At 38.5% G+C, this 114,108-nt stretch overlaps 4 protein-coding genes, 2 long non-coding RNA genes and 1 other non-coding gene across 12 annotated transcripts; 4 read left to right on the forward strand and 3 right to left on the reverse strand.

Annotated features, from left to right (window-relative positions):
• Nucleotides 1–5,720: 5,720 nt before the first annotated feature.
• Nucleotides 5,721–5,826, reverse strand: LOC140835623 (small nucleolar RNA R71). Its single transcript, XR_012118944.1, has one exon. It is a non-coding gene; the product is annotated as a small nucleolar RNA R71 (small nucleolar RNA).
• Nucleotides 5,827–7,094: 1,268 nt separating this feature from the next.
• LOC140833657 (uncharacterized) lies at nucleotides 7,095–7,490 on the forward strand. Its single transcript, XM_073197982.1, has one exon. The coding sequence runs from the start codon at nucleotides 7,095–7,097 to the stop codon at nucleotides 7,488–7,490; it is 396 nt and encodes a 131-aa protein (XP_073054083.1).
• A 1,567-nt stretch (nucleotides 7,491–9,057) lies between these two features.
• On the reverse strand, nucleotides 9,058–16,328 carry LOC140833277 (uncharacterized). The gene is made up of 3 exons (XR_012118392.1): nucleotides 15,961–16,328; nucleotides 9,859–9,988; nucleotides 9,058–9,753 (listed from the first exon to the last, which is right to left on the reverse strand). It is a non-coding gene; the product is annotated as an uncharacterized lncRNA (long non-coding RNA).
• A 490-nt stretch (nucleotides 16,329–16,818) lies between these two features.
• LOC140833658 (uncharacterized) lies at nucleotides 16,819–17,551 on the reverse strand. The gene is made up of 2 exons (XM_073197983.1): nucleotides 17,365–17,551; nucleotides 16,819–17,291 (listed from the first exon to the last, which is right to left on the reverse strand). Exons 1-2 carry the CDS (start codon nucleotides 17,549–17,551, stop codon nucleotides 16,819–16,821), a joined length of 660 nt encoding a protein of 219 aa, XP_073054084.1.
• Nucleotides 17,552–34,092: 16,541 nt separating this feature from the next.
• On the forward strand, nucleotides 34,093–34,784 carry LOC140833278 (uncharacterized). The gene is made up of 2 exons (XR_012118393.1): nucleotides 34,093–34,288; nucleotides 34,334–34,784. It is a non-coding gene; the product is annotated as an uncharacterized lncRNA (long non-coding RNA).
• Nucleotides 34,785–38,866: 4,082 nt separating this feature from the next.
• On the forward strand, nucleotides 38,867–90,419 carry LOC140833697 (uncharacterized). 6 transcript variants are annotated; one of them, XM_073198021.1, is made up of 21 exons: nucleotides 38,867–39,067; nucleotides 39,157–39,449; nucleotides 55,797–55,911; nucleotides 56,143–56,225; nucleotides 56,770–56,981; nucleotides 57,065–57,209; nucleotides 62,147–62,229; nucleotides 62,518–62,724; nucleotides 66,638–66,994; nucleotides 67,156–67,327; nucleotides 67,514–67,705; nucleotides 67,871–68,068; nucleotides 84,413–84,505; nucleotides 85,213–85,385; nucleotides 85,523–86,077; nucleotides 86,179–86,259; nucleotides 86,534–86,619; nucleotides 87,867–88,613; nucleotides 89,267–89,417; nucleotides 89,509–89,648; nucleotides 89,942–90,419. In XM_073198021.1, exons 1-20 carry the CDS (start codon nucleotides 38,947–38,949, stop codon nucleotides 89,579–89,581), a joined length of 4,137 nt encoding a protein of 1,378 aa, XP_073054122.1. In that variant the 5' UTR covers nucleotides 38,867–38,946; the 3' UTR covers nucleotides 89,582–89,648; nucleotides 89,942–90,419. The 6 variants fall into 6 exon arrangements, with proteins under 6 accessions (XP_073054122.1, XP_073054121.1, XP_073054118.1 ...); XM_073198020.1 differs by having other exon boundaries at nucleotides 87,852–88,613; nucleotides 89,910–90,418; XM_073198017.1 differs by having other exon boundaries at nucleotides 87,852–88,613; nucleotides 89,942–90,418.
• On the forward strand, nucleotides 77,561–79,174 carry LOC140833279 (uncharacterized). Its single transcript, XM_073197659.1, has 2 exons — nucleotides 77,561–78,800; nucleotides 79,037–79,174. Exons 1-2 carry the CDS (start codon nucleotides 77,636–77,638, stop codon nucleotides 79,069–79,071), a joined length of 1,200 nt encoding a protein of 399 aa, XP_073053760.1. The 5' UTR covers nucleotides 77,561–77,635; the 3' UTR covers nucleotides 79,072–79,174.
• Nucleotides 90,420–114,108: the final 23,689 nt, after the last annotated feature.

Here is a 114,108-nt window from a genome sequence, read left to right on the forward strand (position 1 = left end):
GGCGTACCAGTGCTCTTCGTAAAGAAGAAACATGAAAGCATGAGGTTGTGTATTGCTTACCGAGAATTGAACAAGATAACGATAAAAAACAAATAACCATTACCAAGGATCGAGGAATTATTCGATCAGTTGCAGGGAGCTACAATGTTTACTAAGATAGATCTACGTTTTGAGTATCATCAACTGAAGGTAAATGATTCAGATGTTCATAAGATAGCCTTCAAAACAAGATATGGGCATTATGAGTTCTTAGTGATTCTTTTTGGAATGACGAATGCTTCATCAATTTTTTATTGACCTAAGGAATCGAGTATTTCAGCCCTACCTAGATCAGTTTGTCATAGTATTCATTGACGGCATTCTTATATACTCGAAAATCCATGAGGAGCACAGTCAGCATTTGAGTATAGTTTTGCAAGTCTTGCAGAGCCGTAAGTTGTTTGCGAAATTCCGTAAGTATGAATTCTGGTTGGAGAATGTAGCATTTTTGGGTCATATCATTTCTAGCAGTGGCATTGAGGTGGATCCAGCTAAAGTGGAGACAGTAAAAGAATGGGTTGAGTCGAAGAACGCGTCAGAGATCCGTAGTTTCCTAGGCTTGGCAGACTACTACATGAAATTTATTCAAGGATTTTCCTCGATTGCAGTGCCACTCATTTCATTGACTAAGAAAAACGCTAAATTTGTATAGAGTGATGAATGTCAGAAGATCTTTGATACTCTGAAGCAAGCTCTTATCACATCGCCAGTTTTAGCCATTCCGTCAGGGCAAGGAAATTTTTTATTGTACACCAATGCATCTAAGCTAGGTTTAGGCATAGTATTGATGCAGCAAGGTAGGGTTATAGTTTATGCCTCCAGACAGTCAAAAGTGCATGAGAAGGACTACTCGACTAATGATCTCGAGTTAGCAGCCGTTGTATTTGCGTTGAAGATATGAAGACATTATTTGTACAGCTATAAATGCCATATATTAACTGATCACAAGAGTCTCAAGTACTTCTTCATGTAAAAAGAGCTGAAAATGAGACAAAGACGGTGGTTGGAGTTGGTAAAAGACTACGATTGTGAAATGAGCTACCATTTCGGGAAAGCTAATGTTGTGGCAGATGCTTTGAGCATGAAAGTAGCGGTCGTAGCACAGCTATCAGCTCAGAGATCTCTCCAGTCAGAGATTCAAAGGTTTGGCCTAGAAGTTTATCCTAAGGGCAGAGTGCCCAAGTTGTCTAATCTGACAGTCCAGTATTCTTTGCTAGATCGAATCCGTAGAGGTCAGCCTTCGGATGAACAGTTACAGAAGTGGAGACTGAAGGATGAAACCAAGGGCATTGTACTCTACGCAGTGATAGCTGGTATTGTGAGGTACATAGGAAGGATGTAGGTGCCTAGTGTAGTTCGATCAGATATTATATTTTGATAGAAGCACATACATCTCCATATTACATCCATCCAGGAGGAACCAAAATATACAAGGACTTACAGATATTGTATTAGTGGATAGGGATGAAGAGGGACATTTGTCGATTTGTATCCGAGTGTCTCACTTCCCAACAAGTGAAATCAGAGGATCAGAGGCCTGCATCTATGCTTAAGCGAGTCCCTATTCCCGAGTGGAAATGGGAGAATATTAGCATAGATTTCGTTGTAGGATTACCGAGGTCTGTCAAAGGATCTAATGTCATTTGGGTTATAGTGGATCGGCTTACTAAATCGGAACACTTCTCACCGGTGAAAATGACTTTCTCCATGACTCAATATGCAGAGCTCTATATTCGGTAGATAGTCAGATTGCACGGGATCCTAGTTTCTATTATGTCTGACAGACCCTAAGTTCACATTGTCCTTTTGGAAGAGTTTGCATTTAGCTATGGGGACGAAGTTGCTATTCAATACGATATTTCACCCTCAGACAGATGGCCAGTCTGAGAGAGTGATTCAGATATGGGAAAATTTGTTGCGCGCTTGTGTGATCGATTTTTGTTGGAATTAGGAATCGAAGCTACATCTAGTGGAGTTTACCTACAACAACAGTTTCCAATCATCTATAGGTATGGCTCCCTACGAAGCACTGTATGGAAGGAAGTGCAGATCGCCGATTCATTGGGATGAAGTCGGTGAGAGATCAGAACTTGGCCTGAGATTTTTCAGCAGACTACAAACGTGGTGGTCAAGATCCAAGACAGGATGAAGACCTCCCAGAGTCTCCAAAAAAGTTGTGCTGATAAAAAGAGAAGGGACCTCGATATTCGTCGTTGGAGATCATGTTTTCGTGAAAATAGCACCTGTGAAGGGTGTTATGAGGTTTGGAAAGAGAAGCGAGCTGAGTTCGAGATTCATTGGACCATTCGAAATTCTTAACAGATTTGGGACACTTGCTTATCGTGTAGCTCTACCGTCTAATCTGGCCGGAGTACACAATGTGTTCCACGTCTCGATGCTGAGGAAATATATGGCAAATCATTCGCATGTTTTGAGCTATGAGCCGTTACAGCTTGCTCCTGATCTATCATATGAGGAAAGACCTGTTCGAATTCTACACTGACAGGAGCGGAGACTTCGGAACTAAATGACCAGGTTGGTCAAAGTGCAGTGGTTGAATCAATCAGTGAGGAGGGCACTTGGGAGGCCAAAGCATATATGAAAAGTCGTAATCCGGAGTTGTTTGTTAAGATTTAATTTCGAGAACGAAATTTATTTAAGTGAAGAAGGAATTGTAGAGCCCGAAATCCGTACACGTAAACCCTTACATTTATTAAATGGTTAAAAATATTTATTATATTTTAAAATTATTTTTAACCATACATGATTTACGATTCACATTATTTTAAATTGTTACATGTTTATTTGATGCACGTTAAAAATGTTTTCTTGAGTTTTGTGTTTCAGGCGAATGTTCGATGCGGGATCTGGACAAGAGTCCTGTGACGATTTAGGCGATTTATGAAAATGTGATATTTTATTTCAAGTCAAGAAAATTGTTATTTTAAATGATTTTTGAAATTTAAGTATTTTAAAACATAATTTAATTTATTAGGTGATTCTGAGATTTTTAAGCTTTTCCAAAAAATTGCTAAGTTCAGTAGTGGGGATTTTAAACCTTGTAAATTAGTTTATTAAATCTTTTAGGGGGCGTTATGTAATTAGATTAGTATTATTTATATTACAAATTATTTACCCAAGTATGTTTAGCTCTTAATTAGTTAATTAATTAATTATAAGAAAATTTTCACATAATCTACACCACATACTCACGCACACACACAACACACACATACACGTTCAGAAAATTTTTTATATAGCTAAGGTTCTAAATTCTCAGCAGCAGTCACCCCTCTCTCTTGAAAATTTATGGAGAATTGTGTTCCTTTTTCGAGCAAGAAAATCGTGCAGGATCGTCCCCCGGTCATCTCCCGTATTCCACCGCACCAGTATTCGTCATCTTCGAGCGTTTAGATGCAAAGGCATGTATAATATTTGGTTTTTCGTATCGATCTTGTCATGATAAATATTTTGATGCATATTTTAATAAAAATCTGTGTATGTTATGCAAATGTTGGAGCAAAAATGTTTGAAATGATTTTGGATCAAAATTTTAGTTCACAAAACCGAGTCTGCTGTCATTTCGAGTACAATGAATTTTCAGTCGACTTTCTGGAAACCCTTTGATATAGGTGGATTTTACTTGTTTTTCATGTAATGTTTTGTCCCATTGTGATGCATTTATCGTTTAGATTGCATGCATTTGGTTACATTTTAGTTTATATTATGTTTATTATTAATCATATGTCTCAGTGTGAAAATGCAGGAGATTCATGCAATAATGAAGAAAAAAGAATTATTTTGCGAATGACTTCCGCTCGGGCGCAAATTCACATCCCCCTGGGCGCAGGAGAGCTGTGGGAAAATTCATTTTTTGCGAAATTCATCCGCCTGGGCGGAAACTTATGTCCGCCCGGGCGCGCTAAAGAAAAATAAAACTACAGAATCTGCGAAGACCATCCGACCGGGCGGAAACTTACGTCTGCCCGGGCGCGCTCGATAATTTTGGAAAGATTTTTGGACGATTCCTTACCATATTTTCTGGATGTGGAGGATAGAGGGACGATTTTAGGCACGATTTTCATTATTCAGACTTCATTGGAGCAGCCGCGCAAGCTTTGGAGAGGATTTTTGCGCTTGGATTGAAGATTCGAAGCTTTCCGGGCATCGTTCTTCGCAATTTTCGTCAATTCTAGTCTTTCTAATTTAGTTTTATCTCTTAAACATTGTTGTGTTTATTTCCACTGTGAATTCTAGTAGCTAATTTTATTATTTGTTTGAATTTAAGGGGATCTTACCCCAAACTTTGATCTAATTAATTTACATATCGATTTCTGATTTATTCTTTATTATACTATTGTTTTAACGTGTTGTTAGAGCGTAGATAACTTTGAAAACGTTTTTATATTGCGAGTGAGTTTGAGAGAATAACTTGTGATAGGAACGAGTAGTATAATCCAAGGATCTACAATTTACATAGACATATGAAATTGGATATGCGCCGATAGTCATAGTCCTAAGGTCGAAAACTAGGGGATTTCATAAATCGACCTGCAATTCACTCTTGATAAATAATTAAAGACATTTAATTACTTCATTGAGTAGAATAAGTTTGGCATAGCTCGAGAGAGTGTGTTCAATTGAATAGGAAATCCTGTCGGAAGCATATAATCATTATCAAACGAATTAATTAATTAACGGGGGTAGGTGAACCGATTTTCTCAAAAAATTCATTTCTCATTGAATTTTTATTCAACCATTTTAGATATTAGATCTCATTAATCAATTCTTGAATATTTTTATTTGCATGTTTATTTGATCATAGTAGTAATAAAACAACCAATCAATTTTCGTTTCTAAAGATTTAATAACTGAAAATAATAATTGTTAAATACAGTCTTCAGTGGAACGATACTCGTACTCATGTACATTATACTATTACTTGACATCGTGCACTTGCGATTAATTTTTGAGCATATAAAACCAAATTTTTATTAAGGATTTCACAGTTCAAGTTTTGCTCGATCAAATTTTTGGTGTCGTTGTCGGGGACTTTTAATTCACAAATTTATTATTACTTATTTTCTTTAGCATTGTTTCATTTTATTAAATTAACACTCCATATTCTGTTACAGATATCTCGTCAAGTGCATGTCAAAGTCACTTGACGTGGATCTTGAGCAGTTCGACCCTGAAATTGAAAAAACTTTCCGCAAGAGAAGACAACAGCAGAGACTGAAAGAACTGATGGAGAGGCACGAGAACGATCGTGAGGAGGAACATCGTGAAGATAGACATGTTGAGATGCCGCGCCGCATACCAATGCTGGAGTATGCCCAACCCTCTTCGGATGGAACGCCCCAAAATTGTGAGGCCTATTGTGCGGGCAAACCACTTCGAAATCAAACCAGCTATAATTCAGATGATTCAGAACACAGTCCAATTTGGAGGATCTGCAGTAGATGACCCAAACACGCACATCGCAGATTTTCTCGAAAGTTGTGATACTTTTAAATTTAATGGAGTTTCTGATGATGCTGTTAGATTGCGTTTATTTTCTTTCTCCCTACGTGATAAAGCTAAAGCATGGTTTAATTGTTTGCCTGTAGGTTCGATCACCACATGGGAGGACATGGCAAAAGCATTTCTCATTAAATATTTTCCTCCATCCAAGACCATGAAGCTGCGGTGAGACATCACCACATTTGCTCAATTCGACCAGGAGTCTTTATATGAGGCATGGGAACGCTTCAAAGATTTGTTAAGAAGATGTCCTCATCACGAACTTTCACTTGGGTTTGTCGTTCAAACCTTTTATTATGGCTTGCTTACTCCTAATCGTACTATGATAGATGCTGATGCGTGTGGAAACCTATTGAGGAAGACTGCTGAAGAGGGATATGAGCTGTTGGAGGAGATGGCTGCCAGCAGCTATCATCCTCAATCTGAAAGGAACAACCAGCGGAGAAGTGCAGGAGTCCACCATGTAACTGACCTTTCTGCTATTACTACACAACTTGATGTTGATGTTTTGAACAGGAAATTAGACAGCTTGAATATGGATGGCACGGCTATGCGTCTTCAAGAGATATTCTGTGAAAAGTGTGGAGGTGAACATTTTGTGAAGGACTGTCAAGATGACAATCCCTTCTATGTGCAAAATGAGGCGCCGGTGAATCAAGTGGGTGTCCACAACCGTCCGAGGAATGATCCATATTCGAACACATATAACCCTGGATGTAAGCAACATCCCAACTTCTCATGGGGTGGTCAAAACAGTCAAAATCGACCACAAGGAGGAAAACCATATGGGAAACAACCGATGTATAGATCTGACCCTCCTAGAGAAGAAAAGTTCAACTTAGAGCAAATGGTGTCTAAGTTTATCTCGTCCACTGAAACTAGACTCCAAAACCAAGATGCATCGATAAAGGGGCTAGAGAATCAGATTGGGCAGCTAGCAAGTAGAGAGCCAGGCACCTTGCCAAGCAACACTGAGACTAACCCTAAAGAGCAAGTGAAAGCCATAGCAATGAGGAATGGAAAAGTACTTGAACCAGGAAAAAAAAAAAAGAAAAAGAGGATTAAGGAAAAGAAGCGGTTAGTACGCACAAAGGTAAGTTTTCTAACTCTACACCAGCACCCACTGCACAATCCAAAATTGTTATACCTCCTCCGTTTCCTGCAGCATTGAAAAAAGCAAAACTTGATGCGCAATTCGGTAAGTTTCTTGAGGTATTTAAAAATTGCACATCAATATTCTTTTTGTTGATGCCTTGATGCAAATGCCGAGTTATGCTAAATTTCTGAAAGACATCTTAGCTAATAAGAGGAAGTTGGGGGATCACATGGCGGTAAAATTGAGTGAGAATTGATCTGCATTGGTACAAAACCAGATCCCACCAAAGCTAAAAGATCCAGGGAGTTTTTCTATCCCTTGCATGATCGGTGATGTTGTTTTTCCTAAAGCTTTATGTGATCTTGGTGCGAGCATTAATCTTATGCTTTTATCTGTATTCAGGAAACTTGGATTGGGCGAGCCTAAACCGACATAGATGTCCTTGCAACTAGCTGACGGATCCGTCAAACATCCACGAGGAGTCAAAGAAGATGTGTTGGTAAAAGTGGGAAAGTTTATATTTCCTACATATTTTGTGGTGTTTGACATGGAAGAGGATAGGGAGATGCCTTTGATTTTAGGGAGACCGTTCCTTGCAACTAGAAAGGCCGTGATTGAAGTGCAAGAAGGGAAGTTGAGATTGAGAGTGGGAAAGGAAGAAATCACTTTTAATGTTTTTAACGCTCTTAATCACACACTGCGCACTAATGATTGTTTTATGGTTGATTCATCGGATTCACTTGTGTGTCAATTTGTCCAGGATGCTATGAAGGACCCATTGGAAGCCACGCTCACCACTAAATTGAAGAAGGATGAACTCGATGAAGAATAATCTGCAAGAGAGGCGTACTGTAATGCCAACCATCAATGGAAGCCAGAAAGGATGAAATTGGAGAACATGGGGGATCGAAGAGATTTGACCCCTCAGAAGTCAAGCATTGAGGAACCGCCAACACGTGAGCTAAAACCACGGCCTCCACACCTGAAGTACGTGTACTTAGAGCCTACAAAGCTAGCACTTGACAAGCGCATCACGTCGAGAGAATTCAAAGAAGGTGAAGCGGTGTTGCTATACAACTCCAAGTTGCGCCTGGTTCCTGGCAAGCTGAAGCCAAGGTGGACGGGCCCTTACATGATCACCAAGGTGTTTCCCTCGAGAGACATAACTATGAGAGATGAAAAATTTGAGCCATTCACAGTCAATGCTCAAAGACTGAAGAAATATTTAGGTGTCACAGGGGAACGACAAATTGAAGTCACTCGATTCCAAAACAATCAGAATTTAGGGGAACTTGCAGTCTAGCTATTGACTATAAATTGAGAACTAATTTCTTTCTCTCTTTACTCGTTTTAATTCGATTTTTAGTTTGTGTTCTTATTATTCTATAAAAAAAGGGGAATGTCGTGAAGCTTCCACCCGGGCGCAAATTTATTACCGCCCGGGCGCGCTTCTTTTATCAAAAATTATGAATTTCCGTGAGGTTTCCGCCCAGGCGGATATTTACATCTGCCCGGGCGCGCCCTTTTCAAATTTTTTTTAAAAAGCTGAGAGTTATCCGCCCGGGCGGAGACTTATTTCCACTATGAAGATGCACCAGAGCCGGACGCTGGAGTCATTCCCCCAAAGGCGCACGAGGAGGATGATCATTGAGAGAGGAGTCACTTCTGTACCTTTTCTTTTAGTTCTTGCATTTCGTTTAGATCATTTCAGTTATCTCTGTTTCTGTTGCATGCGTCGTTTATTTTACACCCATTTTGTTATGCACTATCTGTCTTTTTTTCTATAGTCTGTTGCATTGGGGACAATGCTCGACTTTAGTATTGGGAGATGGATGGGTGTTGTTTCGTGCGTTTATTTTTGGTGTCTTGTTGGTTATATTTGTTGGCATTTAGTGTTAGTAATTTTTGTATTGGTGTGTGTCAGCCGACAGTGTTTGAAGTAGTACATTGTTAGCCAAGGATGATTAGGAAGTGATGAGACATGCCCTGTCTGTCGTGTATTCGCACACCTTTAGCACATACTGTGGTAAAGACATAAAATTTTATTTAAAAAATTGAATTCTCTTTGCACAAATGTTAGAACTAGAAGCATGCATGATAAGGTGGTGAAAATTTAAAACTAAAGTGGGGAACGAAGATGTTTGAAGGTGGAAATTGAGCTTGACTATATTCTCTCGAATCAAGGTAACTATCAGCAGCAAAAAAAAAAGAAAAAAAGAAAAAAAAAGATAGATGGAGATGTAAGGTGTGGGGGAGCCGAATAAAGGAATGAAATCATATTCCTAGCTAAAGTTGGAGATGTAATGTAGCGCCCTTACTCGAGCCACTACTAAACAGAATAATAAACATGCAACATTAAACTTAATAACAAAATTAAACAGCGGAAACCAAATACTTAATTATCTTACAACCCAAATGAAAACAAAACAATAACAACAGTCTTAAACATTAATACAACCATAACAAATACATGATTCTGAACGAGAAAACGATAAACCACAGAAAACCTCCACTGGATCACCACCAAAAACCCAACTGCTCTAGCCAATGCCCTGGTCGTCTGCACCGTCCAACCTAAGACCTGCCCCGTGGAATGGGGTGTCCAAGATGAAAACAAGGACGTGAGCGACAATCGCCCAATATGAGAATGTACGAGTATACAAACTGATATGATGCATGCGAAATGAAATATGCTCGGATATCAAGGATCAAGTCAAGAATCTCAAGCTCAGTCTAGAGGCGCCTGAGTGTGTAGTCTCTGATCTGCCCTAGGCATGTTTTGGCTCCCTCACTCATCATCAAGACGTGGACCTGCAATGCCCAGGTCATCAGAGCCCGCGGGTCCCGTCGGACACTGTAGCTCTCGATGCCCCAACGTCCACAATACAGAATAGGGCTGAGCGGCCCCAACAAACGAGGTATATCTCAAAAGATATCAGGCCCAACATGATATGGCATGCATAATATGCCAAAGCAGTAAAACATGTATCATGCAACAGATAAATATGCAGCTTATAAGTGTGTATACTACGCTTGGATATCTCAGTCAGTACATCACGTACCTCACTAAAACAATCTGACAGAAAGCTCTGAACCTAGTCAATACCAACATAAAGAAATCACTAACAGACCATATCAAAAATGCTACAAAGATCTCCCTAATGATCCTTAAATCACTATCTAAGGATTTAGGATTATACCTGCGTCCGTCGTCAGCCCGCTGATGATGTCTCGATCTCAGTTCACCGACCCCTTCTCGAGTCGATACTAGCTCTGAAACTTCCCGAAACCAAAGTGCCCTAGAAACTGGCTAGAAAACCTAAGGTACAACTAGAACTCTCTCTGAAGAATGAGGTGAATGAAACAAAAGAATCGGCTTCCATTTATAGGCTGCATCCGCACTATTTCAGAAAATCAGAACCAATTTTATCTGCCACGAGTCAGAATCTCACTAGTCTAGTTGGATTTCTCGAGATAATGTAATCCGAAGTAGGTCGGGTTATCTATTTAAAATTCGGTGGATACCAACAGCTTAATCCCGAATTATCAATTCCTTAATAATACTTAATAAACAACTCATTAATTATGTCTAATTAATATTTCATTCAAAACAAATATTCGGGTCATTACATCCTCCCCTCCTTACAAAGATTTTGTCCTCGAAATCGAAACTGAACTACAATACAACTGAATAAAATACAACTTAAAACAAATGTGGATACTCTGACCGCATACGACTCTCTAACTCCCAAGTCGCTTCTGCAGTACCTCGGCGTTGCCATTGCACTAGAACAAGTGGAATGGTCTTGTTTCTGAGCTTTTTCTCTTTCCTGCCCAGGATTAAAAGCGGCTGCTCGACATAAGTCAAGTCTTCCTCAAGTTGAACATCTGTCCGACCAAGAACGTGCGATTCATCTGCTACATACCGTCGTAGCAACCATACAATGAAAGACATTATGAATGCTGGACAGATACGGCGGTAAAGCCAATCGATACGCCAAATTTCCAACACATTCCAAGATCTCAAAAGGTCCGATGAATCTTGGGGCTAATTTTCCCTTGACTCCAAATCTCATCACCCTGCGGAACGGTGAAACTTTAAGGAAAACTTTTTCCCCTGACTGAAACTGTAGAGGTCTACGCTTGGTATTCGCGTAACTCGATTGACGATCTTGTGCAGTTTTAATTCTCTTCTTGATCAATTCCACTACATCAATCGCTTGTTGCACTAATTCAGGTCCTTTCACTTGTCGTTCTCCTACTTCGTCCCAAAACAAAGGAGTACGACAACGTCTACCATACAATGCTTCGAACGGGGCCATACCAATGCTACTGTGGTAGCTATTGTTATATGCAAACACCACAAGTGGCAGATGATAATGCCATACTGGTCCAAAATCCAAAGCATAAGCACGCAACATATCCTCAAGCGTCTGAATAGTCCTCAGACTGACCATCGGTATCTGGATGATAGGCAGTACTTAGACTCAATACCGTTCCCAACGCTTTTTGAAAACTTCCCCAGAACCTTGAGGTAAAGCGTGTATCTCTATCACTGATTATACTTGTTGGCACACCATGATATTTAATAATCTCTTGGATGTATAGTCTTGCCATGCGATCGAAACTATATTCCCGACTATACGGAATGAAATGTGTTGACTTAGTCAGTCGGTCCACAACAACCCAAATTGCATCACAATTCTTAGAAGACAGTGGCAAGTGGGTGACAAAATCCATCCTTACATGCTCCCACTTACACTCAGTGATAGGAAGATTCTGAAGTAATCCTCCTGGTCGTCGATGTCCAGCTTTCACTTGCTGAAAAACTAAACACTTGGCTACAAACTGGTAAACACTTCTCTTCATACCTTTCCACCAAAACTTGGTCTTCAAATCCTTATACATTTTCATGCTTCCAGGGTGGATACTCAACTTACTCCTATGAGCTTGAGATAAAATCTCGTCTCTCAATTTAGAATCTTCTGGAACTACGATTTTTCCTGACAAACACAAGGTTCCATCTGTTTGGAACGCAAAGCCAGATGTGTTGTCTCCGTTAGCTAACATTGCTAACTTTTCCACCTTCGGATCAGAAAACTGAGCTTCTCTGATTTTGGCATACAACATCGGTTCAGATAAAATGCTCGTTACTCGAATTTGTTTCATTCCTTTCTTATGACGGAAGTGAAATCCCAGAGAACAACAATCTTGGATTACACTTGATATGAAACTTGTCTGAAGTGCAGATAATCTCACCTTGCGACTAAGAGCATCAGTTTTAAGATTCGCTGATCCTGGATGATACTTGATTGTGCAATCATAATCCTTTAACAAATCCATCCATCTTCTTTGACGCATATTCAACTCTGCTTGAGTGAAGATATACCTCAAACTCTTGTGATCTGTAAAAAAATCTCAAATCTCTCTCGTAGAGATAATGTCGTCAAATCTTCAAAGCAAACACAATCGCTGCCAATTCCAGATCATGAACTGGATAATTCTCTTCATGTTTCTTCAACTGTCTGGATGCATATGCAATCACATGACCATTCTGGGTTAAAACGCACCCAAGTCCTTGAAGTGATGCATCAGTGTACACAATGTACCCTCCTGATCCAGATGACAGAGCTAAAACTGGTGTAGTTGTCAAACGTTGACGCAGTTCATTGAAACTATTTTCACAATCATGAGTCCATTCGAAATGCACATTCTTACAGGTCAGTTGAGTCAATGGTTTGGCAATCTGAGAAAATCTTGAGATGAATCTTCGGTAATAACCTGCCAAACCTAGAAAACTTCTTATCTCTTGAGCTGATTCCGGTCGTGCCCAAATCAACACTGCTTCGATCTTGATAGGATCCACTGATATCCCATATTTGGATATAACATGTCCCAAGAAAACAACTCTGTCGAGCCAAAACTCGCACTTGTTCAACTTAGCATACAGTTGGTGATTCCTTAAGGTTAGCAACACAATCCTTAAATGTTGTGCATGCTCTTCAAGTCTACGAGAGTATACCAGTATGTCATCAATAAAGACAATGAAAAACTTGTCAAGATACTCCTAGAATACTCGGTTCATCAAATCCATAAATACTGCCGGAGCATTCGTCAAATCAAACGGCATCAGTAGAAACTCGTAATGCCCATACCTTGTTCGAAATGCAGTCTTAGGGATATCACGTTGATGAACTCGAAGTTGATGATATCCAGACCGTAAATCGATCTTCGAGTACACTGAAGTCCCTTGCAGTTGATCAAACAAATCATCAATCCGTGGTAACGGATATTTATTCTTGAATGTGACTCGGTTCAACTGTCGATAATCTATGCAAAGCCGCATAGTCCCATCCTTCTTTTTAACGAACAACACTGGTGCTCCCCAAGGAAACACACTGGGTCTAATGTAACCTTTGTCAAGAAGATCTTGTAACTGTTGTTTCAACTCTTTCATCTCTGTTGGTGCCAATCTATAAGGCGCTCTGGAGATAGGTGCAGTTCCTGATACCAACTCTATCTCCGCTTCCACTTCCTTCTCTGGAGGAAATCCAAGAATTTCATCGGGGAAAACATCAGGATATCCATCGACAACTGGAATGTTCTTCACGTCGATTACATCCTTTGATACGTCAACAGCATAAATGAGGTATCCTTCTCCTCCTTTTGCTAAAGCCCGTTGTGCCTTTACAGTAGACACTACTGGCATTGGTGGTCGAGCTCCCTCACCAAAGAAGAACCAATTCTCATCTCCTTCTGGACGAAACTGAACGAGACGTTGATAACAATCTACCGTCGCTCTATACTTAGTCAAAAGGTCGATTCCCATAATAAAATCGAAATCTTCCATAGCCAATATCATCGAATTGGCAGACAAGTATTTTCCCTCAAACTCTAACAAACAGTCTACTACAAGTCGCTTAGATAAAACCTCTTCTCCCATCGGTGTAGACACCGACAAAAAAACATCTAATGACACGTAGGGTAGTTTATGTTTCTTAACAAACATTGATGCTATGAATGAATGCGATGCCCCAGTGTCAATCAATACATATGCAGGAATACCACATAAAAGAAAATTACCTGCAATGACTCCCTCGTTATGCTCCTCAGCTTGCTCTTGGTTTAAGGCAAACACTTGCCCCTGAACTCGTGGGCGTTGATGAGATCCTTGTGATATTCCTCCACGACGAGAACCTTGAGTAGGAAAACCTTTCTGTTGCACAGTGGCCTCAGACTGTTTTCCACTATAAGACCCTGTCAGAGAACCTCCGCCTCCACTCTGATTCTCAAAATTAGGGCAATCCCTCTTCATGTGAACAAAACCACCACAATTGAAACATGCATCTGTTGTTCTTCGACAATTCTCCGTCGTGTGATAACCTTCGTAGTGGCCACATTGCATCTTTTTCCTGCCAAAGCTATGTACTCCTCCAGAACCAGAAGAAGAAGAAGATGCAGACTTCTTGAAAGACTGACATCTTGGTCCCAACGAACTAGAACTTTTGCTAGCTTGCATAGCCTTCCTCCTAGCAATACTGATCTCGGCTTGACGACAACGATTCACTAATCCTTCGTACGAAGTAGGATCATCACAGACAGAAACCCGATCAAAAATCTCCTGGTTCAAACCATTCAAAAAGTGAGAATATTTTGCTGCATAATTCTCACTGATGTGAGGAGCGTACGGCAACAGATCCGTAAAACGCTTCTGATAATCCTCAATGTTCGAATCTCCTTGCTTAATGGTCAACAGTTCCATCTCCTTCGCCTGGCGAAGAGCTGGCGGAAAGTGATGATTGATGAAGGCCAGACGGAAATGTTCCCAACGAATCCGCCCATGCTGCTGAACTAGAATGGCAGAAACATGTTTCCACCATTTCCGAACTTTTCCTTGGATCATGAAATCGGCTACCTCCATCTTTTCATCCTCGTCATAGTCCAGCACTCGAAAACACTGCTCCATGATATCGACCCAAGCTTCAGCAACATCAGCATTCTCATCTCCGGTCAACGGTGGAGGTTCAATCTTCATGAAATCCATAATGTTGACACGGTTCCTGCGTCTCCTTTCATCATGATCTCGGTGACGCCTTCCGTCACGATCTCTACGACGATATTCTCGGCCAGCCTCATCGTCGCCATAACGGCCATGTCCCACACTACCATGACTGCTTCCATCTCCTGACATCTGAAATGAAACTAAAATCAACTTCTAAATCCTCAAAACAGAAATACTAATGTCCCAAAAATCTTTGCATGCTCTGATACCACCAAATGTAGCGCCCTTACCCGAGCAACTACTAAACAGACTAATAAACATGCAACATTAAACTTAATAACAAAATTAAACAGCGGAAACCAAATACTTAATCATCTTACAACCCAAATGAAAACAAAACAGTAACAGCACTCTTAAACATTAATACAACCATTACAAATACATGATTCTGAACGAGAAAACGATAAACCACAAAAAACCTCCACTAGATCACCACCGAAAACCCAACTGCTCTAGCCACTGCCTTGGTCGTCTGAACCGTCCAACCTAAGACCTGCCCCGTGGAATGGGGTGTCCAAGATGAAAACAAGGACGTGAGCGACAATCGCCCAATACGAGAATGTACGAGTATACAAACTGATATGATGCATGCGAAATGCAATATGCTCGGATATCAAGGATCAAGTCAAGAATCTCATGCTCAGTGTAGAGGCGTCCGAGTGTGTAGTCTCTGATCTGCCCTAGGCATGTTTTGGCTCCCTCACTCATCATCAAGACGTGGACCTGCAATGCCCAGGTCATCAGAGCCCGCGGGTCCCGTCGGACACTGTAGCTCTCGTTGCCCCAACGTCCACAATACAGAATAGGGCTGAGCGGCCCCAACAAACGAGGTATATCTCAAAAGATATCAGGCCCAACATGATATGTCATGCATAATATGCCAAAGTAGTAAAACATGTATCATGCAACAGATAAATATGCAGCTTATAAGTGTGTATACTACGCTTGAATATCTCAGTCAGTACATCACGTACCTCACTAAAACAATCTGACAGAAAGCTCTGAACCTAGACAATACCAACATAAAGAAATCACTAACAAACCAGATCAAACATGCTACAAAGATCTCCCTAATGATCCTTAAATCACTTTTTAAGGATTTAGGATTATACCTGCGTCCGTCGTCAGCCCGCTGATGATGTCTCGATCTCAGTTCACCAACCCCTTCTCGAGTCGATACTAGCTCTGAAACTTCCCGACACCAAAGTGCCCAATAAACTGGTTAGAGAACCTAAGGTACAACTAGAACTCTCTCTGAAGAATGCGGTGAAGGAAACAAAAGAATCGGCTTCTATTTATAGGCTGCATCCGCACTATTTCAGAAAATCTGAACCAATCTTATCTGCCACTTGTCAGAATCTCACTGGTCTAGTTGGATTTCTCGAGACAATGTAATCCGAAGTAGGTCGGGTTATCTATTTAAAATTCGGTGGATACCAACAGCTTAATCCCGAATTATCAATTCCTTAATAATACTTAATTAACAACTCATTAATTATGTCTAATTATTACTTCATTCAAAACAAATATTCGGGTCATTACATCCTCCCCTCCTTACAAAGATTTCGTCCTCGAAATCGAAACTGAACTACAATACAACTGAATAAAATACAACAAAATATTCGGGTCATACATCCTCCCCTCCTTACCCGATTCATAAGGTCCATGAATGCTGCAGGAGCATTTGTTAGACCAAAAGGCATTACTGTGAATTCGTAATGTCCATATCTTGTTCTGAACGTAGTTTTAGGTATATCCTCCGCTTTGACCTTCACCTGATGATAACCAGACCTCATATCGAGTTTTGAGAAAACCTTGGCTCCTTTTAGTTGATCAAAAAGATAATCTATCGGGAGTGGGTACTTATTCTTTATGGTGATCTTGTTTAACTCCCGGTAATCAATACAGAGCATCATGCTTCCGTCTTTTTTCTTCACAAATAGCACCGGGGCTCCCTACGGAGATGCACTGGGATGGACCTCTTTCTTGTCCAGTAATTCCTGAAGTTGTTCCTTTAACTCCTTTAATTCATCTGGATCCATTCGGTATGGTGCCTTTGAGATTGGTGCAGCACCAGGGACCAAATTAATTTCAAATTCTACTTCCCTATCGGGTATCTCACTGGTAATTCCTCGGGGAAAACATCTGAAAATTCTTGAACAATTGGAATATCTTCCAACTTTGGGACTTCTTCTTTTTTGATCTCATTAATTACTGCTAGATAAATTTCATCTCTTCCTTTTATGGCCTTCCAGGATTGTGAGGCAGATAGCAGAGATTTTTGTTCTTTGGATTTCCCATGATATATGACTTCCTCTTTAGTCGGAGTCTGAAGTCTAATATCTTGACAGTCTACTGTGGCGTGGTTTTTAGCTAACCAGTCCATTCCAAAAATGGTGTCAAACTCAATCATATTGAGTTGAATCAATTCTGCCTCAAAAATTTTTTTGCTGATACAAATTTTACAGTTTCGATACACTTTGCGGGTCTCAATTATTTTGCTCGCCGGTGTTGCCACTCTTAACGGTTCACTAAGAGTATCATGTTCAAGTTTAAGCTTCTTATCAACTTCTAGAGACAAATGAGTGTGTAGCACCACAATCAAACAAGGTATATACAGGTATTTCATTGAGTAAGATAGTACCTGCCACCACTTTGTTGGTGTTATCTGCTTCCTCCTGAGTTATTGCATACACCCGGGCATTAGTCTTGTTTTCATTTGGTTTGTTAGGTCTCGTCCCTTTGTCTTTGTTGTCTGGACGATCCTTAATCCGGTGACCCACTTTACTGCATTTGAAACAAGCACCTGTTTTCCGATAACATTCCCCCATGTGCTTCTATCGACACGTATCTCACCACTTTCCTTCTGTACTGCCCGCACTGTTAAAGTTTCATCTTGAAGGGCCACTTGAATAATTTTGCTTCTTGAATTTGGGACCATTCTGAGCAGATTGGCCGACCAACGGTCTCTTTTTTCTGTTTTCTTCTTCACGACGTTTGATATCTGTTTCATCGCTCATTGCAGCGCCCATCAAATCTGCAAAGTTCGTTGGCTTGAATACTGCCAAAGCCGATTGGATCCGGCTGTTCAGTCCCTTTTTAAAACGATGCATTTTCAACGTTTCATCAGACATGATCGTTGGGACATAGGTTCCTAGGTCATTGAACCTTGAGGCGTATTCCATTACTGTCATTTCTAGTGTCTGTTTGAAGTTTTAAAATTAGCTCAACTTCTGTAGACGAGACGAAATTTGGCTAGGTAGTATTGTTTCAAAAATTCTCGCCTGAATGATTGCCATGTGACTTGTTCTAATTCGGCCGAAGATGGTGACACAGTTTCCCACCATTTTCTTGCTCGGTCTTCCAAAAACGGTGTCACAACCTCCACTCTCAGTTCTTCGGGTACTTCCAGTAGGTGTATTTGTGTTTCGACATTCTTGAGCCAGCTATGGCTGACTTCGGGATCGGGGTTTCCATCAAAATTCGGGACTCGATTTCTTCTCAGAGATTCGTAATGATATTTGATCCCACGTGGTTGTGGTTCTGGTGGCGGTTGAATGGCGTTGGCGAGAGGGTTCACAATTCCTTGCAACGCGGCGGCTACAATGGTCGCTATAGTCATCATATCCTCCCGGCTGAGATTTACCCTTGGGGGATTCTCATCCTCGTTTTGGTTAACTCTTCTGGCGTTTCGATTGTTTCTGGGTGGTCTGCTTGCAATTTCCTATAAACATATATTTTATTAATTTATTTATTTTGAAACAATGCATAATCAAAGGAATATTTCATAAATAGTTGAAATTCTTACAATCATTCTTTTTAAAGAAAGCAATTAATCCTAAGGGTTCTGAATACAATCGATGCCTATACTAGGAATCATCTCCCTACTCATCTATAATCTCCTACTGCCTCATTAATTTCTTCTTGAATAGGATCTTCTTCTTGGTTAGCTTCGAGTTCTTCTAAGAGCTCCTCCATATTGATCATGTTATTCTGTAGATGATCAATATGATTTTTCAACTATGTGTTGTGGTGGTCAAGGTTGTTTACTTGATCCTGAAGCCCTTCTATTGTTGATTGGTTTATTTCTCATCAATTTCTTGTTCTTCGATTCGTTCCTGAAGACGGCGTTGTGTTTTGAGGAGGCTATCATCCCAGATTTGGAGCGTCAAAATCCTATCCTGAGCTTTGTTCAACTCTTTCTTGGTTATTTCGTGTTGTCGTTCAGACTCTAGGTGGTAGGCAGCATAGCGCCTAACGTCATCCCGCAGTCTTTTCTCTTCCACTCTTGCCTCACGAAGATCCTCCATCATGCATACGTTATTCTCATCCAACTGGTAGTTATCCCTCTTGAGTTTTTCATTTTTTTATTTCAATGTTTTAATCTCTGTCTCTTTTTCCCTGAGTTGTTTTTGAAGTTCAGTTATAATTCTTTGAAGATCCATGTTTGTTTTCCTATAAAGATAAAAAACAGTTTTTACTGATAATATACTCATCAAATTTTAAATATGAAATAATTTAAAGATAACAGAATTTTCATTTAGAAATAAATTGATACGCTTAGTACTTTTTCCATCATAATTTTTATTACAACCTTGATACTAATCTAGTCTATCATCTCTCCGTCGTCATTATCGTTGTCGCCACCGACCACCTCTATTGTTGCTTCCTCTTCTTCCTCCATGTTCTCCACCACCAGATGCAAGTAGTTGTTCTGCTCCTGAAACCTATCCATGGTTCCGTGGAGCTTGGAAATGCACCGTTCTTGTTTGGTGTTCAACTTTTCCTGACGCTGACGAGCCCTAGTAGCACATCCTCTTTCGGAAGAAGTTGGCTCTCAGCCAAGTCCAGATGATGAGTAAGTCATTGTACGTCGGTCTCGAGTATTTGCCTAATCTCGCTAAGCTCCTGCTTCTCCAACCTTTCCTTAGTCAGTTGTGCCTTCAAAGTTGCAATCTTCCTATCCTAATTATCTATCATGAGCTGGCGCATACGAAGGGCAGCCTGAGCGCGAGTACGTGGAGCAGCCATTTCCTAAGATAAAAATCGAGGTAAAACATCATAATCGTATAAAGGATATAAAGGAACAAAAATAGAAGCAAAGTTGTCGTGGAAAACTTTCGATACTAAGAGTTTGCGTAACGATTGAAGAAATAGATTTTTGAAGTTGTTCGAAATTAGGGAACAGATGAAAGTTGGACTCAAATTGGAATGCACTAGGCTTTTGCCAAAATTTTCTATCAAAATCCCAGCGGGATTATGAACCTGACGGCTTTGATACCACTTAAGTGTCACGGCCCCCGTGTCCGAAGCGTAGGTGACATCCGGCATTGTTTAAAAATTTCTTGAAAACAATTAAGCCTCGTATCGAAATGCCAAAAACCAGTCTTTTTCATAAATAGAACATTGTCTTTACATTGACAATAGAAAAAAAATACATCAGAGTTGAAAATGCGGAAACTTAAACAAAGGAAAAGAATAAAAATCTCAATTCTTGATCTCCTCTTTCAATCACCATCCCCAGAATGCTTCATGCTCCTCCTCATTCAGTTGTTTTTCATTTTTATCTGAAATTCGTAAAGGGTGAGTGATTTCGGAAACACTTAGCAAGTGGGGGGACGATCGATTTCCAAAGATACATATAAAACTTAGTTTTCTTAAAACGTCTTTTTAACATACTTTCAAAACTTATTGCCCTTAACTTATCATATGAGAAACAAATCGAATATGAGACAGAAGTTAGCAGATGATTCAGAACAATTCAGAATCAAATCAGATCATTTCAAAAGCAGACACAACACTGTTACTCATCTCATTTCCATAGTCAAATTGCACCCAATATGTTAGTCATCTAAGGGGTGAGACCAGAATACGGTTTTATACCCACCAATGGGGGCCAGACAGAACATGGTTTTATACCCACCAATGGGGGCCAGACAGAATTACAATTCTTGTCTCATTTCAAATCAATTAGTAACAGTGCAACACAGAATTCAGAGCTTACCAGATAGAACTTATCGGAATTTCAGATATCAAACTTTCAGACGGATTTTGCGGAGTCAAAGAATTTCGAAGAACAAACAAAGCATATAATTGATCGAAAATTTTAAAAGAATAGACTGACATTTTCGAAAATAAGGACACACACATGCATGTCATGATATTTATATTCAAATTTCAAAATACAAGAAATTACATAACAAAAACGCACTTACATATTTCGAGGTACGGTTCTAAATATGCAAATTCTTGCACGAAGTTTTCCTTTCGAAATTTGAGCACCACTTCGATGTAATTTTAACAAATGATGTCTTCAATCCAGAGCACTTCGATGCAGAGTTTGAACACTCGACTGCATGAACAAGACTTCCTCCTTGTTGGATCGGCCGAGAGCTCTTGTGGTGGGGAAGAGCCAAATTTTTTGTGTCTTTTTTGTATGCTTTTCCATCAACCATGATGCCATATTTATAGCTGAATATTTGCCCCTTGAACTCCTCATGGCCGAAATCTTGGTGGCCAAGAATTGCCATCAATGTTGGTCAAAGCCATCTCAAGCACCAAGGGTCATTTCCTGCACCATAAATGTGTCCTAGTCTCTTAGCTCCTCCCTCAGCTTCTTCATTGGTTTTCTCAATGGTCATTTCTTGCATACTACATTTTTCCAAACCCTTAGCTCTTATACGATGTCTAATATCGCAAGAACACCATATATTAATCATGTCTGATTCCTTCAATATCATATTTTCAAATCATAACAAAATATAATAAAACTTACGTTCTTGTGAAGCCTTTGTCGAGAGAAACACGGTACTGAACTCGGATTAAAATTTGAGCAGACGGATCTTGCACAAGATTCAAATTTCTAAAAGGAAAAGTTTGAAACTCTAGAAAGCTTTCCTCGATTCTTTCTTGTTGAAGTGTGAAGGAAATGAAGAATTTATATATTAAATATGCATGCCAAGGACCAAGTGGCTCATCCTTCAAGCAGCACGTCTCGCGCATATGAGCGACCTCCCTCGGTGCATATTCGCGAGACCTACTGGTCTCCGTGCATAACACATTCTCTGCTCGCGCATATGCGCGCCCTGACCCCTCGCATATGCGTGAGACCTACTGTCTCCGCATTTGTCAAGTGTCCCAGCTCGCGCATATGCACGCACTCTCTTCGCGCATATGCGCGAGGTGTTCTGCCCTCGCACATGTCTAATGTTTTCTTGTGTCTTTCTCGATCTATTCCTTTCATAAACACGTAAATTCATAATTCAATTAATCATCTCGGATTAACAGGATATAAATCTCGGGCATTACATCAGTAGTACAATTAATGTACGTTGCAGTAAAGATTAAAGCCGATAGATTCCTATAGACATGTCGGAAAAGTCGAGACACTAAGTCCAAGGAACGAATTCAAGCTGCAACGGATACAATTATTGAGTCTCACAGTACGATCAGTTTCCCGCCTATATATAGAAGATAAGTGGAGAGGAAAAACAAGAAGAGAGAGCATATCAAGAACACATAAATTCAAGTGAGAAAATGACACGCATAATTCTTATCAGCTTTCATGAAACAATCAGCCCAGAGGGACACTTCAACTTGTTATCAGCTTAGTTTAGAAGCTCATTTCCCTCAGTGTGTGGGAACACATTTCTGGTATATTCCTTGTTCAGTTCCCACACACACACACACACACTTACTCTCAAATATTGTCTTGCACAAAGACGTTAAACTTGTGTATGTAGTCTTTGACACACGGACGTTAAACAAGTGTTGGTTGAAAGGTGTTGCCTTCAGTCTAGGCTAAGAGTTCAGTTGAGGTAGTAGTGTAAGTCCTAAGCTAAGTGAGTTTGTACAAGTAGTTGTATAATCAAAGACTTCTAGTGGATCCTCACCGAGGTGGTAGAAGGAGTGACGTAGGAGCAGTTGAAGTCTCTGAACATCCATAAACATATATTGTGTACTTAACTGATTAACTGTTGATTTCAAACTAACTTGATCAGTTAGAGTATCTGTTAGTTCAGTTTTCACCATAACTGAACTAACATATACGACAATTGATTATTTGTTTTTCAGTTATTCAGTTTACATAAGTTAAAATATTTTCTCATATAACAGGTTTCTTCACGAAAGACAATTTCGAGTTTCTTCCGTTTGGTTTTTAAACCAAACTCGATTTAATTCATCAGTGTTAAAATTATTAGAACACGAGCTATTGCAGCTCATTGGAGAATATAGTGTTTGAAGCATCTTTGAATGTGCTAGCACACAATCCTTCAAACACTCTGCACCTAACTCCATCTAAGTATTGATGTAAAAAAGTTTCATTCTCGAATCTTCTCAAGTGTTCTTTTGGGTCAATACGCCCATCATACTCTCCCACGCTTGACTGTCAAAAACTTGGGGGAATCCCTTCCTCCAAAATGGCGGGGGAAAAATGACTCCCTCTCTTGGGCGCTGGAGCTCTGTTTCTCAATTGCTGCCTCAACATTTTTATCTTCATCCACATCTTCGGATTCTCCCCACTTGGGAGAGGCCGCGTCTCTTCGACCCTGCTCTGACAGCCCTCTGCATTCTCCTCTCGTTCCTGGAAAATGGCATGTTCTTCAGCAAACATAGATTCTTGGTTCCTCTTCACGGCCTCGTCTACTGTCTTATTAATTAATTGATCCAATTGTTCCAGGGTCAAGTTCCCCAAATTTTCATCGAGATGAAGTTGTTCGGTCCTCGTCTCAGGACGAGGTTGTTCGGCTCTCGTCTTAGGACGAGGTTTTTCACGTCCCGTATCCTCAAGAAGAGGCTGTTAGGGTCTCATCTGAGGACGCGACGACACTGAATTAGTTCTTCTACTCCCTTTCCGGCCTACCATCTTTACGTCTCAGCTCAAACTTCCCATAGACGGCGCCAAGTGATACTCACTGAAAATTTAGGGTCCGATTGCAGTAGGTGACACTAGTCCAAATACAGACCTATAATTTACTCTAGGCCTAAAATCACGAATGAGACTGTTATAAGGGGGCTGGGAAGGTGTCCCGACATAGCCCCTCCAACACTCAAGTCAGAGACTGAGAATATAATGAGAGAGCAGCTAAGGGTGCTGTTGAAAGTCAATATAGTGATTCCCTGAATTAGACACTCTAATCTGATATGTATAGGAGAGTACCTGGGCATGTTCTACCATGGCTAGGGATCCAAATTCCAAAATCCGTTTTGGGCCTGATCCTGATGGGTATATTCATGGGGTATTAATCTATGTATCATTGCCGCCCTGAAATCGATCATAAAAATAATTTTTTAAAAAATATGCATGACGTGCTCCTCAGAATCTGGCAAACGACAGTAGGAAACTGTCGGTCTTTACCTACAATGTGTCTATCTCATTTCATCGACCTTCTACTGCCAAAAGTATTTGTCCAAATGGCCCCGATTGGAACAAGATTGGGCTAGAATCATACAAGAATTGTGCGAGATTGAATGGCGATTTTACGACCAAATCTCCGACGTAATATTCCTGACAGCAGCGTAATTTGGTCGCCCTAACCTAGTGGTTCTACCAGTACCTTCAACGGCCAGAGTTGAGTTCTTACGTCAACCAATTTGAACATTCAAAAGCTAGGGTTTCTCGTCCATTGATTTTCGAAAATTACACAAAAATACGAATTTCTTTCAAAAATTACCGATTTAAAATTAAACAAACCAATACAATTTTCATAAATTGGTCCAATTCAAAAATCTCAAACATATATAAACGGAGTCAAAAATGCTGGGTTTTTTTTAAAAGTAATTTAAATTTTAAAATTAATTTCAAAACTAATTTAAAAAAAAAAAGTGTTGCAAAAGTAATGCAATCCGCGCTTACGAAGCGCGAACGCTGCTCACGTGGAACAGCGTCCGCGCTTCGTAAGCGCGGACGCTGCACAGGTGTCGCCACGTCTGCACGACGGACTTTTTAGCGACGGAATCTGTTCAAAAAACCGTCGCTAAAATAAATCCGCGACGGTTTTACAAACCGTCGCTACATGAATCTGCGACGGTTATTACCCGTCGCTAATATTAGCGACGGAACAACCGTCGCGATTTCGAAATTATAGAATTTTTCTTCATCGTGGTATATTGTTGTTTGTTTAATTAATTTAGACATTATATTTGAATATTTCACTAAAAAACACGTAAAAAATTAACATATTATATTTTACAATAAATTTATACTATTAATTTATGTGACAGTCTCACGAGTCTTATTTTCTGATATATGACAAAAATTCATAAGAAACAGTCTCACGAGTCTTAGTTTCTGAGATATCTAACTTATTTGGGTCATTCATTAAAAATAAAAAATATTTTTTTTATGATAATAGTATTATTTTTTTATTGTAAATATCGATAGGATTGACACGTCTTACAGATAAAGATTCGTTAGACCGTCTCACAAGACCCTACTCTAGAGATATTATGCACGAACTTTATTATGTACGAACGTTCGTGCATAATAATAAGAAACATAATAAAGTTGGTACATAATAAAGTTCGTGCATAATATCTCTAGAGTAGGGTCTTGTGAGATGGTCTTACGAATCTTTATCTGTGAGACGCGTCAACCCTATCGATATTTACAATAAAAAATAATACTATTAGCATAAAAAATAATATTTTTTATTTTTAATGAATGACCCAAATAAGTTAGATATCTCAGAAACTAAGACTCGTGAGACTGTTTCATATGAATTTTTGTCATATCTCAGAAAATAAGACTCGTGAGACTGTTTTACATAAATTAATAATATAAATTTATTGTAAAATATAATATGTTAACTTTTTGTGTGTTTTTTTAGTTAAATATTTAAATATAATGTCTAAATTAATTAAACAAACAACAATGTACCACGATATAGGAAAATTCCAAAATTTCGAACTTGCGACGGTTTGTAACCGTCGCTAATATTAGCGACGGGAAATAACCGTCGCAGATTCAGTTTTTGCGACGGTTTGAAAAAACGATCGCGGAATTGATTTTAGCGACGGTTTTTTGAGTATTCCGTCGCTAAAAAGTCCGTCGCGCATACCTGGCGACACCTGTGCAGGGTCCGCGCTTATGAAGCGCAGACGCTGTTCCACGTGAGCAGCGTCCGCGCTTCGTAAGCGCGGATTGCATTACTTTTGCAACACTTTTTTTTTAAAATTAGTTTTGAAATTAATTTTAAAATTTAAATTACTTTTAAAAAAAACCCCAAAAATGCTATGATATCATCTGTTAGAAATTTAACATAATCAAAAACTAAATTCAACCTACGTATTCACAAACATAATATGTAAAGATCGATATGCAAAAATACAAATAGAAACAAATTCTAACATATAGCCATTGACGTTGAATTCGAGGCATGAACCGGAGATACCCCACGACCTTAAGAAAACATGGATCTTCTAAACCTTTATGCAATTGTATAGATGATGTATTTCTGAACAACTGCATAGATTTAGAGACTTTGTATGTCATTATGTATAGATGTTCTCTAATTATCATTGATAGAGTTTGAATTGATTGTGATTTATTTTGACGATATTTATCTGAGATATGATAAATCAAATTTCAAAATATTTATTATTTTAATTCAAATAATATTCTTGATTTACTTCTTTTAAATATTAGATGTTTATCACATTTGTCGGAATGAAAGATTTTGACCTTAATTAAATTATTTTATAAACTTTAATAAAATAATATAACAAAAGCTAATAAGTTATAAAAAAAAAATCAAGATTTTTCATTTTAAAAATAGAATTTTCTTTTTTCCGTCTTATTTTCAATATTTTTTTCTGTGGGATGGTCAAATAACATTAATTAGAAATAAAAATCTGTGCAAAGAAAGCGTGTATATGTATATAATGGCAAATGAGTTTAGTAATTTATTGTTGTCATTGTCAATTTCCCACAATATCTTTGTAGACCTCGCTAGGAGCTTCCGGCGTCATTGAATCAAATTTTAACGACAAATTTCGAGCTATTAGAATAATGTTCGATTTTATCGGACTCGCATCCAAACGATACTCGAGGCGGCTCGGATATATACCTTTTGAATGAGTTATATAGAGGCAGGCCAACTGCATAAGTATAATCGTTTGGATAATTGGATTACAGACAAACTTATAAGCATTCATTCGGATTTGGGGTTGCACAAAATCTAGAGGTTTAATTAAAATTTTGAGTGATATTTGGCCATATTCAACTTACTGACATCTTTCTTACATTTAAAAAATAATTGTTTTAGTGGCGTAAACTATATATTTAATTAATTAACAAATCTATTTAGAGTAGTATTCCATGCACGTTTCTTCAAATATTTTTTTCAAAATTCGAGAAATGAAATTGAAATATATTAGTCATTCGCAGAATACATACATAAATACATATATACATACATATATATACATAAATACATACATATATTATATATGTGTACGTATGTATTTAAAATGTTTTCTCACCGAATAAAATTAAGATCATTCCTATTTGTAGATCACTATTACTAATGAAAATTTTCAGATGGAATCTTTATCCACTAAATTCTTGGAAGAGAGTCCCGAATCTTCATGAGTTTGGGCTGAATTATTTATACATTTTTCATGGGCTGCATCAAGACATGTATGAATCATTTGGGCCGAAACATATCTACATTTGTCATGGGCCGAACTTCCTCCCCCAATCTGAGTGTGGTTTTGGAGACCACACTGAGCTTGTTGTCGAACCGATAGAACGTTATTGCTCATATGCTGTTTGATCATTGGACAAAACAAATTGAACACAGCTATTTGGACGCAACCTTCTCACGTACAAAATGGATATCCAACTCCAGATGTTTAGTTTTAGCAAAGGATAGGATTAGCACTTCAACAATTGTACAAACATTATCACACCAAAGTATAGGACTGGCATAACGATGAAAGCACAATTCTGTTAAAAATGTTGACGTACAAATGTTGACGTACTGTTTTCTCCCACCTTGAAGTTTAAAATTTTTTTGATGTTCAAACCGTTCTTGGGGGTCATATGATTTAAATCCTTCGATTGTCAAATCAAGTCAACGATCAGAAAATATGTTCATCGTATAGATCACACTAGACATCTAAATGAAGTTTTTTCGAAATTGGGTCACCAAAATGTCAGAAATCCGGGGGTGTTGTGGCGGCGGCATAGTGGAAGGATGGTGGCTGAAATAATTTCTCAAAAAAAAAAAAGTGGTGGCCGATTTTCGTGAGAATGAGAGAATGAAAAATTTTTGTGGGTAAAAATTATATTATTTCAGATAACTCTTAACGAAATAATTTATAAATTTTAATTCCTGATATTATTAGGAATCCTATTTGAATTAGGATACAATAATTTTATTATTCAAAATCTTATATATATATATATATATATATATATATATATATATTAATTAATTAATCTATTTTAGACTTTTCTAGAATGTTTAATGAGAATTTTGCACTTATTTATCATCGATACTAATATTATTATTTACTTGGTAGATTTTTAATTTAGTAAATAAATAATTGTGAACTCATTATAACCTCGATCAACGATCAGACAGTACCGATGTATTAAAGGTATAAATGTAACGTCCGAAAAATCAACTTACGTAAACCGCATGAATGCAAATTATTTTAATTGCTTAATTTTTTTATTTAATTTGTTTTGAATTCTTGCATGATATTTATTACATTAAATGTAATAAATATCATGCAAGAATTCAATTGTTCATCTTTCGCGCACGGGCAGTAGAAAATTACCGCTCGGGCGCCGCTCATTCTGTCCTCTACCTTCTATCTTTTACACTTTGCTCCATTTTTGGTTTTCCGACCATTTTTCCTACAAATTCGTCACCCAACAGTGAGACATGATAACATGCAAATGATTACTCTAAAACGAACAAAATGTAAATGAAATGCATGCATGCACAATGCAAACACAACTAAATTAACGCAATAAAGTGCGTCAAAACCACACCTATCATATATGTATCAGCATTTTAAATTAGTAGATGTTAGAGTTGGTATCAGAGCAAATGTCCTGTATAGGGTTGTACCACCGCCAGTTTCTGCAGCTTAGTCTTCAAGCCTCAAGTCTGTAAGCTTTTATGTTTTAAATGATTTACTGCTATCATCTGCATGTTGACATGGTATACGTTTTACGATTATTTTCAGTGCATTATTTTCAGATATCATATTATTGCTACATAGAGCTTTTGTACGTAATGTAAGTTTCTCCATTGATCCAAAATGAACCTACTATTTTCGCTGAGATGTGTTTGTGTTGTTGGAACCTTTGAGATATGAGTTTGTTGATTGAGGTTGAATGTTGGAATTAACCTATTTTGTGCTAGAAATATACTGAAATTGTTGTGGTTGTATGCTGAAACTAACCTATTTTGTAACATACCGTATTTTTTTTAACATACTTAAAATTTGGGGAAAATAATTTTTTTTCTTAAATAAGTAATTTTCCTCCAAAATGCCATAAAAATAAAATGCTTGAAAAAATATTTGAAATGTAAACGAACTTGCAATGAGTACTTGTTTAAAACAACAAAAATTAATTTCAATAAAAATCAGAGTCAACAATTGATTATGCATAAAAATAAAATCCTTGAAAACTAAGGCGGTCCTCGGGTTAGTCCACCGCACAGTTCGAGCCAGCTCACTGGTCTCCGCCTCTCGTCTCCTCAAACTTGTCCTCCTATGCATCGATCAAGTCTAGTGAGTCTAAAGACTCAACAAGTATAAACTGAAAATATTAAGTAATGTATAATAAAACCACGTGCATTTTAAAGTAGCACATACATAACTTAGCTTTGAACACACCTACATAACCATAGACATGCCATCGATTTATAAACATTTTCATAAACTTAATTTCATCATAGATACTTAAACATGCATATCATCATCATTTTGCGTAGAAATATGTTACAAAGCAAGAGACCCATAACATTGTGTGCCTGATCAGACTAAACTACAGTACTGGGCTGGCAAGGATGTCCAACCTTAACATACCTTTCATAATACTTTTACCTTGAATATTGCCAACTGTAACATACCTTTCAAATACGAAAAGAGATAGAAAGGTGTGGTTGAGAAGTTTTGAACCCCCAAAGTCTATTATAATATCAACAAAAATACAATATCAACTACATTCTTGTTCCATCCAAGATTTCGACCCAAAACAAAGTAAAAATATGATATACAGATAAACAAATTAACCTCGATTCGCTACTAACAAACTTAAAGTAAATAATCTTGAGCCAACCCAAGTAAATACTTCTATTTAATCTGAAAACACATAAGTCAAAAACTTGGATCATTTATCCAAATAGAGCAGTTTTTTTACAAACTTGATAATTAATTCAACACTTCTTCAAATCAAGATCCGCAAATTGGATATGCAAGAAAAGTCAAAGTCCAACAATTACTCTTCACAAAGTTTTGTCAATATAGTCATTTACCTAGTTGTTCATAACCTGAAATATATAACATAATTCTCGCGAATTCTGCGTCAGCACATATCTGACAGATTTTATCATTTTGATCATAACTTCCTCAATACCCAATGGAATCAAGCCAATCTGATATCATTTCGAAGACAAGAAAATGTTCTATAACTTTTAATGGAACATAAAATCCACCCGAAGTGTAACGTACCGTACTTTTAAATTATTTTAAAATTTGCGGAAAAATAAAATTTTCTTAAATAAATAGTAATCATTCAAATCGCGTTAAAATGAACTGCTCGTCTAAAAATATTTGAATTAAAAACAATTACAATTGTTTTTTGGCGGAAAGGTAAATATTTAAACAAAAAAAAAACAATCTAGTATAAAATTATAGTATTTGAAACAACAAGCATAAAGTTCTTAAAACATGGGCAGTCCTCATTTTAGCCTCCTGTGCAGTTCAAGCCGGCTCATTGATCCCCACTCATAGTCTCCTCATACTCGTCCTCACCTGCATCAATCAAGTCTAATGAGTTTAAAGACTCAACATGTATAAACTGAGGTAACAAGTAATACATAATAAAACCACATGCATCTTTAAAGTATAACGTACATACTTAAACTTGAACGTAATAACATAAACATAGACGTGCCATTATCATAAAACTTTTCATAAACATGCTTGCATCATACATACTTGAACATTCATAACTTCATCATTTTGCGTAGAGATAAGCTTCAAAGCAAGTAACCCATACATAAATGCGCCTGATCAGACTAAAACACAGTACTGGGCTGACATGGAAAGTCCACTACCACATACATGAGATCCCCAGTCATGCTTTACCGGGTGGATTGATCCCTATTCATGCTTTACCGCTTTCCAATCCTGATCTAAACTCGGTCATGCTTTACTGGGGTGGAGAGGTCCTCGGCCACATTCATCGACTTCCAAACCTGTTCATAATTGGTCACAAGACATTTAAAATACCTAAAAAACATAAAATATTTTTCTTTTGCACGTCGAACATACTTACATGGCGTTGAGGGATTCGTTGGATCTCGTTTGAGGCCACTGCTGCACATACTAACATGATTACATGCACTTATTTTTTCCATAGCTTAGACGTAAGAGTCGTGCTCACCACCTGAAATGACAAATTTCTTATGACATTCTAAATTACTCGGGACATGACCTCGTTTAATCAACGTATTAAACATGACATCAAGCCCCGAAAAAATTCCTAAAATGATGTGTGAACATTGACTAAAACATAGAAGACATGAGCCCTAAATAATAGTTTAAAAATCATGTTCAAGTGCCTAGGCGCTGGGCCTTGCTGCGCTCTAGCGCCGCAACGCTAGAAGGGCCGCAGCCCTAGCGCTGTGGCGCCTCCAGGCAGCGCTGCAGCGCTTCGACATGAGAGTGTCGGGCGCTGCGGTGCTCCACAAGAGCGCTGTGGTGCTAGTTCAGCGTCCATTCGACCCCAGCAGCACAAATTTGATGCAAACTCTAAGTCATGCTGTGGGGACCCGGACGCTAATCTATTCCTTAATCGTCTTTAGGAATATTTAATAATTTATAATAAACAGGGTCTAAAAATTTTTCTTTTAAAATGCAAAGCGGAAACGTAATGTAATTAAAATCAAATTACATGTTAAATATGAACATACAATTCTGATGTCATCTACAATAATCCAACTAGGTTCAACTACATATCAGTGCTGAATCATAAGTTGCTTCTGAAGCCCGGATCTCCACGCTATCTAATCCAGCCTCGTTCTCTTCACGACCCTGATTCTATCCCCTGTTGCCATGCACACATACAAACAAGACAACAGCCGGATAACTCCGGTGAGATATAAATATCCCAGTATAAATCATGTATACATGCAGTCATATAAATCATATAAGAGCATATCACAAAATCATATCCTATATCAACATCATGATATAAATCAATAACAAGAATAAATCATATTCTAAACATGTACCCTACTCAGGAACATAATTCCATATCTAGAATAAATCCTATTCTAGGCATGTACCAATATCAGGAACATAAAGCAATATCAAGAATAATTCCTATTCTAAACATGTACCAATATCAGGAACATAATTCAATATCAAGAATAATTCCTATTCTAAACATGTACCAATATCAGGAACATAAATCAGTATTACTCAATACCATTCAATCTAGCTGTCACTCAGGCTAGTGACTCTACGTTTTAGACTAGACTCAATCCTAGTCTAGGGATCCCGGTTTCCAGATGTGGTATTCCTATATCGAATTCCGTAAAGAATGGAACCATAATTTCTATTACTCGATATAACCATGGCCCTGGTATTCCTATATCGAATTCCGTAATAGAAGAATTCCAATACCCTTTACTCGATATAACCAAATATGGTGCTCCTATATCGAATTCCGTAATGGAGTCCATTACTCGATATAACCATACATCCAGTGTCCTGACCTATCCGTCATGGACTGTAACTCTATTGTTAATATCCTATCTTGAGACATCGTGCAATGTGCCGTGGCGATACCACCACTATCCGGCACTTCTGTCACAAGATAACTCGTCTAATACCTGTTATCTAATATCAAGAGAACAAGTATATCAATCAACTTAATGCAAATATCCATGCAATAAGGTAAAGTATGTGATTTAGGGAAACTCGAGTCAAACCTTCCTCGAGTTGTGCAATCCCAACTCAACATTAATTTATACCTTTATCTTCTCGCTCCGAAGAAGAAGAAGAAGTCCCGACTCTATCTCGGTCCATTCCCAAATCTGGTAATCACAATTGAATAGGTATAATATCAATACACAATTCAATTCAATACCTGTCCTGATTAATACTCAAATCAAAACACATAATCTGATTAATGTCAATCGACATACGGTATCACAATCCAATCTAAATCAATACCGACTCTGATCAATTTCAATCAACTGATGTTTCGACAGCATAACAATACTGTTTCAATAACCCCGTCAATCCAAACATCACAGATATAATACCAGACTTCGTAATCAATGTCCATATCAGTCATAATCTCAATAACAATACAAATCTGATATTAATTCTCAGTCAATTCGACTCCGAAAATCATAACAATTACATAACCAATCTGTTCTTCAGTCTGACTTCAATTATACGATGTCTACTATGTCAAGAACACCATATATGATTCCTATTCAGTTTAGACAATATCATAAATTCAAAACATGTCTAAACGTAGCAAAACTTACGTCCAGTTGTAGCCTACGTTGATAGGAACTCAGTACTGAAGTCGGATTCAAAATCAGACGGGTGGATCTTTCACAATCTCCAATTCTTCCCTCGGTTTCCTTTTTCCTTTCCCTTTCTTATTTCTGAAGGAAAGAATCGTGTATACATATATATATATATAAACATCTCGCGCATGCAACAACCCAAGTGGCACTCCCACATTTTGCATGACTCGCGCTCGAGCGGTCATAAGTTACCGCTCGGGCGCGGTAATTTCTGTCGAGATACTCGGCTGAGTATCTCCTGGCGCTCGGGCGGTCAGAAATTTCCGCTCGGGCGGAGAACTCTCGACCCTCACAAATTATTCAAGCGCGCTCGGGCGGATATAATTTACCGCTCGGGCGCGAGATGTTCCGTTGAACATCTTGAGATGTTCGATTCAACATCTTGGCTTAACATAAACCAACGCCCGGCTTCATCATTCGAGTTCGTAAAACCTCAATCACATCAATTAATCCATAATTCATTTCAGAATAATCTTAAATCTCAATAATTATACCCAAATCATTCCAGATTACGGTAATCAAATTCTCGGGCATTACACATGCCCCATCGAATCGAACCGATACCTCAAGATTCAAAGCCCGTATTCGAGCCCAGTTATCTTGGTTAAAAAAAAAGATGGTAACTGGAGGTTCTGTGTGGATTATCAAGCATTAAATGAGATTATGATACCCGAAAAATACCACATACCTGTTATTGATGAGCTCTTGGATGAACTACACGGGGCTGTTTATTTCTCATAGTTGGATCTACATTTGGGGTACCATTATTAGGTTGCCATCAAATTAGTGTACAACCCGAGGATGTTCCCAAAACAGCCTTTCGAACACATATGGAGCATTATGAGTTTCTCGTAATGCTTTTCGGGCTGAAAAATGCACCCTCCACGTTTCAGGCCACTGTGAATGAAGTGTTACGGCCATATTTGAGAAGTTTGTTTTATTCTTTTTCGACGACATACTCATTTACAGTAGGGGCGGGAAGAGCATTTGAATAATCTTCAAATCATTCTAGAAGTGATGCTGGAAGAAAATTTACTCTTAAACAAGAAGAAATGTAGCTTTGGGCTCCAAGAAATAGAGTACTTGGGCCATATTATATCAGTTTCTGGGGTGGCTGTCGATCAGCGGAAAGTAGTGAGTGCTAGAGCATGGCTGAGACCAGTTAACATCAAGGGAGTGAGGGGTTTTTTGGGTTTATCTGGGTACTTTTGGAAGTTCACACGCGACTATGGAGAGATTGCCAAACCCTTAACTGAGTTGCTCAAAAGGAATAATTTTGAATGGAATGAAGAGGCTGAAAGGGCTTTTGCAGAGCTTAAGAGACAGCTTCGCACTGCTCCGAATACGGGCTTTGACCCCGAAAAAACGAAGCACGACATGCAATGCAGCACAACTCGTGAATACGACCTTTTGAGACCAACACGATTTCTACGACTTCTAATTCAACCAAATGCCTATCGACACGAAACGAAGCACCAAAAATCATCCCAACCTCATACTCAATATACCTAAATGCATCAGAGATCATCCAATGGTCTCCAACAAAGCCTGCAACAATAAACTTCAAGAACACTTCAAGAACGAATTTTCATAAAATCGCAGTTTGAGTAGTCCCACGAAAACGATCATAACTCACTCGTTTCTTGTCCAAAAATTACAAATTTAATGTCAAATCGAATGTATCGAAAAGTACTATGTCATGTATTTTTACGCATAGTAAACATTACAACACATAATATAACGAGATCGATGCAGAATCAATAGATTATACATGCATTTGATCTTTAAAATGCTTGAAACGACGATATCGAAGGGGGAAAGATGCGAGGGTTTATCCGGAATGATTTGTGGCTCGATTTCTTGCAACAAAATCAATGTGAATTATTGGAAAAATTTGAAGGGCGAGGGGCGGCTGTTGAAGCTCTTAGAACCCTAAGTCTTTTGCTCTCAAAAATTGAAATGAAAGTGAAGGAAAAATGTGTGTGTGTGTGTGTGTGTGTCGTGTAGGTGAGTGTGTGTTAAAGTGTGTATGCATGTGTTTTAATATAATTAGGGGGAATTGCTTAATTACACAATTAAAATGCTAATTAAAATGTCAACCCACTAAAAACTTTACTAACAATCTCATATTAAAAATTAAAATACACAATTGATAAACCTTAAAAGTTTTAAAATCTTAAAATCAATAAATAAATAAATTAGGCTTTAAAATGCTTAAAACTTAATAAATCATTTAAAATGTCCCAATCCTAACTTAAAATAAAATACCATGTTTTAAGATCTCCAAAATCGTCGTCGGTCTCTTTTCCTCGATCCCACATTGCATAATCGCCTGAAACATGAAATTCGAGAAGACATTTTAACATGCATCACAAAAACATAAATAATTTAAAATAATACAAATTCATAAATAATGCATCGCTAAAAATCATTTTAAATTTAATTAAATAATTTAAGAATTAAATAAATGCATGAGTTTTACGTGTACTGATTTTGGGCTCTATACCAACCAATTAATCCCAGAATTCGAATAAACAGAAGGAATGGACGCAAATATGAACAAATTCAAAATTCTAGACCAGTTTTAGTAAAAATCACGTATCTTTTTCATTTCTTCCTGGAATTGAGTGATTCAATACCAAATCGAAGCTAACTCGATGTTCTAAAAGTTTCATGAAGACCCTAGCAGCAAAATCCAACTACAACAGTCCCATATACACGAAAATCAGAAGCTACAAAAGCTGTTTTTGCACGGAAACAAAGAACCATGTGCATATCCTTTTTAAATTCAAACCAACACAAATACATCTCCAACATCTTCATATCTCAAATATCAATTCTTGACTCCGACTCGTTTTCAAACTTGAATAAAAGTGGGAAATAGTTACATCATCTTGAAGCCTATTGTGAGAGGATTACAAATCTACCTTTATTTCAATTTTACATGAGCAAATCACCCATACAATGAGGTAGAAAATTTCAAAAATGGAAAGAGAGAAAGGACGAGGGTTTCTTACGTGAAAGAGAAGGAGAAAGGATGGTGTGGTGGAGGTGGTTTACCTATTTTTTAATTGTGCAATCAAAATGTACACTTTAGTGGTCAAAATCCCTATTTTTTTCTACTACATATTTTTCTTGCAACTTTGACTTGATCCAATAATTACCATTTATCTCATATTATTATTTGGGACATTACATTTCCCCTCTTTAAAAATATATTTTGTTCTCGAAATCAACCATCAATTACAATTCAACGATATAATGATCAATACTGAAAGTGAGACCGAGAATAGAATCATACTTCATTTGAATAACTCTAGATGTTTATGCTCATATTGTCTTCTAATTCCTAAGTTGCCTCCTCAACAGCATGTATGTTCCACTGTAACTTAATCAACTGTATCACTTTATTTATGAGTTGCTTATCTTTTTTGTCGAGAATCTGAATCGGTCTCTCAAAGTAGCTCAAAGTTTGATCTAACTCAACCATGTCGGGTGGAAGTACATGAGAAGCATCTGAATGATATTTTCTCAACATGGGCACATGAAAAACATTATGAACACCTGATAATGCGAGATGAAGAGCTAAACACATTACAAAATTGCAATAAACCAATAATGTAAATTAGAGATTGAGACAAAATTGTGTGAAGAAAATGAAGGGGGTGGAGGGTATTTATTAAAGAAAAATCGAAAAACAAAATTGCATGGTCCGCTCGTTGGTCTGGGTCGACTGCTGTGCAACAACGGTGTCATAACGGCCACAAAATCGTGTCTGTTGATTTCAAATGCAATAATTTTTCAAAAAATTTAATGTTCGACCTGTACAACCTGGCGGGTCACATATTTTTTCTCATAAACTGTAACCAAACCTCCTCAGAGTGGTTCCGATAATAGTTTTCGGGTCAACGGGTTAACTGATAGGACTCGTTTTTACGTGTTTTTAGTGTTGGTTTTGAGTCGCATTCATGCATCATATTAGTTTGTTTAGTTTAATTTTGCATCTTTTTAGCATTATTTAGCATTTGACTGATCTCGTGTATTTTGTGGTGATTTTGTAGGAATTGAACCAAAAAGTGGGAGAAACTTTGGCATAATGTCGAAGAGGATTCGCTAGGGCGGTCAAAAGTGACCGCCCCAGCGAGCATTGTGGTCTGGCCGAGGATTTTTTGCGCGAGAGGGCGGTCAAAAGTGACCGCCCCAGCGAAACCTGGGACATGATCGAGGAAGTTTATTCGAGGACTACTCGCTAGGGCGGTCAAAATATACCGCCCTAGCGAGAAGCGAGATTGAGAAAGATTTGTTTCCAAATTTTGAGGGACTCTATCCTACACCAAGACCTAACACACAAGATCAGCCGTTTTTACACACTTTTATCAGACTTTTCATCATTTTTCTTGGAGAGGAGGCTACGAGCAAAGGAGATTTCGAAGACCTCGAGATTTCCACGCATCGTGGCCGTTTTCCATCGTCATCTTTAGTATTTTCATTATTCAGTATTTTATTTCATACATTGATTGTGGTTTTATTATGAATTTCAGTAGCTAAAACTCTAGATTTGTTGAGATTTGAGGGGATCCTACCCCGTACTCGGTGTTTAACATTATTTCTCGACGTTTTTATTAGTGATTTGTTTATGCTATTGTTATTTCTTGTTTCAATCGAAGCCTAGCTAACTTCTTTTGATTATTTCATGTTGTTAATGATTTCGATAGAATAATTAACAATACGATCAAATAGTATAAACCACGGATTTACAATTTTAGTAGATATACGGAATTGGGTACGTGTCGATAGTGATAGTTCACCCGAATGAAAGCTAGTGGATTCCATAGAATGTAATGCAATCTTGAATTGTTAAATATTTGAGGACACTTGAGTACTGCATGTTTTTTATTAGTATTAATATAGCTCGACAGAGTATATTAATTAGTCTAGGGAATTCCGTCGAACGCACGAGTAAAAGTCGAGTGTAATTACTTAAACACGAGTGGTAGGTGAACTGATAATTCCCAACAAATTCATTTCTCATTTGATTTAATCCAAATTAATCATTGCGTTCTTGAACACGTTTTCTTTGCATTTTAATTATTTTAATTGTTTATCAACTCAATTTATCGTTGCTAAAGTAATTTTACTTGAAAATAAAAATAGTGTAACGCAGTCCTTGCGGAACGATACTCGTATTCACTTACGTTTATTATAACTTGACTATCGTGCACTTGCGATATTTAAATCGAGCTTTCATTTATAAAATAAATTTTGGGATTATTCACTGTGCAAGTTTTCCCTCCGGTTCGGATCCGGGTCAAGGCTTGGTATACTTGAATAGATAGAATAGGAACGAAAGCGAAAAGTTGACCAAGGTTTTAGATTGGGGTTAGTCAGGGTTTAAGAACAATCATTTGCATCGCAGTAGCGGAAACTTCATGAGGGGCACGGAGCAAAGCCACCGGGAGCTACGCCGCGGGCACTACCTCGGAGAAATATCAGCCCTCTGTCTTCTAAACCTCCCTCCTCATCTCTCCTCGAGCCCTTTCCTCCTTGCCGGTTCTTCCCTCGACACTCGCGCTTAGACTTTTTCTCACTGTTATCTTTCAAATGGATTCTGATTAACTTATACGATTTCTTTGCTGCAGGAACTGGTTCTCAGATCCTGGTGTATGACCTGGTGGATAGTAAGGTAACAAAGTCGTTTGAAGTCTTCCAAGGAATTCGCGTTCATGGAATCTCGTTGGACCCTGGTCACGAACAGTTGGCGGACTCTAATATCTCTTTTCGAATCGCTATATTTGGGGAAAGGAGAGTGAGAATTTTTACGTTGCAAATTGGATCAGATAATCCTCGTCAACCATTTCTAAATATGCAGCTTGATTTTGTTCACTCGCTTCCAAAATTTGGTCACTGGGTCTTGGATGTCTGCTTCTTGAAGGTGTGGTTACTTTTACATTCATAAAGGAGGTTTTTTTTTGTAATCATAAAAGGTTTTAGTTTTCGCTTATGGGATTGGCTAGTTCTGATAGTTTTATCAGAATGTAAATTCAACCATATAGGATGAAACTTCAGGAAACAAGCAGAGAGAAAAGTTTATTTGTTGATGTTACTCTCTTGAAGAAGAATTCATTTATGTGCAACAGTCAAATATAAATAGTAATTGGGTCATGTAACCCACTAACTAACCAGCTAAGTCAATATTTGCAGCTCATCAATTATGCTAATACATTGTTATTTCTAATACTGCCCCGCAAGATGGAGTGTGGATACCTTTGACACCCACATTGGCTAGTAGTAGAATGAGCACTGCCAAAGATAATGGCTTGGTAAATGCATCTGCTAATCGATATCGTGAGCGGATGCTCATGAGTTTGATGATCCCATATGTAACATCATCCATGATGAAATGACCATCGTTTTCAACAAGTTAAGTGCTTTCGGGAAATGTGGATTTGAGGCAATATGAAATAGCAGCTTGATTGTCACAATATAGATGAGCTGGAGCATTGATGTTGATGTAAATTTTGTGCAGAAGCTAGTGAAGCCATATTAATTCAGCATCAAGGGTGGCCGTGGGTCCATGGATTGACATTCAGCTTTGTTTGATGATCTAGCAGTGTTGGATTGCTTCTTTGCCTTCCAATAGATTAAAGATTCACCAAAGAATGCACATAAACCAATGGTAGACATTTGAGTGAAAAGACATGAACCCCAATCAGCATAAAAAAAAACTATAGTTGCAACCCAGGGTGTTGGTTGAGATATCGCAGAAGCTGGAATGCAACCCGAAGATGAGATTTACGTGAGTGCACAAAAAATGACTTAACTTGTGAACCACATACATGACGTTTGGCCTAGTTAATGTAAGATATATGAGGTACTTTAAATTCAAAAAGCGTATGTGAGCAATTATCCCCTCAAGCTGAATTGTATATGCTTATCAAGCCTAGCTTGGAAATCAAGTCTTCGAATAATAGAGAGCTTTTGTAAAGATATCAACAACCTGTAACTTAGTAGGATGTAACTGAGGCTAACGAGTCACGATTCTTTCCTCAATCTTTTCACTTATGAAATGACAATCAATCCCAATGTACTTTGTTCGATCATGATGAACCGTATTTTTGGCGATGCGTATTGCTGCTTGACTGTCACACATGAGTTCCATCGATTGATGTCCTTCCAATTGTAATTCCTTAAGTAGTCTTTCGAGCCGCATTTCTTCGTAAATCCCTTGAACCAAAGCTCGAATACCTATTTCTGCACTACTTTGAGCAACTACAAATTGTTTCTTGCTTCGCTAGGTTACTAAATTTCCCCACACAAACGTGCAATAGCCAGAAGTGAAATGCCTGTGACCAGGAGAACCAACCTGAAGAAGTGAGTGAAATTCTTTATTGTTTTTATTCAAAGACAGTCTATACAACTCTAATTTAAAGACATAGATTAAGACAAATAAGGAAAGATAAACTATCAAATCTCCTGAAAACAAAAATAATCTAATATACATACATAAGGAATTATCGGCCCATATTCTCAAGATTGGTGGGAGACTGATTTGTTAATGAAACATTCTCCATATCCTACGTTCCCCCTTAAGCTGGGTTGTAAATGTTGATTAAGCCTAGCTTGGAGCTCAAATCTTCAAAATTCATCCTTGGAAGTGCCTTAGTTAGGATGTCGGCAGTTTGAAGACTAGTAGAAAGGTATATTAACTTGATTATTCCTTCCTCTATCTTCTCTATCTTCTCTTTTATGAAACGACAATCAATTTCAACATGCTTCATCCATCATGATGCACTGGGTTCTTTGCAATTCTAATAGTTGACTGATTGTCACTGAACAACTTCATAGGTTCTTCAACAAACATTTTTAGTTCATTCATAAGTCTTTGTAGCCACATCCCTTCACATATGCCGAGTGTCAATGCTCGAAATTAAGCTTCAGCGCTACTTCTTGATACAACCAGCTGTTTCTTGCTACACCAAGTCACTAAATTTCCCCAAACATACGTGCAATATCTAGAAGTTGACCTTTTATCCACTGTTGGTCCATCCCAATCAGCATCGTTGTATAATTTGATGTCCTTGTATGCTGATTTTCCAAAGTATAATTCTTTTTCCAAGTGTTAGATTCAAGTATCTGAGGATCCTATAAGTTGCCTCCATGTGCTATTCATTTGGATTATTCATAAATTGACTTACCAAGCTCACATAGTAAGTTATATCAGGCCTCGTGTGAGTTAAGTATACGAGTCTGCCCACAAGTTTTTGAAAGCTCCCTTTATCAACTGGTGCACATTTTTCTTTGGTTCTTAGTTTCCTCGTTGAGTCCATAGGAGTGTCTGCTGGTTTGCACCCAAGCATTCGTATTTCATCTAGAAGATCCAAAGTATATTTTCGTGGGGAAACAAAAATTCCCGATTGTGACCGAGCTATTTCCATCCCTAGGAAATATCTAAGGCTCCACAAGTCCTTGATTTCAAACTCTTTGGCTTTGAGAGTACTTATCTCTTGCACACGATCCTCTGTTATATAATGTCATCCACATATACAATGAGGATAAGAATTTTCACATTGGTGAGTGTTTAGCAAAGAGGGTATCATCTGCCTGACATTGCTTGTACCCATACTACTTGATCACTCTTGTAAATATGTCAAACCAGGCCCTTGAGGATTGTTTAAGTCCGTATAATGACCGTTTCAGCTTGCAAACCTTGTTGGCCGTGGCTTGAGACTCAAATCCTGGGGGAATGCTCATGTAAACTTCTTCCGCAAGGTCTCTATCGAGGAATGCGTTCTTGACATCTATTTGATGTAGTGACCAATCTAAATTTACAGTGAGAGATAGGAGAACTCTAACTGTATGTAGTTTGGCTACCCGGGCAAACATTTCTTCATAATCAATTCCGTAGGATTGTGTGAAACCTTTCGCAATAAGACAGGCTTTTTATCTATCAACACTTCCATCTTCCCTATATTTAATGGTTAAGACCCATTTTCAACCAATATGCCGTTTTCCACAAGGCAACTTAGTGATTTCCCATGAGATCCATATTAGCCTTTTCTTTTAAGTAGGACTTGACAAGGGGTCTGGAATTTTAGGACTAGGAAAGGTATTTTATTAATAAGATAGGCTGCAGTGAGAATGGCTTCTCCCCAAAAATGTTTCGGTGCATGTGTGGAAAACATGAGAGATCGAGGCATGTCCAAAAGGTGTAGTTTTTTTTTTTTTTATCTCGGTCACCCCATTTTGTTGGGGTGTATCAACCCATGAGCTTAGGTGAACAATACCTTAACTTGTGAGATAATCCCTGAGGACGGATGCAAAATATTACCAGACATTATCCATTTTCAGAATTTGTACTTTAGTGTGGAATTGACTTTGAATCTTAGTATTGAATTTCTGAAATATTGGAACCCCCCCAGGTTTTTCTTTCATTAAGAACACCCATGTCAGCCTGGTGTGATCATCTATAAAGGTTATGATCACTGAGATCCAAAAATGTTTTTTTAATCTTAAAAGGTCCCCATACGCCACTGTGGATTAATGCAATGGGCTGTAATTCTTTATAAGGTAGGTTAGGACAAGAATTTCGAACATGTTTAGCCTATTGACAAATCTCACAATGAAACTCATTCAGATTCTTATCATTGAAAAGAGATGGAAAAAGTTTCTCAAGATACATACAATTGGGATGTCCTAACCTATAATGTCATAACAAGAAATTGTTCTCCCTTTTTTGGAAAATAGAAATTCTATCTTGACTAACAGACACTAGACAACTAGGGTTATGACCTTCTGTGGGAACTTGAAATTCCAACAGTAACTAGTAATTTGCAGCAGCTAGTAATATTTAACAGCAATGTTAAATTTTCAACAGAAGCTAGCAATTTCAGCAGCAACTAATATTTCAGAAGCTGGTATTTTTCCAGCAGATAGATACCAGCAGCAGAAGAGTTCAGTAGCGCGAGATTCCAGCAGACAGCTACTGATTCTGCCTATGACTTGTAACTGAAGCATTTAACATGTAATGAATGAAGGCTGTTAATGGCACATCATGTCAGATTATGGCCATTAATAGGGAGGCTAACAGTCAGAATTTTGCCTATAAATAACACCCTGAAGTCTCTGAAATTGTTGTTACACAAATCTTGAGTTAACACTTGAAATTCGAGCTAGGGGAGTGTATTTTCGAGCAAGAAAATCCAGTAGCGAGAACAAGCCAATTTCCAGATTTCAACCGAAACTCCCTTGCAAATTACGGTAAGTGGGCTTATGTATAAATATCTGGAAATCAGTTTGATAATTCTTGTTTTATGTATTTCTTATCTCTGATTTTTGAGGCACTGAAACCTAGTGAAATAATAGTAGGAATATATATTCTGAACATTATTGAATTCTGATTACTGGCCTCACCCCTTAGAGGAGAGAACATATAGGGACTGATATCAGTTTAGCCATGAAATTCACAAACGTGCCCAGTGCTTATTTGATAAATTTCTTATTTCTGTTCTGAATACTTATTTCTGAATACTGATTCCTGTTCTGAAAATAAGAATTTCTGTATATCATTTGTATTACTGTTTTCTGTTGAAAATGATTTCGAAAACTGGGAATTATTCCCGCCCCCGCTTACTGAGTGACAACCATATCACTCACCCACCAAACCAATCTCTGATAAGAACGAAGAAGAGCATCAGTTTTGGGGCTGGTGAAGAAGACTGTTGTAGGAATTACTCAACCATTTTGTTTCCTTTGTTTAGTCAATATTCTGCCAAAAACCTTAGAGCTTTCATATTGTAGGAAATGGACGGACGACCTGTGAGAAACAACCGCAACCCTCGTTATGTAAACCGCAACAACAACCGCAACGATGAGACAGCACAACAACCACCACCAGCAGTTGGCCTCAGTCAGGCGGATCTGATGGCTATAGCCACGATTGTGGCAACCAAGCTACAAGGATTTGCCAACCCTAATGCTAATCAGCCACCCCCACCACCTCCAGCTCAGAATGGGGCTAAGCAGCATTATGAGTCCCTCCGAAGAGCAAAAGTCCCTAACTTCGATGGAAGCTCCGATCCTGAGGTTGGACAGAATTGGATGAAGGAGGTGGAGAATCATCTTCGACTACTTGAGGTTCCACAAAGGATCAAGGTAGATGCGATTACACCTTTTCTTGTGGATAAAGCAGCCAAATGATGGGAATGAGTCTCACCAGCTATGTTAGGGACGAAACCTATCACGTGGCGAAGGTTCCGAGAGGTATTTCTGAAGCAGTATTTCCCGACAGTAGTTCGAGTGCAGAAACTGTCAGAATTTGAAAGCTTGGTTCAAGAACCAAACATGACGGTAGTGGAGTATTCATCAAAGTTCTACTCATTGGGGACTTACTCCCCAGCCATCATGACAGACTGAAGCCTTGAAGATACATCGCTTCAAGAAAGGATTGAACAGCCGCATTCAATCTGCCCTTGCTGTTATCGAGCCCAACATTGATGAATTGATGGGAGTCGCCATCAGGGCTGAAAACGACATCAAGAGGCGTGAAGGCGAGAACAAACTCAAACGTCCTCAGTCAAGCCAATACCAACCGGACCAACAATTCAAAAGGCCTAAGTTTTCAAACAATCAATCCACCAGTGCTCCAGCCAAAGGATCCACTTCTTCTCAATCAAGCAAAAAGGAAGTCAAGTGTCAAAGATGTGGATTCACTCACACTGGTGAATGCCGTAGGAGTTCTGGAGCTTGTTTCCGTTGTGGAAAGATGGACCACCAGATTGCTCAATGTCCTTTTCCAGATCCAAGGAATGGTCCAGCAGGTGGAACAATTCTAAATAAGTCCAAGGAAAACAAGCCAAATGCTAGAGTTTATGCTCTCACTAAAGAAGAGGCTGGCAACTCAAATGATGTTGTAGCAGGTACCATTCAAATCAATAATATGCCTGCTTATGTATTATTTGATTGTGGTGCTACGCATTTATTCGTGTCTAAGAGTTTTGTCAAGAAGTTAGGAACTAAGCTTGATAACTTAGTAGAACCATATAGAGTAGCAACTCCAGCGAATCGGATTTTAGAAACTCGCACTCAATATCGGGATATTGGTGTTCTCATAGAAAATCAGAACTTCAAGGCAAACCTAATCCAATTAAATATGGTGGAATTCAATGTAATTTTTGGAATGGATTGGTCAGTCAAGAATCATGCTATAGTAGACTGTCATGGAAAGACGATAACCATCCAAGCTCCACGCCACGGTTTTGTGGGCGTGGAGGTTTCCGATTCTCTGGCTTCCTATGAATTTTCCAGAAATTTTCAATTGTGTGGTTTGGCTTCTCGCAACGTTCACGATACTGGCGTTCCTTCTTTTTGTATTTGTCTTGACTGTAATTTTTAGGGACACGAGCAGCAAGGGCAGAATTTTCAGGCTGCGAATTTAGGGCAAGAGTCCCAAGCATCACTTTCTTTCTACTTTCCTCTCTTCGGACCTCTTGCAATGCTTCTTGCAGGCTCATTTGTTGTTTCATTCCTTGAATCCTTCCACAAACGTCATCAAGATTTTTTTGAGCCCAAATAGAAATTTGTAGACTGGCTTCTTCTCAACAATCTGCTGATATGTTTTGCCATCATCAGGACATTTCCATGAGTGCTCTTCATACATATCAACCTGCTGCCAATAGCGAGTGGGAGTATTAAAATATTGGGTCACCGTCAAATCACCTTGCCATAGATCATGAAGGATACTCTCTACTTCAAATAATGCTGAGGTATTTTCTTTATTTGAGTAGGTTTCCTTCACTGCATCCCAGATTTCTTTTGCTGTACTCCTGTACCATAGAGAAGAAAGTTTTCTCCTGTTTTGTTGGTCATGAAATTAATTAACCTGCTGTTTTCTGCTTTCCAGATCTTCAATCTGGTCATCCGCCTTTGGACGAGCCGTTGGCCCAGATAAGTAGTCATATTTGCCTTTTCCACATACAAGCATCATTACTGATTGAGACCAATGGATATAGTTATTTCCATTAAGTTTGTGGCCAGGAATGAGAATTTGAACGCTGTCTTGAGTTCCACTCGAGTTGGAGATAGTGGAGTCTTGAGGAGAGGTGATATTGGAGTTTGATGAAGAACGTGACATTCCGAATTTCACCATAGGAACAATCGGTACACAGATTGTATAACCTCTCTGATACCATGAAGAAGTGAATGAAATTCTTTATTCTTCTTTATCGAAGGCAGTTTGTACAACTCTAATTTAAAGACAGATATTACAACAAGTAAGGAAAGATAACCTATCAAATCTCCTAGAAATAACCTAATATACATATAAAAGGAATCGACTTCCCATATACTCAAGATTTGATGAGAGACTAATTTTTTAATGAAATATTCTCAATATCCTGCACAACCCAATCATGGGCAAAGCCAAGATCTTGTTTCAGTGTAACCAACAATACTATAATTAATAAAGCAAAAAAAGGGCATTGGTTAATCGGAAGCCATAAATAATGCATCATAAGGTTCGAACACAAGCTACACATGGCCAGAATCACCCAACAGTTGATGGGAAACGCCATAAAATTACGAAGAACTCGTAAAGAACCCAAAATCGAAAATAAAATTTGATAAAAAATATAAACTCTACAATTGAAAATATACACGAAATCGTTCCTGAAAGCAAAAAAGACACAAAATTAAAAAAACAATCGAATTATCGAAAAACATTGAAAGAAAAGCAAACCTAATTTTTTTTGAGTTTATGGATTTGTAGAAAATATGGAAGATGGAACTGTAAGTAATTTGAATTGGAATGCATGTTGATCAAAGCGTATGAAGTTCGTGACTCATGAGGAGAAAACACTGTATAGAAGGTTACATATTGTCTACCCGAGCAGTAATAACAGGTAAAAGTTTAAAGATTTGAGTCTAAAATTTGGGTCAATAAATTATTATGGAATTTTTTTTATTGTTTTTTGGCTTTAGAGTGGGGAACTAGACATATAATATTAGCAGATAAAAAATCAAAATTGCGAGTCAAAAATTATAATGTATTTGTATGTGTGTGTGTGTTTGGGCCTGAGCTAGCTCTGCCCATGAACCCAATCAGCATCTCAGTAAATTCTGATATTTCTGGTGTAGTTTTTTCTGAAGAGTAGTCCTTGTCCTGGGGCCTTTTTAGATATCTCAACCAATGTTTTGAACACTTCCTTGTGTACTCTTGATCACCATTCGCTTCTCCAAGGTTATGATTGGGATCAGTTAGAGTAGAAGCAAGTTTACATGCTAATTAATTGGTTTCCTTCAAGAGGTCAACCACATACTTCTCTTGGGAGATGAAGATACCTGCCAAGATCGAGCTACTTCTATCCCATGAATGTATTTCAACCTCCCTAAATCCTTAATCTCAAATTCCTTTACCAAGCAGTTTTCAAGGCCTCCTTTTATTTCTCATCGTTTCCAGTAACGATTATGTTATCAACATATACCGGAAAGTCAGCAACTTCCCTTGAACCCGTGTGTTTGATAAATTCATACTTGACTCTACTTATGTCAGATATTTGATCATTGCCTTCCCAAAACCAGCCAAAGCAATATCTCTGAGTTTGCTTGAATTCGTTTAATGCCTCGTTTTCAGTATGCAAACCTTGTTTCCTTTGATCTCTCCTCCAAATCCTAGTGTAATCTCCATGTATGTCTCTTCCTATAAGTCATCATGAAGGAAAAACATTCTTCACATCAAACTTTTGTAAATCCTACTTGAAATTTGCGGCCAAGTATAATAAAACCCTCACTATATTAATCTTAGCTACCGATGAAAATGTCTTTTGATAGTCCACTCCATTGGTCTGTATATAGTCCTTAACCAACCTCGCCTGTTATCCCTCTAGAGGCCCGTCTGATCTGTAATTCGGTTTAAACATCAATTTGCATCCACTGCTATTTTATTTTGTGTCAGCTCCATGATTTCCTAAGTTCTGTGAATCTCAAGTGCCTCATCTCTACTCTCATAGCTTCTCTCGACTTCTCATCAGATAAAGCCTCAGATAAGGTATTAGGAATTGGGACGTCGTTTAAGTTGGCCAAGAAACTTTTGTGAGATGGAGAAAACCTGTGGAAAACACTGATTTGGCCAACGGATACCTTGGATGTTTAGTGCAATCTCTTGTCCCTTTTCTTAGGGCATTGGGGAAATCATAATCAGATGAAGAAGAAATTGAATTTATTTATACCTCATTTTCATGAGTAGGAGTTGAGTTTCGGGTTGGAACATTTATATTATGAGATTCTGGATCTCTCTTGCTCGAGTACACCTGTGCATACCTCCTAGTGTCAAGCATGTTATTGGTAGGGACTGTTTCAACTGTTCGGGGTTAGGTTCTTGTGGGGATATTTCGGGCTACAAGGATGGTTCTTGTGAAGGTAAACTGGACTGAGATGAGTATGGGAGATGTTTCGAGAAAAAAATTTGGCCCCTCTCAAGTGTAACATCAGCAGTGCTGTAAAATTTTCAGGTAGGTGGGTGATAGCATTTGTAGCCTCCCAACAAACACACATTTGATCGTTCATGGATCTAATTTACCTCTGTTGTGGATAGACACATGGACAAAAGCAGGACTACCAAAGACTCGAGGAGTGACACATTGTTGTGAAAAGCGAGGCGCAGCCAGGCGCACCTGTTGCGCCTGGGTTAGGACCCAGGCGCAAGACATTAAAGAAGCGCGCGCCTGAGGAGCGCCTCGGCCCAGGCGCGCTGCTGTAGAAAGGCGAGCGCCTGTGCGCTTTGGTAATACACCATGCGATTCATAATTTATAACTCAAGCCCAATAAAATTTAAAGCCCAATAACAAATAAAAGCCCTTTTTAATTTTTTAAATAAGCCCTACAATCTGCATGTACGTTACCGTTCCTTGAAATTTTTTCTTGAGTAGCGCAGCGGCCTTTCTCTTCATCTGAAACTCTCTGGTTCTGTTCGTCTCACTTTTCTACTGTTTTTCATCTTCTGTGCTAGTTTGCTTCTTCAAAAACTGTGAGTATATAAGAGTTGGTGGTTTTGTGCCTTGTGGATTACAATATAGGATTTATTGTATATGGATCAATGATCATCTTCTACAATCTGCATGCCTTTGCTTGCTTGATGTCTTACACTCTTACTGTTGTTGTGGCCTATGATTAGGAAAAGCATCTTTTTCGAAGTGGGTTTATTTGGACTTATGCAGTAATAATATATAAATCAATCTTTTGTGTTAAATGCGCTTTACTTCAATAAAGCGTGCGCTTCGCCTCGCGCCTCAGGCCCCAAGACACCCTTGCGCTTTAGTGCGCCTTGCGCCCCAAATAACTATGGAGTGACAATATTTTTGGTTCAAATATTAGGTTAAAACTAAAAGATAATTTGCATAGGGGTTTGATTGCCCCAGGTTTTGGATAATGTGGGTTGCAGTAAGGACAACTTTCCTCAGTTTAATTTTGGAACTTGGTTTTGGAAGAGCAAAACACGCGTTGAGATCCTTTATTTCCTCCGTATATTTGTCACAAGATTGTGATGGTCGGTAATCACTAAGCTCTTCTCATAACGCTTTCAATTTTGAAAAATACTCACCGACAGAATCTTGATGAAGATTGGTTAGTTCTCTGCGTAATTGAAATACATGTGGTTCGGTGCTGTGTTGAAATCGATCCCTAAGATCGATCCAAATGTCCACGGTAGATTCTGTGAATGTGATGCTGGTGGAAATCTCCTTGGACACTGACTTCAATTGAAGAAAAAGATAGAGAAATTCTTCTTATTTTCTTATTTCATTCCAACTAACATATATACACAGAAGAGGGAAAACAAATCCCTTAAACATAGGATCTGTTGGAACAACCTAATCTTAAAGCTGATAGATAAACTCCTAATAAAAATGAAACAGACTAACAGCATAGACCTAGTCCAAGAGATAACATAAGTACACGATAATAAATTGTAACAGAATAAATGACAAACTTCTACACTCCCCCTCAAGCTGGGTAGTAGATATCTAACATGCCCAGCTTGGAACATAGAGTGTCGAAGTGAGGTTGATGTAGGGCCTTTGTCAGTATATCAGCCACTTGCATGCGAGTTGGGACATAGTTGATGGCAAGGGTCTTGTTTTCAACTTTTTCGCTGATAAAGTGGCGATCAACCTCCACGTGCTTAGTGCGATCATGGTGCACCGGGTTCTTTGCTATGCTAATGGCTGCCTGGTTATCACACATCAACTGAAAAGTTCCAGTTGTCTCCACCTTCAATTCATCAAGCAGCCGCTTGATCCATATACCTTCACAAATTCCGTGAGCCATTGAGCGATATTCAGCCTCTGCACTGCTGCGAGCCACCACGGTTTGCTTTTTACTCCTCCAAGTTACCAAGTTCCCCCACACCTGAGAACAGTATCCTGAGGTTGACCGGCGATCTGAGGCAGACCCAGCCCAATCTGCATCGGTGTACATAATGATATCACGGCTGGGAGACTTCTGAAATCTTAGCCCTTTTCCTGGAGTGGTCTTCAAGTACCTTAACACTCGAAGAGCCCCTTCCATGTGATCAACAGTAGGATTTCCCATAAATTGACTTAGAACACTCACTGCGAAGCCAATGTCTGGCCGAGTATGAGAGAGGTAGATTAAGCGCCCTATTAGTCTCTGATACCTTCCCTTGTCGGTTGGAGGACTTCCGGAACTATTTGTGAGTTTAACAGTTGGATCCATTGGAGTACCTGCCGGCTTACATCCTAGCATTCCGGTCTCCTTTAGGAGATCATGCACGTATTTTCTCTGAGACACTGAAATCCCTTGGTCAGACCTTGCGATTTCCATTCCCAAGAAGTATTTGAGAGTGCCAAGGTCTTTGATTTCGAATTCCTTTGAGAGGACTTGTTTCAGCCGAATTATTTCTGCCTCGCAGTTCCCTGTCAACACAATATCATCCACGTATACTATAAGGACCGTGATCTGACCTGCTGGAAGGTGGTTGACAAACAAGGTGTGATCTGTTTGGCACTGCACATATCCATCCTTCTTTAGAACCCCAGTGAACCGTTCGAACCACGCCCGTGGTGATTGCTTCAAACCGTATAAGGATTTTTCAGCTTGCACACTTTCCCATCCGTGGTGTTATCCTCAAAGCCAGGAGGAATGTCCATAAACACCTCTTCTTCGAGGTCTCCGTTCAAGAACGCATTCTTGACATCTAGTTGGAATAGAGGCCAATCTAGATTAACGGCGAGGGACAGGAGGACTCGGATCGTGTTAAGCTTAGCCACCGGAGCAAATGTTTCTTGATAATCTATGCCATACGACTGAGTGTATCCTTTTGCGACCAAGCGAGCTTTAAATCTCTCTATACTCCCATCAGCATTGTGCTTTACAGAAAATAACCACTTACATCCGACAGTTCTCTTGCCAGGTGGAAGGGTTGTGAGATTCCATGTACTGTTCTTCTCAAGGGCTCGGATTTCCTCATAGGCAGCAGCTCTCCATTTAGGGTGATTGAGAGCCTCTTCAATAGATACGGGCACATTGATCTTGTCAACTTCTGAGATGAAGGCACGATGTATAGGGGACGACCTATGAAGTGAGACAAAATTGCCAATGGGGTGCTCTGTGCATGATCGCACGCCTTTCCTCCCTGCTATGGGCCTGTCATCATAAGGGACCGTTATAGGTCTAATGGGAGTGAGAGAGTTATTACCTTGCTGGTCAGCCTCTGAATTCGGTTCCGGAGATGGTATTGGCAATACAATCGGCATGATGGGTGGATTGGCATCACGTGGACGACGAGTATAGACTTGGAGGGGCCGTGTTTCAGATTGAGTTGGAGTGTGGAGTTGAGTTACTTCAGGAATTGGTGTAGGATCAGGAATTGGTGTAGGTTCAGATGGAATGATTACCGTGTTGGTTGTTCTGATAGGAGGGCTTGGAGTTGAAGAATTCCCATGCTGCAGTTCTATCACAGATTGTGACTGAATTGCAGGACGAGAATAGAATGGGGTTTCCTCGAAGAAGGTAACATCCATGGAGTTGAAGATTTTCCTTGTGACCGGGGAATAACATTTGTACCCTTTTTGGTGGGAGGAATACCCAATTAAGATACATTTCATTGCTCTCGTGTCAAGTTTTCCTCGGTGATGTTGGTGGACATAGACAAAAGTAGTACAGCCGAATACCTTGGGTGTTATGTTGGAGAGGATGTGTGTGGCAGGGAAGACATCTAGAAGAGATTGACATGGGGTTTTGAAATTGAGGACTCGAGACGGGAGTCGATTGATCAAGTAGGCAGCAGTGAGGACTGCCTCTCCCCAATAGTATTTTGGAACATGGGAGGTGAATAACATTGATCGAGCAACCTCCAAGAGATGTCTATTCTTTCTCTCAGCAACTCCGTTTTGCTGGGGGGTCTCGACACACGAGCTCTGATGAATAATACCCTCGGAGTGAAGGTAATCTCCTAGGATAGAGCTGAAATATTCTCCTGCATTATCTGTTTTGAGAACTTGGATTTTTGTTTTGAATTGGTTTTCGAGCATGTTTTTGAATTGAATGAACAATTTGTATGTTTCTGATTTTTCCTTCATTAGGAATACCCAAGAAAGTCTTGTGTGATCGTCAACAAACAAGAGAAACCAACGTGCACCAGAAATATTGTTAACCCGAGACGGTCCCCATATATCACTATGGATAAGTGAAAATGGGTGAGACCGTTTATAGGGAAGAGCAGGAAAGATAGTTCTTGTGTGTTTTGAAAGTTGACACACATCACACTGAAATAAATTAGCACTTTTATTGATGAATAGTGAAGGGAATAGTTTCTTTAAATACATGAAATTAGGATGTCCTAATCGATAGTGCCACATCATAATTTCACTATCTTTATTGGAACTAGAATGTAAGCAAGAAATAGAATTTGATTTAGAAATAGCTCTAGGTTCGGAATTTGAGTCGTCCACACTGAGAATGTATAGCCCTGATTTGCACTTAGCATTGCCAATCATCATCTCCGAAGCCGAGTCCTGAAAAATACACGAGGTGGCAGAGAATTTAGTTATACAGTTCAGGTCTTTATTGAGTTTGTGCACAGACAGCAAATTACAATCAAGATTAGGCACAAAAAGAACTGATTGTAAGGTAATGTTCGGAGATATCCGCACAGTTCCGGTGGCCTCAACTCTGGAACTAGATCCATCAGCAATGCGAACTGTGTGAGTAGAGGTACATGGACTGAGAGATAGAAATAGTTTTTGGTTTCCAGTCATGTGATCCGAGGCTCCCGAGTCGACTATCCAGTATTTGGACAAATCATTTAGCGAATGCAAGGCAAAAGAAGTGTTACCTCTATGAGCCATTGTTCCAGAACTGATTGTACCAGAACTGGTTGTTGGAGGATTGTTCTGATGGATGAGCTTGTGGAGTAACTCCAGTTGTTCTTTGTTGAACAGCTCTGATGTGGTGGTACTGTTGTCGGAGGTCACGTTGTTGGCTCGGGAGTCATGAGTCTGAGGATTACAGGGTTTCCAATCAGCTGGCTTTCCGTGTAACTTCCAGCAGTTCTCCATGTTGTGGCCGGGTTTCTTGCAGTGGTCACACCATGGACGTCCTCGGCGAGGCCTGTTATCAGCAAATGAGGGCTGTCGTCCACGAGCAGCATAGGCAATATCATCCTTGGAGGCATCAAAGGAGACGAGAGCAGAGCAATCAGAAGTCGAGGTAGTGGATGGCTGTTTCAACATAACTTTCTGACGGCTCTCTTCACGTCTTATTTCAGAGAAGGCCTCCCGCAGACTGGGAAGAGGCTTGGATCCGAGTACCCTGCCTCTGACTTCATCTAGGTTTGAATTAAGACCTTGTAAAAATTTGAAGACACGTTTCTTCTCCACAATCTGTTTGAACCGGATCTCATCTTCGGGGCATTTCCATTCATATATCTCGAAAAGATCAAGGCGTTGCCAATATCGGGTTAGTGAATTGAAATAGTTGGTAACAATCATATCACCTTGGCGAAGATCATGGAGGAGACTCTCAGTTTCAAAGAGCTCTGAGGTGTTATCTCTGCTTGAGTAGGTTTCTCGGGCTGCCTGCCATATCTCCTTGGCGGTTGAATAGAGAAGAAAGTTCTCCCCGATTTCTGGAGCCATGGAATTGATTAGCCACGACATAACCATGCTGTTTTCTGATTTCCAGATCTTGTATTCAGCCTTGGCTGAATCTGGGCGCACCACATCTCCAGTGAGGTGATCATCCTTCCCTTTTCCACAGATGAAGAGCATAACTGATTGTGACCATTGAAGGTAATTTTGGCCAGAGAGTTTGTGATTTGTGATTTGTGGCGACACATGGTCGGGGTTGCCATGTGAGGATGTGGTTTCCGATGAGGAAGGAGGGTTGGGTAAAGCCATCCCGTATTTAGTCATGGGAGAGTGATTTTAGAGAACCTGGCTCTGATACCATGAAGAAAAAGATAGAGAAATTCTTCTTATTTTCTTATTTCATTCCAACTAACATATATACACAGAAGAGGGAAAACAGATCCCTTAAACATAGGATCTGTTGGAACAACCTAATCTTAAAGCTGATAGATAAACTCCTAATAAAAATGAAACAGACTAACAGCATAGACCTAGTCCAAGAGATAACATAAGTACACGATAATAAATTGTAACAGAATAAATGACAAACTTCTACATCAACATCTATGGTATCCTGACATTGTTGTTCGTGATCCAAGAAGAAGAGCAACATCGGTTCCTTCAGGCTTCTTCGCTGATCCATCCATAAGCCCTATCTTGTTTTTAATTGTGTCTGCATAATTTTCACTCATAAGAAGCTGTGAGATGAGGATTAACCCTAGGCTGTCTGAGTGATGGAGGAAATAGGGACCTGTTGGATCATCATTGCGGTTTTGCCATTGGAGGAGCTCGAAGAGCTGGTATTCGTCAGCTCCTGACATTTTGACTGCAGAATTGATTGAAGAAAAAGTCAACAATCAATCAATGATAAATCTAACTGATCGGAGTGATGTTAATTCCTGTTGATAGTTGATACAATGTCAAATTATAAATTCGACCATATTCAATAATTCAAGAAACCAGGAGAGAGAAAAATTCATTCATTGATGTTAATCTCTTGAAGAGAAGTCAGTTATGTCCAACTGTCAATTATAAATAGTAATTGGGTCGTATAACCAGCTACCTAACCAACTAAGCAAATATTTACAACTCATTATTTATGCTAACATATTTTTAATTCTAATAAGTTTTGATTCTACTAGGATAATGCAACTTCAAGCTCGGAGACATCCTATCTTGCCATTGGGTGTAGTGACAACTCTTTGCACCTGTGGGATATTTTAAAAGTCAATATACTCTCTGAAGTTGAGTGCTCAGGTTAGTTGGTTAAAATATTTTTCTTATTTTTGAAATATATTTACGATATATTGATATTCCGAAAAAGTTGAAATATCTGCTTTACTATTCAAACAAAGAGGCATAACAAAGGGATATTTAGAAGCTACACATTTGATTAAGAAAGCTAATAAATCCTTATTGTTTTTAAGTTTCTTAACATAATACTTTTTAGATTCACTTAACTCTTTTCTCTAACCATGCGATTTATAGAGAGGTGCCTGTTGTTTTCCATGCGAATGACGGGGAACGAAATTGAATCTCTCCTTATTGCATCTGGTACGATCTTCAATGAGGTATCTTACCTTCCTTTTCCTCATCCATATATTATGACCATTAACTCCTCTCTGTGAAAGTGACAACATGGATTTCTACATGTTTAGATTGTTATGTACTTAGTTTTGTTTTTCTATTGTTTCCCCAAATTTTCCTTTTTCTCCCACTGTCATTTAATTAAGTTCTTGCCTTCTTGGGTTCACCCAAGTTTCATCCCAGGTATCTCGAAGGTACTTACATGGCCTCGGGGTTAGATTCAATGCTTTGTGCATAGAAATCTCTGCAACGTGGATCTCACAAATTTTTGCCTTGAGAAATTGAAATTTTATTGTGATAGAAGTTTCATGAATGGGCTTGCATGAGTTATGATACAAATTATCTATGTACCTCTTTCTCCCATTGCAGCACCCTTTGTTCATAATATAAACTTTTTCCACCATTCATTGCTGTGACTTCCGGTATTTTGAAGAAGTTTTATGTTGCATAAAAATTATTTATTTCAAGTTTCATTTGTTAAAAAAGCTTATTGAGTGTGAAGCCGGAGAATCTATTTGATATTGGCAGATTATTGTATGGAAAGTGGTTTGTAAGAAATATGCCACAATTCATGGAGATAGCGCCGAAGACCTCATTCAGATCGATGAGGACTCCCTGCTTCATGGTGTGGAGTATGAGGATTATCTCATTACCAGGCTTATTGGACATGAAGGTTCAATCTTCAGAATTGCATGGTTCTCTAATGGATCAAAACTTGTTTCAGTTTCTGATGATCGTAGGTATATAATCTCTTAGGTTCATACTCTCTATTCAAGGAGCTAGATACCCATGACATCCGTGTGTGATCTCTTCATTTGTGCAGTGCCCGAATTTGGGAAATTCATGCGGAAAAAGGACCTCTTGGATTTATTTCTGACTGTTCTTTGCAGAATGGGGCCAATCAATCTGGAGGCGTCGTTCTATTTGGCCACAATGCCAGAATTTGGGACTGTTGTATATTTGACTCTGTAAGTTTGCTGTTATAAATCTGTGATTTCCTTTATGAAAATATTTCTTATTTGCATCATGGCTGCCGTGAAAAGTTTTTTTTTTTATAGGAAACGATATATTATTAATATTATAATAATTTGGATTACATCAGTGGACTAGAAGTTCACTGTCCTAAATCAAAATAATAAAGCACTAAAGCACAATCCAATCATATGTAAACAAAATCCCATTGTCTAAGCAAATCGAAAACAGAAACATTGTCAAAATCTCTGTGGTTTCCAATCCATAGGGCCACGCTAATCTTTATCTTCTCCCAGCAGTTTTCAACAGTTGTCTCGTTTCCTTCGAAGATTCTCTTGTTTCTTTCCAACCAAGTTGTCCAACATATGCACTGAACCACAACTCTCCAAAATATTCTCCCTCTTTTACCGGTTGGTTGTCCCAAATCCATGCTGAACAATTCTTTTGATGATTTCGGTATCACCCAAACCAACCTCATTTCTTGTAGCGCTCTAATCCACAGCTCATACGTGAAAGGACAGTAAATGAGCAAATGTTCTTGAGTCTCAAAATCATTTTTGCATAGAACACACCAGTTCGGTGATAATGCAATCCCTGAGCATCTTTTTTGAATCATCTCCGAGCTTGGTAGCTTACCCAGAGTGGCTGTCCAAGAGAAGAACTGAATTTTGGTAGGAACCGGTGTTTTCCATATATGATCGAAAAGATTGAATGTTGGGTTTAGATTATTTGAGAAGAATGAGTCATAGAAAGAACTAACAGAGAAAATACCCGATGAGTCCCCATCCCACTGTATGAAATCTTCCACTCCCTCAACTAATCTAGCCGACTCTAAGACTTCTAATAGCCCTGACAACTCCTCAATCTCGTCATCTCTCACCCCCCGTCTGAAATGGAAATCCCAAGAAAGGTTGCGATTTAAATTATCAAATTTTGCAAAATACGAAATGGGCATATTGCGAGAAGAAGAAAGCTGAAATAAAGCTGGGAAACAAACTTTGAAAGAACCTTCACCCACCCAGTTATCTTCCCAAAATCTAACCTTGTTCCCTCCCCTCACCTTGACTAAAATTTTCAGTTTAAAAGCTGGGTGTATCCGGGAAATAAACTTCCAAGGGCATTTGTACGTCACATTTCTAGCCAAACCCGCATCCCACCCATTTTCTTGCAATCCATATTTACTAACAATGATTTTTTTCCATAAGGTCCCTTCTTCTTTGAAAAAACGCCACCACCACTTCCCTAGCAAGGCTGCATTTTTAAAGCCGATGTTAGCAATGCCCAACCCCCCTATCTCCTCTGGCTTACATACCTGATCCTATGCGGCCAAATGAATATGTCTGTCTCCATCCGCTCCATCCCATAGAAAATTCCGTGATATCTTGTCCATCGACTCCTCAACACTTTTCGGGACCTTAAATAATGACAAGTAATATATCGGGATTGAATTCAAGACTGAAAGAATCAATGTTAATCTTCCACCTTTGGACAGAAATCCTTTCTTCCATGCAGCGAGTTTTCTGGACAGTTTATTGAGCACCGGCTGCCAAAACAGTTGTTTCAATGGGTTTCCTCCTAAAGGTACCCCCAATATGGAATAGGCCATGACTCTTTGCCACATCCCATTTGTGTTGCCAACCTTTCAACTTCAGATTCTTCACGATTAATTCCTAACAACGCACTCTTTTCCCAATTAATTTTCAAACCCGACATTTTGCAGAAAGTTCTTACCACTTGTACCAAGATTCTTATGTGATCTTCTTTTTGAGCGAAAAAGAGTGTGTCGTCAACAAACTGTAAATGGGATATCTCAATCATTTCTCTTCCGACCTCGATACCTTTGACAAGGTTCGATTCCTTAGCTTTTTCTATCATTCATCCCAAGACATCAACAACCAAGTTAAATAGGAAAGGTGATAATGGATCTCCTTGGCGCAGTCCTTTAAAAGCTTTGAATTTTCCTCTTGGCCTCCCATTGATCATGATTGAAAATGAAACATTTGATACACATCCTCTTATCCATGATCTCCATTTTACTCCAAACCCCTTCTTTGATAACACAAAGTCCAGAAAATCCCAACTGACGTTGTCATAGGCTTTTTCAAAATCCAATTTCAGCACCCATCTTTTTTTCCTCTTAATCCTAGCCTCTTCGAGCAACTCATTTGCTATAAGACCACAATCCAAGATTTGTCTCCCTTCGACGAAAGCATTCTGTGATTCTGAAATCGTCGACCCCATCACACGTTTCAATCTCTCTGTCAGGACTTTGGAAATTATCTTATACAAACTCATTATTAAACTGATAGGTCTAAAGTCCCTGACTTTATGAGAATCTACTTTCTTTCTAATCAAGCAGATATAAGTTTTGTTTGTGATTCCATTGATGATTCCATTGTTGAAAAATTCATGAAAAACCATCATAAGATCTTTTTTGACTGTTTCCCAACAATGTTGATAGAAACTCAAAGTAAATCCATCCGGCCCCGGGCTCTTACCTCCGTCACATTTAAAGACCGCTTCTTTGACTTCCTCCTCTGTAAATTCTTTTTCTAAGCTTCGGCTCATCTCATCTTCAATTGGACACCATTCAACACCTTCAATACCCCAGCTTCTTGCCTCATGCTTACTGTACAGTCCCTGGAAAAATTCAGAAATAATTGAAACAATCTCATCGTCACTTGTTGTGATTGAACCATCGTTTCTTTCGATTCTGTCAATAGTCACCTTGCTTCTACGATGGTTTAGAATGGAGTGAAAGAATTTTGAGTTTTGATCCCCTTCTTTGATCCATTTTAACTTACATTTCTGGTTGTCTATCTGATTCTTCAGTCTTGACATCTCCTCGTACATCAGTTTCGCTTCTTTTCTCTCGTTGACTAATCCTTCCAAAGCCTTCCCTTCACCCTCCAGTTTGTAAATTCTGCTTATTTTGTTTATCAAATCTGCTGCTTTCAATTCCAGTGACCCATAAACTTCTTCGTTCCATTTTTTGATGTCGCCCTTAATTGACTTTAGTTTCATCATAAGTCTATATCCCGCCCATCCTGTTGGATTCGAATCAGCCCACCACTGCTGAGTTAAGTTTTTGAATCTTTTGTCCTTTAACCAAACATTCTCGAATCTAAAAGGCGTCGGGCCCCATTTGTTTTTTGTCAAGTCTAAAACCAGAGGGAAATGATCCGACGTTATTCTCTGTAAAATTAACTGTCTGAAGAATGGGAAGATTTATGTCCATCCTACTGTGAACATGAATCTATCTAGACGACAACATATAGGTGAAGCCCTGAGATTCGACCAAGTGAATTTACCATTTAGGAGAGGAGGGTCGCATAACTGAAGTTCATGGATCAAGCTATCGAAACAGTCCATACTTGATGTCATAGAGCGGCTGTTAACTTTCTCACTAACTGATCTCACAACATTGAAATCTCCCCCAAGCACCATCTTTCTCCACAAATGACTCTCAACCCTGCAATCTCATCCCAAAAATTATTTCTTAAGCTCGGGTGACATGGCCCGTACACAGCTGTAAACCACCAGTCGTTTTGGGCATCATTTTGAATATGAATTGATACCGAGAAATCCCCAATCAGATTGTCCTTGACCTTTAATACTCTTGGATCCCACATAACGAGAATCCCCCCCTGATCTTCCCAACGAAGGTAATGTTACCCACTCCACAAATCTTGATTTCCACAGACTTGAAATTAATCTCCTATCCACTATCTCTTTTTTTGTTTCCTGTAGAATAATAATGTCTGGTTTTTCTTTGGCAATTATGGCTCGAATCAGTCCCCTTCGAGTGGCTGATCCACTTCCCCTGATATTCCAAGAGAATACTTTCATTGGATCAATTCCGCAGCCCTCTTATTCTTACTTTTACTGACACCTTCACTCTCCAACATCGATCGACACCCATCAAAGTCATAAAAATCCACTCTCTTTAAACCCATCAAACTTAAGCACTCATTCGAATCTACGTGGTTGAACTGATGTTTCTCCGGACTACCAATATTCTCACCTACTTCCACCCCCTCGTGATGCCCTGTGATTTTATTTCCGGATAAGCCCATCTTTGAACCCACTGAATTAATCTCCCACCCACCCGAACCCTCTACCCTTTCCCCCGACCCGATAAATAAATCTGGAACAGGAAGAGATTGGGAAGGAGAATGATGAGAAGTAGAGGAGATGGGTAAATTGCATACCTTGCTCGGAGAATCTTCAAAAAATTCGCCCAAATCTTCGAATTCCAGAGATTTTCTTGTTGAATAATCCGAGTAATCAGAAATATGACTATCGGCATCGCTAAAGGCTCGCTCATCATTTGAATTATCATCCATTGCTCCGTGATAAATTTCGTCCTCCCAAATTCCGTCATCCCCGAGAGTTGTATCTTTGTCAATATGAATGATTGAAATATTTGAATTGACTTCTTTTGGCAGTGGATTTGTTTCTTGAATTGGCCGCACTTGTTTCCTACGATATACATGCTCGAACTTCCTTTCGACGCGGCATCTTTCCTCTTCAACTTTTTGATGTACAATCTGATGAGATTCAAGATTGTTTGTAGAATCAATCTTCACCTTTTGAAAATCCTTCTCTTCTTTCGGCTTTAATTTTTTGAGAATCTTGATATGATTCCCTCGGTTCCATGGCTCTGAAGCACAGTTCCTTTCTCCTGATTTCTCACCTTTCTCGACGATCTTCATATCAATTTTTTCTTTACAACTCTTGGCTGGGGGTGTTCAAGTGTGCCCAGTCTGTAGTTTGAACTCAATCAGTTGGGTTTTTGTTGTACTGCATAAAAGCTTCTAGCAGTAGGAAGTAAACTGGACGCAATAACTTCATGATTTAATTGCTTACATTTTGCATATGGAGCAAAGGATTTTTATAGTCCAGATTTAATTACTTATTTAATTGGATTCAGTTCATCATCACCGCTGGTGAGGATTGCACATGCCGAGTCTGGGATCACGATGGTAGAGAACTTAATGTGATCAAGGAGCATACGTAAGTAATGCAATTTTGATTAAAACTTGGTTGTTATGGATACCTATTCATGATCCTTTATTTGTTTTATTTATTTATAATCAATTCATCTATTTTATTCTTCGTGCAAAGCATTTAAATTTATTGCACCTCAAGTATTCTCAACACATCATGCTCTTTAAGTCAAATTTCATTGTGTTGTTTGATTTTGTGAAAGTGGTTTGTTGGGACTGGCATCTACTTGTTCACTCGAAACTTAATAATTAGGCTCATCAACGAATCTTAGATTCCTATTATTATTTTTTACAGTGGGAGGGGAGTATGGCGTTGTTTGTATGAACCCAGCTCTTCGATTCTTATCACAGCTGGTTTTGATTCTGCCATAAAAGTCCGCCATCTTTACAAATCTCATAAAGGTTCAGATGCTACCATGGTCACAGAGGATTTCAGTGCGGGGAAGAAACTCTTGGCTCTTTCAATACCCAGATCTTCTGGGCATGCTGGCTTCACTGACAGGTATAATTTTTAATCTCGTTATCAAAGTTCTAGACATTTCTCATGCACTTAAATCATATTTGTATTGTAAAGTAAGTGTTGAAATGATGATCAACCCACCAAATCAATTATCAACTCAGTTGAAGCATATAATACTTATTTTCTATTGAAGTGCCTGTGTTCATTGATGCTGCTATCTTACTCTAGTGTGATTAGAGCAAGATTGCCCTTTTTTGCTGGAGTTTGTATATTATACTTGGATTTGTTAGTTGGGAAATTTTAGGCCAGTGAATGCCTTCGGTGAGGCTTTTTCAGTTGTTTATGATGTATTATGCGTAGTTGTAAATGAGAGGCGCCACTAGGCGAGACTATTGCGCCTGGATATGCACCCAAGCACGCGCCCGGACTTGCCAGGGAAGCTTTTCTCTGGCACACCTGAGGAAATACATTAATTGTTTACTTTTTCCAATCTAATTGAAGGCTTTGTTTCCTAAAATATTTGATCACGCCTGGGAATCTTTCTTAGGCACGCTCGAGGAACCGAATTAAGTTACATTTTTTAATCTTATCGACACTTTATTTCGAGCTTCCTAGGCGTGCTTGAGGAAAGGCATTAAGTTTCTTTTTTAAATCTTATTAAGGCTTTTTTTCCTAAAATATTCGAAAAATGCATACATAGAGATAAGTTGTTGTCTTGCAGCTATAAACTAGGATCTAAATTGATTGAGACGACAAATTAATGGGAAAATTTCTACACTAACTACGTAAGAAAGAAATATAAAGGTAAAGAAGAAATTTGTTGGTAATGGCAGATTCCCTTACTTATAGCATACTCAAATAAAATTCCAATAAACTAGATAAGAAAAATAAAAGTAAGAAGAGATCTGCCAATAAATGAAAGTTTCGATTAATTACTGCTTATTGAAAATATGTAGGTAAATATATTTTTCTAAAATTTTATTTTTTGCCATATAATAGTAGTTGATAAATACATTTTTGCCATATAGATATTTGTGCGAAGCTTAATAGCCGTAATTGTTTCAATAGAGTATTTTCCCCATATAATAATAGTAGATAAATATATCTTTCTAAAATAAATAGTGCACTTTGCTTCGATAGGCGTGTGCCTCGCCTTGCGCCTTGGGTTCCGAGAACCTTTGCGCCTATTACAACTATGGTGTTATTTCAAGGCAAAAGTTTTGGGAAGACAGTTGGTGGGGAGATTATTCCTTTAAAGACTTTTTTCCTGCTTTATTTCAGCTCTCCGCGGTTCATAATTTGCTTATATCACACTTTATTCAATTTGAGGATTTGCATTTTCGAAGGGCTGTGAGAGATGAGGAGTTTTTAGAGTTGACTGACTTATTAGGTTTGTTAGATAGGATTAGATTGATTGAAAGGGTAGATGACTATCGAGTGTGGAGTGGGATTCTTCTAGTCTTTTCTCAGTAAAATCTTTCTTTGAGTTTTTTTTCCCCAAAGTCGCTTTCCCGTTTTCCCTTATTTCCATGTTATTTGGAAGGTCCCGGTTTCAACAAAGATTCAGGTATTCTCGTGGACACCTCGGAGATGATGCAAAAAAAGTGGTCCTCAGTTGCTATGAGCCCTAATTGGTGTGTGTTTGTGTAGGAATGATACGGAAACAGAGGATCATATGCTAATTCATTGTGCATTCACGAGTGGCTGGTGGGCTAGAGCTTTGAAAGAAATGGACTTGGTTTGGGTGGTTCCTAAGTCAATCTAGGACAATTAACTGGTAGGAGACGAAGAAATTTTTGGCAAGTGGTGTTTCAAGGCGTATGTTGGACAATATGACTAGAAGAAATCGAAGAATTTTTGAAGACACAGAAGATAATAATGACGAGTGCTGAAATAAAATCAGATCAAAGTTGCTATGTGGATTGACACTTATGATGAATTTAAAAACGTGTCGATCTCAGATATATTGAGAGATTGGACCTATGTAATCATTGATAGATCAATGATATTATGTACTTTCTGTTGAAAGTTTGAAAGTGGACCACTAGTCCACTTATTGTAATTAATTCTTATCATATTATTAATAAAATATTGTTTCTTATAAAAAAACTATGGTTTTATGCACAAATACAATTAAACCTTTTTGTTTATGTTAAGTATTTGTTTCGGAGTTTAAAAAGCGCTCTTTCAATTTAACTTGAGCTCTTTCATGATTCTATACATGAGCTATTTTATGATTTTATAATTATACAAGCATTAGTTTCATGCCCTTTTCACGTGGCCTATTAAGTATCTTGGTCTATCGTTGGGAGGTAACCCCATTAAGATGGAATTCTGGGAACCAGTGTTTTCGAAATTATCCAAGAAATTAGCAAGTTGGAAAAAATCGTTCCTATCCCGGGGAGGTAGACTTACTTTAATCAATCCGTCTTATTTCATGTCCCTGTTCAAAGTACCACTTCTGGCGGCCGCTCGAATGGAAAAAATGATGCGAGACTTCTTGTGGGATGGTGATGTAGGGGAGAAACATTGTCATGTGGTTGGTTGGAAACATGTGTGCAAACCAAAGGAAAAAGGAGGTTTAGGGTTGGGTAATATTTGTCTAAGAAATAAGGCACTTCTCGGTAAGTGGTGGTGGAGAGGTTCGGTGGAGAGATCTCCGGTGTGGAAAAAAGTTATAAAGAGCATTTACGGTTTACAGGATAATGGGTGGGATTTGGGGTTGGCAGACAAGGTGACTTACAGAAGTCCTTGGAAGTTTATTTCTCGATCTTACCGGGCTTTTCATCAACTTATTAGACTAGTGCCTAAAGAGGGTAATTTAATTAGATTTTGGGAGGATGTTTGGGAGGGAGGGGTGTCTTTTAAAGCCAGATTTCCATCTTTGTTTCGTATCTGCATTGTAACCAATAAGCCTATCAGTCATTTTTTTCAGGTCGATAGTAGCGTCGGTAGCTCTTCTATCATTTGGGATGTGAGATTCAGAAGAGACTTGAATGAGGGTGAATTTTGTGAGTTTATTGATTTGTTAGGAATTTTACATAGTGTCAGTCTGCAGTTGGGAATCGAGGACTTTAGAGTTTGGTTGGGGGATCCTTCGGGCTTTTTCACTGTCAAATCTTTTTACGACTCTTTTTTCCCTGCCTTTAGCTTTCCATTATTCGATTTTTACCATAACATCTGGAAAGTGCAAGTCCCGCAAAAAATTAAAATTTTCTCGTGGATCGTGGCCTTGGGAAAACTGCCTACATGTGATTCGGTGCAAAGAAGGTGGAAGGATTGTATGTTAAGGCCGCAGTGGTGTTGTTTATGCCGGAAAAATGAAGAGAATCAAGATCATATTCTGCTTCACTGCTCATTCACGAGAGGTATTTGGATCAATGTTCTAAGAGAAATGGGATTTCAGTGGCCTTTTCCGAGACAGGCAAAGGATCTGTTCTTATCACACTCGTACTGTCCTCTGGGGAAAAAATTATCCGACTTCTGGATCTTGATAGTTCATTGCGTTTACTGGTCCGTTTGGCTGGAAAGGAATAGAAGAATCTTCGAGGATACATCGGAGAACGTCGATCAAGTCTGGGACAAGATTAAATTCAATGTCGCTTCTTGGGCTATCAGCTTAAAGCACTACAAACATTTGAACATAGGCGATCTAATTAGGGATTGGAAATTTGTAGGGCTATGACATTGTTGTTTCATGTTTTAAAGCTGATTGTAATGTAATTTCATTTTCTGTTTCGTGCGGATTACTCATCCGCGCAGGGTTGTAAACTTCAGTTAATTTTATAAATTAAGTTTCTTATCAAAAAAAAAAAATGTTTCATGCCCTTTCCTTTTCCATTTATGTATAACTAATGTTTTAGTTCTAAAACTACACTCTGATATTTTGGTGCTTTTATTCTGCTGTCACTACACCCTCACATCGACACTTCTTACCTCCTATGTGTTGTTGCAGCAAAACTGAATATGTGCGATGCTTGCATTTCTCCCGTGAAGATTCTCTTTATGTTGCAACCAATAATGGTTATCTGTATCACGCCTGTCTGTGTAACGATAGGGCCGTCAAATGGACTGAACTTGTGCGTATCCGTGAGGAGGCGCCTATCATTTGCATGGACTTGTTATCAAACTGTTCGGACATCTCTGGTGGATTTGAAGATTGGGTTGCTGTTGGAGATGGTAAAGGAACTATGACAGTTGTCCTGGTTGTTGGATGTGTTTCAGGGCCAAATGTTGAACTTACTTTTAGTTGGTCTGCTGAAGAGGAGAGACATCTCTTGGGTATCTTTTGGTGCCGGTCTGTAAAAAATAGGTACTGATAATTTAATCACAGGTAGATTTTGAGATAAACCAATATTTGCTTTTCTTCAAATGTCAAGCATATAAAGGATTAATGTTGATCACAATGTTCTTTATTTTGATTAATACATTGAAAATATGGGACTTTATTTCTTTGGTAACTCTGTTACCCAGGTTCATCTTCACCACTAATCATGGAGGTAGATTGAAGCTCTGGAGTATATACCAAAAGATGCCTTTTCCGATTCTCAATGGTGCAAGAAGTTATGATGTGTGCTTGTTTGCAGAATTTGTTTCATGCTTTGGATTGCGAATAATGTGTGTGGATGTCTCATTCGATGAGAAGGTGACTTTTCTTTCATTTCCCCGTCAGTTTTTGGTGATATTATGCCCCATCGTTTATGGAAGGGGTTAGTTTTTTCAGTTTAATTACTATGTCACATCCTATGAATGCTACATCTACAATGAAAGCATGGGCGCATGCTACTATCTACGATATGTTTTTCCACGTTGATCTCTTAATTGTCTACAGGTGCTAGTTTGTGGGGATATACGCGGTAATTTGCTACTGTTCTCTTTGCCAAGCAGAGAACTGAGTGGCCACTCGGCTGCTGCAGATATAGACATATCTCCAGTGAACTATTTCAAGGGAGCCCATGGAGTATCAAGTGTATGCAGTGTTTCTGTTGCAGGTTTTTGTTATGATCAAGTGGAAATACGTTCGGTATGGCATGATTCTGGAGTCCTGATACTGAATATCACGAATTTAAGAATATTATATTATTCTCGCGGTCTTGCATGTGATATATAAATGTTGTACATTTATTTTTCACTGGTGTATGGGAATTTGATTCACTAGGTTATTCCCCTTTTTGCTTTTCATCCACAGACTGGAGCAGATGGATGTATATGCTACTTGAAGCATGACAAACATCTTCTAAATTTGGAATTTCTAGGGATGAAACAAGTGAAAGAATTAAGTGTCATCCGAGCAGCTGAGCAATTTGATGATTCTACCTTTGGCAACTATGCAATTGGTTTTGCGTCAGCAAATTTTGTAATATGGAACTTAACTGCTGAGACAAAGGTGTGCTCTTTCTTCCTAGCTTCCTCCCCTCTCTCCCAATGTCTCAAGTGCTCGTGCAACTTCCTTATTTTGTCTGTATATAACGGGTAACCTATTGTTATCTTAAAGAAATGTCCATAAATTAGTAATTTTCATATTTTTTGTAAAGTAGCAATTTACCATAAAATCAGAATTTGTCACTACTGTGCAGACTAGAATTGTTCCATGAATTACTCTTTTTTCGCCATTGTACACATCTTTAACCGACAAATAATAAAAAATAGTATTTTCTTACCCATGTTTTCTCCTTCTTCTCTATTCGACAAGGTATCAAGAGCCACGGCTCAATAAGTAAAAAACTTAGGGTTTGCAAATTTGCAAAGAAGCCGCAGAGCCCTTCAATATGATGTTCTCGGTCTTCCTGAAAAACACAGAACCCTACCCAGCATTGTGTTGCACTTCTTCCACGCTTCTTATGTGTTACGCTACCAATTTCTTTGCACAAATAATGCTGGTTTTCTTCTGCTGCAAGATGCAACCTGTTGCTTTATCCCAATAAGCCCAGCATCTCATTATTTAAAAATGGCCCAGAAACTTCAGAAAAAAATGGAGTATAAAACAGCTATGATGGGCTCAAGCTCTCGAACATCCAACAGCGATGCTGAGTTACTTCAACAAGGACAGTTTCGCAACCATCACAGACGATGCCAATTTCTGAAACTTCTCTGCAAATTACCATTCATAAATTGAATGGCAGAAACTACTTGGAATGGGCTCAATTTGTCCGGCTAGTGATTGACGGAAAGTGAAAATTGGGCTTCTTGACAGGGGAAACAAAATCTACAGCCATCGATGATCCAAAATATCTCCAATGACGTTCGGAAGACTCCATGATCACTGCTTGGCTTATTAAATCCATGGAACCTACTGTGGGAAAGCCATTCCTATATTTGCCCACTGCCTGTGACGTTTGGGAAGCGGTAAAGGAGACATATTAGGATCTTGAAAATCATTCCCACTTATTCGAATTAAACACAAAGATGTGGAGGATGCAACAAGGTAACAAAAATGTAAACACATATTACAATGAAGCGGTGATTTTGTGGCAGGAATTGGATATGTTTGAAGAAGAAAAATGAGAAATCCTAATGACAGCTCTAGGTACAAGAAGAAAGTTGAAAGGAGTAGATTTTTTGTTTTCTTGGCTGGCCTAAACAAAGAACTCGATGAGGTCAGTGGCTGGATTCTGGGTCGCAAGCCTCTGCCCTCTATTCGTGAAGTATTTTCTGAAATGAGGAGAGAAGAGGCTCGTTGATTTGTAATGCTAAAGGAAATAACCGACCAGAAAGTTGACCTCGAGAGTTCAGCCCTTATATCTCAGTCTTAATCATCAATACAACCAGATCGAAATCATAATCATGCATGAGAATACGAGAAACCAAATAAAATATCTACTGGATCATCACCGAAAAGCTAACTGCTCTAGCCACTGTCCTGGCCGTCCGAACCGTGGAATGAGGTGTCCAAGATGAAAACAAAAACGTTAGCGACAATTCCCCAATACGAGAATGTACGAGTATACAAACTGATATGATGCATGTGATGCAATATGCTCAGATATCAAGGATCAAGTCAAAAATTTCATGCTCAGTCTAGAGGCGCCTGAGTATGTTGTCTCTGATCTGCCTTAGGCATGTTTTGGCTCTTATACTCATCATTAGGATGTGAACCTACGATGTCTAGGGTCATCAGAGCCTGCGGGTCTTGTGAGACACTGTAGCTCTCGATACCCAACCGTCTACGATACAGAATAGGGCTGAACGGGCCCAACAAACGAGGTATATCTCTAAAGATATCAGGTCCAACGTGCTATGTCATGCATAATATGTCAAAACAGTAAAACATGTATCATGCAACAGATAAATATGGAGCATATAAGCGTGTATACTACGTTTGGATATCTCAGTCAGTATATCACGTACCTCACAAACAATCTGACAGAAAGTTTACTGGCCTGAACCTAGACCATAGCAACATATTGAAATTATTATCTTGCCAGATCCAGAATTACTAAACATGCTGCAAAGATCTTCCTAATGATCCTTAAATCACTATTTAAGTCTTTAGGATTATATGTGTGTCCGTCGTCAGCCCGCTAATGACGTCACAATCTATGTGTCCTAGTTCATCGACCCCTCCTCGAGTCGACACTAGCTCCAAAGCTTCCCAACACTATACTGCCCTATAAACTGGTCAGAAAACCTAAAGTATATGGTTTGAATTCTAGAGAAATTGAGGAAAAGCAGTGTAAAAAATAAATGAAATCAGCTTCCGTTTATAGAATGCATCCAGACTAGTTCAGAAGATCCGAACTCAATCGTATCTACCATGTATTATAATCTCATTCGTTTAGTTGGATTTCACGGGATAATGTCATCTGAAGTTGATTGAATAACCATTTTATATTCAATGGATCCTAACATGTTGATCCGCGATGAATGAATTCTTTAATAATGCTTAATCAACAACTCTTTAATTATGTCTTTATTAGTATTTCATTCTAAATAAAGAATCGGGTCATTACTTCCTCCCCTCTTTACAAAGATTTCGTCCTCGAAATCAGAACTGACGTACAATACAACTGAATAATATACAACTCGTGATTAAAACGACACAACTCAAAACAAATGCGGATACTCCGAGCACATACGGCTCTCTAACTCTCAAGTCGCCTCTGCAGTATCTCGGCATTGCCATTGCACTAGAACAAGTGGAATGGTCTTGTTTTTGTGCTTCTTCTCTTACCTACTCAGGATTAAGAGCGGATGCTCGACATAAGTCAAGTTTTCTTCAAGTCGAACATCTGTCGGATCAAGAACGTGATATCCATCTACTACATACCTTCGTAGCAACTATACATTAAAGACATTGTGAATACTAGAGAGATACGACGGTAAAGCCAATCGATACGCCCAATTTCCAACACATTCCAATATCTCGGAAGGTCCGATGAATCTTGTGGATAATTTTCCCTTGAGTCCAAATCTCATCAACCTGTGGAATGATGAAACTTTAAGGAATACTTTTTCTTTTAGCTGAAACTGTAGGGATCTACGCTAGGTATTTGCGTAACTTGCTTAACGATCTTGTGCAGTTTTAATTATCTTCTTGATCAGTGCCACTTGTTCAATCGCTTGTTGCACTAATTCAGGTCCTTGCACTTGACGTTCTCCTGCTTCATCCCAAAACAATGGAGTACGACGTCTACTATACAATGATTTGAATGGAGCCATACCTATGTTGCTATGGTAAGTATTGTTATACACAAACTTCACAAGCGGTAGATGATCATGTCATGCTGGTTCAAAATCCATAATACAAGCATTTATGGTATCCAAGATAATGGATGGGACTTGGGGTTGGCGGGGAATACGACCTTCCGAAGCCCTTAGAAATGTATTTCTCGATCTTACCCGGCTTTTCACCAGTTGGTTAGGGGGGGGGGTGCTCAAAGAGGGTAATATTATAAGGTTTTGGGAGGATGAGTGGGTAGGGGGGGTCTCGTTTAAAGATCGCTTTCCTTCATTATTTCAGATATGCACTATAATTAACAAACCAATCCTTAGCTTTGTTGATTTTGTCACTAGCAGCGTTAATTTTCTTATTCAATGGGATGTCCGATTTAGAAGGAATTTTAATGAGAGAGAAGAGAGTGAGTACACAATTCTTTTAGGGGTCCTGCAGGTCGTTCGTTTGGAGTGGGGTGTTGAGGACTATAGAAGTTGGTTGGGGGACTCATCAAGGTTGTTTTCTGTTAAATCTTTTTATAATTCTTTTTTTCCAACCTCTACTTCTAATTCATTCACATACTGTCGCAACATTTGGAAAGTACATGTCCCACCGAAGGTTCAAGTTTTTTCGTGGATTGTGGCTTTGGGGAAGTTACAAACTTGCGATTCTGTGCAAAGAAGATGGCCAGCTGTGTCTTATGCCCACAATGGTGGTGTTTGTGTCGCAGAAAAGAGGAAAGTTAGGATCATTTACTACTTCATTGTTCATTTTCATGCAACATTTGGCTAAAGACATTAAAAGAGATGGATTTGGTCTGGGCTTTCCCGGAAAAAGCAAAAGATATGTTTATTATGGAACCGAGTTTGCAAACAGGGAGACAACATCTGAGGTTCTGGTATATGATTTTTCATTGTATATTCTGGTCCATTTTGTTGGAAAGGAATACAAGAACTTTTGAAGAGAAGTCGGAGTCAGTCGACGAAGTCTGGGGAAAAATAAAATTCAGAGTTGCGAGTTGGTCGACAGTAGTGCCAGAATATAAACATCTTTGTATCTCAGATTTAGTTAGTGATTGGAAATTTGTATGGTCTTGATTACGGCATTGTAGTTTTGGTTTTATTTACTTTTTACAGTGCTGATTTCTTATCCGCTTAATGTAATCGCTATTTACCAATCTATAAAATTTGTTTCCTATAAAAAAAATGTCGTTCGGGTTTCTGTCACTGACTATACTTGTTGGCACACCATGATATTTAAGAATCTTTTGGATGTATAGTCTTGCCATACGATCGAAACTATATTTCCGACGTACGAAATGGAATATGCTGACTTAGTCAGTTGGTCTACAACCACCCAAATGACGTCACAATTCTTAGAAGACAACGACAAGTGGGTGACAAAATCAATCGTCACATGCCACTTCCATTTAGGGATAGGAAGATTCTGAAATAATCCTCTTGGTCGTCGATGTTCAGCTTTCACTTGCTGACAAAACAAACACTTAGTTACAAATTAGTAAACACCACTTTTCTTCATACCTTTCCCCCAAACCTGGTCTTCAAATCCTTATACATTTTCATTCTTCCAGTGTGGATATTCAACTTACTTCTATGAGTTTGAGATAAAATCTTGTCTTTTAAATTATAATCCTCCGGAACTACAATTCTCGCTGACAGAAACAAGGTTCCATCTGTTTGAAAAGCAAACCCATATGTGTTGTCTCCGTTAGCTAATCTTGCTAACTTTTACAGCTTCGTGTCAGAAAACTGTGCTTCTCTGATTCTGGCATACAATTCCGGTTGAGATAAAATGCTCGTTACTTGAAAGTCTTCCATTTTGTTTTATGACATAAGTGAAATCCCAGAGAACAACAATCTTGGATTACACTTGTTTCTATAGACGTAACATTCTTTGAGGTATCACGATGCTCATCTTTGGGGGGCGAAGGGTTCTAGTGAAGATGATGGTAAATATAGTATATTTTAAAATGAATCTGACTTAGCCATTGAATTTAAAGAAAATGACATTAATTTGGGATCTTCTCCGTTAATTCCATATCAAAATCGAACTGCTGAAATATCATAGACATGTGGGGAACGATTCAAAGTCTTTGTCTACTAAAAGGGCTGGGAATGGTAATAACATGTTAAGCTCTGCATAAGTCCTTTTAAACTTCATAAATTGGTTATACGAGACCTATCTTGTTTTCTGCAGGATAAAAGGCTTTCACACCTCATAAATGCGAGAAATATTCCCCTTTCCAGAATACAAGAAATTTGGATATTCCATTAGTTCTTTAACAAATTCACAGCGATTAATCAGAACAATTACCTCACAATCAATGGAATTTAGTATTTGTAAAAATAACCGAGCATTTTCTTTCAACCACGTCTATTTTGACTCATTCGTAGGTGGGTCGTTATCAAGGTTCTAAAATTCGTTAGGCGCTAGTCGGACGTCAGACCAGCGCCTAGGCCGGATTTGGCGCCGCTACGCGGATTTCACGGTATCAACATAATAAGATGAAGTTTGGTTTGCTAAATATACTTTTCATTATTTTTAATTGGGCTTCAATTTAAATTAAAAGTCCAAAACACGTTAAAAAAAAGACCAAAAAAAGTATGATTATCCGTATCAATGCTCCGCAGATAAAGACGAACTGTCTTACTCCAATCAAGATAGTTAGAGCCATTTAGTTTATGTTCCGTAATTTTTGCGTACACAGGAACAACATTAGACACAACTAAGATTTCATCTCAGTCATATCACCAAAGGGCAATAAGAACAAAGGAAACAAATGACTAAATCTGAAATATCAAAAAATAAACTTGAACCTGTTGCACAAAAAGTCCCACACCTGAACAAATGCTGACTCAACAAGGTATACTGGAGGGGTATATGGAGCAGTGCTAGCAGAATAGTGAAAGCCGAAGACAGGACGAAAAATGTACCTTGATGACAGGGACCTTAGAAAAAGTGATGATGGACCACATTCGGCTTTGAATACCTACAGAAAGAGTTACTATAGAAGACTTAACAAAGCTACCAAAGAGGTTCTGGTATCTTCTGGAGACAGAGGAAGGGCGAAAGCTGATGACCAATTTAGGGAGGATTTATGCTAGATAGTGGAGTTCGATCTGGACGATATTGTTGATATTGAACTAGATCAATCAGAAGACGACTTACTGGACGATGGACTTGACTCCACTGAATCGTGCAGCCTAATATCTTCTCAGTTGGAGCTCTTGGTTAATAATGACGCAGATGATGTGGACATCCAGGGGCTATTCTCACAAGAAGATGAAATCCCGCCATACAAAGATCCTTCTATTCTCGGTAACACTAACCCTTTAGTGGGAAAGGTACTTTCCTGTTTTCAAGCATCGAGTCTCAATCATTCTTTTACACTTCATTCAATTCTACCGGCGTCTTTTTCCGTCTTGGGGATGTCTAGTGGGTTTGTAGGAGGGGGTCATTCAAGTGCATTTGACAATCATGGTTCCGAGGGAATAACTTCATCAGGAGTTGTAAGGGAGGTAAACTCAAATGTATCAAGGAATTATCAGGAAGGCGGCCTTCATCCTATAACCGAAAAAGAAACGAGCAAATCAACGGGTAAGTTAAGTAAAGAGCTTGTTAGGTTGAAGTGTGGGATCGGTTCTGATAAAGGATCGACTTCGAAGGGTTCCATTCGATTTTTATGAAGATTTGTTCTTGGAATAAGGGGGGAGGTTCGGCGAGAAGACGAGATTTAGTGCGTATGTCCGGACATTGCTGTGATTTTAGAGACTAAGAATTTTGCAGTGGATCGTCGATTCTTTGCAAGTTTGTGGAAATCCAGATTTGTTCATTGGGTGTGTTTAACAGCGGAAGGCAGATCAGGAGGCATTCTAGTGATGTGGGATCCTCGAGTTGTTCTGGTGAGTGACAATCTGATTGGGAATTTTTCGGTTTCAGTTCATATCCAGGGGAAAGACGACACTACTTGGTGGTTCTCAGCCATTTACGGCCCATGCAACCCAAGGAATCGAGATTTATTTTGGGATGAAATAGCAGGGTTGCACTCCATTTGTGGGGATAAATGGTGTGTCGGTGGAGACTTTAACGTTGTTAGGAATTTGAGCGAAAAGTTGAATAGCAATTCTTACACAACAAGCACTGTTTTGATAGTCTGATCGAGGAATTTGGTCTACACGATCCCTTTTTACTAAATGCTAAGTTCACTTGGTTGAACTTCAGGGCTACCCCGATTTGTTGCAGATTAGATAGGTTCCTTATCTCTGAGGGGTGGAAAGACCTTTTCCCCATGTTCAGATAGACGGTGTTGCCGAGAATTACATCGGATCATTACCCGATCGTATTGGACACTACGAAGTTGAAATAGGGCCCATCTCTGTTCAGATTCGAGAATGTTTGGTTGACGCACAACAAGTTTAGGGAGTCACTTGCAGCATGGTGGAACAGCGGGAACACCCGGGGTTGGGAAGGATACAAGTTCATGAAGAAACTCATAAATGAAAAATAAGGTTTCCAACTGGAATAAAGAGGTCTTTGGAGATCTAATGTCAAAATTACTGAGCTGCGAAATAAAATTTCTCGTTTAGATGCGAGAGAGGCGGAAGGAATTTGGTCAGATTATCTAAAAGAGCAGCGTCGGGAGGCAAGATGTGAGCTGGAAACTATGACCATTCGAAGATTACAGATGGAAAGTCAAAAAGCAAAAGATAAGTGGCTGAAAGATGGGGACCCTAGCTCTAAGTTTTTCCATTCAATACTGAAGAACAGAAGAAACAAATCTATGATAGACAAGATTGAGTTGGAAGATGGGTCACTCATTTCAGAAGAGGTAGAGATTGAGGAAACAATCATCGGTTACTACAAACGGTTATACAGAAAATCGGAAGGAGATGGATCGGGTCTAGATGGGTTGGAGTGGATGCCATTAAATACGATTGAGGCCAAACAGTTGGAAGAGCCATTCTCGGAGGAGGAGATTAGAGGTGCTGTGTTTCAATGTGATGGCGACAAAGCTCCGGGGCCGGACGGTTTCACTTTAGCGTTCTATCAAAATAGTTGGGATACGATAAAAGATGATCTCTTGAAAGTGTTTGCTGAATTCTTTGAAGACGGCATTGTTAACGGAATTACGAATGAAACTTACATCCGTCTTATCCCAAAGAAACAAGATGCCACGAAGGTTAAGGACTTTAGACCTATCAGCCTAATTACGAGCTTGTACAAAATTTTGGCAAAAATCTTGACGAACAGATTGAAAAAAGTGATGAGCAAAACAGTGGCGGAAAATCTACGCGCTTTCATTCAAGGAAGACAGATCACAGATTGTTGCCTCATAGCCAACAAAGTTGTGGAGGAGTACAGAAGGAAAAAGAAGGAAGGATGGATAATGAAAGTTGATCTGGAAAAGGCTTATGATAATGTGGAATGGAGATTGTTAGATTTTGTGCTTCAAAAGAAAAGGTTTGGAGTTAAGTGGAGGAAGTGGATCACGGATTGCGTTTCTAATGTTTCGTATTCGATTTTCATCAATGGGAGACCAAGAGAGAAGTTCAAGGGGGAAAGGGGCCTCAGACAAGGAGATCCTTATTCCTTTTTCTGTTTAGTTTAGTGATTGACGAGGCAAGGGAGATTGGTTGATATGGCAAAGACGTCAAATGTCGTGAGAGGACTGGAGGTTGGGAGAGATAAAATAGAAATTTCACACATTCAATTTGCGGATGACACTCTCTTCCTTGTTCAATCTGAGCAACACTTGAAGGCCGTCGTAGACCTCCTTAAAATGTTCTGTTCCAAATCGGGATTGAAAATGAACTTTGAAAAAAGTTCTTTGCTGGGATTGAATCATTCGGATGATGAAGTTGACGGTTTGGCGGCAAAAGTTGGGTGTAAGAAAGAACTATGGCCGATTAAGTACCTCGGGGAGCCGTTGGGAGGAAATCCAACAAAATTGGAATTTGGGGCACCAGTGGTTTCTAAGATGTCCACTAAACTGGCAAGTTGGAAAAAGGGATTCCTATCTCGAGGCGGTCGACTAACATTGATTCAATCGGTGTTGAGCGCACTACCTACTTACTTAATGTTGTTAGTCAAACTAGCGTTCCAGCGTATATCTTATGTTCTAGCATATATCTTATCTTTTAGACTGATTTGTTAGTTAGCTTTTATCTTTTCTTGTAGCTTAGGTTGTTAGTTGGTTCCTATTTTCTGGGGATCTTGCTGTATCTTTTCTGTAGGTTTAGTTGTACTCTTTTATGTATTTATGTACCTCTTTCGTGATTAATGAGAGGTGAATTTTTCCTCTCAAAACTTCATTGTATCAGAGCCATGGGTGATGAATCTGAGAAATCTCCAAAGGGATCTATTTCATTTCCCTCATCTTCTTCTTATCCTTCTGAAAACAGTCCTATAACTAGTTTGATTACCAGTCATAAATTGACTGATAAAAACTATCTCCAATGGTCCCAATCCATGATGATGTTCATTAGTGGACAAGGACGTGATGATTACCTCTCTGGTGCTGCTGTTCAGCCTAGTCAAAATGACCCGACCTTCAAAGTTTGGCGTTCTGAAAACAATCTTGTCATGTCTTGGTTAATCAACTCGATGACCATAGACATTGGCGAGAACTTTCTGTTGTACTCTACAGCAAAGGAAATCTGGGATGCGGCCCGTGATACTTTCTCCAGCAATGAAAACACTATTGAACTATTTCACATTGAAAGTACACTGCAAGATCTCCGACAAGGTGAGCAATCTGTCACTTTGTACTTCACCACACTTACCCGATATTGGCAACAACTGGATCTCTTCCAGTCTTATAATTGGAAATGTGCGGACGACAGTGTCTTCTTCCGTCAAATTATTGAGACCAAGCGCATATTCAAATTCCTTATGGGTCTAAACAAGACTCTTGATGATGTGCGAGGCCGTATCCTCGGGACTAAACCTCTACCAGCCCTTCGTGAAGTATTCTCTGAAGTCCGCCGAGAAGAGAGTCGTAAACGTGTCATACTCGGCCAATCAGACAGTCATCTAACCATCGAAACCTCAGCTCTCATCTCCACTAGTGATACACCCACCAACCCCACTGCTCTTGCCTCCCGCAACAACAGCAACTATCATCCTAAAGGTCGACCTTGGTGTGACCATTGCAAGAGGCCAGGCCATACAAAAGAAACGTGTTGGAAAATTCATGGTAAGCCTCTTGATTGGAAGCCAAATCGGAACCAAGACCGGGAGGCACGTGCAAACACAGTCACACAGCCTGTCCAACATGCAACCACACCTTTCACCAAAGATCAAATGGATGTCCTACAGAAGATGTTCTCTCAGGTGGGAACTCAATCTACTGCTGCAACCAACAGCCCTAGTGTTGGTCTTCATGTGTCTCAGTCATCCTCTAATCCATGGATTGTCGACTCCGGAGCTTCGGATCACATGACAGGTGACAGATCCTTATTTTCAACATATTCTCCATGCACCAACTACCAAACAGTGCGTATTGCAGATGGCACACGCACCCGAGTAATTGGAGAAGGCCAAATTCATATATCTGAATCCATTGTCCTTCAATCTGTGCTGTTTGTTCCCACCATTGACTGTAATCTTATTTCTGTGAGCAAACTCAATTGTGACCTTAAATGTGTGACCACTTTCCATTCGAATTGTTGTGTATTTCAGGATATGAGCTCGGGGAAGACGATTGGCAGTGCTAGACTTTGCTCCGGCATCTATCTCCTTCAAATCAAACCTAAACCGAGAAGGTGTGACAGTCCTCAGTGTTGGTCAATCAATAAATTAGAAAGCCACTTAGGAAGTCAGTCTAATAATAATAAAGATAGTGCAATCATGTTATGGCACTATCGTCTTGGCCACCCAAATTTTTCTTATCTAAAAACATTGTATCCTTCTCTGTTCATCAATAAAAATCCAAACTCATTTCACTGTGATATTTGTCAATTTTCCAAACACACTCGTGGCACATATTCTCCGGTGCCATACAAACCAAGCACACCCTTCTCTCTCATTCACGGTGACATTTGGGGACCAAATCGGATTCCAAATATCACCGAGGCTAGATGGTTTCTCTTGCTTATTGATGACCACACTCGTTTAAGTTGGACCTTCCTCATGAAAGATAAATCTGAAACTATAGCAAACTTTAAAAGCTTTTATGCCAAGGTTCAAACTCAATTTAAAACAAATATTCAGGTAGTAAAAATCGATAATGCTACGGAATTCTTTAACAGTACTCTCAGCCCTTTCTTTCAAGCCCATGGTATCATGCAACAGAGTTCTTGTGTGGATACTCCACAACAGAACGGTGTTGCGGAAGGAAAGAATCGCCATATACTCGACATGACTCGTTCTCTCCTCTTTCAATCTAATGTACCTAAAAAATTTTGGGGTGAAGCAGTCCTTACAGCCACATATTTAGTCAATCGCCTTCCCTCTCGTGTTCTTAAATTCAAGAGTTCATTAGATGTGTTTCTGTCCTTGTACCCTAGTAGTCACTTATTCACATTCAAACTTTTTGGGAGTACAGCCTTTGTTCATGTCCATTCCCAACATCGTGGTAAGCTTGATTCTCGCTCAATTCGTTGCATTTTTCTAGGATATTCTCCTTCCAAGAAAGGGTACAAGTGCTTCTGCCCTACTACACAAAAATTCTTACACTCAATGGATGTTACATTCTTTGAGGATAAGCCCTATTTTTCAAATAATGTTATTCAGGGGGAGAACCACACTACTTACGAGTCACTCAATTGGGAATCCCTTCTTGAAAACACTGATCACATTCCTCTTCCTAACACTACTCCGGTCCCTGTCCCTATTCAGATGGCCACTGCCACTCCTGATCCTGGCTCACCCACCATATCTCCGTGTGATTATCCCAAACACCTTTCTGTTCTTGATGAACCAATAAAAATGTACACTCGGAGACAACGAGTAAATGTGCTTGAACAAAATCAGCACCACCAATCGTCTGCCACAAGCTCTCCTGAACATACTAGCACTTCGCCTACTGTCGAACTTGGTACCGATCAGCAACCAAGACCACCAGGAGATGATCATAGTCCAGAACTTCCTATTATTCTAAGAAAAGGTACTCGGACCTGCACCAATCACCCTATCCAGAGGTTTGTATCATACTCAAACCTATCTACCAAATACAAGGCTTGTGTGACAGCATTAGATGAGATTTCCATTCCTAGATCAGTTCACGAGGCAATGAATATTCCGGAGTGGAAATCAGCTACTCTAACAGAGTATCGGGCTCTGCAAAATAATGAAACATGGATCCTAACTCAACTTCCTCCAAGGAAGCAAACCGTAGGGTGTAGGTGGTTGTACTCGGTGAAACAAAAGGCAGATGGAAGCATTGATCGTTACAAAACTCGTCTTGTGGCACGAGGGTACACACAAACGTATGGTATTGATTACCAAGAGACTTTCGCACCTGTTGCTAAACTCAACACTATCCGGGTCTTGCTATCCATTGCAGCAAATCAAGACTGGCCATTGTTCCAACTTGACGTAAAGAATGCATTCTTGAATGGCAACTTACTTGAAGAAGTTTAAATGGATGTTCCCCCGGGATTTGAATCTGAGCAAACAACGGGTAAAGTGTGTAGACTCAAGAAAGCCTTGTATGGACTCAAGCAATCTCCGCGTGCATGGTTTGAGAGGTTCACCAAGGTATTGAAACTGGATAACTACTCTCAGTCACAAGCTTATCATACGCTTTTTTATAAGCACTTTGAGGATGGACGCATCACCATCATTATTGTGTACGTAGATGACATCATACTCACCGGGAATAACAATGATGAATCACGACGATTAAAAGGACTTCTCGCAAGTGAATTTGAAATCAAAGATTTGGGGCACCTAAGATATTTTCTCGGCTTAGAACTGGCTCGGTCTACTAAGGGTATTTTTGTGTCTCAACGTAAGTATGTGATGGATTTACTCAGTGAAACAGGAATGAGTGGATGTAGGCCAGTTGATACTCCAATGGACCCAAACACTCGACTGATGCCTCGATCTGAAGAAGCTGCAGCGGATAAAGGTCAATATCAGCGCCTCGTAGGGAAGTTAATCTATCTCACTCACACACGTCCGGACATTAGTTTCTCTGTGAGCCAGTTAGTCAATTCTTAAGTGATCCTTCAGATGTTCACATGGAAGCAGTATATCGTATCCTTAGATACCTCAAAGCTGATCCAGGGAAAGGCCTCATGTTTACAAAGTCACCTAACAGATCTATCGAAGTATGTACGGATGCTGATTGGGCCGGTTCTCCAAGTGACCGAAAATCCACTTCCGGGATTTGTTCATGTGTTTGGGGAAATCTTGTTACTTGGCAGAGCAAGAAGCAACACGTGGTAGCAAGAAGTAGCGCGGAATCTGAATTCCGTGCTTTAGCTCAAGGGATATGTGAAGGAATGTGGTTAGATCGTCTTTTAAAGGAGATGAAAATCTCAACCTCAGGCCCTGTTCATCTAATGTGCGATAACCAATCTGCTATTGCTATAGCCAAAAATCCGGTTCATCACGACAGAACTAAGCATGTCGAAATAGACAGACACTTCATCAGTGAGAAGATCGAGAGCAATGTGATAAAATTGACCTATGTTCCCTCTCGACAGCAAGTTGCAGACATCCTCACTAAGGCTTTATTTCATCCCATCTTTACCGAGCTAATGATAAAACTCGGTCTTACAAGCATTTATCAGCAAGTTTGAGGGGGAGTGTTGTTAGTCAAACTAGCGTTCCAGCGTATATCTTATGTTCCAGCTTATATCTTATCTTTTAGACTGATTTGTTAGTTAGCTTTTATCTTTTCTTGTAGCTTAGGTTGTTAGTTGGTTCCTATTTTCTTGGGATCTTGCTGTATCTTTTCTGTAGGTTTAGCTGTACTCTTTTATGTATTTATGTACCTCTTTCGTGATTAATGAGAGGTGAATTTTTCCTCTCAAAACTTCACTTCATGTCCCTTTTTATGGTACCAAAACGAGTGGCGAAACAAATGGAAACATTGATGAGAAATTTTCTGTGGGACGGACCAGATGGGGAGACGCATTGCCCCGTTGTTAATTGGACTCAGGTGTGCAAACCGAAAGAAAATGGAGGTTTAAGATTAGGCAGTATCCGTCTTAGGAATACGGCTCTGCTAGGGAAATGGTGGTGGAGATGTGCGGTAGATAACGGTTGGGATACAAGGGTGGCAAGGAACTCCACTTTTAAAAGCCCTTGGAAGTTTATCTCTCGGTCTCATTCTCATTGTCAACACTTGATTGGTTATGTGCTTAAGGGTGGGAATCTCATTCGGTTTTGGGAGGATATGTGGGTGGGTCTGTGTTCTTTCCAAGAGTGTTTTCCTCGTTTATTTCTTCTCTCTTTGTCCACTAACAAACCAATTAACCATTGGTATTAGAGTCATCATCTTTGAGTGTGGGTTTGGCGGACGTAAGGGTTTGGTTAGGGGATCCTACATGTGTCTTTTCTGTTAATTCACTTTACTGCTCTTTTTTACAGAATACTAATACTCCCACTTTCCCTTTCTTCACTAACATTTGGAAAATCCCAATTTTACAAAAGGAGAAGTTGTTCTCTTGGATAGTTGCGTTGGGAAAATTGCAAACAAATGATAATTTGTAGAAAAGAAGACCGGGTTATGCTTTATGTCCACAACGGTCCATTTTGTGCAAGGAAAATGAGGAGAACCAAGATCATCTTTTGATACATTGTTCCTTTACGAGTAATATTTGGATCAAGGTTATGCAACACTTGGGTTTCGTGTGGACCTTTCCACAAAACTCGAAAGTTTTGTTTGTTATGGAGCACGGATATCTCAATGGCAATGGCCTTAGGAATTTCTGGTGCATTATTGTTCACTGTATTTTTTGGTCGATATTGATGGAGCGAAATAACAGAATTTTCAACGACACGAAAGACTCTTGGGAGGAACTATGGGAGAAGATCAGATTCAGAGTAGCGAGATGGACGCTTATCATACCAATGTTTCAATATTTGCTCTTATCCGACCTAGTTAGATTGGTGTTTTATTCGCTTTTGAAGAGTTTCTAGATTTTATTTCTTGAGTTGGATCGTGTATCGCTCATCCACTTTGTTATGTAACCTAAAGTAAGATTATTATAATAAAATGATAGTTTCTGATTAAAAAAAAAATTTGTCGCTAAAATATGTGACCCAAATTTCCGTACCCCTGCCACTATTTGTTTGTGCTCTCTGATACCATGTGACAAAATATGAAAGAAGAATACATTATAGTGTATCTTATTCATTAGTAATATGCACATACATAAAAAGACTTTTTGTGCTATTTAGGAAAGTGGATTTATCACATCCCTGCAAACAATTCTTACAATCAAGGTAAATCATATTTACATATTTCCTTTTTCTATATGGAATCTATAACAATAAATACAAGTGTACATGTGCTCACATTGTGTTTCTACAATTGGTTTTTGTGGATAATAATATTTGAAGTTAAAAGTTACTTTTTATACAAAATTATCAATAGTTAATGTGTTATAGATTAACTGCAGTTGCTATAACAACTCTTATACCTTTTGTGAGGCTCGTGTATTATGTTTTATTGGGCCTAAAGACCGATGAAATTGAAATGGGCCTACTGGCCGATATATCCATTAGGCTTAACAAAGTTGCAGGAAAAAATGAAGGGGCGGTGTGATAATTTCATTCAAGTTCATATCAACATATCAAATTGTCTGTCTCCTACCCTCACCCTTAATGTAATAATAATAATAATAACAAAGATGTGATGCGAATGTTTGGATGATTTTAAATCTTCTGTCACCCTTAAATTCTGTGCTAGGATAATATGGTCACATACAAAATGAAAGGCTGTCCATTAGCCTCGAAAATATTGTGTGCTAGATCAATTTAAATTACAAATAAAATATTTGCAAATGCAATTTTATTTAAACATTCAATCATTTTAGTAAATTTTATGATTTTGTTGTTGCACCACCCTACTCATTTGTTTTTGGTTCCATCTCTATATAGGTGATGCAAATTACATGCGGTGGATGGAGGCGTCCTTATTCATATTTTCTTGGTGATGTGCCAGAGATGAAAAACTGTTTTTCTTTTGTTAAGGTTTGCTGTTTTGTGTCTTTTAACGCAAGTTATCTTGCTTTGAATCTCCTCTTTGTCTTTCTTCCTGGGGGATCATAGGTGTCATATCAGTTGATTAATTTTGCATAAGTGAAGTTTCTTTGCCAATAAAGTCATGGGTTTAAGGTATGTCTATTTTGTAGTATTATGAAAAGTCAAAGGTGTATGCATTTGTGGATTGCCTGTAAGAGATTAACTGAACATATTCTGCATTTTACACAAGGCAATCCACCATCAGAGGAACTTAATTTATCTTCTATATATTCATCAAGAATTCATGCTTTCTTACTATGTGTCCATGCTTTCTTGTTATGTATCAAACAAGAGCCAACTTTCAGAAATCTAAAACTTAAGAAATAAGCTTTTTTCTGTTTTTTTTCAGACTCGCTATTCTTTTCGGAAAACTTTGTGCCATGTTTATGCTACGACATACATTGGGATTAAATTGGCGAAGAACTAGACAGGGAAAATTGATGCTGTGATTTTAAATGCAAACAAAAGCACCTAGTTGATTCTTTTCTTGCTCAAAATACTGAACTTTTTTTTTTCATTGGATCAACTCATTTCTATACTGCATTATGATAATCCAGTGTTGAAGATTGTTTATTCTATGTTCAGTGATAGCGTTCTCTGCATGGTAGCTTTATTTTTTTTATTAATACCACTAATCTCTCTATGACTTCTGGCAGGATGATACTATTTATGTTCATAGACATTGGATTCCTGAAAATTGTAGAAAGATGTATCCTCGAAATCTGCATATCCAGTTTCATGGGAGGGAGATACATTCTTTGTGCTTTATCTCTTCCGTATCTAGTTGGATTGCAACAGGTTGTGAAGATGGAACTGTGCGCTTGACAAGGTATGCCAACTTTTTCTCCATAGCAGAACAAAGATATCCAATGCCAAGTGGATAAATTGTCATTTCCAGCCAAGTCATCAATCAACTTTACCAAATTTTCAGTCTTTTGCAAGGTAATATTGTGATAAATGTTTCAGGTATGAACCAGATACAAGGACTTGGTCAGTTTCAAAGCTTCTCGGGGAACATGTTGGAGGATCAGCTGTACGATCCATAGCCTGCGTGTCAGAGTCATTTATGTTTATTCCAGATGGGGCTTGTGAAAACACTGAGGCCTTTGAGGACCAAGAGAATATTTTTATTTTAATTTCTGTTGGAGCAAAAAGAGTTATAACTGCATGGAAACAAACAATTGGGATGAGCAAAATACCCTTTGACACTCAATGTAGTGAATCGAATAAAATAGTTGGAAATAACTTCACTAGTCCATTTACCGCTGAAACCCCGAATTTGTCCTTTCAGTGGCTTTCCACTGACATGCCACTCAAATTGTCTACTTATGGGAAGATACAAAACACAAAGAAAGTTCATGGTACCGCTGAAAATCTTAGTTCGACGACGGTTGACATTATTTCTGGTGAATCACTTTCATCAAAATACAGGAAAACAGACTTAAACTTTGAAGATAATCATGAAAATGACTGGAGATACCTTGGTGCCTCTGCTTTTCTTGTTAAAGATGCTAGATCCAGGTCTGCTTAAAGTAACAAGCGTACATTTATTTCTGTTATTTTCTTTGTCCATTATCTATCTGGAGTATTATCTATAAGAATCATGATCTCTTTTTCTGCAGGATTTCTGTCTGTTTTGTTGTTGTTGCTTGCTCAGATGCCACAGTTACATTACGGGCTCTTGTGATGCCTATTCAACGTTGGTACGTGTTGAATTCCCCCCAATTAGTTCCTGGACATTTTGATGGATTTTGTGTTTGTTCTTGTTAATTTTGTTTGTTTTGTTCTTTTTACTTTAAAATATATACATGTCTTTTCTGGAAAATGCTACTTCTGTCGATGAGTTATTGTTCAAATAATTAAATTTTTAGATTGGATTTTCCGCACCTTCCATTGGTGTCTCGGAATCTTTTGAAGTGGGAAATAATTAGGATTTCCCCCCCTAATTTTCTTTCGCTTCTATATATTTCACGGCAGGTTTGTTGTTGCCTTGTTGTCCCCTTTGCCGTCACCTGTGCTAGCTTTGCAGCATGTTGTCATTCCTAAGCTTCCACCATCTAAAGGTTAGTTAAAGTACTAATCTAGCAAAAACAGGTCCAATATTTTAATCATATAGTTTGTGTTAGTGAAAGTTGCATCTAACCACTTCTTTACTTATTCATAATATCTCAATTTCTTTTTTTTATAGGAAACATATATTATATTTAATCAAAAGAGACCATTACAATAATTACAACAATTAAGTCAATACGTTACGAACTTATCAACCCTAACCACATATGAGATAGCTAAATGACTGAATTCTCTGATATTTCTTGTTGACTGCGCCACCCTGAATTTCAGCACTTCCCAAACTTTGTCTACCGAATCAGACGAGTCATTGAAAATTCTGTTATTTCTCTCGAGCCATAACGTCCAAAACGTGAAATGAACAACCATATATCAGAAAGTTTTCACTGCACCCCCCTTTTGAAACCCCGGATCTATGATGAACATATCTTTGGCCCTCCTCGGAAAAATCCAAAAGAATCTCAGCTCTTGCATCACCTTAATCCAAACGCTTCTTGAAAACGAACAATGTACCAATAAATGATCCTGATCTTCTTCGTGGTTTTGACATAAGCAGCAACATTGTGGCCCTAAAGCACATGATGGCCATCTTCTTTGCACTAAATCAGCTGTCTGTAGCTTGCCCAGAGCGACAATCCACGAGAAAACTTGAATCTTTTGCGGGATAGGCACTTATTCATAATATATTGATCCTGGCATTATAGTGATGCTATGGTTTAGCTCATGCATCTTACTGTCTCCTCTTTCAAGAAATTATTTATTTGACAGGTTTAAACAAATATGTGAATAAAAATGGTTAGTCCAATTCGAGGACTAAAGTGTATAATCAAATCCTAATAGTTAATGTTATTCACAGAGCTTCCAAGTTGGTATTTTATTTGAATGATATGCTTATGTTTTACATATGTAGTGTTTTGGAAGTTAAACATGGGATGAAATACTTTATTGATCTATGTTGAATGAATAGATTTACAGAATTTTTATAGAGTTTAGTTCTACCTGATTCCCCTAAACTAAGGAATCTAATCAGATATCAATCTAATAAAAAATAATAAATTTGAAATTAAGATAAAAGACCATCTTAACTACCAATTATTTAAAATAATTATCTTAATAAACAACCTGCATTTAGTATTTCAATTTGTGTAGTTGGAAATTATGACAGATGATTCACCCAGATTTTTTCCCCTTGAAGTCCAATGAAGTTTTTCTTGCTGCTTTTCAGTGTCCAATTTTTCAGGAAACATGCTGTTTGGAAGTCTTTACTTGGCAATCTGTGGATCCACTGATGGAAGCATATCATTTTGGGATCTGACTGAATCTGTCGAAAACTTTATGTTACGGATATCAAGTCTTCAGACAGAAAGCTACATGGAATTACAGAAAAGGCCACGCACTGGTAGGGGAAGTCAAGGGGGTCGATGGTGGCGATCCATGTATACTTCAAATAATTTTAAGAAGATATCAGGTGAACCTAATGTTTTGAGAAAACAAAGTAGCCCTGGTTTATTCTCTTTGCAACCCCAGGAACCTGAAATGCAAAGTCACGTGTGTGGAGCATCTGAAATCTGTCTTTCTGAACAAACAAAGCCTCTGGTATCTCCCCAAGTCAGAGAGCAGGCTTCAGAACAGAAAAAGAATGAATCAATCACTGAAACAACAATATTGGCTGCTGCACATGTCTTAAATAATGTCCACCAGTCTGGGGTCAATTGCCTTCATGTCTCAGATGTTAAGCACCTCCAACTTTCTGACTCTAGGTTCTGTTTCTACGTTGTAAGTGGCGGTGATGATCAAGCAGTTAATTTTGTTAAATGTGACTTGGAAAGAAATTACAGTCAGAACTCTGAGAATATCGCCACTAAATTAGATTGTGTTCTGCCGACTATCTTGAGCAATTACACTAACCGTTGTCAAATCCTAAACCATCAGATGAAGGTTTTCTGTCTGGATAAGATCATCTCTGCTCACAGCTCTGCTGTGAAAGGTACTTTTATCTTTATTCAACCAGAAGTCTTTCAACTTTTCCCTTCTTCTCCTTATTTTTTTAGAGCAACTTAGTTGTTAAAGACAAATTTTGAGGAGCTTCTTGTTTATCATGGCAATTTGATTTAACAAGATAAATTTGTTAGGATTGGAATTAGGTTTGTTGATAGTTGGCATATGAACAAGGGTGTAAACAAACCAAATTGAGCCGAATATGAATAAAATTGTAAAGCTCAAATTAGATATATTTCAGTTAGAGTACGATTCGAACCTCGAATAGTAAAAAAAAATTTGGCTCGAATAAGAGCTCGAATTCAACTCGAAAGCTTCAAACATGTTTGCGAGCTATTATTTAAAGGTTCAAAATATATTTAATTAATATATAATTATATTATGTTAAAAAAATATTAAAGTTCACTAGCAACTCTAAGTTCAGCTCGAATTTAATTATTTAGAATACAAATCAATTTTTTTTTAAATAGACTTAAAAAACTCGCGAATTGGCTCGATACATTTACACCCATCATATTGTACTTTTCATTTGCACAGCAGTCTTGTAACATTGTGCACAAAATATTTCGTAAGGAAACAATGGTGGATGCTGAAACATTTTTTATTTTTATTTTTTCCCCCTTACTCCCCCCTAAACCAAAGGTGTATGGACGGATGGGAGCTGGGTTTTTTCTACTAGTGTTGACCAGCGAGTCAGGTGCTGGAAACTTGACCAAGGTAGACTCATCGAGTTCGCACATCTCATTATTAGTGTGCCTGAGCCAGAGGCAATGGATGTTCATACTTGTGGCAGGTGATTATTTTTATTGTTTGCTGTAGTTTTACCTTATGTTGCATACTTGTTTAGCTGATTTTTGACTCTTTTTTTGCCACTGTGATTCTAGAAATCATTATCAGATTACAGTTGCTGGAAGAGGAATGCAGATGGTTGAATTCTATGCGGAGAATGAAGAATAGATAGTTTTGGTTTGGGGCAGGAGACGAGCCCTTTTTCCCAGCCATGATAAAGTTATACTTGTTTTATGTATCTTCAATTATTGGGTGTTTTAAAATCACCGCTTAGTCTGCATGCTACTCTTGAACTCTTGTCAAGGAATGAATTGATTTCCTGTCTGCGATGGGAAAATATATTATAATAAACTGATTTATATCCTAAATTATACCCTACATTTTAAAAAAATATACTTCTGTACAAAACGAAAAAGAATGCATCGTAATAAATTTTTAGGATAGAAAGATGTCTTAGTGCATTTCTTGACAACGTGTTCCTTGACAATCCCTCCAGTTTTGGATATAATGATGGTTTCTGACTTGCAGATTCCTGTCGAGAATTGTGAAGAACTCAAAGGCTTTGTAAAGTATTAGTTGGATGGTTTATCATGAATGCGTGGCCCAGCTTGATCAGTCCTTGTACCTGCTCTCTCGTAAAGTGATACTCAGTTCCTACATGGTTTGTCTGGTTATGAAGGGTTGGGATGGAACCAATACGTAGTACTGCTTGATGGTCATGAAATAAGTTGGCATGGTGTAACTGATCAATGCCAAAATCTTGGAGAATTGCCCTTGAGCAGATAATTTCGCATGTAGTGGCCATGGACCAGTAATCCAGCTTTGACATTGGACGTGCACTGTCTCTTGCTTCTTGGTTTTCGAGGAAACTAATTAATTTGGCAGGAAATGCAATCTATCACGTATTTTGGCAGTGCTTCCAAATGCTTAAAAAATTGATTATGGGTTTTTAATTTTAATCATTTTTTTCATTTACAAACACCACTTTAATCCAGTTTGAATCTCAAAAGGCATTTCATTGGTTGAAATTTTTTATATTATAAAAATTCCTTGTCCCGGTGTTTGGTTCACCTATAGATTTCCGTATATTATTAATTTTTTTTAATTATATCAAATCTAATATTAATTTATAACAGTTAAATCTTTTCAAATTGTTTGAAAAATTAATCATCTCAATCGTAAGAAATTGAATTTCAGATAATTGAACAAGCTGTTCCTAGAAATTCTATAATGAATAGAGATTTACAACAATTTATACCAAATAATGAAGGATCTGTTCAAATACAGTTCAATAATGAACAAAAAGAAGATTATTAACATATTCTGTTTATGCTGGATAAAGATCTAGTTAATCTTTTATTTCATTTCTAAATTATTGATGGATATTCCACAAACTTTTAAAGTCTCTACTTCTCAGATAAGATAAGATTTAGAATCTTTTGTAGAAGATACAGTAGAAGATTTAATTATAAATCAAAATAATATTGTTCATAAAAGTAATTTTTAAAAAGTTTCTCAAATGAATTTTACTATTTAATGAATAGTAAATCAAAAATAGATTTTACTAAAGGTTCTATGGCTAGAGCCAAGATAAACACAAAATTTTATCTACCTAAATGAGAATCTTTCAAAGATTGGTATTTTAAAAGTTTCTCTGAAAAAGAATTTAAATATATTTTTATAGAATTTTATAAATATTGTGAAAACCAAAATAAATTAATTCATTTTGTTATGTGGTTTTTTAAAATATTTATTATAGATTATATTTCTATACTTGAAAGACATTATAAATTTTTTTCAGGACATATTCAAAAATATTTTTATCCTCCTCAACAATATTTTATTATAGAAAAAAATAATAAAATTTTAAATTTTATTGCTTCTTCAAAATTATTTGACAATGATATGTTACAAATAAATGTTAAACATATCAATGAGATAACTGAAAAACAGAATTATTCATATTTATATCTTACGATAATAGGAGAAGAGATAATTTCTCTTAAAGATCGTAATGATAAAATAATTTTAGCTATTAATCAAATTAAACCAGTTGTTCATATACAGCCTAAAGAAGAATATAATATTGTTTCTATTACTATTTCTTCTACTCAATCACCTCCAGAAATACAAGATTTTAAATTTAAGTCTTCTGTTTCTGATATAGAAAAATTATTAGAAGAAAAATTTAAATACTCTTGATGAAGAGTTTGAAAAAATCAATAATTCTTCTGATGAAGAAATAAATAAAATTACATGGGCCGATAAACCTACCCAAACCAAATACTATTATGATAGACCCACTCCAATGGATGTTTTTTTCGAAGAACAAGAATATATATTTTCCAATAGTTATAATGGGAAAAGTATTTATGAATGAAATATTGATGGGTTTGGTGATAAACAAATTTATAATATTGCTCACAGAATGCTTATGTATAGCATTGTGTGTAAAACATCAGGTAATACTAACAAAAATATTGTTAAAATGATATTAGCATGTTTTACTGGTCAACTTAAAGGTTGGTGGGATAATTATTTAAATCAATCTCATAAAAATGAAATTCTTAACTCAATTAAAATTGAAAATCAAATTCAAACAGAGAATTCAGTTTATTCTGTTGTAATGATAATGATTGAACATTTTACCGGTAGATTCACAGATAATGGTGAACAAATTCGTATTTTATTAAGTAATCTAAAATGTAAAACTCTTGCTGATTTTAGAAGGTATAAAGATATATTTTTTTTTATCTCGTATCTATGAAATAACATACTGTAATAATAGTCTTTGGAAAGCTAAATTTATTGATGGATTACCGTATCTATTTACTGAAAGAGTTAGAAAAGTTTTAAGAAAAGATGATATATATTTCACATGAAAATTATACTTATGGAAAATTAATAATTACTTGTATTCAAGAGGGTTTAGCTCTATTTAATGAATTAAAATTAAATAATCAAATTAAAAGACATAATTTATTGAGAAAAAACAATTAGGTAGATTTTGTGATCATTTTGGTATGGATTTACCTAATAAAGGTAAGAAGAAAATTAAAGATAAAGACGAAAAACTTTATAGAAAAAAAAGAGATTTGTCTGAAAGACAAAAAGATAAAAAGAAGAAAAGAAAATAAAGTCGTGATTTACGGAAAACAGAAAATTATAAAAATAAATTGATAATTTGTAGAAAATACAAAAAGCTAGGACATTATGCTAATCAATGTTCGGCTGATAATAAAATTAATAATTTAGATATTGATGAAAATCTTAAAGAAACCATTATTTAAAATAATAATGGATCAAATAATAATTCTGATAGTAAAAATGAGAATTCTCCAGAATCTTATTTGAAAAGAAATAGGGTTACCTTGAAATGTTCTTATAATACATGTTTCATCAACATAAGTCAAAGGATAAATTTAATAAATAAAAAGAAGTCCAAGAATAAGTTGGCTAGAAATATCTTTTGCTAATAAAAAAACTGGTTAGAATGCTGTTTTTGCCTTTGCAAATATATGTTTTTGGTAATTTATAATTTATTTCTTAATGTTCTCCTCCAGCATGAGAAAGAGAATGAGTAGTTTTATGAAAATATTTTGTAGAAATTAATCTTTCATGTATAACATTTAAATCTGCACCACTATCAATCATAGCAATGAAATTTTTCTTATAAGAATTATCAATTAATAAAGTAATATTAGTATACCATTTTTTAGATATTATCATGCTTAAAATAGATAAATGTTTTTTATTTGGATCAGGAAATGAAATATCTTGAATATTATCAAAATTTTCAGAATTAGAAATTGAATTATTATTTTCAATAGCTGAAATACGATAATTTTAACTATTATTTTTTTTTTGTAAAAAATTTACTTGTTTTTTAAGATTATCTATTTCTTTAACTAAATCATGTATAGTAAGTGGATTTTGTTGACTATATTTTTTCTGTAAAAGATTTTTGACTTCTTTCAGAGAATATGCTTGTTCTTGTTTAACAAGATTGTTATTATTATTGCTAGTTGAAGCAGTATTTTCCATTTGATCAATAATTATAGATTTCAATATTCGATCCTTAATCATTTTAATAAATTCTAAAATATTATTATTTGTTAAAATATTTATATTTAAATCTTGAAATTGATACACGAGTTTATAAAAACCATCAATTTAATCAGTATTATCATCTATATGATTTATACAAGATTTTCCTTGTATACAGTTATTACATTCTTCTATATCTGAAATATCTGAGTCATATCTAGAATTTCTTCTGAATTCATTAAAATTTGAACATGGAATTGAAGATTTATAACACCAATAAAAATTACCTTTTGATAGGGCCGAAATTTTATTGCACTTCACTCGGGGTCGAATTATCGAAGTGGAACGATTTTTGGTGGTGGAGAATGAAGGAGGCACTGGTTTTTGTGCAGGGTAAATGAGTTTGTGAAGTTTTTTTTTTCTTTTATAAACGTATAAGCGCTTTATAACTAAACCTGTTCATAGAATTTTAAATGAATTATAAGAAAAAATTGATAGAAAAACTTTTCAAATTAATTCTTTAAAAGAAGTAAAAATTCTAACTATAGATGACAAATTACAAAATCCTAAATTACAGAAAAAATCAAAATTATTTATAATAAATGTTCATTAGAAATTTGCAATGATCTTCCTTATGCTTTCTGGAATAGAAAGAAGAATATTATTTCTCTTCCATATGAAGAGAATTTTGAAGAAAAAAATATTCCTACCAAAGCTCGTCCTTGTCAAATGAATTCTGAATATTTAGAATTATGTAAAAGTAAAACTCATTCTTTACTAGATAAAAGTTTAATAAAACCTTCTCAATATCCTTGGTCTTGTACTACTTTTTATGTCAATAAACATTCTGAGCAGGAAAGAGGAGTTCTTAGATTAGTCATAAACAGCAAACCCCTTAATAAGGTTTTAAAATAGATTAGACATCTTATTCCTAATAAAAAAGATTTATTAGATAGACTTGTTCATGTTATTATATTTTCAAAATTCGAATTAAAATCAGGATTTTAGCAAATTCAAATAAAAGAATCTGATAGATATAAACGGCTATTAATGTTCCAATAGGACATTATGAATGGACTGTAATGTCATTTGGCTTTAAAAATGCTCCTTCATAATTTCAACAAATTATGAATGATATTTGTTGGGATCGATATAGAGTTTAGAGGGGGGGAGGGTGAATAAGCTCTTTCCTTTGTTTAACGATTTCGCAAAAGGTGCTAGGATCCTGTTATAGATTATAGCTGGGTTTTTTCGAATGTAAATCCAGCAGATCACAATAAGTACGGAAACGATCCAATGGAGTACGATGAGAAATAATAAAACAGTAGGCAGTATAACAGTGGTTGTTTCTAGAAGTTCGAAGATAAAATCTTCTACGTCTCCCATTCTTCTGTTTCCAGAAGGTATCACTAAAAGACTTTGGATATTACAGTACAACACTTATATACACCCACCTCAGTAGGGCTTACTCTTAGCCTACTGAAACTCTTAGTTACACAACTCCGTAAAAAAAAGAATTCAACAAAGTTCTGGAAAAGTCTCTTTTCCAGTTTACAAACTCTTATCAATGAGTTATAGTAAAGTGTTTAACTTGAAGAGGTTACGAAACAACAACACAATATGATCTCAGAAGATCGGATATTGATAAAATCTTCTACGTCTCCCATTCTTCTGTTTCCAGAAGGTATCACTAAAAGACTTTGGACATTACAGTACAACACTTGTACACACCCACTTCAGTAGGACTTACTCTTAGCCTACTGAAACTCTTAGTTAAACAACTCCGTAAAAAACGAATACAACAAAGTTCTGGAAAAGACTCTTTTTCAGTTTACAAACTCTTATCAATGAGATATAGTAAAGTGTTCAGCTTGAAGAGGTTACGAAACAGCAGCACAATATGACCTCAGAAGTTTGGATATTGATAATAAAGTGTGTGCTGCTTTTCTGTATGTTGAGCTTTGAAGATAAGTAGTAGTTGATGATAGCTCAAACTCACGTTGGAATAATCATTGTGTTGATAAAGATAATAACGTTTTTGTTTATAAAGGATTGATCTTCTTATACATAGAAAACTTGAGTCCAACGTAAACAAAACAGCTTCTTTTGACTTCTAATAAATCAGCTTTATCATCTAAATAGGGTCCTGCAGAAAGCTTTCAGAATAATCAGTCTTTGCTTTATACCAAAACTGATAAGGCATATTAAATAACTTCGTACAAAATTAATGGTTCAATTAATACTAGTACAAGGTAAAGTAACGGTAATATTTAAGACTGTAGAGATTCAAACAAGAGACGTTAAGATACTTCTGTTTAAGCTAAGTTCTGCTTATAAAGCTACGTTCTGCTTTTGGTTTTTCTAAGCGTACTACTTTTGTTAACATGATACGAGAGCTTCTGCTTTTATGTAGTCTTCTGGTTTTAGCTATCGCGACCTACTGGTTTTGACTCGCATCACCACAATTAAATTAAGTCTAAAAATTTCCCCCTTTGCGATGATGCCAAAACCTAGATGTTAGTAGCGATGAATATGAAAGCAAATAGAAAATAAGATAATTGATAAACAAACAAACAGTAACACAGAGTTCAAATGAATTTAATCATCAGTTCCAATGTCTCTGAACATTGTTTCCTCATCCTGAGGATCTTGGTTTCTGAAGGAGTATTCTGCATGATGTCTTCCAGATCTGCCTTCTTCTAACCTGGCTTCTGCTTTCCTTTTTTTGGCATCATTGGCAAGAACTCGAGTGAGTAAATCATCCACTCGGCCAGTAAGAGTAAGAATGCCATTATTTGGCATCTCCAGAAATGGTGCCTGATTCGAAACTCGTTCATTTAGATCAAGAATAGATTGAGACTCAATTTTGGCATCAATAGTTACAAGTTTCGAGTCTGAGGCTTCTGCTTTGGTGGAGACTGATTGAATAGCTGAATCATGATCAGAGACAGTTTTAATGATGTCAGAATGACCAAGCAAGATGCTGGCATGACTTGAGACAACATTTTGTCTGAAAAGGCTTGTTTCGACATGCAGTTTGGCCAAAGATTCTGCCGTGTGAGTGATTTCTTTTGAGATGCGGTCACGGAAGAATCTGGTGGCACTAACCTCACAAGCACATTCAAAAGATAACTGTTTCACAATCTTTGACAAATTATCAAGATTTCTCCTCAGAATATGTATCTCGAATTCAAGATCAAACGTTGCTTCTGCTGGGGAAGGTGTTCTTTCGAGCATACGCTGTCTGATCTCTTCAAGATGAGCAATATGAGCAGGAGAATCAGTAGGAGGGAGAAGCAAAGCAGTAGAAGGGGATCTTCTGGTTGAGCAGTAATCTATTCAGCAGAAGTGCCTCCAGCAGTAGTTGGTTCAGGAGCTGCGCTCTCATCTGGTTGGGCAGCTTCCGTGGCTTCCAGTTGCTCAGCGGCTGGAATAGATTCATATTGAACATTCAAAATATCTTCCATTTCTGCTTGATGTTCAGCAGAGAAAATCTCCAGATTTGGCAGTGATTGAGATGGGGCAGCATCTGATTCTACCATGGGTTGGTCTGCTGGTCGAGCTTTTGGTTGGACCACATCATCAGCCTGAGCTGCTTCTGGTGCAGTAGAGACAGTAAGAACGATAGATTGAATGACTTCATCAATTGAAGCCAATTCTTGAACAGAGATAAGTGATGATGATTGAGTAGGCTGCTTCTGAGATGCAGGAGTACGGAAACCTTAGCTTCTGAGGGAGCTATAGTCCTTTCCTCAACTGGCTTATTCTGAATAAAGTCCAGGATGAAGCCTACTTGATACTGTACAGGCTCTCCAAAGGCCTATTCTTGAGCAAAAAGTTTTTCATTTACAAATTTCAGTCTATCGTTCAAATTTTGGATAACATTCTGATCCTAAGCAGCAGTAGGAATCATAGAGTCGAAATTAGACTTAAGAGTCTTTAAAACAGATTCCAGCTTTTGACACTTCAACTGCTCAAGAATGTAACTTCGTCTGCTCATTTCTTCAATCACATTGTCAGTCTTGGAAAAATCAAAAACCTTCTTTTCATTCTTCACCATTTTTCCATATGCACCTGGTGTTTTGAAATATGTGATTGGATGGAAAACTCGAACCTTATGCCAATCATCAAAGAAAGTCATGCCTTCGCTGGCAGATTTCTCAATCTCCTCCATGTGAAGATCAATACAAGTTAAAACAGATGACTTGGCGCCGTGAAATTGTGGTTCTGCAACAAGTTTACCTTTCCCTTTATCTGAAAAAGAAACAGGCAGCACGGGTCTAAAAGCAGAAGATCCTGCAGTTGATTCTTTAATAATGACTCCAGACGTGAGTCTGAAAGTCGGAACAGAAGTAGAGGTGGTGGCAGTAGATGTGACTGCTGGTTTGGAGACTGGGACAGATTCTGGTTGGGATGAGGTGGCTTCTGGAAACACTTGTCTCAAAGGGACAATGTCTAAATCAGCAACGACTACTGTTTTCTTGAGGCGGAGAGCTGTGCGAGCTTTCTTCTTTCTAGGGGTGGCAGTGAGTGATGCTTTGATTGGAGCAGCAAACTCCTCAGATACTCAGTGGAGACAACTACTCTTTTTCTCTTGATTTTCTTTTGAGGCACTTGAGCCTCAGTCTGATCATCGCCAACCTCTTTCTTCAGAGCAACAAACTCGGCCAGAGTTGGCTTTGCTCTCAAAGCAAGTACATTGTCAGCATCGGCCATTGTTACATAAGAAGTATCTTGTTCAGAAGTGTGCGGAAAACCAGCATCCTTTAACATCGTGCTGATCTGAACAACAAAACCAGTAGCTTTCCTCACAGCCATATTGTAGGACCCGTTAAATCAGACTACGTATAAGCCATGCATAATTAATATTATTTAAATTAAAATGATTTTATGCATGATGATTTAAATTCTTTTCTTTAAATTTGATTATTTTACGCAATAGTTTAGTTATTATCTTTTCAGTTAAATAAGTGAGGCCGGACTGGAGTTGGAGTATTGAGATAAAATTTAATATTAAGAAATTATTCCTAGAATTTATTTAAGATAAATAATAAGTTAATTTAATGTAAAAGAATGTTTAAAGGATTTATTTAAGTAATTTGAGATAAGTAGTAAATAAATTCTTTTAGGTTCAGTAATTAATTTATTAATTCACTAAAATATTTAATGAGTAGATAAAACTTTAAAGATTTAAAATACAATAATTAAGCAATATTTCCCTCCATTTTTATTCTAGAAATCAGCCACCCTCTTATAAGATTTGATAAGTTTGTCAACTCTCCATTTTTGATATCTTTCCATATCCCTTCATGGTAGAATAATTCCCACAATTTTAATCCCCAATAATTAATAATTTAGAAATATTCCACCCCATTTAAAAGCAAGATTTCGGCCACCTCATTAAAAGATTTGAATTAAATTTGACAACTCACAAACTTTGATTCCTTTCCTTATCCATTTTCTTGGTAGATAATCCCTCACCTTTTTAATCATCAATAATTAATAATTAAGCAATTTTTATACCTTAGTTGAATGAGGAAAATCGGCCAACCTCATTTTTAAATCAAATCAAATCAATCATTTCCCTTATCTCTCAACTCAAGGAAAGAAAAGATTCTACCTTGCCATTCTATCTCCCAAATACTTTGCAACTTCCCCATTTCATTCCTAGCCTTCTCTCCTCTCCATATTTTTGAAATTTCAGAGAAGAATAAGCAAAAAAATCGGGAGAAAGCTGTAATGCCCGAGGATTTGATTATCATAATTTGCTATAAGATTAGTGAATTAAATAGATATAATTGTAAACGGGCCACTACGAGACCAGATTGGATAAAGAATATAAATTTCATCAATTTCGGGCAGAACTAGTGGCGCCCGAGCGGTAGAAAGTGACCGCTCGAGCGCCAATGTTCAATGAAATCACGTTCGGGCAGAAGGTGTGGCGCCCGGGCGGTAATTTATGACCGCCCGAGCGCCAGAATCTCGCATGGCGGGCAGAACTTTCCGCGCCCGGGCGGTAGATCTTTACCGCCCGAGCGCCGAGCTCGCGCCCGGGCGGTAAGTTTCGACCGCCCGAGCGCCAGCGAGATTTGGCTAAAGCAAGCCACGTTTCATTGCATGCAAGGGGCGATATATATAAACGAAAATCCCTCAGAAATATGATAAGAATCAGAATAGAAAAGCTCCGAGAGGCTTTTGAAGTTCTTGCGCCGGTATTTTACAATCCGTCCGTCTGATTTAAAATCCGACTTCGGTACCGTGTTTCTATCGTTATAGGCTACGCGTGGACGTAAGTTTTACTATGTTTCGGCATGTCTTGAAATTATGATGTTGTAGGAATCAGATATGATTCATATATGTTGTTTCTGACATGTTAGACATCGTATAATTACAAACGAATTTAAGAACGGACACCGTATAGAATTGTTATGAATTTTAGAGTTGAATCGACTGGGTGTTGGTACCAGATTTATACCATTATCAGTAATGAATTGGGGGAAATGACATAGATTGTTTAAGATGGCGATTGTACAGTTGAAATGATACCGAGATCAAGTATTTAATTGGATATGTGTTGATTGAGAATAGAGATTGATAGAAAATGTATCTCTTTCAGATTTGATTGACAGACTTGATATCAACTTCGAGACTACGACAAGAAAGGTATAGTACATGTTTTGCTTGGGGAATCATGACTCAAATGAGATCACATTTGAGTTTCCCAACCAAAATCACATACTTGTGTTATTGTTGATATCTAGATTTGATTATGATTGTTTATAGATTTGTTTATAGAACTTGTATACAAATCTTGCTATGCTTTGTTTACAGATCAGGTGGCATTGCATTAGAATGATTATGCTTGTTTACAGATTGTGTATTCATGCATTAAGATATGACAGTCTGGAGATCAGGCAGACTTCTAGATGTTCGGCGATATCTCAGCTTAGGGGAAGATCACCGCCCCTTTGTAGACGTGGATACAGATCAGGCCGAAGTCTAGGAATAAGACGTACAACACCTCGATTGGTAGGGTAGGTGACAGTCAGTGACGTCTTATTCACAACGGGATCCCTAGAGTTATAGTCGAGTCGCATCTAGACATGATTAGACTTGCATTGCATGATTTTATATGAATGACATTCATATTAGCATGTTTCATGTTTTAGATTGTGTTAATGCATGTATACATGTTTATACTGGGATTTGTTCTCACCGGTTTTCCGGCTGTTGTTATGTCTGTATGCGTGCATAACAACAGGTGGGGCAGGATCTGGGTCGAGACAGAGATGATCGTGTTAGCGTGGAGATCACGGGCGTAGCAGATGGACCAGTAGTTGTCTTTTATTATGTACTGTCTTTTAATACTGGTTAGTTGAGAACATACAGAATAAGACATGTATATTATGTTTGTATGTTGTAAATGAAATAAAGATTGTTGCTTGTTTAATTACATTTGATTAAATGTAAAAGCGAAAAATTGACCCACGTTTTAGAATAATGATCCATTTAATCCCAAGAAAAAGAATTAGAGCCCGGGTCCCCACAACAGGTGGTATCAGAGCAGTCGAGTCTATAGACTGAGATAAGATAGAATGAGCGGGGTAGATCGAGTCTTCTTCCTTGCTTATGATGTGCTAGCATGTGTATTGCTTTCTTTATTACATGTTATCTGTTATCTGATTGATTACAGTGTATAATAAACTGAATCAGAACCGATTCTAGATCAGAGGTAACTGACTAGAGGATGGCTGAGACAGTGGTATATTTTGTTTACTAATCCGTTGGTTGATTAGATATGCCTCCTAGAAGAGCAGCCGTACCTCTACGACCATTAGCGCCAGAACAGGGTAGTACATCCGGAGATCCTATGGATGTTACGGCGACCCCTATGGAGACGTTGCTGAAGCGATTCCAATCCTTTCGACCTCCCACATTAAAAGGTACCGAGAATGCCATCGAGTGCGAAAGTTGGCTTGAGGACATTAAAATGTTATTTGACTCTTTGGAGTACAGTGACGAGAAGAGAATAAAGCTAATTGACCATCAATTGCAAGATATAGCCAAGAATTGGTGGTAGAACATTAGGAGAGCTTTAGAGCAGCGGGGTACCGAGATTACTTGGAAAGTATTCAAGACGGAGTTCTATCAGCGTTTCTTTCCCATATCCTATCGCAAGGATAAAGGTGCAGAATTTGCCAATCTAAGGCAAGGGCCATTGAACATTGAGGAGTACGTTGCCAAATTTTCCTCTCTGCTTCGTTTTGCACCCCATGTTTCAGGAAATGATGAAGCCATGGCAGATCAGTTTATAAATGGCCTGAATCCAGATATCTTTACGTTGGTCAATACTGGGAGACCCGATAATTTCTCGGATGCATTGAATCGTGCCAAAGGAGCTGAAGCAGGATTGTTTAGGCAACGGAGTGCTCCGTATGTTGCACCGCGTCCGAGACCGCCACTACCTCCATCCCAAGTTCCTCCTCCTCGATTCGAAAGTGGTGGTAGTAGTAGTGGACGCAAAGAACAGTTGAAGGCGAAGGGGAAACAGTTTAAGCAACCTGGGAGCAGTTCGTCCAGCTCCAGCGGATCAAGACAGACTGGTTTTGATCAAAGTTCAAGGACTTCAGGTGTCTACTGCAATTCTTGTGGAGGTAGGCATGCGACTGAACAGTGCCAGGGAGTTACAGGCCGATGTAACATTTGTAGGCAACCGGGGCATTTTGCCAAAGTCTGTCCACAGAGAGGTGTACAGCAATTCCAGAGTGGAAGAGGATCCGGTTCCGTACCTCAGATTGAGCGGCAGGCATCATCAGTTCACTCTTTTCAGCCTCCACCGGCACCGACTCCACCCAGAGGCCGAGGTAGTCAGACAGTGAGTCAACCTCCGAGGCAACAGGCTCAAGTGTTTGCATTGACAGAGGAGCAAGCACAGGATGCCCCAGATGATGTCATAGCAGGTAACTGTTCTCTCTGCGGTTATCCTGCTTATATATTGATAGATACGGGTGCATCGCATACATTCATATCAGAACGATTTGCATTATTGCATTCTCTGCCTGTTGAGTCGTTGTTAGATGTTGTGTCTATTAATTCTCCGTTGGGAAGTGGATTGATATCTGTAACTACGGTTAAACATTGCATTCTACAGTTTGAGGGGCATGAGCTTGACCTAGATTGTATAGTGTTGGGTTTAGCTGATTTTGATTGTATAGTTGGTATTGACATGCTAACGAAGTATAGAGCTACCGTGGATTGTTTCCACAAGATTGTCAGATTCAGACCCGAGATGACAGACGAGTGGAAATTCTACGGGAAGGGTTCCAGATCTCGGATTCCCTTGATTTTGGCTCTTACTATGAACAGATTGTTACAAAAAGGAGCAGATGGTTTCTTTATTTATGCTGTAGATATGCAGAAGTCGAGCCCGGCATTGGCAGATCTGCCAGTAGTACGGGAATTTCCAGATATTTTTCCAGATGAAATCCCAGGATTACCTCCGGTTCGAGAGGTAGATTTTAGCATTGAACTTGTACCAGGTACCGTTCCTATTTCAAGGGCTCCATAGAGGATGGCACCTATTGAACTAAAAGAATTGAAAGCACAGTTAGAAGATCTTCTTGCCAAGGGATATATCAGACCTAGTGTATCTCTTTGGGGCGCTCCGGTGCTGTTTGTGCGAAAGAATGACGGTTCGATGCGATTGTGTATAGACTACCGGCAGCTGAATAAGGCAACGATCAAGAATAAATATCCTTTGCCTAGGATTGATGATTTATTTGATCAGTTGCAGGGATCCTCTGTGTATTCTAAGATTGATTTACGTTCTGGTTATCATCAGCTCCGAGTTCGAGATGTAGATATACCGAAGACAGCAGTTCGAACCAGGTATGGACATTACGAATTTATTGTCATGTCTTTTGGTTTAACCAATGCTCCTGCAGTATTTATGGGCTTGATGAACCAAGTGTTTCAGAGGTATTTAGATGAATTTGTGATTGTCTTCATCGATGATATTTTGGTGTATTCGAAGAACAGAAATGAGCATGCAGAGCATCTCAGAATTGTTTTGCAGACATTGAGAAACGAGCGACTGTATGCTAAATTGTCAAAGTGTGAGTTTTGGCTGAATCGAGTTGTCTTCTTAGGGCATATCATTTCTGGAGATGGTATTTCTGTTGATTCGAGTAAAGTGGAAGCTGTTATTAATTGGCCAAGACCGACTTCGGTACCAGAAATACGCAGTTTCATGGGTCTGGCAGGATACTACCGAAGATTTATTCAAGATTTCTCCAGTATTACAAAGCCAATTACTCAAATAACACAGAAGAATATTCCATTCGTTTGGTCAGAGGAGTGCGAGTCTAGCTTCTTAGAACTGAAGAAAAGGCTAACTAGTGCTCCAGTGTTGACGATACCGTCAGGTACGGGTGATTTCGTTGTCTATTGTGATGCTTCTCATAGAGGTTTGGGATGTGTTCTTATGCAGCGAGGTCATGTGATCTCATACGCCTCGAGACAATTGAAGCCACATGAAGTTCGATACCCCATTCATGATCTGGAATTGGCGGCTATCGTATTTGCATTAAAGATTTGGCGTCATTATCTCTACGGCGAGAAATTTGAGATCTTTTCCGATCACAAGAGCCTAAAGTACCTATTCTCTCAATCCGAATTGAACATGAGGCAGCGTAGATGGTTAGATTTATTGAAAGATTTTGACTGTGAAATCAAATACTATCCAGGAAAGTCAAATGCAGCAGCAGATGCCTTGAGTCGAAAGGTATGTGCCTTGTCCTTATCGACGATAGGTGTTACAAAGTTAGTTGAAAGTTGCTGTAGTTCTGGATTAGCATTTGATACAGATAAGAAGCCACTACGACTTGCTACTATTCAAGTTGAGCCGGACTTGATCAGGAGGATCAAAGAAGCTCAACGAACCGATCCGAATGTGCAAAGATCGATTCAGATGGTCAGAGCAGGACATCTATCGGAATATCAGGTACGTGATCATGTGCTGTACGTGAATAATCGCCTTGTAATGCCAGATGTTCCAGATTTGAGACACCAGATTTTGTCCGAAGCACATTGTAGTCGGTTCAGCATCCATCCTGGTGGCAGAAAGATGTATAATGACTTGAAGACACAGTTCTGGTGGAAACAGATGAAGTCAGACATCGCAGAATATGTGTCTAAGTGCTTGAACTGCCAACAGGTAAAAGCTGAAAGAAAGAAGCCGGTAGGTTTACTTCAGAGTTTATCTATTCCAGAATGGAAATGGGACCACATTTCCATGGATTTTGTGACGAAGTTACCTCGATCATCCAGAGGCTGCGATGCGATTTGGGTCATTATTGACAGATTGACCAAATCTGCTTGTTTCATTCCATACAGAATTACGTATCGACAAGATCAGATGGCGGAGATATATATTCGAGAGGTAGTCAGATTGCATGGAGTGCCGAAGTCTATCGTATCAGATCGTGATCCACGATTCACTTCTCACTTCTGGCACAGTTTACAGCAGGCCTTAGGTACGACATTACACCTGAGTACTGCTTATCATCCTCAGACAGACGGACAGTCAGAGCGGACTATCCAGACTTTAGAGGATATGTTGAGAGCCGTAGTGCTAGATTTTGGCACTAGTTGGCAAGATTCCCTACCTCTTTGCGAATTTTCTTACAATAATAGCTATCAGACGAGTATCGAGATGGCACCGTTTGAAGCTTTGTATGGCAAGAAGTGCAGATCTCCGCTATATTGGGATGATCTCTCAGATGTACCAGAACTTGGGCCAGATATGATTCGTGACATGACAGAGAAGGTAAAACTCATTCAGAAGAGGATGAAGACATCACAAGATCGACAAGCAAAGTATGCCAATATCAGACGTAGACCGTTAGTATTTGAGGCAGGAGATAGAGTATTCTTGAAAATTTCTCCATTCAGAGGCGTTGTAAGATTTGGCAAACGCGGGAAACTATCTCCTCGATACATTGGTCCTTACGAGATTCTTGAGAAGATTGGCGATCGAGTTTATCGACTTGCACTTCCTCCTTCTCTATCCGGAATACATGACGTGTTTCATGTATCGATGTTACAAAGATATATGCCAGACATTTCTCATGTCATTCAACCTGACGAAGCTGAACTTGATCAAACATTGAGCTATGTGGAACAACCGATACAGATTCTTGATCGGAAAGAAAAGAAGCTCAGAACGAAGAATATTCCACTTGTGAAAGTTCAGTGGAGTCGTCATGGCATTGAGGAAGCGACTTGGGAGACAGAGGCAAGCATGAGACAGAAACACCCCGAGTTATTCCAATGATGTAAGTATTAATCTAGCTTTGATGTCATTACTTTGATGCTTACAATGATAGAATGATGTGTCAGTTTGAGGACGAACTCTTATCTAAGAGGGGGAGAAATGTAATGCCCGAGGATTTGATTATCATAATTTGCTATAAGATTAGTGAATTAAATAGATATAATTGTAAACGGGCCACTACGAGACCAGATTGGATAAAGAATATAAATTTCACCAATTTCGGACAGAACTAGTGGCGCCCGAGCGGTAGAAAGTGACCGCTCGAGCGCCAATGTTCAATGAAATCACGTTCGGGCAGAAGGTGTGGCGCCCGGGCGGTAATTTATGACCGCCCGAGCGCCAGAATCTCGCATGGCGGGCAGAACTTTCCGCGCCCGGGCAGCTCGGCGCTCGGGCGGTAAGTTTCGACCGCCCGAGCGCCAGCGAGATTTGGCTAAAGCAAGCCACGTTTCATTGCATGCAAGGGGCGATATATATAAACGAAAATCCCTCAGAAATATGATAAGAATCAGAATAGAAAAGCTCCGAGAGGCTTTTGAAGTTCTTGCGCCGGTATTTTACAATCCGTCCGTTTGATTTAAAATCCGACTTCGGTACCGTGTTTCTATCGTTATAGGCTACGCGTGGACGTAAGTTTTACTATGTTTCGGCATGTCTTGAAATTATGATGTTGTAGGAATCAGATATGATTCATATATGTTGTTTCTGACATGTTAGACATCGTATAATTACAAACGAATTTAAGAACGGACACCGTATAGAATTGTTATGAATTTTAGAGTTGAATCGACTGGGTGTTGGTACCAGATTTATACCATTATCAGTAATGAATTGGGGGAAATGACATAGATTGTTTAAGATGGCGATTGTACAGTTGAAATGATACCGAGATCAAGTATTTAATTGGATATGTGTTGATTGAGAATAGAGATTGATAGAAAATGTATCTCTTTCAGATTTGATTGACAGACTTGATATCAATTTCGAGACTACGACAAGAAATGTATAGTACATGTTTTGCTTGGGGAATCATGACTCAAATGAGATCACATTTGAGTTTCCCAACCAAAATCACATACTTGTGTTATTGTTGATATCTAGATTTGATTATGATTGTTTATAGATTTGTTTATAGAACTTGTATATAAATCTTGCTATGCTTTGTTTACAGATCAGGTGGCATTGCATTAGAATGATTATGCTTGTTTACAGATTGTGTATTCATGCATTAAGATAGGACAGTCTGGAGATCAGGCAGACTTCTAGATGTTCGGCGATATCTCAACTTAGGGGAAGATCACCGCCCCTTTGTAGACGTGGATACAGATCAGGTCGAAGTCTAAGAATAAGACGTACAGCACCTCGATTGGTAGGGTAGGTGACAGTCAGTGACGTCTTATTCACAACGGGATCCCTAGAGTTATAGTCGAGTAGCATCTAGACATGATTAGACTTGCATTGCATGATTTTATATGAATGACATTCATATTAGCATGTTTCATGTTTTAGATTGTGTTAATGCATGTATACATGTTTATACTGAGATTTGTTCTCACCGGTTTTCCGGTTGTTGTTATGTCTGTATGTGTGCATAACAACAGGCGGGGTAGGATCTGGGTCGAGACAGAGATGATCGTGTTAGCGTGGAGATCACGGGCGTAGCAGATGGACCAGTAGTTGTCTTTTATTATGTACTGTCTTTTAATACTGGTTATTTGAGAACATACAGAATAAGACATGTATATTATGTTTATATGTTGTAAATGAAATAAAGATTGTTGCTTGTTTAATTACATTTGATTAAATGTAAAAGCGAAAAATTGACCCACGTTTTAGAATAATGATCCATTTAATCCCAAGAAAAAGAATTAGAGCCCGGGTCCCCACAAAAGCAAGGGAGAAACAAGTGAGAAAAGTAATAAACAAAAGAAGAACACTTCGTCTCCGTCGCGCCGTATCGTCGCACTAGTTTGTTTTCTTATTCAAACAAATCCAACGCATGTTTATATTACTTCTTTGCTCTTCAATCAAGTTATATAAATATTTTAAAACATTACATGATCATGATTTCCATGGCAAAACCGAATTTGGACAACAACTTTCAAAGAAAAATCTGCACAGAATTTCGGTCCCCACTTGTTCTTCACAGTTTTGATGTGTTTGTGGTTTCAGGGTTGGCTCGATTTCCAGGGGCTCAAGGCTGCATCTAGGATTTTTATAGGGTGTGCTAGGAAGGTGTTAGTCCATTGGTTTCACTCCCTCACCCCCCAGCAACGCGTTTGGACAGCAACCCTCCAAAACGTCATTTTTTGTCTCGAATTGCATGGTTTCTTGCCTAAGGTGTGGGTTATGATCTTGGCTGCCCTAGGGGCTGTAGCCATGGTTAGAATCCTTCCTTGACATGTCTAGGAAGTGAAAAAGATGCTCTTTCATGGCTTGGTTCATGGTTCCATCGCTTTTAAAAATAAAACAAAAAACAGCGCCCCTTCGGTTTTAAAATTCTGGTTTTGTTGAGTGTGTTGAGTTTCGGTTTTGAGGTGTTAGATGGGTTGTGGTTGGCTTCTAGCCCTTAGCCATGACTCATACAATACCTTAGCATGTCTAGCATGGACCATGGTTAACCTCATAACCATTGGATCCTTCATTTGACAGCAAAATAAGCTACACTCCTCCACGGTGCAGCATGTGTTCTCGGGTGGAGCTTCGGATTTGTCTTTGGTGTTTGCTTGGATTTTGGCTGGCCTAGGGCCCTTAGTTAGGGTTAAAATCACACCTTAGGATGTTGGTAATAGGCTCTGGTCGGTGGTTCAACCCTCAATGGCCATTAGCCTTGCAAACGACGCAAGGAAACGCAACAGCTGCTGGCATGTAATTTTCTTGACAGCAACTTTGTGCTTCGGTTCAGAGGCTTGTTTGAGTGCTTGGGTGGCTTTTAGCCTATGGACTTGGACTGGACAGTGCCTTATTGAGTTAGGAAGGTCATGTTTTTGTCCGTTTGTGATTTGGTTAAGTTTAGAGTTCGTACGAGAATTTACGGTGTAAGGTGCCAAAGTGACTCTCGAAAGATCGTTTCATGATTTTGGCCTCCATGCATAATTTTCGTGTATTACAGCCCTTGGTAACTATTTTCCAGTACTTTATGTGTATTTTAATCATGACTAAATGATGGTTCGATGTCGGTTCGGGTTGGTACGGAGTCATGGTTAAATATTAAGTTTGTTGGGCGTAATAGTCTCGTTTTTAGTTCGATTTTTGATATGTTGATCAAGTCGAGTTTATTTGCATATTCCTCATGTTAGAATTAGGTCGCAGCGAGCCTTGGAACGATCCAACCCAATTGGTAAAATAACTCAGGAATTTAATTATATTACGTTCATAAAATATAAAAGTTTATTTTTGATATACGATATGTCTTCTGGCCACTTCACGCTCATGGGATTGCAGCTTAGGGATTATTACTTCATCAGGTGGCTACTGGCCGGTTCATGTTCATGTATGGGTACGGAAATACAGTCCAAGGGCTGTGATGATCTCTACCGCCCAGTATACTGTGGTTTAGTCTGATCAGACTATTCGGTTCATGTTATGGGCCACTTGCGTAGAACATAATCTCAACAGAAAATTATGATATGCTATTATGACAGGACCCTACCGAGCAAACATTTCACTTACGATTTTTCAGTTATGCACTTATTTATAATTATTCATGACACGATTTTCACGTTATGCTCTATGATATGATATTTTTACGTTACGCCAGATTTTACGATATATTTACTTTTTATTCATGATATATGCATGCTGAGTCTTTAGACTCACGAGACTTGATTGTTGTAGGTACTGATGAAGTCGGGACCGAGGACGGAGAACAGTGAGCTAGCTTGGGTCGGCAGTAGTAGGAATCCGAGGACCTCATTTATCAGTTTATTTATCATTTTTATGGATACTCATTTTTATCACGACGAATTATTTTAAATTGTTGTTTTGAAACAGATATTTACTTCCGCTGCTATTTTGACATTTGCACTTTTATTCCGCTGTTACATTAAACATGGAACCTTTTTATCAGTATACTTTATGAATGAGACATTTTATTTATTTAAAGACAAAATTTTAAATTATTCCGCAAATTTTCAAGTACGAAATACGGGCCTCTACAGCTGGTATCAGAGCCTATGTTCTTGTAAAGGGTTGTACTACTACTGATCTCGAGAAGCTCACGAAGTCACGTCTTCGGTCTGTAAGTTTTACGTTTACGCATTTTGTTTAAAGCACGAAATATTTTAACAGCATGTTTTCATCAAATATTTTACGTTCAGATTTTGATTACGCAGTATTTATTTAAATTTAAAGAAATAATATAGATTATGTATGTTAGTTACGTATGGGTTATGTATGGAACAGTATGCCTCCTAGACGCATTCTTGAGCGCACGAGAGATGATGAGCCTCGCCAGGAGGACGGTGAGAATCAGAGGCAGGAGAGAGATTTACCACCTCCATCTCCACCGGACATGAATGCCCAGATGTTAGCTGGGATGACGCAGTTCTTCGCACAATTTGCGAGGAACAGTGCTGTGGAAACCAGGCCGGCATGGCTTGAGGCTACCTATGAGCGGTTCATGAAGATGAGACCGAAGGAGTTTTCAGGAACTGCAGATCCCATGATCGCCGAGGGCTGGATTAAGTCCCTCGAGGTTATCTTCGAGTTCATGGAGCTTAGAGACGAGGATAGGGTCCGTTGTGCGACCTATCTATTTGGAGGAGATGCCCGCTTATGGTGGGAAGGAGCATCCGTAGCCCTGAACTTGGCTACTCTGAGCTGGACGCGCTTCACCGAGGTATTCTACTCGAAATATTTTTCTAACGAGGTGCATTCCAGGTTGACCAGAGAGTTCATGGCCCTGAGACAGGGAGATATGACTGTTACGGAGTTCATCCGTAAGTTTGAGAGGTGTTACCATTTTGTGCCCCTGATTGCCAACGATGCAGAGCAAAACTGAGACAGTTTCTAGATGGTCTGCGGCCGATCTTGCACCGTGATGTTAGGGTGGCTGGCCCTACTACTTATGATGTCGCTGTCTCCAGAGCTCTAGCTGCAGAGCAGGATCAGCAGGATATAGAAAGAGACCGCCAGGGCAAGCGACCAGTCCAAGTGCCACACCGCCCTCCTCCTCAGCAGCAGCATCAGAATAAGAGGCCTTTCCACGGCCCACCTAGAAACAAAGGACAACAGCAGCAGCGGGGACGCGCAGTCCCGAGGACTTTTGAGCACCCAGTCTGTCCTAGGTGCACACGCCGCCATGCTGGAGCGTGTATGTATGGTTCAGGGAAGTGTTACAAGTGTGTTAGTCCAGACAACTTGCTGCAGCAATGCCCTCAAGGGAGTCTGCGTACCCAAGACAGAGTTTTGCCCTCCATGCAGCGGAGACGAACCCAGACACCATGCTCATGACATATATCTTAAAGCTTTAAGTTAATATTTGATATTCAATGTTTTGGGAATCTGGATTAAGATTTTGAACTTAGAATTGTGATAGGATTGCATGCTCTAATCAGTGATACTTTCGGGAATTAGGTTAGAAGAACTTTGACCTTCGCATGTCTATAGGTTAGTTCTTGTGATTATTGGGTTCAGCTTGACGTTCCAACCTTTCAGGGAGAATTTTTATAGCGGGTTCATCTAGGAAAGCCTTGATAGATTCAGGGGCTACTCATTCATTCATTTCGGAGACTTTTGCTGATTTTCTCAAGGTAAAGATCATTGGGCTAGATATAGCCTATTCAGTAGTACTGCCTTCGAGAGAGGAGATGGCAGCTACCAATGTGATCCGAGACATAGACCTCGAGCTTCATGGCAATCTTGTTTATGCGGATCTTATCGTTTTGCCGATGCCAGAGTTTGATATCATTCTGGGTATAGAATGGCTATTAAGGAACAGAGTTTTGATCGACTTTCAGCGGAGATCTATTCTAGTCTGATCGCCTGGGATGGAGCAGTTCTTATTCAAACCAGACAGGTACTTTCATTTACCGCTTTTGATATCTTGTGTCCAAGCTAGGAAGCTCATGCGTAGAGGGTGTCGAGCGTTTTTGGCAACTTTTGTATCTGTTCCCGAGACACCCAGTCAGTCAGCCTTCGATGTCCTAATTGTTAGGGATTTTCTAGACGTGTTTCCTGATGACGTCTCTGGTATGCAACCCGAGTGAGAGGTGGAGTTTTCCATTGAGCTTATGTCAAGTACGGCTCCGATATCGAAAGCACCGTACCGATTAGCACCGACAGAGATGGCAGAACTTAAGAAGAGGATTCAGGAACTTCTAGATAAGGAGTTCAACCCGAGTCTCTGGTATGCAACCCGAGTGGGGCGCGCCAGTCAGTCAGAGGGTCGAATGCTATATCGGTGATTGTAGATCGTCTTACGAAATCAGCTCACTTCTTGCCTATTAAGACGACTTTCTCCATTATCCAGTATGCAGAGTTATATATCCGGGAGATCGTTAGACTTCATGGCATTCCCGTTTCTATATTGTCTGACCGAGATCCTAGATTCACTTCATCATTTTGGAAGAGTGTACATTCAGCTATGGGTACCAAGTTGTTGTTTAGCACAGCTTTTCACCCACAGACAGATGGTCAGTCCGAGAGAGTTATCCAGATTTTGGAGGATCTTCTCCGTGCATGTGTTATTGATTTCTCCTGGAGTTGGAAATCAAAGTTACCGTTGGTGAAGTTTACCTATAACAACAGTTTTCAGTCGTCTATAAGTATGGCTCCATATGAAGCACTGTACGGTCGTAAGTGTAGATCGCCTATTCATTGGGATGAAGTAGCGGAGAGAGCAGAATTGGGTCCGGAGATTGTGCAGCAGGCTGCTGATGTAGTAGTCAAGATCCATGATAGGATGAGGACTGCTCAGAGTAGACAGAAGAGTTATGCGGATCAGAGGAGGAGAGATTTAGAGTTTGCTGTTGGTGACCATGTTTTCGTGAAGATTGCACCGATGAAAGGTGTCATGACAGGGCCCTATCGAGAAAACATTTCACTTACGATTTTTCAGTTATGCACTTATTTATAATTTTTCATGACACGATTTGTAACGTACTGTACTTAACTACTTGGAATTTGCGGAAAAATTAAAAATTTTATTCAAATAAAACATCCGTACGGTCGTCACCCAACATACATAAAATATCTTTCAAATAATCCATCACCAAATAAAAGTTTGCTAAATGAACGCTGTCTCAAAACGTCTCACATTCAAATCAAAACATCAGAGTATTTTAAAAGTTTGCATAAACATAAACTTGCGGTCCTCGGGTTTAGCCTGCCGCTCAGCCCAAGCCTGCCCCTTGGTCGCCACCTCCTGTCTCCTGCTCATCGTACTCACCTGCATCGATCAAGTCTAGTGAGTCTAAAGACTCAACACGTATAAACTGGAAGTAACGAGTACTACATAATAAAAATCGCATGCTTCTTTAAAATAGGACATACATAACTTTAAATTGACTTGCATAAACTTCAACTTGAAATAAACTTGAACTTGAACATACATACTACGACGTGCCCTGAACATAAACTTTTCTTAAACATGCTTTCATACTTCAACATACTTAACTGCATAATTTTACATGAAGGATGTTTCAAAGCAAGTGACCCTTAACATGATAACCGCCTGATCAGACTCACCACAGTACTGGGCTGACAGGGACGTATCCACTGCCGCATACATAAGATCCCTGTTCATAATTTAACAGGCCAGTTGATCCACATTCATAATTTAACGCTTCACAACCACGATCTAACCCGTTCATAATTTAACGGGCGGATTGGTCCCCGTTCATAATTTAACGCTTTCCAATCCTAACATAATTTGGTCACAAGACATTTAGCATATCTCAAAACATAAAATACTTTCTTGCACGTCAACATACTTACTTGGCGTTGAGGGATTCCTTGGACTTCGACTGGGCCGTTGCTGCGACGTACTAACATGAAACTGCATACTTAACTTGCATAACTTAGACGTAAAAAAAATCATACTTACCCCTATGTTCAATCAACACTTGGGACGTTCTAAAATTTCCCATGACTCGATCATGAAAACATCATAATAAACCTTAGCCTAAAACCTCAACCCAATTCCTAAGTGAATGAAAGAATGTATCCCAAAAATAGGAGGACACGGACCCCGTGCCTGGGTCCTGGCTTGGGTCCGTGTAGATACTGTATGGGGTGTGTGTAGAAAAGCAAGGGCACGGACCCCGTCTAAAGGTCCGGGTCATGGTCCGTGTAGATACTGTGAAAGGAGTAC

Source organism: Primulina eburnea, chromosome 6 (genome assembly GCF_022965805.1).
Source record: "Primulina eburnea isolate SZY01 chromosome 6, ASM2296580v1, whole genome shotgun sequence".
In the NCBI taxonomy this organism is placed as follows: domain Eukaryota; kingdom Viridiplantae; phylum Streptophyta; class Magnoliopsida; order Lamiales; family Gesneriaceae; genus Primulina; species Primulina eburnea.

What these genes read in the sequence shown, in the direction of transcription:
- LOC140833657 (XM_073197982.1), top strand. Translation starts at nt 7,095, where the DNA reads ATGTCCTTGCAACTAGCTGACGGATCCGTCAAACATCCACGAGGAGTC.
- LOC140833658 (XM_073197983.1), bottom strand. Translation starts at nt 17,551, where the DNA reads ATGGGGGAATGTTATCGGAAAACAGGTGCTTGTTTCAAATGCAGTAAA. An exon ending in CACCAACAAAGTGGTGGCAG is followed by an intron (nt 17,292 to 17,364) that starts GTACTATCTTAC and finishes ATTTGTCTCTAG; the next exon opens with AAGTTGATAAGAAGCTTAAA.
- LOC140833279 (XM_073197659.1), top strand. Translation starts at nt 77,636, where the DNA reads ATGAGAGGTGAATTTTTCCTCTCAAAACTTCATTGTATCAGAGCCATG. An exon ending in AGCTTCGGATCACATGACAG is followed by an intron (nt 78,801 to 79,036) that starts GTGACAGATCCT and finishes TGTGTATTTCAG; the next exon opens with GATATGAGCTCGGGGAAGAC.
- LOC140833697 (XM_073198020.1), top strand. Translation starts at nt 38,947, where the DNA reads ATGAGGGGCACGGAGCAAAGCCACCGGGAGCTACGCCGCGGGCACTAC. An exon ending in CTGGTACGATCTTCAATGAG is followed by an intron (nt 56,226 to 56,769) that starts GTATCTTACCTT and finishes TGATATTGGCAG; the next exon opens with ATTATTGTATGGAAAGTGGT. An exon ending in ACTGTTTTTCTTTTGTTAAG is followed by an intron (nt 84,506 to 85,212) that starts GTTTGCTGTTTT and finishes GACTTCTGGCAG; the next exon opens with GATGATACTATTTATGTTCA.